The sequence below is a fragment of the Schistocerca gregaria genome, chromosome 3 (genome assembly GCF_023897955.1).
Source record: "Schistocerca gregaria isolate iqSchGreg1 chromosome 3, iqSchGreg1.2, whole genome shotgun sequence".
In the NCBI taxonomy this organism is placed as follows: Eukaryota; Metazoa; Arthropoda; class Insecta; order Orthoptera; family Acrididae; genus Schistocerca; species Schistocerca gregaria.
Window position 1 is genome coordinate 356,483,199 of NC_064922.1, and position 137,403 is coordinate 356,620,601.

The following is a 137,403-nucleotide window of genomic DNA, read 5'->3' on the forward strand; positions in this document are numbered from 1 at the left end:
AATTTTACTGCAATGAATGATCAGGACTGTCTTGTTGAACTGTGAGAAAATGTTAGTTTTGACCAACATTGTATCAATAAGTGTGTGCATTTGATTTATTTGTTATTGTAATCATGAAAAATTTCTTCAAATCTGTATTGGCCACCGCCCAAAACAAATTGTAAAATTGGGGGCTATGTAAGTACGCTGTTTAGGTTTTTATGTTGGTAACGCCATGTAGCGCTCTATACGAAAATCACTGACCTTGCTGTGTGCAGCCTGTGGCTGGTTTGCATTGTTGGAATGTGCTATTGTAGTGTTGGGCAGTTGGCTGTTAACAGCACGTAGTGTTGTTCAGTTGGAGGTGAGCTGCCAGCAGTGGTGGATGTGGTGGGGGAGATGGCGGAGTTTTGAGAGCGGATGATCTGGACGTGTGTCCATCAGAGACAGCAAATTTGTAAGGCTGGATGTCATGAACTGATATATATAATTACTTTTGAACACTATTAAGGTAAATACATTGTTTGTTCTCTATCAAAATCTTTCATTTGCTAACTATGCCTATCAGTAGTTAGTGCCTTCAGTAGTTAGAACCTTTTATTCAGCTGGCAGTATTGGTGCACGCTGTATTGCAGTAGTTCGAGTAACGAAGATTTTTGTGAGGTAAGTGATTCATGAAAGGTATGGGTTATTGTTAGTCAGAGCCATTCTTTTGCAGGGATTTGTGAAAGTCAGATAGCGTTGCGCTAAAAATATTGTGTCAGTTTAGTGTTGATCAGAATAAGTAATGAGAGAAATGGCTGAGTACGTTCAGTTCTGCTCGACTGCTTAAAAATCAAATAATGTAAGAGGTTTATCAGCACAGTAATTCATCAATTTTTCTAAGGGGACGTTTCAACAGTTATTAGCATCTCTCTTAGATAGTGGATTGGCATCACTTAGTTGCAGTAAGATGGATGTAGAGGAATTATAGGCAAAGTTTAAGCAGACTGTAAATCGTTGTCTGGAGAGTTGTATGCCTAGCAAGTGGATAATGGATGGAAAAGACCCACCATGGTTTAATAACAAAATTCGGAGGATGCCAAGGAAGCAGAGGCTGTTGCAGTCTCAGTTCAAAAGGGAACGCACAAATGACGACAAACGAATCTTAGTAGATATTCGTGCGTCTGTGAAAGGATGTTTGCGCGGAGCTTACATCTATTACCGTCACACCTTAGCAGAACATGTGGCAGCGAGCCCGAGGAAATTCTGGTCTGATGTGAAATCGCCAAGTGGGTCTATGGATTCCATTCAGTCCCTTGGTGACCAGTCGGGCGTGGCAGTTGAACATAGCAAAATGAAAGCCCAAGTTTTGAATTTTACATTCAAGAAATCTTTCACACTGGAGAATCGTACAAACGTGCCGTTATTTGACCACCAGACAGACTTCCATATGGACGACATAGACGTAGAAAAACAACTGAGAGATTTGAAAGCAAATAAATCACTAAATCCGGACGGAATCCCAGTTCGTTTTTACAGAGTACTCTATAGCGTGGGCTCCTTACCTAGCATGCACTTATTGTGAATCTCTCGCCCAACACGAAGTCTCAAAAGAGTGAGAAAAGGCGCAGTATATAAGAAGGGTAGAAGAACGAACCCGCAAAGTTACAGATTAATACAGGTATCTTTTGTTTGGTGCAGAATCCTTGAAAATATTCTCAGTTCGAATATAGTAATAAACTTTCTTGAGACTGATAAACTTATGTCCACGAATCAGCACGGTTTTAGAAGGCATCGCTCGTGTGAGACTCAGCTTTTCCTTTTCTCTCATGATATACTGTGAACTTTGAATGAAGGGCAACAAGCAGATTCCATGTTTCTAGATTTCCGGAAAGCATTTGACTCTGTGCCCCATTGCAGGCTGTTAACGAAGGTACGAGTAAAGGGAGTAAGTTCACAGATACGTGATTGGATCGAAAACTTTTTAAATAATGGAACCCAGTATGTTGTCCTCGACGGCAAGTGTTCATCGGAGGCAAGGATATCGTCAGGAGTACCCCAGGGAAATGTGATAGGACTGCTGTTGTTTTCTATATATATAAATGATTTGGCAGACAGGGTGGGCAGCAATCTCCAGTTGTTTGCTGATGAAGCGTGGTGTACGGTAATGCATCGAAGTTGAGTGACTGTAGTAAGGTACAAGACGACTTAGACAAAATTTCAGTTGATGTGATGAATAACAGCTAGCCCTAAATGCAGAAAATGAGGATAAATAGGAAGACCAAACCTGTAAAGTTTGGATACGGTATTACTAGTGTTCTGTTTGACACAGTCACATCGTTTAAATATCTGAGCGTGACGTTGCAAAGCGATATGAGTTGGAATGAGCTTGTGAGGACTGTGGTAGCGAAGGCGTCGACTCCGGTTTACTGGGAGAATTATAGGAAAGAATGATTGATCTGTGAAGGAGATCTCATATATAACGCGGGTGCGACCTAATCTTGAATACTGCTCAAGTGTTTGGGATCCGTACCAGGTCGGATCGAAAGAAGACATAGAAACAATTAACAATTCAGAGGCGGCCCGCTAGATTTGTTACCGGTATGTTCGAACAACACATAAGCGTCACTGAGATGCTTCGGAAATTAAAATGGAAATCGCTGGGGGTAAGGCGATGGTCTTTTCGAGAAATACTGTGGAAAAAATTTAGAGAACCGGCATTTGAAGCTGACTGCCGAGAGTTTCTAATGCCGCCATCATACCGTGCGTGTAAGGACCACGAGGATGAGGTACGAGAAATTACGGCTCATACGGATGCTTGTAGGTTTTTTCTTCCCTCTATTTGCGAGTTGAACACGAAAGGAAATGACTGGTAATGGTACAGGGTACCCTCCGCCACGCACCGTACGTGGGTTCAGGAGTATCCATACAGATGTAGATGTAGAAACGTGGAAGGGAGAATGACCAGCCGAAAACTGTCCACCACACCGGGCCACATGACGCAATCGACTGAGACTTTTACCGATTACGGTGTCTTCGAGCGCTTCGTCCTAAATTCGGTCGTCGTCTAGCAGACGCAGCGCACTGAAAACAGCGTGAAACGTTGAATGTTTAATGCCATTTACAGACGTCTACTGAAAACTGGTTAAAAAGACCTCGAAATCGGTGTAAGCAAATATATTCATTCTCACATAGCTGGATTAAAAATGTAGAAGTGCATTGCAGCAGTTTTTTTTGTTAATACTCGGAGTACACGTGCGAGGATCAAAGTTATACACAACAAAACTGTAGCTCTCTTCACCTCAACAAAACATTAAAGGACATTGTAACGAATCATAAGCGCAATGTCTTTGGTTGATTCTCTGACGACGATCATGAGTATGTGTCCCTCCTATCACATTCCTGGTCAACTAATATGACAGCTACTTCATTTGTAGTTGGTGCATTATAGCGATCCGGGTGAGATCCTCTTGTTCTGTTTTCATCTGTAATTACAAATTTATGATTATTGCTATCGTCGTTTGGAACTGACAGAAGTGCCCCTTGAAAGTTGTTGACGTACATTTTCACACTGAGTCGCAAATTTTGCAGACTTCTTACGAACCCTGAGTTTAAATAAGGAATATATTGCCTAGCATTTGCATGGTCTTGGTAATCAGCTACAAAATAAGTTTGTAAGAACATAGTTTGTAAGTTTGTAAGTAACAAGTTTGTAAGAACACAGAATTGAGGAGAAGAGGAATTTGTTACACAACTTGACAGGAAGAAGGGACTGGTTGGTAGGACATGTTCTGAGGCATGAAGGGATCACAAATTTAGCATTGGAGGGCAGCGTGGAGGGTAAAAATCGTAGAGGGAGACCAAGAGATGAATTCATTAAGCAGATTCAGAAGGATGTAGGTTGCAGTAAGTACTGGGAGATGAAGAAGCTTGCAGAGGATAGAGTAGCATGGAGAGGTGCATCAGACGAGTCTCAGGACTGAAGACAACAACAACAACAACAACAACAACATTGGAACATCTGTCGCCAACAAAGAGCCAGTCAAATGGTACCCTTGGCCCCATACCGTAAAAGTGGGCAGCAAAGCCCCTTCATTGATTCGATTCCGAAAGAAGTCATTTGGAAAGTGCTGATGAAGGCCCTTAAGTTCTAGAAAAAGTGTATCGACAGCTTTCAGTGGCTCTGGTGGGACTTGTACTCTTTCTAGGCGAGCTTTCCCAAATGAACAAATTATTCCCTTGAGTTCTCCATGCCACTTCAAAGCACGGTAAAGCATGCATGTTTCGTTCATTGTTGAGAATAATCGATAGATTTTATCACTGAATCGTAGTCAAATCCACTTTTTTCTTCGACCAGCCATGGCAGCTCCTTATGATCGTGTATCATAGACTCGTCGTCGTCGCTGACTTACAGCCTAAGAACAGTAAGGTGCAACCGGTCCTCCTCTAACTTTATCATTCGGGGTCACTGAATCGTGCTTGCCGCACTTCCTGTAAACGTCCCCTTTCTTGTTTCAACTGATGGACGGTTACCTCCTCTCTATCATGGTATAGGCTCCAAGTAGCAGCCAAACGAAGCTCGTGTTGCTCGCCTGTCTCCAAAAATCACGAACTTTCATGGTGACTACCAAGGAAGTTAGAATAAAGAGAGATGGCGTTAACCTATGTTGACAACAGACATTGGTTGAAGCATTAGGCAAAAACTTGATAGATATGACACGCTTTCATGACGGATACTCTTAATCAGAGAGTTGAGAATTTAATTATGGAGGTAGATGCTTCAAAGAGGGCGATAAGAGTATCTAAACAACAGTTTCGTATTCTGGATGGTGTCGAAAGCTTGCTCCTTATATGGATAAATGAAAAGCAATTGCTAGGTGACACTATTAACGATAACATCATTTGTGAGAAGACGAGAATGATTTTCGCCGACCTCGTTAAGAAGACGGCAGGATCATTAGCGGCTGAAGAAATGTTTAAGGGAAGCCGTGGGTGGTTCGAGAAGTTTAAGAGAGGAAGCGGCATCCACAGCGTTGTGAGGCACGGCGAATCAGGCAGCTCCAACACAAAGGCAACTTCATTAGTATCTTCAAGATGCTCGTAGATTCTGAGGGTTATCTGCCCCAACAGGATTTAATTGTGATGAGACGGGTCTATTCAAGAAAAAGATGCCGAAGCGTACTCTTACAACAGCAAAGGATAGTTCATTGCCCAGTCCCAAGCCAATAAAAGACCTTCTCACACTGCTGTTCTGTGCTAAAGAAAGCGGCGATTTGAAAATTGAACCACTGCTTGTTTACAGTTCAGAAGCTCCACCAACCTTCAAGAAGTGTAAAATCCGCAGACGGCGGTAGCTGAACGGTTCTAGGCGCTTCAGTGCGGAACCTCGCGACTGCTACGGTTGCACGTTCGAATCCTGCGTCGGGCATGGATGTGTGTGAAGTCCTTAGGTTAGTTAGGTTTAAGTAATTCTAAGTTCTAGGGGACTGATGACCTCAGATGTTAAGTCCCATACTGCTTAGAGCCATTTGAACCATTTTTCGTGTAAAGTCCAGAAGAGCACGTTAAATGTGATGTGGAAGTCCAACAACAAGGCTTGGGTAATACGTGATATTTTTTGTGATTGTGTTAATGAACCGTTGCTTGAGATGAATCTGCCACTCCACGTCCTGCTTGTTGTGGCAAACGCTCCTGCTCACTATCCATGTCTACGAGACCACCTCCTTAAAGAATTTCAGTTAATCAAAATCCAATTTTTGCCTCGCAACACCACTCCGTTACTCCAGTCTATGGACCAGCAGATAATCTCCAACTTTAAGAAACTCTGTACTTGAGCACTCTTCGAGCATTGCTTTGAGTTGACTGAAGCTACCAATCTCTCTCAGAGAGGTTTGTAAAAACCACTCCAACATCCTTGCCTGCGTCAAGATGATCGAAAAGACGGGTTACCAAAAGAACTCTCACTTCTGCTTGCAAGAAGCTTTGGCCGGAGTGCGCTGTCGAATGTGATTCTGAGGCATTTGAGTCAGTACCTTGGAGCCTGTAGTCTGTGTGTTTTTGGCCAAGAGCATGGGATCAGACGTGAATAACAATGTTATTTATGAGTTTATGGAAGATCACAATCAAGAAATGACCACCGAAGAGCTTACCGAGTTGCAATGAGTTTCACAGTAGTAAGTTGAGGAGAGTTCAGACTAGGAGGAAGAGGATTAGGAGGCAGTAACAGCAAAGCAGCAGTCTTATGATGCAACAAGAGAAATGCTGAAAGCATGGGAATCAGTTGCATCGTACATTGAAAATCATCACCCCTCGAAAGCAGTGGCTATGTGCACTACAAATTTATTTGAGATTGACTCTGTGTTGCATTTTCGCCTAGTACTGAAGCGTCGGCAGAAACGGATGACGATAGATAGCTTCATAGTAAAAAAGAATTAGTTATTGAATTAGTTACGTATCGGGAATAATAAAGTGCATAATATTATGTGCATAATTTTCTTTGACTGAGGACCAGTTGTACAATTTCAGATTAGCAGCCATTTAAGCACTGTTCTCACAATAGCACGAGAAACGCGTTGTACGAACCCGGAATAACTCCTGACCGGAGAATAAATTCGAGATAACTTAAACGGCGATTTCTGGCCGGTTTGCTAGCTTAACCGGGGAATAACTTTTTCAAGATAGCAGGGATAGTGACAGATGCAGCCAGAAATGACGAGATTTTGGCTGAATTGTTCATGAGAAAGAGGAAGGAAAAGAAGAGTGTCGACCCCGACTCCTAATTTATATCCAGATTTTGCTTATCAAAGGGAGTCGTCCTTCATCTTGTCAGTCTTGTAAGTGAGAAAATGGTACATGTGACTGACAGGTGAGAGTATTTCTCTGTTTTCTTCAATAATACTGTTTATTTGTAGTAATATGCATTCGATTTCTGTACCTCGTGAATTCCGTCGTGATATTTATGTAAATCAGGCACAATAAAATGAGGATTCGTAGAAAATAGTTTTGTTCATTTGGTGTGTCTTACAACTGCTGCACTAGCAAAAAGGCTTATTTCGTTTTATTTAGCAGACAGTGCAGCAATAGTCTTAACAAACCAATTATATGTACAATTTGCCTTACCAGCTTTCTCTGGTTTTGCTGAAACATTGATTTTTCGTATTGCAAAACGTTTTGACAAAACAGTAGTGTCCAAATATAATTAATAGCAGAAAATATTGTTCCATTCTGTTTTCCGTTGGGAATTTCCCTTTTTGTAAACAGCACAGCAGTGTGAAAACAACTTTCCATCTTTTAGTGAATATATAAGGATTACAGGCCCATTAACGCTTCAGAGCAAGAAGATTGTCTCCCACCTGCCATTATTTACTGAAGTCAGTGAACTATCTGTTCTTACTCAGGCTAAGATTAAAGGGTAAGTAAGATTGTTTTTACAAAATGTGATGCTTCCTCAGCTATAGAACATTGTTTCTCTGTTACTAGTACGAGTATTATCTATATAAACCCACTCATATTTATCATAAGATAGTAGCTGTATTTGTATGCTATAAGAACAGAACAGGAACCTAGTTATCTGCATAGTTGCAATATATGGAAGGAGTGCCTGGAATGTTATGGTTTTAAATTTCCTTAAATATAAAGTTATTTTCAGTGTTCTCCTTTAAGTCAAACTGCAGCCAGTTGAATCTAACTAAAATTGAAATATCTTATTCTTTAGTTGTGTGAGGTATCATTTTTCTGAACTTGATGGCATATTATGATTGTTTAATGTAACAAAACGTTTGGCAGCACACCAATGTCCATAGTTCACTCAGACAAATCTATAACAGAAAATGTTGTTCACTGTGATATGCCATGGGACAATAACTTTCCATCTTTTACTGAATGCTTCAGAGCACCACCTAGCATTATTCCCATAAATATGTAAATTATTTGTGTTTACTCAAGTTCAGTTTAACACAGTTAAATCAATAGGAATGTATTTTTTTAAAGAAAGCTATAGGAGTTAGCTGTTGTATTTCTCACTTATTAGTATTATTCACATAACCACATACATATTTATCATAAAGTAATTATCTCTGGGTAACTAGAACATAGGTACTTCCCTCAGCTAAAAGAAATCTTGTTCTTGGATCTACATAATCATAATAGTGAGTGGCGGCAAATTATGTTTTTAAATTTCTCTTGAATTGTTTCATTTCATTCTTCATTCTTTTCTTTCTTTCTGAAATGACTCTAGTCTACCGATAAACCAGCTACTACACAAACTCAAATATTTTGCCTCTGGTGATTTCTTTAAGTCCATTGGAGAGTTTATTGGTATTGGCAAGGGGACAGCAAGCATAATTATTAAAAGGATGTGCATAACACTGGACAACATGCACAAGAGGCAGTTTTTTAATTATTTCAGTACTCTGATGTAAAATAAAATAAAGTAAACGAATGTATATGGATTGATATATTTTTATCCTGAAGTGATTATTATTAATATTTATTTTATGTTCCTAATTTTGAGCTTTACAATTCTTTTTTAAGCAATACGGTCCTTTCTTCCTTCTCTGGTTCTTGTCAAGGTACTTTTGAAGCAGCACCATCTTCAACTCTAATTCTTTCACATTTCAGAACAGGTATTTTTACTCTGAAAACAAAACTAACAGTCCTAAGCATGGATAACAAGGAAAGAAAGAAGAACACAATGTATGTGTCAGGCCTCTGGATACTTCCCTTTCCTTTCCAGATCACATACAGACGCTATACATGACTGCACAATCCAAAATTATCTATGAAACAGTTTCTCAACCATTTATGGTGAGATAAAATTACAGTACCCTCCAGGTTAGTGTGTACCATAGGTATGTTTCTGCCACAACATTTTAAAAAGGATAATGAATGCTTATTGTAAATGTTGGCATCTTACTTTTCATATATGCTCTCAATATAATTAATAATCGTATCAGAGAAACATGATTTATATATGCCCAAAAACTCCAAAAGTGGCTGCACATATAGTGTTCAATAATTTAGCATGGATATTTTCTGTATAACACCCATTGCTGCTAAAATGAATGCATCATTCTAAGATGTAAATACAAGAGAACACTGTTTAGAATATCCAGTCAAATCAATCTCCATGATGTCTATCTTATCACAGTTTGTTGGAGAGACTGCAAAGACCAACTATAACACAAAGCAGACAGCATTTCTCAGCTGCTTCCATTTATGTGCCTACTTACAATTCATTTCACTATCTACACTACAACTATGTTACATGGAATACTGTCATATAGAAATGTTGCATCTGAACCGAACTGACTTTGGTGTCCTTCTGTTGACAACTTTATCGAATCATGTATTTCAATGAACACAATTTGGAACTGTCATTCTACGTATGGGGCGGCACCAATTGATAGCCTCTGGTAACTTTTGTGTGCTTAATATTTACATGTTTCTTTCTTTATACAATAATAATAATAATAATAATAATAATAATAATAATAATAATAATAATAATCGTAGGTCTATGTCTGTTGTAACTGCTCTGTCAATCTATGTGAAGTTGTTTGTGAATGGAAACTCTTGAACTCATTCACAGTATCCATCAGCTTCAAAGCGTCTTAAAGCGAAAAGTTTTGGGATATGGAACGTTTATGACTCATGTTTGACACACTATTTCTGCAGACGACGACTAAATAAATATATGAAATACCCAGAGTGCTCATCAGTTGCTGCCAACTTAACTCGACATGAACGCTATTCTGGGAATAACTACATGAGGAATAAAATGGCGACGTACAATGCGCACTCCAAGTTAATCACTGGTTAACCTGTACCTCGGTTAGTTAGCTCTGTATTTATCCCAAGATCGTACAACTGGCCCTGAATGGCACGAATAAGATAAAACTCTTAGTACTTCTTCTACATAGAACACATTATGGCATTTTACATTAATTTATATAGGATACATTGTTTCGCTTAACGAGTGTTTCACATTACGAGTAAGATACTGGAACGAATTACGCTCGCTATGGGAGGTTCCACTACATTAGTTCACAGTACAACATAGTGCAGACCATTTCATTACCAAAATAAACAATATTTGCAATGATATCACTGAATTGCACTTCTTAACCAGAAAAAAATTCCTATTAAAGTTGTTTTATCTTAGATGCACTTCCAATAAAATGGAAAACGTGTACTTTATGTCAGATATAGCCTCTGTAACACTCATTTTTCTATCACCCGGGCTGTTTGTGTCATTCCACATATTACCAATTTCATTTGACAGTTTTATACAAGTAGGTCTATACAGTTCAATCATAATTTTTAACTTTTCATAGTACTACTACTGCATACACGTTCAGTTAAGATGACTGTAGAAACTGCACTTAAATAATCATTTTATTTATGATAACAGTACTCTAGTGCTTTGTAAAATCTTATTTTACTTAACTGAAGAAAATAAACTTGAAAATTGTTAACCAGTATACTGGTAAAAAGGCAGTGAACGTTTTAGCAGTTTTTACAAGACATGTAGATGTTGGTATCATCACAATGAATGATGGAGATCAGTTAGGATCAAGATGCAGATAGCAAAAGAGGTTCTACTTTCTGAACAAATGATTGCTGTTCACTTCACTCAAAATAATTTAAGCAATGCTTTAGCTTCCTGCCTAACTTCAACCTCAAAAATCGTTATATATTCTTAGAAAATTGTGAAACATTTATGACCAGCAACATTGCAGATATGACTGACCATCTTCATTTCCCATCATTCATTGCATTCTTGTAAATACAGCCAGCACCTAAACTTCACTTTAACCAGTATGCTTTATCACAAATATAGTTTACTGTCTTTAGAAAGAACTTTTAAAGTGACTGTATAGAAATTATTGTTTCTCTTTCCTCACCATTAATTATTCTTACTGAAATTAATACTGCACCATCAGCTCTCCTTTGGAATTTCAAGGACTAAGTGCACTCACAGGTTACTCCTCCTACAACCACTTTCCTGTTGCAATTTTACGTATCAACCACAATTTTGACTTGTCTTTACATTTACTAGTGAATACATATTCTGCTATGAAGTCTGTAAAAATAACTTAGGAGGAAAATTGGGGTATGTACAGTATAAGAGTATCCAGTATATTGTCACCAAATATTTATTTTATTTTCCACAGCAAAATAACTATACAGTAGTATTCATAAAATTTTTGACAATTTTATTCTATTAATGGCAAAGAAATAATGTATTAAAGAAAAACAACTGGCAATTGCCCTGCACCTAAGTATCCCACACAAATAGAAAAAGATTAGTGAAACATTGTAATCTTAATAAGAAAATTACAAAAGAAAAGAAATAGAGATCCCAAAACACATACATTTGTACATTGTAAATTGACTAAGCAGTGATTTCTCTTCCCAATTACAAGGAAACCAAGGCTGTCCAGGATAGAAAAGGAGCCAAAATACATACAGCCAACTACCTAACCAGAATCAAACTTAAATCAAAATTTCAATAATTATTAAAGAAAGAGGTCACTGAATCCAAAGCCTGACACTACAAAAAATAAACAAACTGTGACAGAAGAGGTCAATAAAATTACAATATTGTCAAGAATAACACAAACACAGCCCATCCACATTATTTTACAATCAAGCATGTACAGCCAGGAATTGGGTCAAGATATTGTTATTGCACAAAGAATGTGACTGAAGGCATCTGATACCTTAAATGCAAGACACGTTACCATTTCACAAGTGCAAAGATGGATCCGAAGCAAAAAGCATGGCTAGATATTAAATATAGTCATTTACGTTGCTGATTGATTGACTTTCTTGAAGCAGTGACAATGCTACTCCCAACATTAAAACCCTTAATAGTATCAGTCTACCATACTCCATGTAGCGACAGGAAATTATTTACACAATTCTTAGAAAGATGATTTTGTACTTTGAGAAACTGTGCAGATATAGAATATTCTAACTTTGACAATATAAACATTGACATAAGGTTAAAGACTTCAAAGAAGCTTTGCCTATTGAATATGTTGAGATCACATGATCTACACTGCATTAATAATAAGCCAACAAGGCAGCCACTTGTCTTGATAATATAATCATTAATAGAAAAATGTCTATATGCATAAGGCGTGTTCAATACTCATTGTCTTTCAGACCATGAAGGTGCATGGTTATAATTAAGAAGCCTATATCCGACTCTGACTCCACCGAAACTTAGTAAATTCAGGACTTTTGTGACTTATGAGCTACTGTTGCCTTTTTTTTACAGCTATCTCTGGTAAGCAGTGCTGCTACAGGGCAGTTCCTCTGGAATTTTTATCTCGCAGAATAGGACCAAGAGGTGAATTGCTGGAGTGAGAAATCAAACATCATGTGGAAATAAAGAGCTAAAAATATTTACAAATGCATTTCTTTATAATTAACTGCTTGGTGCATATCAAGGAAAACCAGAACAGCCATGAACTGCAAGAGTCTATATAAATGTATCACATACATCAAGGGCAGATGATAGTAACTATGCTTAAAAAAAAACAAAATAGTTACACATTGGTAGGGCTCAAGTTATTTAATGTGTTACAAACTACAGCATGCAGTGTATCATTGAATGTCTTCAAAAACATTACAAAATGGTTGCTTAAACAAGAAAGCTTCTATGCAATGAAAGAATTTTTAAAAATGTAATAAAAATCATCTAATCTACTGAACCTACTATGTGATTTAACCACTATATTATTCAAGGTGTCATAATGTTGTACATTATTTTCCCAATGAACTTAATGCCTGACATGTATCAAGCATATCTATTTTATATTTGTTACAATGATTTGTTCAGCATGTGTATTGTGTCACGTGCACTGTTCTTCCTGTTCTCATTCTACACGACGCATTTATATTTAATGATTACTACATGTGTCTAGTATAAACTATATATATTCCTTTAACATGCTCACAATGCCTAACTTATCATGCAGCTACACAATTTGTGTAAAAATCCAACAGAAATAGTATGAAAAATGTATATAGATGAATTAATAAATCAAACTTAACCTCTTTTACAAAAATGCAAAAAACTTCCTTGGTGGGATGATGTTTGCCATGCACATTAATATCTCAACATTAAGTATACAAAAAGTGGAACAATAATAAAATCGAAACAACATACAAAATGTTTTTTGAAGTTAGAAAAGAGACATCAGAGTTAGAAAGGAAGATTTCGGTTTAACATCCCATCAACAACACCATCATTATAGATGGAGGAGAAATTCGGATTGCTTTGTTAAGGATGAGGAACGAAATCGGCTGTGCCCTTTTAGAGGAACCACCCTGGCTTTTTCCTGGAGCGATGTGGGGAAATCACAGGAAATCTAAATCTGGATGGTACAGGGCGGGTTTACTTCCCGTTCTCCTGAATGCAAGTCTAGTATATTACCACTGTCACCTCACTCAGAATCAAAATTAGGCTAAATAAAAGACAATACAAGAACAACAACAATGAAATCAGTAAGCCTTTCAAAAGCACAAAACCCGAAATACCTTTTTCAAAATCTCAGTCCATGTTTCAGTAGAATCCCCTTATATGCTTCCATAAATTGCCTAGTAGTAAATTGTTCCGAATACCACAAGACCTAGTCATTGCAAATATAATTTCTAGGTGATCTTGTGAAGACCTATGAAGAGATAAATACTTAAGCACAGCTGTACATACACTTTCTTGTACTAATAGGTCATAAAGGTGCAGGAAACTCGAAATGGAAACTAGAAACCCAATAAACCCAGTTTTCCTATCTATGGGAATGATTAGTTCACCAGTGCCCATCAGTTTCAGTACAAGAATTCAAGAATGTACTACGTTGCTTCAGTGAGGAACTGATGAATCTTATCATTGTTATTGACATTGACTGGCTTCTTCTAACTGGCTTGCACCATGCTCCTTCAGTTCATAATGTGAAAAAGGCGATTCATAGGACTTATAAATTTGACAGTAGCACAGCATTCAACAAAAGTCGAAACTCCTAGTGAAGATGCTTCCTCTAGAGCATCAGCTACTGTATTATTAAAAATCTGTGTGGCAAGTGACACTTTCATTTTATTTTTAACCCAATTAATGTGGCATAGCCACTACTTATTAGCTAAATGTAACCTATATAGTCCTCAATGTAGTTCCATGATATTGTTTTACCAATACAATCAATTAGTTCTTTTTGTCCCCTAAAGTGTTTTGTACCAACCTAAGCATGTGCAGTGGATCCTGCACAAGTGATTCAGATTTGTGTTTGTCAGAAAGGCTGAAGGCAGTACATGAAGTTGATGGTACAAGACAACAACCTAGTGAAGTCGCCATAGCGAGATCTGATGCAGCACCATCAGATGTCATACATATAGCTCTGACACCTGCAGACTCTGCAAGCACAATACATAGCTTCAATAAGTTTGCTCTTTGGGATCCATTCACTTCTGCAATTAAAAATTAATCAACAGAGAGTTTCCAGCTGTCATTTACGACAACAAACATGAACATAAATGCTTCTTTTGCTACTGGCAAACTAGCTGATCAATAGAAGATCCCATATCAAATAACCAAAGTACCGATGGATGTCAAACCCTACATGCTTGTATTGATAAAGACTGCAAAGCAGAGGAAAATCTGAATGAAATGAGGCAGCTTTCACCTTCAAAACTCCAGAGGCCTCAGTTGAGAATCCAGGAGTCTCATTCACACTTTAGTACCATTTACTTATTGTTCTAGATTGTGGCAAGCAATTATCGAAGCCAGTTCTCATACAATTATATGCTTTTGGCAAATAACAGTTCAGCGTAAGTGCAAAAGACCTTAAAGCTGAAACGAATTTTCTGGGAACGGCGAAACCTGTGGTCTTGGCATATTGGCGAGACAATAACTCTTCATTTACGCCTGACACACTTTTAAGCACAGAAATACTCTCTTCTGCTAAGTAGTTCTTCTCCTGTAAAGCCCTGACAGTGTCTGCCAAACCAATAATACGCTTTTTGTGATGGTTGTTTGTCTGCTGGAGTTTTATGTTCTTCTTATGCTGTGTATTTGCCTCAGACACAACATTCAATTTTCGCTTGATGCAAGCAACATTGTCATGAGATGCTGAGTCTGAGGCGGAGGCACATAATTTGACAACACTAGAAAACAAATAGATGCATAAAACTACTAAAGTAGTATGTCACAAAGCGTTTAATGAGCAAAAATTATTACCAACTTAAGGCAGTGTTTCTCAACCTATACTCCACCGATCTCTAAGGATTCTGCATGCATCACCCAGGATTTTTGTAAAATGAATAAAAACAGAGTCCCCTCAACTTCCTGCCTTTGTACCAATACTCTCAAACAAGATTAACAAGTGAGATATAAAACAGGCTGAAGGAGCTCTGCCATAGCAAATCACTTTAAAAAATAACTCCACAGGAGAATAAAAGGTTGGGAACCACTGTGAAGTAGTTCGACACATGATACAAGTCTTACCTTCCCGGGAACATGATGGCTGGCCACCCTCTTCATTACATCTCACTGATGTAATTTCAGGCATGTCCATACCTTAAACAAGCAGTGGACAGGTCCAAAAGTCTGTAACTGCAAACTTTTAAATATACCAGTTTTGGGAATGTGTAATTCACAGGGACATTAATAGAATGCAAAACATTATAGGAGCTAAAAAAATTCTTTACTATAGTTTAAATACATCCTAAAATTAGGTAAAATGTTACAGGAACGAGGGAAAATGCAGTTAATGGCCTGGTTGAAGGAAGTGAGCAGATTTACTTTCGAACAGTGTAAAACTTTACATTAAGAGGCATTTGCATTAAAATTTTCAGATTGTGGCTTTTTTCCCTTTTTCTTAATGAATAGAAAGCTTCAAGGATACAGGGTACAATACTTGTTCACCGTGCTTTCTGAAACCGTGACCCACAGTAAAATGCAGGCACCTATAAAACTAGGTCCTACTGACAGATATAGAATTACTGTAAACCACCATCTACACATAGTACAGCATCCCTACAATACATACAACTGTTTTGCATAGTTAATTTAACCAAATAGGCAGACAAAAATAGCCAGTATTGTTTTCCAGATCAATAATGAAATACTGCTCGAATTTTGCAGTAGGAGGCAGACTCAGTTCTGTGTCAGGCGAAATGACCATTTAAGTGAAATGAAAAACAAACTGGATTCAATACTACATCAACCCAATTATGTTGCCGCAAGAGAACATTTGCCTAGACCAGTCATCACATTACAATATGCATCATATTCTTTAGATAAACAGTCAAACAGTTCAGAAGAGAATATATAATTCATCTCAGTCATAACACCCATTGTAAATCATTTTTCAAATTTACACATTATTATTTCGCAAATATAAGTACATACACAATGGAACCAAATGTTATGTACAAGGCTTGCAAGAAAATACATGAATTCGCCTAAATAACTGTAACACAGAACGTAATAATCTCATATGAACAAAGAAAATCACATGTTGAATGGATAGTTTCTTTCTTGGCGACAAAATTCCCTCCCTAGATTATCTCAACATATAAACGTTTTCGTAGAAAAATACATTGTGTCCACATCTGCTGTCACTGCCACACAAGTCTACTAACGCTAAATACTGTGAAATACATAAAACATCGAAACATTAAAGTCATTTAAGAAAGATTCTGCAAGTATGAAGGAAAAGGTGGGAAAATGCACAGCACTGCATCATATATTATCTGAACGCATGACAATGACATTCAATCAATACCGACTTCGAGGAAATGAGCAGAACATATTCAGCTACGATTTGTTTGTTCCCAGTCTTTGTATCACTCTGCCTTTGCCCACCATCTTCTCACTATGGTGGCTTTCCATACCCTACACATCGTACAAATGAAAAGAATAAATTGCTGAGTAAATATAACATAGAAACGAACAGCTCCCCCACCCCCACTGACACACATTAATTCATTCATAAATGATTATCTTATGCATCACTAAAGAAAGTACTGCACCTAAAAGTCTGCTTAATCAGTGAATTTCATTGCTTTATTATTTGTTGTGCTTTATTGATTTATTACTTCCAGAGCCACAATATAGAAAACCTTTAACTGTGTGTTGCATTGTATCTCTCTGTTTTATACTCCAATAAAAATGTTTATATCAAATACTATACTGTCTTGTCGATAAATTTCAAAGATTTGTCATTTGCTATAAGATAGAGAACCTTTAAATGTGGATCGTTTCATTTGAGATAGGTTTTCTCACCTGTTTAAGGATGGTGCTTCATTGTTACAAGCTTCATAATGTGACAGAGTAATGGGCAACCTCCTATTAAACTGAAGGAACTTTCAGATTAAATAAATAAAATTACTGTATTTTGCGTTTTTATTTACGGAAACAAAAATGTTATGAACCACGTGTCACACAATGAATCAGTTACAAAGCACATTTACTTTTTTTTGCACTCTCAGCCACTAAAATCACTAACAAATCAGATTTAATACTTTTTTTAAATACTCTTTTCACTCAGACATTAGAATCACTTGCCAATCAAGTGATTTTTTTTGTATATTTGTACATACACTTTTCACACATATACTAAAATACTTGCAGACAACATTAAACATTTTTTTTTTACTTTTTTACGCCCAGAAAAATCAGTCATCTTTCAAGCAGTAGTGCTCCGAAGCTAAGATGTTCACTTAACCTGGAATCATGAAACGTTTATCATTTTGTGCTGACTATCCTAGCTTGTGCTGTTTAACAGCAGGAAATACAAGGCACTTGGGTTGAAGAATACACTGTACAGTCGTTTCAACATAATAATTCAACACACATTGCCAGTAATCACCGAATATCAGCTTTTTAACAGAATGTAACACCATGTGTCACAAATCCTCCCAAGACTACACTGCGCCGTGATGCATGGGTGTGCGATTTTGTTGCACCAGAGTGGTTAGTTCCAGGTGCAGCGCTCATCGCAAAGAATCAACACTGAAGCACTGATAACGAGCAACTCAGCAGTCTCTGGAAGCCTTCGCTCCACTTTCTATGAACAACAGCCTTATTGGGCTCAGTGATTCAGGGACCATAGCACTGATTGTACTTAGAATTAGTACTAATGGATTGTCATTAATATTTCTGATTAACGTCCTATAGGGCTTAGAAAAAGCATTGTGTTGCTAATCCAAGTGAACTGGCATTCCGTTAACTGTCTAAGTTTCTTTGTGAAAACTATTCAGTTGGTTATTTATCTATCATTCAGAGTTACCTGAAACTGTGTCCTCCGGAGGACACTTACAACCGTTGTGCTGTGTTTGAATGAAGTGCATACTGCACTGCAGTACCTGGGAATCATATTGCATGTGCGTACGGTTCTGCTTGGAATGCCACATTCGAGCATAATGATGACGAGCTGTTAGAACTCTTGTATTTTCATATCTCTCCAGTGCAGTTACTATGTACAAAGACACTTTCGGAATTGAAGTGCGATTTAGCTGCACAATTTCAAGTTACACTAATTCTATGTTTCTCATTCCAGTATGGCTTCATCCAGAGGGATAAGACTACTCATGTACTTTTGTTGGTGAAAACTATCCAACGGTCCCAGAAAACGATGTAACAGGCCGAGGAACTACACCTGGAGAGATTTCCAGGCATTAATAAAGCACTGGAACTGTCCAGTCGTCTCTCCGGGATTGTCATTATGGTAACAGGGCTCCTCCATTACGGCTACCTTTCCCAAGGTTTGACAAAACATTAGAATCATGAACGAACTACATAGCATGCTTAGAACAGCAATGGAATAGCAACTACGTGGTTACCTCTTCTTGAAGCTGTGCGTCGTCATCAAAACGCTGCATAGCCAACCACTTCTTCATTGCTGGGAATAAGTGGAAGTCGCTCGGTGCCAGGTCGGTACTGTACGGCGGGTGAGGAAACAACTCCCACTTAAAAGATTCGAGAACTTCACGAGTGGCATTTGCCGTGTGGGCCCGGGAATGGTAGTGAATTAGCAAGATCTTTGAGCCCAACTTTCCCCTGCGCTTGTTTTGTATTGATCTTCTGAGGTTGTGCAGAGTTTGGCAATACCTTTGAGAGCTTATTGTAGTGCCTCTTTCCAGGAAATCCACAAAAATCACACCTTTTCTGTCTCAAAAGACAGTCATTACGTGGTTGAAGGCGCAGGCGGCCGAATTTTACGACGAAGGAATTTCCAAGCTCGTCCATCACTACGATAAGTGCCTTAATTTAAATGGTAACTATGTAGAAAAGTAGTATTGAAGTGTGGCTTTCATCTGTACATAATAAAAAAAATTCCAATACTTTATTTATTTTTAATTCCAAAACGTAATGTAATTTGTGTATAGCCCTCGTAATTATATGTGGACTCGCTGGTGTGGGAATGATCTTAGTTCTTACTTCATTCACTAAATGGGCGCCTTATAAATGACTACCTGAAATTGTATGATCTCTCCTTGGATGCATGTTTACCGCTCATTCGGGCATTTGAACAAATTATGAGGGTTTCAGGAGCCCTATAGGATCTCTCACAGGTTTATTTAAATCGGCAGTCGCACCAAAGCTCTCCCCGCCATTTTGAGCATACAGTAACAACAGAATCTACCACCCTCAGGATGCATCGGGACCTTAGACCACACCTTCAGCAGCAAACGTGACTTTGTATGCTGACGGACCATATGCGGAACGTCTCGCAATATTAATTGTTATTCAGTGATCACGACTGATTGCTACGATCGCCAGTAGAGAAGATGGAGCTAAATGCTGCGTAGGAAAGCTTTAACTCCTATGAATGTGATTATCTGTTGCCGGTGGATGGCGGTTCCGGAAACATGTTTCCATCAGCAGTTTATTTTTCTCATGGATTCCTCTAAAATCTCCAACGTTCTTCGATACGTAGGACGAAAAATAAAGAAAAACCTGCAGGTGGAAACCAATTTCTGAAAGCGTCGTCCAGCAACAGAGCATCGTGTTCATACGTCACAAGGCCTGTCTATGAAGCAGCTTCGTTCATCTTTTCCACTGGTGATCGTGGCTATCCGTCACCATCACTGGAAAACAACATTGCGAGACTTTCCGCTTATAGTCTGTTAGCATACAAAGTCGTGTTTGCTGCCGAAGGGGTGGCATAGTGGCAGGTGCTTGCGCCTATAACTTCGACACAAGTAACGTCGTTGGATGACATATCTGGACACGTGTTCCTCCTTCCATTTGTTCCTCAAGGCACCCACCCCACAAGACACACATCACCCTCGTAGTTTGAAACATTCCTGGGACACTCTGTATGTGCTCAACAACTAAAGTTTTGTTTGACAACACAAATTATCTTAATCCTAAATGAAGTAAAATTGTTAATTATCAAACAAAAAAGAATCTAAACCCAAAGATAATTCTGTCTATTTTCAATTTTTTCTGCCTGTTTACTGCTGGTCTAATTCTCTGTCAGTCGCCTTAAATTTTTATTTTTCGTAGTACGATAGATGTTCTAGTCCAGTTAAAATTACTTGACAGCTGACACTTCGCGCGTTGGAACTGCTTTCCTCCTATCAGGGTGCTCAACGTCACGCCGGAACCGTCAACCATTGCCAAATTGCCACAGTTATTGGTCAGTTCACTTCCAGTTTCTTGTCCAGCATTCTTTCTTGATGTGTTTGGATCCCAAATCATTGGTATTTCATCACATATGGCAAGTGCACCAAAAACAACACACATACACACACACACACACACACACACGCACGCACGCACCCACACAAAGTTGCTAATGAAATACACATTTTCATACACAGCACAAGCTAAACCCTACTGGATACTTCTGCACAAGACACAATTCTGCGTGATGTACACAATTATCATAATCAGAGAGATCGTCTTACAGGGAGAAATGAACTTTTCAGGTTGCGTGAAGCTGAATTTTCGAGGCTGTACATTCAGCATTGTGACTGGGTCACTACAGTCACAAATATATGTACATAATGCAGTCGTATGGTATAGCGCATAAACTTCACGTGTAGAAGGTCGTAGGTTCGAATCTTCTCAAACGTTTCGATTTTTCTATTTATAAATGTGATCAGAAGAGATCGATTTTTATTTTTATTCAGTTAATTTGTTTATATGTATTATTTTTTATTTTGTGGCTACGTCATTTTCATCATCATTTAGACTTTTGTATTTGCTCTAATTTTTCTTCATATAATCTTTTTTTCATTTGGAATCTGTATGTGTCACCTATGATCTGCGACAAGGTTCCAGCCAGGATTGCTTATCAGTTGGTAACACAGCAGCTTGCGTAGCCAGTGGGAGGACAGTTTCACGTAATCAAGAATTACCGCTGAAACTGGATTTTTCCTGTCTTGTGTTTCCTCCTAGAGTTTAGTCTTAAATGTCATGGACAAAGTAATCGTGCTTTTAGTTCTTTCGCAGATTGTTGTTCGCCGTTTTCTTCGATGCTTTGCGCATACAGAGGTTTATGGTTAGCTTAGGACATGAGTTGAAATTCAGTGCTACAGATGAGATGTCCGCCGCTGTTCAATCACTGGTCACTTAAAATCAGTTGTGAAAAGAGCATCTCGAATTTCCAGCAGACCTTTCGGTTGCCGCTTCCTATAATGCTCCGCATTGCACATTAACTGCAATGGTGAAATGAGCCTCTGTTTTTATTTGTCGCCTAAAACCGAGCGCTAGCTGGCAGCCGATGTGGCAACACTATAGTGGAAAGTGAGACATCAAGTAATTTTAATCGAACTGTATGCCCTTTTTTGTTACTATGAAAGTGCAAATGGCATATGAGGTTGGTTTCTACAGTTCTGCTTTTGTTGACGAGTTTTGGCCACTCAAATACTTTGTCCTTACTCCGATAATTGATTCTTTGACGATCACAACCTTATGAACATTATTATTCCAGTTATTTAAGCATATCAGAGTGCTCTAACAAATCTAATAAAGACTCCCTTATTTCCTTTCTAACCTCTCACTTTTTCTCTTTAGCCTAACCATTATGCTATCGATAAAGTGGCTCTCAATGATAGATTCTCATAAATATTTACTATCGTTGGAAGTATAAGCATTGTATTCTTCCTACTCTGATCTATCAAACATGCTCATCACAGAAGTCACAACAACAGTCACTGAGGACTCTTAATGATCAGCATTGCAATGTTCTCTCAATTTTTAAAATAATCCTTAATCCTTCAAATAAAACATGTTTCAACTGTGTCCATGATTTTTACCTTGGAACACCTTAAAATATGTTATCAGCTTAACAGTACCAAATAGTTAAAAAAACATAAAACATTGATCAACTTTCCAAGTCACAAATGCAGGTCGCGCGGGGCAGCCGTGCGTTCTTAGGCGCCTTGCCACGGTTCACGCGGTTACCCCCGTCGGAAGTTCGAGTCCTCCCTGGGGCATGGGTGTGTGTTGTCTTTAGTCTAAGTTAGTTCAAGTTAGATTAAGTAGTGTGTAAGCCTAGGGACCGATGACCTCAGCAGTTTAGTCCCATCGGAACTTACCACAAATTTCCAATTTTTCACTAATGCAATGAGAGAGTGTCGTACAACCTCAGCATGTGAGGCATGTGCAGAAAGACAACACACGCACTGTAAACACTAGAGCCACCACACAACCAAATACGACCGATACAGGAGTAATCAATAGAGAATATAGCATTAATTGTGTAAAATGTTCGTGGTGTTCAGACAATGTCAAATTGGAGTTAAAAATCGAACTTTCGAAGATTGTCTTCTTCATCAAGAGATGACTGTGTGCTTCCTTTATAGTGGCGTTCGATTTAGTCATTGGTTGGATGACTTCGCTCGAAATTCTGAGTGCTAATAGCGGTGTGACGTCACCTGGAGAAAATGTGGCAATATGCCTCCCTCCCCTACCCCATCGACCCTCGATTTAGGGACGGAAGGGGGTAGTGTCCGTCGCCACAATTACGGTCCAATGGATGTGAGGGGGCACTCTGCCACACTGCCGATTTTCTGTATTTGCGCCCAGGTGAAGTCACACAGCCAACAGAAATCAGAAGTCCAAGCAATGTCAAGTGACCTATGGCAAGCTTGAAAGTCACTATAAAGGAAGCAGACCTTGCTCCCGGCAGAAAGCCATCTTCTGATGAAGAAGATGGTGATAATCTTCGAAAGCTGGAGTTTTAACTCTGATCTGACGTCAGCTGAACACCTCCAAGCTTTAACACAAGTATGTCTACAGCTACATCTACATACATACCCCGCAAGCCACCTGACGGTGTGTCGCCGTGAAAAACTTCAGTGTCAAGTGGCATTACCTCTGACAGTCTTTTGTTTGACCAGGAAACAGCAGCGTTCCAGCAGAATTTGGGGAAAAACTTCAATACCTATTTAAAAGGTTCTTGCAAATTTCACCTAAGCTGCTTCTTTACTAGTACCGTCCAAAAAGCTGGAAGTGCACCTTAGGATCTCTGTATTGTTACATTGCATACGATGACTGGTGACAAAGCAGTGTTCTGTGATGGTGGATTTTCTCGGCTGTTATTAGCTTGTACGACGCTTATTCTCAATACACAGATCATCGTCAGTCCTGATAGCCTGACCAATGTATGACAGGCAGCAAATGCAAGGAATTTGGTAGCCGGCCGCTTTCCGCAAACCAAGATCATCCTTTACAGGCCTTAAGAAGGGCCCTTATCTTAGATGGTGGTGAAAAAACACAGATCATGGCGTTTTCTCAGAACTCGATCCTTTCCTGTTGGAAATGCTATCTGAGTAAGACAAAAAGGCGCTAGAATTAGGTACCACCTCGTTACTTTCATGATTCACCCGGCAACAGAGTTCTTTCTCTTCCTTCACATCTTGGCAACCAATTTTGATGTTAATTTTATCACTGATGTCATTTTTGCTTTTCCTCATACTTTTGTCTTTCTTTGTTTCACCCTTAATTCTCATTCTGTACTCATTAGACTGTTCATTACGGAAGTGGTGGGCTAGTGGATCGCTGACTTACTCTCAATTTAATCCAAGCACTTTGTTCACAGTCTTCCATTCTTATCATTCTGTTTTGGTTTCTGTACATAGTGTACAGTTCCTATCTTTCCCTACATCTTAGACCATTTTTTCTGAGAATTCAAAACATTTTGCATCGTTTTACAATGTCTAATACTTTTTCAGGACGACAAATCTAATCAGCATCTTTATATTTTTCTTAAGTCTTACTTCCATTATAAAGCCAAACGTTAGAACCGCCTCTGTGGTGCCTTACCTTTCCTGAAGCCGAACAGACTATCCCATAACAGATCTTCTTTTCCATTCTTCTGTACATTATTCTTGTCAGCAGCTTTGGTGCATGAACTGTTAAGCACATTGTACCACAGTTTTCGCACTTATCTGCCTTTGCTATCTTCGTAATTGTGTAGATTATATACTTCCGAAATTCTGGTGGTATGTCTGCAGTCTCATAGATTCAACAAACCAATCTGAACGGTCGTTTGTTTGCTACTTTCCTTAATGTTTTTGGAAATTCAGAAGGAATTTTGTCCATCTCTTCTCCCTTTTTCGTTTAATCGTTTTGTTGATCTGCATTTCTGAATGAGAGAAACTTGTTAACATCGAATATAAATTTAAATATCAGGAGTGTAGCCTTGTATGAAAGTGATGAATGGACGATAAACAGTTCTTAAAAGAAGCGATGAGAAGTTTTGGAAAGATGCTGCTACAGGACAGTGCTGGAGATGAGAGGGTAAATCGGATTACTAATGAGAATACACTGAACAGAACTGAAGAAAAAAATAAACTTGTGGCACAATTTGACTAAAAAGAGACTGGTTGATAGGATACGTTATGAGGCATCAAGAAATCGTCAGTTAGGCTGGTGCGATTGTGTGTGTGTTGGAGGGGGGGGGGGGGGGGTATAGTTGCAGAAGGAGATATAGATTCACTGCAGGGACAAACTTCAAACGGATGCAGGATGCAGAGTTATGCAGAGGTGAAGAGGCTTTCATACGGTAAAATAGCGTGGAGAGCTGCATCGAACTAATCTTCGAACTTAAAATCAACCTTGCCTTCTCCGAACTTCCGCATGTTAACCGAAATGTTCAATTCCGTATGTATTGTGGCCAAACTTGGCTAATTTTCTGACTTAAATTTTATATTTCTCATCTGAAGACACTCACAACATATCTGATTGCCAAAAACCTATCTTTCTGGTAACATATTTGTCATTATTCATATCGATCCATTTCGTAATATTGATCTTGTACCATGACAATTAGTAATCACAATTGGCAACTTAAATGATAAAAAAAACAAATTTACTGTAAATGTAATATCGTTACGCTTCAGTTTTCATGCAAACAAAATTTCTATCTTCATTTGTAATTTTGCTACTTTTGCTATCGATTATGAAATAGATTTTATGAAATAACAGGCAGCTACTATTTTTCATGTTGTCAAAATTTGTAACCTTTGTTGTTAACCACTAAGGTTATAAATTTTCATTTAAAGAATTATTTTCAGAAAGCAAGATATAAATTAAATCTGAAAAATAATTTCCATTAAGACAGTCATGTTAATGGTAATTTGGGCTATATCCTGTTCTGGAAGGTACCCGAAGCTGTACTCGTAATATATTATGTAGTTTCGACGCCAAGCACAGCATAGTAGGGCCAGACAGAGAAAGAATTGGTACATGTTGTTCTCTGATCGATTTTGTTCTGTGTATGGCCGAAGCAAGTTGCACGATTTATATCTGAAAAGTGTCAAATACGTGATAAAAAATTATGTTTCAAGAACATGCAACTAAAAGGAGAAAATGGTTAGAAGCAACACAACGTTTCAGTGACTTGTCATCTGAAACACCCTGGGCAAAAATCTTTTCAGTAAGCGATAACAGGAACAAAGGAATCAGCCCTGACACTGAGACCAGCTTTGCAAGTACTATTTATCTGCAAATATAAAGTTTTTGCTCTTACCGTATATTTTAACGTTGTTTAAACTATAAGTAGTTATTACAATGTAATAATTATACTTCGCAATATATGGATTATAAGTAAGGGAGTGCATTATAGACTGAAGACCTCAACAACAGCCTCCAATGTATCTTCAGATCGTTACCTCCCAGACCATTTATCTTAACGGCATTATATTGGTACCTCAGAAAGTTTGTCTTTTCTACAGACGTGTGACTTAGATAAATCATGTCAGTGGCAGCAGCTTCATTTGCCCGCCCAAAGAACTGCTCCTATTCGACTGCTGTCGACGCAAGGCCATATTAATTAGCGGGGCTCTGTAACTGTTGGCCGCTCGCAGCACCGCCACACAGAAAAGCATGCCTTTTGTGAACTGCAGATGGAACTAGTTACCATCTGTCCACATGTAGACTCTGCTGGGTTACATCGGCGCTGCAGTGAGGCATCTGAGCTACATAAGGCCTATGTATACATGGAAGATAATTATCCACCTAATTAGCATCTCCAGCATTTTTGCAAATGATGGCCCTACCATGACGAGAATGCGATTCATTATTTTAAATTAACTCTCCGAAGATTACATAAAATTCAAGTCCTATCATGGTGGCCGGATATAGGATTATAAACTTGAAAGTCGGATGTTAAATTTGAAAACCTGTAGGAATCTTGATTTAAACGACGAAGGTAAACTTTGTGAAGAAGTGGAAAGCATGGATGATCTCGACAAGTAGTTTGTCCGAATTTCAGACCCAGCCGTATCACAGTAAAGCATAACTAGACGGGTCACGTCATTCTTTCCGTATACTTCTAATAATGTGTTCCAACAGGATGATAAGTGACGATACCTTGTATAGCGTCTTGCAGACTTCGTAGCAATGTATCCGCACTTTTACATGATATAATTGTTTGATAACTCACCCACCAGTGTTCTCTAAAAGTAATTACCCACGAGCTCCCTATTTGGAGGAAAAAACATTACACCTAACATCCCAGAAGCAAAGAAACCACATCGATGATTCCGTATCAGCATATTCAAAACTGTCTCATTGGAAATGATCATCAGTGTACGAAAAATTGCTTAATTTTCTCTCAGGTTGTGGTGTGCATTTTACGTGAAGTCTTCACGATGCTGCGACTATTTTTACTTTCAAGTTAGAGAGTGTAGCGCAATCAATGAATGCCCTTTATAATCCATAAAATGTACAAAATACCAGGACAACGTCTGTGAGAGGTGGTAACAAAGAGGTGAAGTATACATTGCTGAGCAATTAACGCTTGTAATTTTGTTATTTACTGACATATTGAAACACCTATTACTTATAAAAAAACAACAGAGTTTGTGTTTTAAAGCCACTCGAGAATCCTTGAAATGACAATATAAAACATGACGAATTGTGAAATTTGCACTGAAATACCTCTCAAAGTAGACTGGAAACGTAGTAATAGTTAAGACTGTCGGGAAAGTGGAGAGAATTTTAACAAAAAACATGTTATTGCACGCCTCTTTACAATAGTAATACAATGTTGTAAAAGTAAACAGTTTAATTTAAAAAAAATTTACTTCACCGTAACAGATAATTAAAAAGTTTCAAGTGTTAACAATAGAAAATGTCCATTTTCGTATTTCAATCGAAGAAAACATTTTCGATGTATTGAATCGCTTATGGATTATGAAGGATACAACAAGAAATATTCACAATTACATGTAACAGAGCGTAGTGGTTAAAACTCAGTGTTATTTGGGATAGAGTGTTTTTTTACTAGACACAATAACTGGCATATAAAAAGATTGCTGTACTCTCTTTCACAGGATAATTTCATTTAGGACGGCGAAGTTCTTGTGAACAGTGATAAAAATATGGATGCTGATGCCGAATGCTATAGCCTACGATATGACATTTTTGGAGATAACAGAAATACCCATAACTTTCTACCACTCATTGTTCCGTGAAGCAATGATTTGTTACTGAGTACGTAACGATTCCGGTTTCCTGTGCTTCCGACAAGCGTCGGACACTTAACATATAGTCGTCTTGTAACCAATATTAATGTCTTCGCAAAGTGGGATTCGTGTTTGGCTTGATGAGTATTTGAGTAATTGGTATCTCCATATTATACTGAATATCCTATTGGAATGTATGTAATGAGACATCTCGAACAGAGTGACCTCCTCCATGCCAGCCAGCATGAATTCCGGGGATGTCGATCGCACTTCTCTCATATGACATCCTGAAAGTCATGGATTAACGCAGTCGAATAGATGCAGCGTTACTTGACTTCCGAAAGGCGCTTGAGTCAGTACCACACATTCTTTTATTATAGAGAGTATGATGATACAGGCTATTAGGTAAAATTTGTAGCTGAGCTACATCTACATCTACATGGTTACCCTGAAATTCACACTTATGTGCCTGGCAGAGGGTTCATCGAACCATTTTCATACTACTTCTCTGCCATTCGACTCTCGAATGGCGCGTGGGAAAAAGAAACACCTAAATATTTCCGTTCGGGCTCTGATTTCTCTTATTTTATTATGATGATCATTTATCCCTACGTAGGGGGGGGGGGGGGGGGGGGGTGTCAATCAAATATTTTCGCATTCAGAAGAGAAAGTTGGTGATTGAAATTTCGTAAATAGACCTCGCCGCAAAGAAAACCGCCTTTCTTTCAGTGACTGCCACCCCAATTCGCGTATCATATTAGTGACACTCTCACCCCTATTGCGCGATAACACGAAACGGGCTGCCCTTCTTTGCACTTCTTCGATGTAGTCCGTCAATCCCACCTGATAAGAATCCCACACCGCGCAGCAATATTCCAGCAGAGGACGGACAAGTGTAATGCAGGCTGTCTCTTTAGTGGGTTTGTCCCATCTTCTAAGTGTTCTGCCAACAAAGAGCAGTCTTTGTTTCACCTTCCCCACAATATTATCTATGGTCTTTCCAATTTAAGTTGCTCGTAATTGTAATCCCTAGGTATTTAGTCAAATTGACAGCCCTTAGATTTGTGCGATTTATCGTATACCCAAAATTTTTCGGATTTCTTTTAGTACCCATGTGGATGACCTCGCACTTGTCTTTGTTTAGTGCCAAAGCTGAGACGAACACAGCCCGTTATCTTAGATGGAGAGTCATCGATAGGTGTAGAAGCAATCAGAGGTGAGCCACAAGGAAGTGTTTTGGGATCCTTGCTGTTTATGTTGTACATTAATGACTTTACAGAGAAAATTAACATTAACTTCAGACTTTCCGCAGTTGATTCAGTTACGTATTACGAAGCACCTTGAAAAAAAAAAGTTGAATAAATATTTAGTCAGCTCTGAATAAGATTTCAAAGTGTTGCAAAGATCGGTAACTTGCTTTAAATTTTCGGAACTAAAATTTCGCACTTCACGTAGCATTCTATGACTATAATATAAAGACTCATTGCTGGAATTGGTCAACTAATACAAATATCTGGGTGTTGCTATTTCTAAGAATGTGAACTGGAACTATCACACAGGCTCAGTCGTATTTAAGCAGGTGGCAGCCTGCGATTCATTGGTAGAGTATTAGAGAAATTCAGTCCGTCTATAAAACAGATTGCATACAAAACACTGATGCGACAAATCCCAGAATACTGCTAAAATGTTCGGAACTCATACCACTTAGGACTAACTGTGGATATTGAAGGAATACAAAGGAGGGTAGCATGAATAGTCACAGATTTGTTTGGGCCAAGGGAGAGTGTCACTCAGATACTGAAAAAACTGGACTGACTGGCGTAGACGCAAACTATTCCAAGAAATCACACAATAAACCGCTTCAGTTGTCATGATTGAACCAATAAAACTACTTACAAGTGATGAAGCTTATTATCTGATTCTAGGATTCTCAGTTGGGAATGTCCTCTTGATAAAATTTATTCCGTGAGAGCACACTTACAAAGTTCTTGGAATCAACTTAAGTGATGAATCTAGGAATAAGCTACAGGCACCTATCTATGGCTCACATAGGCATCTAGAAGGCAAAATCAGGCCACCATACAGAAGCGTTTAGACCTTCTTCGTGCGCTCCATACGTGATTGCAACGGGAAACCCACTAATAACTGGCACAACGGGAAGTACCCTCAGCCACGCACTTCGCAGTGGTTTGCAGAGTATAGTTGTAGATATAGATAACATCGGATCTGACCTAAGGAAGCACAATTTTCACTGTAAATTCTCAACATACATAAACAATTTATTAAATACGAGCAGCATCAGCAGAACTATAAGATTGCTCTCCGACTATGCTTAACCTAGCATGGTATCTCCTCTGGACGACCGTGAAATGTCTTGGTCACGAGTTCCACTTGGTTTCATGAATTGCAGCTCTATTTAGACGTTCGCAAATGTAAAATAATGTCTATATGAAAGAGAAGTAACAAGGTATAACCGATTAGTAAATTTGTGGTGACAGTCTTTAGAACGTTACAACGAAGAAGTATTTAGAGGTGATATCAGAAGTGAAATGAAATGGGTCAGTCACGTAATACTCGTAACATGTAATGCTAATGGACAGCTTAGATTGTTAGAAAGGTTATGGAAAGAAGGAGTAAATATTTAAAGGAAACCGAATGCATGACGCTAGAGTAATGTTCCACTGTTTGGAGTCCTTATCAATTGGGGACGAAAATAGACATCGAACCAAAAGCGCGCTGCTAACATCGTAAACTGTGCATGTAGCCCATATTATGAAAATACAAAAGTTTAAAGTAATAGGGAATCCTTGGAAGAAAGACCACGCAGTTCTTGCGAAACTGTTTTGATAAATATAGGGAACCGGTGTTAGAAGAAGATTGTGCTACAAGTATGCTGAATTAGGATGCTTACAGAGAGGCATATAGACATTTAGTTTTACCTCTCTCAATACGCGAATGATACAGGACAAAATATTGGTTCTAAGTACCCTCCACCACTGTACAGTGCTTTGCCGAATACATATCTACATGTAAACTGACACCAAGGAAAGAAGGAATTGTTTACATGAATTTAGTGCATGGAAGTACAAGCTCGATAGGACCGGCGGGTATCAGACACGCGTTGTCCTACGTCATGCTTGATTTTGATGTGTACGAGCTACCATTATCGTAAGCCAACATTTCCTGCACATATTTCGCTATCTGTATTAGCGAAGACTGAGACCCACGGGCAGCGTTACGCGGGTCCAATATAGCAAACTCCTCTCTTTATGACGTGTGAGCCGCCTGGCGCGTGAAGTTGTTTGCACCGTGCTTAGTACGCATTAAGCTTCGCCTTCAGCACGACGGAAGATTCATACGGTCTAGCAGGGAGACAAGCTCAGATGTAAAGTGACGTAATACAACTGTCACAGAACACGCGACAGCAACAGGGGAGTGTTGCGTGTTTTCTGGAGTGTCTCAGCATCTTTTAAAATACACCTCTCCCCTTACGTCTTCGTCGTTCTTCGTATTTTGTACTGGAGGTACCGGAGAGTATAAAAAGAGGCGCACTGCCATAGAGTCGTGGAGTCGGTGGCGGCGGCAGAGGTCTTCAGCAGGCGAGTGTTTTACTTCAGCAACAAGATGACGGGAGCTGTGGCGGCAGCGCCGCAGGACAGAGCCGGTGAGCCATTGTTTACATCATGTTTACACCGGAGACTTTCCCTTATTTCTTACTTTCTCACTCGTTTTGCTCATGTAAACAGCGCTTTGAACTTGCTTGGGATGACCGTTTTTACTCTTAACATCGAAAAATTTCTACAATAATCCAGCGTCTTCCATTCTGCTAACCGTTCCTTGCCAACTGACATTTGAAAAATATCCGTGAAGGGTCACTTAGTTGGTAATTTTCCTAGACTTCTTATGCTGCCTTTTGTGATCCAAGCTGCCTTTCTAATCCAGTGCAGTCAAAATATACGGCTAATTGTGTTACATATTCTGATACTCGCAAACTCGCTCATCAGCACCTATGGTAGTTCCCTTTGACCTAAAATAATAAAATTTGGGAAGAGGCAAAGTTTCACAGTACAAGTAAAGAAAAAATCAGATAAAAGTAAATTTGTAATTATATTATACAAAAAATATATCATCTGCCTTTTTTTAGCCGACTGCAAACTTAACATTAAAACAGTCTCGAAAATCTTGGAATTCCGAGGACCGACATATTACCATTATTAATGTCGAGAACAGGCTTAAGTGGTAGAGGTTCTCGGTTCTCGGGATGGATGAATTCACTGTATATGGAATTAAGTTCGTAAGGAACCCTTAGGGCGCGAGCCCTACTTGTATTTGGAATTTTTTTGTCACTTTTGTTGTGTGTTTACTGGAAATGAAACATAAGCATCGTACACATCTTTCTGTTTAATTGATAATGCCGGCCGCTGTAGCCGATCTGTTTGTTCTAGGCGCTTCAGTCCGGAACCGCACTGCTGTTACGGTCGCAGGTTCGAATGCTGCCTCGGGCATGGATGTGTGTGATATCCTTAGGTTAGTTAGGTTTAAGTAGTTCTAAGTCTAGGGGACTGATGACCTCAGATGTTAAGTCCCATAGTGCTTAGAGCCATTTGAACCATTTTTTTATTAGATAATGAAGTGTGATAAATGTTCGAATAGTTATTCCGTCAAGTCTTCACGGAATATATACTGCTGTTCATTCTGAATGAAACCATCTTATTAAATTTCAGTAAATGAACACGCGTACTGGATAGTGGTATCAGAATTCCTTGCTAGTTGAACATCGCTTGGCGTGAAATTTGCGAAATAACTCAACAGCTACTTTCGATTTATGATGGTACAACCGACTGGCCTTTCGATTGTTCACTCGGTCTTTTCAGTCGAGTAAAACTACGCAATGAAACCAGTCTATGCGAGTTCGTCAGCTCCTCAAATGTTTTCACTCACTCGCCACGTTTGACTAGTTTCACTCAGTGTGAGAAAACTGACTGGCAAGTCTCAGATGGTTGCGTCAGTTCTTTGATTGTTTTCATTCAGAAAGGACCGCTCCCACTCGTCATCACCGATTTGTCCAAATTTACTGTATGCACAAGGCTTAGCTAGAAATGAAAGTGATGCAAGTGGGAGCTCCAGATGACCAAGTTTTTAGAGAAAAACATCGTTCCTGGCGCAAGTCGGACGAGGGACCACCTATTTACGGTAACCTCGTTTCCAGCCAGCGGTTATCACAATGGGAAACGCATAGAACAGAACCGTTGCAATTTACGCTTTAATCACACTGTAAATAAATCGAAATAGTGTCAGTATATTGTATTTATTAAGATTTTCATAAAAACCATGAAAAGAAAAAGCAAACGAAAATTTTGGATTGGGAGTAAATTTCCAATATAGGATTCCCCTTAAATGTGCTCCATTAGTGCAATTCTGCCAACGTCAGGTACAATAATTTGGTCAAAAACATCAAAACTGCTGTAATCTCATAGAGACAGAAAAAGTATGTAATGGCTTTCTGAGAAAATTGTATCAAAATACATTCCACCGAACATCAGTAACGTTACGCATGGTTTGGTGCCAAACTGTGCGGTGAGAGATGACCTTTTATAAATGTAAACCATTTTGCTGTTCTAAAACAAGAACGTAATTGTAAATATGTGGGAGTTAAAAACGTGTGCAAGATGCCGAGAAAATTACTGTTTCCCTGTTTCTACGATGAATATCTCCTCAGTACGTGTAAATCATCAACTACAAAATAATAAAACAATGTAATTTTTTACACTAATCTTGTGTATGCCTTACTGTCCCTCCCTGGAAATTTATTCGCAATTTCAAATTTTCCTTTGCCTTTCTTTCATGTCTTTCATGAAAATCTTAATAAATGCAATTTATGGAGTATTACTACGGTTCCTTTCCACTGTAAATAACGTTTTAGTTGTGGTCTTCAGTCCGAAGACTGGTCTGATGCAGCTCTCCATGCTACTCTGTCCCGAGCGAGCCTCTTCTTCTGTTTACTGTATTCGTCTCTTGGCCTCCCTCTATGATTTTTACCACTAGCACTTCCATGCAGTACTAAACTGGTGATCCCTTGATGTCCAGAATGTGTCCTATCAACCAATTCCTTCCTATGGTCAAATTGTGCTACAAATTTCTTGTCTCCCAATTTCTATTCGGTATCTAGTCATTAGTTACTTGATCTACCCATCTAATCTTCAACATTCTCCTGTAGCACCACGTGTCGAACGCTCCTGTTCTCGTCTTGTCGAAACTGTTTATCGTCCATGTTTCACTTCTATATATGGGAACACTCCAGACAAATACTTTCAGAAAAGATTTCCTGACACTCAAATGTGTATTCGATGTTAACAAATTTCTCTTCTTTGGAAGTGCTTCTCTTTCCTTTACCAGTCTACATTTTATATCCTCTCTGCTTCGGCCATCATCAGTTATTTCACTGCCCAAATAGCAAAACTCATTACTACTCTAAGTGTCTCGTTTTCTAATCAAATTCCCTTAGCGTCATCTGATTTAATTCGCCTTTATTCCATAATCCTCGTTTTGCTTTTGTTGATGTTCATCTTGTATCCTCCATTCAAGACAAGGTCCACTCAGTTCAATTATCTTCCAAGTCGTTTGCTGTCTCTGACAGCATTACAAAGTCTTCGGCAAACCTCAAAGCTTTTATTGCTTCTCTCTGAACCTTAATTCCTATGCAAATTTTTTTTGGTTATCTTTACTGCTTGTTCCATGTATATATTGAATAACAGTAGGGATAGGCTACAACCCTGTCTCACTCCCTTCTCAACCACTACTTCCTTTTCATGCCCTTCGACTCTTGTAACTGCAGTCTGGTTTCTGAACAAGTTTTAAATAGCCTTTCGCACCCTGTATTTTACCTCTGCTACCTCCAGAATTTCAAAGAGAGTATTCCAGTCAACAATGCCAAAATCTTTCTCCAAGTCTACAAAAGCTATAAACGTAGGTTTGCCTTTTCTTGACCTATCTTCTAAGATGTGTCGTAGGGTCAGGACTGCTTCGAGTGTTCCTACATTTCTCCGGAATCCAAACTGATCTCCCCTGAGGTCGGCTTCTACCAATTTTTCCATTCTTCTGCACAGAATTCGTGGTAGTATTTTGTGACCTTGTTTTATTAAACTGATAGCTCAGTAATTTTCAGACCTGTCATTCTTTGAAATTGGAATAACTACATTCTTCTTTAAGTCTGAGGGTATTTTGCCTGTCTCACACATCTCGCGCACCAGATGGAAGAGTTTTTGACATGGTTGGCTCTCCCAAGGCTATCGTAGTTATGACGGAATATCGTTTACTCCTGGGGCCTTGTTTCGACTTTTATCTGTCAAATTCTTGTCGCCGTATCATATCTCCCATCTCATCTTCTTTTACGTCCACTTCAATTTCTGTGATATTGCCTTCAAGTTTATCTTCCTCGTACAGTCCCTCTATATACTCCTTTCACCTTTCAGCTTTCCCTTCTTTGCTTACGACTGGTTTCCCATCTGAGTTCTTGATGTTCATACAGCTGCTTCTCATTTCCCCAAAGACCTCTTTAATTTTTCTGTAAGCTATATCCATCGTTCCTCTAACTAAATAAGCTTTTAAAACCTTATGTTTGTCCTCTAGCCAATCCTGCTTAATAGTTCTGCACTTCCTGTCAATCTGATTTTTTAAACGTTTGTATTCCCTTTCATTTGCCACATTTACTGAATATATATATTTTCACCTATCATCAATTAAATTCAATATCTCCTGCGTTATCCAAGGATTTATACTAGGCCTTTTCTTTTTACCTATTTTATCCTCTGCTCCTTTCAATATTTCATATCTTAAAGCTACCTGATCGTCTTCTACTGTATTCTTTTACCTGTAGTGGTCAACCGTTGCCTAATGCTCCCTCTGAAACTCTCAGCAACCTTTGATTCTTTCAACTTATCCCATTTCCTCAATTTTCTACCTTTTTCCGAGTTCTTCAGATTTAATCTACAGTTCATAACCAATAAATTGTGGTGAGGGTCCCCATCTGCTCCTGGAAATGTTTTAAAATTTAAAACCTAGTTCCTAATTCTCTGTCTTACCATTATATAATCAATCTGAAACCTTCCAGTTTCTCCAGGACTCTTCCACGTTTTCAACCCTCTTTTGTGGTTCTTATACTAAGGGTTAGCGATGATTAAATTATGGTCTGTGTAAAGTTCTACCAGACAGCTATTTCCCACAGTCCACATTCACCTACAGTCTTTCCTTCTCTTTCTTTTCCTACTATCGAATTCCAACTACCCATCACAATTAAATTTTCGTCTCCCTTAACTACCTGAATAATTTATTTTATCTCGTCATACAGTTCTTCAATCTCCTTATCATCTGTGGAGCTAGTTGGAATATAAATCAGGATTAACTTCCTGTATTCCATCCGCTTTGCCGACCCCTGTTTGGAAAAGAAGTTAACATAAGTAGCTCGCATCTTGCCAAGCCTCTAGCAAAAATACTATTTATTTCTAAATGACTGGCCGTCTTGAGCTCCCACTTTTGTCATTTATTTCTGGACAAGCCCTGTACATGCCATAAATTTGAGCGAAGTCGTTGATGACGAGCAGGCGCGGTCCCGTTTCTCCGGTTTGAGTGATTTCACTGATGTACTATTCCAATTTTTCCGGTTATACGTGAACCATGCCTAGGACGGCCAACTGTTTTGGAGACAAATAAATTATCTTATTTCAAGGAGAAATGTATAAACGGTAAATTTCTTAAAATTTCAAAATTTGTGTTCATTTACTTACCTCTGACATTAAAAATGGATTTTTGGCTGGCTTTGAAAGGTTAATAACTGGTGCTACATTATAAATTCATGTTTAAATAAATGGACAATTACTTTTTTATTTCACTTTATTGAACCTCCATGTCTCTCTTCCCGCGATTTGTACGAATCACCGACAATGTTTTTTCGGAAAATACTGAGGTGGTATCAAAAGAAATATTAGACATAATACATTTTTAAATTGTTTGATGATTTCCTCGCTTGCTTTTTAAGCATATACTGTCAATTGTCGGAAGAGATTTTTTCGTGAGAAATATTTGTCATAATTCATTAATTTCCTTAGAATTTTGATGATTTGCACAATATGTTTAGCTTCTACACAAATGGCTGAATTATTTTTTAAGAGCTAGATTGAAATGAATTTAAATTATTGGACATCATCACACCTTTTCAGTTAAATGGAATGCACTCGCCAAAATTTAGTGATGTTTCCTTTCTCTACACGTACCCCTAAAGGCACTTTTATGCTCAATTTTATCAATTTTGTACCCCAACCACTAATCAGCTGTACTAGTTACATGTTAACTGCACCTGGAAGAACTTAATATACATGAATATATCAGTCAGTTTTAAATCATGAAACGAAGAATTTGTTTATTCAGTAGATAGTTAAATATGTATAACTCCTATTTTAAGTTTGACGTAACTGCTGAAATGTCTTTACGTACCATTATTGCTAGGGCTACCCTCTGGGGGCATATGCATGCCTGTTGTATGCCACACCATTAGTATAACTAATGGAAGTACTACAGACTGATTTCTTCCTGAACAATAAATGGATAGGTCAGCCAGCTAAGGCATTAAGCCCTAATACTACGTGACGGTGCTCCAGGTCAGTTCCGCATTTCTGTGCGGAGGCATCTCCACAACATCTAATCCGGCTGATGGTCCAATTGCATGGCCTACCTGGTTGCTGGACCTCAGCCCTTTACATTTCTTCCTGGACAAAGTCATATATTCGCGGACCATTCCGAATGTGCAGACACTGCAACAACGCATTCATGTTGTCTTTGACGTCATTCGGTTGCAGGGTGGCACATCTGAATGTGTGAAACAGTCGCTGCTGGGCCGTGTTCGCAAATGCTTAGAGGCCAGTATAAGGCACTTCAGACACCTTCTCTAACGTTGGTCTCATTACAGCATGTCGTGCGCTCCATTGTACTGTACACGATGAATTAATAAATATGCTGTAGCAGAGGAACGATGCATTTACGGCCCTGTATCCGTATGACATCTTTTGTTCCTTGTTCTCTAGGGATCGCTTACTACTATTGGTCCACATTTCGCAGAATCCCGCTGTCGATTATTATTATCTGAATTGTTGATTTTAGATATTTGTGATTTTTTGATCACTTTCCTTGGCAGGTCCCGGCGGAGGTTCGAGTCCTCCCTTGGGCATGGGTGTGTGTGTGTATGTGTGTGTGTGTGTGTGTGTGTGTGTGTGTGTGTGTGTGTGTGTGTATTTGTCCTTAGGATAATTTAGGTTAAGTAGTGTGTAAGCTTAGGGACTGATAACCTTAGCAGTTAAGTCCCATAAACAAATCACTTTCCTTAAGACAGAACAATATTTCTTGTAATATATAATCAGTCGGTCTTAAACATTTCAAATAATTTCCTTTTCCTTGTGTATGGTATTTTGATTTCTTTTTTAATGTTTTATTAGTACCAGTCTTTATTATTTTCATTGGGAAGCAACTGTTTAAGAGTGATGCAAGTCCTTTTATGTAGACACCGTCTGTCAAAAAAGTTCTGAGACTGATTTTTATTCCTAGCGTATAAGCAACCTGAGCGCAGTAACTACAGTGGTAGCTTGAACTACCAATTGTAAACAACAGCTGTGCATTTGACCAGTGAGTTGTGAATAGGAAATATTAAACAGCAGACGTTCGGCTGTAATGTGTCAACATTATTGTGTCACAAATTGCAATGGAGTAACGTCCCTAAATCAAATGTTAGAGACATTCTATATAATATTTTGAAGCTGACTAAAGTGTGTGAAAAGTTTGTTGGCTCTGAGCACTATGCGACTTAACTTCTGAGGTCATCAGTCGCCTAGAACTTAGAACTAACTAAACCAACTAACCTAAGGATATCACACACATCCATGCCCGAGGCAGGATCTGAACCTGCGACCGTAGCGGTCGCTCGGCCCCAGACTGTAGCGCCTAGAAGCGCATGGCCACTCCGGCCGGAGAAACGTTTGTCCGACACTCCTTGACTACCGAACATAAATAACGATCTGGACGTCAGCCGAGATTTGATTGCAGCTCAAAATTAATACCGACAATCCTTTCTAGTTAGAAAGAGAAAAGAAAGACAAAGTGCAGAAATTCACACTGAGGGTCATCGCTTTGACGACGTAATCAACGTTCCAACTCCAACCAATGTAACCCCCGAGTTAAATAGTATTCCAAAGAAGATCTTTTTTGAGTGATGTGTATCGTTGTACGAACGTTCTGGGCGTTGTTGTTTTATGCGACCAAACTGCTTAGGTCATCGGTCCTGTGCGTTGTACTCAAGTGTGGGGAGACTACGTAGAACATATGAAGCATTAAAACGACAGTCTCAAAGTTTCTCTATTTGTTATTAATATAGTCTCGAGACGTTTTGGGGTGATGGGGGGTATGTTAAATTTGGAACTGACATCTGTCACACTATATACATCCTTTCAATCAGCTTCCTGTGTGTGTGCCTTGAAACTGTCTGTTTATTTATAACGTCTGTGATTTCCATGATACCACATCAATGTGAAGAGAAAAGTCCTTGCCCTGGAATGTCATTGTCTGGAGCAGAATTGTTTTCACTAAGGAGTACCGCTTCGAAATGAGCCCCGACGCCCAACGAAGACGTGGCTGGAGACACCTTGAGCAGCCGGCCGGAGTGGCCAAGCGGTTCTGGGAGCCGCGCGACCGTTACGGTCGCCGGTTCGAATGCTGCCTCGGGCACGGATGTGTGTGATGTCCTTAGGTTAGTTAGTTTTAGGTAGTTCTAAGTTATAGCGGACTGATGACCTCAGCAGTTAAGTCTCGTAGTGCTCACAGCCCTTTGAACCATTTGAACACCATGGGCAATGGTAGGATACCAAAGTTGCTGGCGCCGACCATGACGGACCGACTGGCAGGAGTGATGATCTGGGGTACCATTGCCTTTCATAGCTACACCCCTATGGTTGGCATCTGCAGCACCCTTACAGCACAACGGAACTTCGACAATATTGTACGCTCTGTTTTGTTGCCCTTCAAGACAAGCCATTCTGGGCTTACATTTCAGCAAGGTAATGCCCGCCCACAGACGGTGAGAGTTTCTACTGTTGGTCTTCCTGCTTTTCAGACCCTACAAGAACGCCGGATCTCTCCTCAATCGAGAAAATTTGGAGCCTTATGGGCAGGGCCCTCCAACCAGCTCGGGATTTTGACGATCTAATACGCCAATTGGATAGAATTTGGCACAAGTTTTGGCACAATATCCCTCAGGAGGACATCAAACAACTCTGTCAATCATTGTCAAGCCGAATAACAGCTTGCTTAAGTATCAGAGGTGGGACAACGCATTATTGACTAGCACAGTTTGTGAAGCTCTTCCTCTTGAATAAATCATCCATTTTTTCTTAAACTGTAATCATTCATTAATCTGTACATATACATCACATCTACCGATTTCCGTCCCACTCGGATAATGCTTTGGTGGTGCGTCCTTTTTTTGTCTTAGAATATATTTTCATATAACAAAGTTACGTATCTCTGTAAACAGATGTGTTAACTTTCCAACCAAACTCACATTAACATCATTTAGTGAAAAATGACGAACTACAGGTATCCGATAAGGTAGAGAGGTTCCTACATAATAGAATAACGTAGAAAATTACGTAATAACAACAGTCAAAAACTGTTTTCGGTCTAATTTTTGTAGAATAATCATCATTTAAAATATGTTCTTATTTTACAAATTTTGATTAAAGGATATCCACTGATGATAGTACGAAGGCGCAGAAAAATGTTGGGGTTTACACTATAAAGCAGTTTGCATAACAGGCCGACCTTATACCCACTGAGTATATTTGTAAAGCGGCAACACCGATGGATGAATATTCGTTAACTTTGTTTTTCAGTCCTCTAACATTTTGTTACATTATGATAAGCTTATACAAACAAGATTATATTTTGGTACGGTATATCATTTATCTGGACATATTTTAAAGCAGTCTGTCTAAATGAGGTATTTAACCTAAAAGGTGATCATCTTTCACACTTTTAATCACATAAATTCGGTGACGTAGCCCTGCCCTATTTATATTTCCAGCGATCAGTTCATTTGATTCGTCTTGCCCCTTCCTGTTAGTTAAGATGTAGGCCGTTTGTATCACCCTCTCTCAGTAGCAACAGATGTCAAAATGCCATTGTAAGCCCCAAGCGAAGTCAGCAGCAGTGCCTCATTAGCTATCACTTGGCTTTTTTTTATTCAGGCTTGATCATGACGGTACATAACCTAAACAAAGCCCACATCTGAGTGAGATGTTGCTGCACAAAGCAACATACTGTATGCTCTGTTCTTGACCAGACTGTTGCCTGCTCTCCCAATTACCAATGCCTTGCCCTCGTTACACAGAACCCTGGTCAGTGCCTCAGTATCCTCTACAACTTAGTCAAGGACATCACTATGTCACTAGGTTTTACAATACTTCTGACCCGGTGCACTAATCCTGTTATCCTGGTTTTTCATGCAGTTGTTGAGCTGCACCTTTCCAATGACTGCTACCTTGCAACAGGACCTGTGTGTGTTATTTTACTGAACTTAGCTTCGACCTCTCTCCCTACTTTCTTCTACAGCTGAATGGTGCTCATACCCTTTAATACGCAACATGCTGTAGATATTTTTTAGATTAATGATAACACAATTATCCGAACTATTCCGTTTTCGTCTCATTCGTTTTACACTTCACACATCCCACTTTATTTTTTCTTCCTCAGCTGCTCCAAATCAATTTTCGTGGTCTCAGTCTCTGCTTGAAGGCACAAATCTTCGCCTTTTCTTCTGTGATTTTCCTGTCTTTCACTCATAACCTACACGCTCATCGGAGAGCTTCACTATGAATCCCTTCTTTTATTCCACTGCATTCGCCTCAGGAAAGCGCAGTTCACAATCCCCATCAAACAAATCCAAAATATTAAATTACCTGTGGCAGCGTACACATTGTCACACATGGTTGTCCTATTAAATATGATTACACGAAATTACGTGTTGGAACATATTAATGACCTTATACAGTAGTGTTTACGCTGGCGGAAATACATAAAAAAATCAAGCCGACCGATGGCGACTTCCAGATCTAAATAAAATTACACAAATTTCAGCGAAATCAGATCTACGTAAATTTCTGTGTATAAGCACTAGTTACTTCCTTTTACACGAAACAGAAACGTAAACAAATAAATCAAGCCGATGTTTATCCCATGTTTACCGTAAACAAACTTAAATATGAGCGTGCGATTCCCATTCTTACGAACTTTTCACTTTCAATTATTAATGCGATTGGAAGGATGAAATTTTTTTCCTTATAAACTGTAACAGGCACTAATACTTTTATTTACTGTATATAGAAGAAATTAGCTGCAAACACCGGATTAATATCTTTACGGCATGGAAAACTGGCAGAGTCTCGTCTGCAACCAAAGATATGGCAGATTCTGGGAATCACCGTTAAGTACATGGCAGTGGATAATACCCGTCAGAATATATATTATGGGTTCTTCCAGGCCCATTTGCGTATTAGGAAGGGAAGCACGATTGCTTGTACACCTCTGTGATCTCTGTATTTAGTCTATACTAATTCGTGGTTCGTACAGGATCCCTCTGAGGGATCTACGCCGAATCGCCGTTGAGGAGTGGGACAATGGGACCAACAGTGCGTTGATGAACTCGTGGATAGTATGCCACGAGGAATACAGGCATGCATCATTGCAAGAGGACGTGCTACTGGGTGTTACAAGTACCGGTGTGTACAGCAGACTAGATCACCATCTCTGAAGGTCCCGCTGTTTGGTGGTAGGACATGCAGTGTGTACTTTGCATGAACAATAAAAAGGGTGGAAATGATGTTTATGTTGATCTCAATTCCAATTTTCTGTACCGGTTCCGGAACTCTCGGAGCCGAGGTGATGCAAAACGTTTTTTGATGTGTGTATCAACCTAAAGAAAAAAATCACACCAAATGTTGTCACATACTGAGAAACCAACCGTTATAAATATAATACCGGCAATGGTTTTGTAAAATTTAGTTTTTCCTCTCAGCGCACAACAGCCGAAACTGAGGCGGCAAGCAGCATAATAAATCTACAATAATGCGACGATCAAAAACTACAAATAAAAGAATTTAACTTGTACGAGCAGGTATGTGTCGACTCCATACTCATTATTACAGATGCACGCAATGGTCGTTCTGACACTTTCTTCATCTACCTCTGCATGCTATCTCATCTACACACGTTGCGAACATTCCACTGCGCTGTCTCCAACTCTCTCGTCTGCACAAACACCTCGAACAGTCTCAAAGGATTTCGTCACTTCGTTATCTGTGCTTCATTACCCAGGACTGCATAAACCCGAGCCGCACAACAGAGACTACAATACTTAACTTAAGGTTGCGATTGCAGTGTACAGCTCTATTCGGCATAGAGTAGCTGCAAACCACTCTCGGGCCGCAGTATTTACGATTCATATTTGTTAGTGACTACAGTTGTAAAATACAATACCTTTTGGTAATATTATTCCATGTATATCACATTGTTAAATTACATTGTTGATTTTAAAAGATAGAATGGAGCGTTGTCTTGATGGTATTGCAACAAAAACTTGCATGGAAAGACCAAAGGTGGTTTGCTTGAAAGATGTGACATCAACCTCAGAGATATCCGATCAAGACTATGAGAGTCAAGAAGGTGATGTAACGGCTTCAAGCTCCATGGTCTCAGGCAGTAAAATATCTAATGACTCGTTAAAGGTGAAAAAAGACAGTACGGCGAATCTTACATCAGTCTCGGATTTGCTGATTTTAACGGCTCACTCTCTGCACATTATGTAGTAAGCTACATCCGAATAGTTCCATGGGACCTGTTAAGATGCGCCGACATTTAGAAACTGTACACCCCAACTACAAAGACAAAGATGAAGAACTTTTTATCCATGAGAAAGAACAATTGTTAAGTAGAACTATGAAGTATGTGACCCAAAGTGTGAATGAAAAAGCCACGGAAGCATCATATTTAGTCAGCATCACGAAGAGCACAATATCGCTGAAAATTTAATAAAACCATATGTGGCAGACATAACACTATCGTCAATGAAAAAACTGAAAAGAATGTTTCTACAACGCCACTTTCGAGCTACATTGTTTCGCACAGAATCAACAATCTCTCAGAATATATCGAACAAGATTATTTGGAATAAGAGCTGAATTACAAACTTTTACCACTGACATTTCCTTTAAACTAAAGAACTGTTTGAGTGATGTGACTTGGTTGTTCAGACTAACTTTTTTGGCAGATATGTTTGGAAACATTAATGAACTGAATTTATCTTTGCAAGAGAGCAGAGAAATAGACACCAGTTTTCATTACTAATAATAAAATAAACCGCCTTTAAAGTTAGATTTTTGTATTATGTTGACAAGAGCAGACTAGAAAGTTTTTTAACACTGAATATGTACGTTGGTGAGACAGCAGAATTACCAAATTAAATGCTTGAAGAATTCGACCGATGTCTCCATGGTATGCCCGAGTCTTCTCAGACATATTTTCCTGAAGAAGAGAATACGAAACTCAAAGTGAATTCATGAGTTCAGAATTATTTTTATCAAATTTGCAGAAGCCAGAAAATATGTCAAACAAAACCTATGAATCCCTTTGAGAAATAACATCAGATTCAGACATGGAATCATTTTTCAAAACAACGCCACTTTTGTACTGGGTTCGTGATGAATTTCCAGAACTTGCCACAGGGGCTCTGTTCTTCTCCCGTAGCGACAACATATTTGTGTGAAACGGAATTCTCAGCATATACAGCTACAAAGACAAAATACCACAATAGACTGAATGCTATACCTGACATGTGTCTTCAGTTCTCTCACAAATAGTTGGTTAAAAAAAAAAAAAAAAAAAAACAGCTCCATACCTCCCATTAAATGGAAACAATTTTATCAGTTTACAGCGGAATCAATACATTGTTATTTTGTGTATTAGGTTAGTGCGTGTTGTTTTGCACATTGTTGTAGAGGTCAGTAGTGTATAATGTAGATTTTTGTAAGATTTTCATTAAATTATTTTAATCAAAGAATGTACGCAAAACCAGGTTTTTTTTGTTTTAGGAGTCCATAAAAGCGTTCTGTGGCCAAAATAGTTTGACAACCGCTGCTTTAAAGATTCAGACTCCCAGTGAAAAACGAATCACAACGTTTGTGTGTTCATACAATGACATGATTTTGCAGTTCCACTCAGTGGTATACGTGGATACTGTTTGCAAAATGTGCTGCTAACAGAGTTAGTTGATAAAGGAGTGGAAAAATTAAGACGTCATGCCTGAAACTGAAGTTTTACAGTGTGAACTGCGAAAATGAAATAGGTAATAAACTTTTCCCCATTCATTATTTTGTGTGGGAGTGGGAGGGGCGGGAGGGGGGTGGGCGGTTGGTGGGAGGGACAGAGTGCAAGGAGTCAGGGGAGGGGGGTGTCAGCGAGAAAAGTTTCGAAATTAGGCCTAACGATTGTTGAAAGACTCATTCTCAAATATTGGCTGGATGTACTGTGGATATTCTGTACGCTGTCAGTTACACTGACTCACGACGACACAGTTTCTAACTGGAGTAGTTGTCTTACTATGTCAAACATTTGACGTAAGATTATACCACTTAATGAATAGATTATGAAAACGTTTTAATTTTTAAATTTGGTCATTAATCACATGAAATACTGAAAATTAAAATTGTAGCCCCTGGAAGCCATTAAATAGGCAACTTGCAAATGGGCCTGTGGGGTCGTATGTACCCATTTAAAAATATGAGTGATATGGGTCCCACACATTTGATCAATATGATGCGCCTCATGAGTGTTTTGTAAACGAACTCCTTAGTATGCTGACTGCATTATCTTGCTACCAAACCGAAGTATGCCACCAACATGTGTTCCAGCACACTTCAAAGGGAGCATCTTAACCAACTTTTACATCTATCGACGACTTTCCCCCACAAAATCTTCATCCAGACACGAACTGATGCGTCTTACGCTGCTACTTTCGTTAATAGGCGTTGGTGTAATGCAGAGTCGAATGATTTTCAGAAATCAACAAATGCTTAAGCCACTTGACTGCCTTGATCCATTGCTTTCAGACATATGCGAAATGACCGTCTTAGGTTCCTCAAGATTGATGTTTGGCGAACCATTGATAATTGGCGTGGATGACGTCATACTGTTCGAGATATCTCGTTACGTTCTAGCTCAGAATATGTTCTAACATTCTGCAACACATGGAGGTTAATGGTTTTAGGCAGTCGTTTTGTGGATCACTTCAGCTACCGGAAGGGGGTGTGACTTGTGCCTTCAAACGATATTTTATGATTAAGAGAGAGGCTAACTTGGCTGCAAATTCCCGACAGAATAAGACAGGGATTCCATCGCGCCCTAGGATCTTGTTCAAGTTTAGTGATCTCAGCTGCTTACCGATCACAATGACATTAATATTCATGTCACGTATTTCTGAAACGATGCAAGAGTAAACGGGAGCTGTATTGCTCGATCCTCCTTTGTAAAATAATATGGAAAAATGGAAGTCACAGCTTAAAAAACTGTTGTTATTCCAATCGGATGTTGGGTTATTAATGTCCAATGAGGAAGTACATCTTTAAATGGTATCGGCTAGTACCAAGTTGGCAACAGAATCCAGACAACAGCACTTATATGTTCTGTCATCGATCGCAATCCCCATCCAGCTTCAACTTAAGACCTCGTTGCTCGTCCACCCCCCCCCCCCCCCTTTCAACATGTTGTATGACTGTGTGGATTATGTTGCGGGCTCTGACTATTTGTGTGTATTGCTTACAAATTGAAAATGGGAGACTAAACATTGTGCGTGAGTATCCTACATTTTTCCACTGATGAGTCTTCCTAATAAACTGAGCAAAAATGTTTCAGCAAATAAATCTTTAGTAGTTGCTCAGTTTCAAATGCATATATGCTCAAAACTACCATTTAACTGTTATTATCAGTCGAGGATTAGCAGGTCGCATACAGTAAACATAGCGATAAAGTCCCCAGTCACGCAGAGCAAAAGTTTGCCCTTATAATATCTCAGCATGTGAGTTACAACGTTGTGCTTCTCATGTTGGAACCTCCCCAGAGAAATTAATCGTTGTCTATTTGCACATGCTTTAACGTAGCGCCAGATAGTGTTGATTTCCCAACACAAGACGCGTATTACACCACCTTAGGCTCTGTACCAGTTTCAAACAGCACTTTCAAATGGTTGTTAAGCTGAATAGTCATCGTATCCTCTGTTCACCTTTCGATACTGGATGCCCTGTGTAGTACATCTAGAGCATTCTAGTGAATGTCATTTCATGTTCCCATTTGTGAATACTGTTACACATGCGTACCCACCCACCTGAGGCACATGTTCCACTCCATCAAAATGTCACATTCAGCACACTATTAATACTAAAAGCAGCTAATGGTGGAAGCTCAGTGATGTGCAGTAAAAAGTTGATATTCAAAACTACTTGCTCGGTCAGATGTTTAAAATATTCGAAGATAGTGCAACCCTTTATTCCTTGGCTCTGAGCACTATGCGACTTAACTTTTGAGGACATCAGTCGCCTAGAACTTAGAACTAAGTAAACCTATGTAACCTAAGGACATCACACACATCCATGCCCGAGGCAGGATTCGAACCTGCGACTATAGCGGTCGCTCGGTTCCAGACTGTAGCCCCTAGAACCGCACGTCCACTCCGGCCGGCCGTTATTGAAGCATATTCGCGTAACACTACAAAGGTCTGCGTGAAATTTATAATTTCTCCTTAAAAAAAACTAAGGAGTTCCTCTCTCCCTTCCAATAAAATAATATTTTCTAGCTTTAACTATCGTAAATTACATACTGATATACAGCATATGTTAACATATTGTTACCTTATGTCCCACAAAGTATCTAACGTGGGAAATAGGAGTCATAACTGAATAGTTGTGTGGCAAGCTCAACAAATAAGAAAACACAATCCTCATTTTGAAAAATGTCATGATTACCGGCTCAAGCTGCTGGTAAAATCTTTAATTTAACAAGCAGTTTCGGTTTTTAAAAGCATTTACAGCATTACATTAGGCGGATATAGTATCACTGACATCAGATATGCTAATAAAATCATGAGTCTGGCACTGTTGTCACCTAGTAATCTAAATCAGAGTGTCAGTATACTATAAATGGTGGTAGACAGTGAACTCTTTCATGTTACATCAGCAATCGATATTTATGGCGGCTGCATAACACAGTTTGTTTATTGACTTCTTTTACCTCTAGTAAATTTTTAAAGAACGTTAGATACAGTTTGTTATGACGTGACAGCAGACCACTTTATGGTTTTATTATCTGACGTCCGTTATTTTACAATCGCCTAATATGAGACTATATCTGCTTTTAAGAACTTTACGATGGTCTGTCGAGCAGTTCGAGGCGGTTACCATGACATTTTTCAAATACTTCCGCTCGGTGAAACACCACTTTCTGAAAATATGTTCATGATTCTGTCTCACATTACATAAGAGAATTTCAACGCAGAGCGCTTATGGTAAGTTCCGTGTTAATTTCGCAGCACAGAAAAAAAGAATCCCTAACATCTAGTTGTAGCAGTCGTGAAGCCACTAAATAGCTGTGTAACTTTGGAAGGATGATACAATTTATCACAATTTAGGAAACACGGCAGTTCTTTAAAAATTTACTAGAGGTAAAAGAAGTCTTTTCACCTCATTTAACCACTGAGAGGATTTTAAAGTGATTTTAAAATATATTTGGCAGAAAATTTCTACTTTCTTTCTGACTGAGAGATGTGGTGTAATCGTTAACTCACTGAAGTGGTACTCGCGGAAATTAAGGTCCTAATACTCATCCAACCAACACGATTTAAATTTTCTTTCTTTGTCGGAAACAAATCTCACGGGGATTCCGGGCTGTTAACTTTGACAAGGCCGTGATCAATTTACTTCCACATCCCTAACCAAGTGAACTAAAACATCTTTAACGAAACACTGAATTTTGATTGTTGATAGTGTACAACATCAACCAGCCTGAATCACGTTTTGGTTTACTTCATTGAAAAAAAAAACAGCGTTTCAGGTTTCTTTATCAGACGGCTTACATGTTTTATAACAAAGCACATGGACATGGTTTTTCAAGTAAGTTGTTGTGAAATTAAAGTCCGAAACATTTGTTTTCATTGTCTTTCTCCAACGAATGATGTCAAAACGAAAGACAAAAAAAGATAGTTTGTGTTGTTGCCTAACGAACTTGAATAGTAGTGATGACCGCAATGAGTGTATGTGAAGCCATGAAAAACAGCATGAGTGTTATTCGTTGAAGAAAGACTATGAAACCGAATGTTACAGATAATTTCATGGTACCTCACCTACATCCGACGTCCACGTAATTTAACACAATCGTATAAACAGTCTGACAAACATTGTATAAATTCGAAACCGGTCGCGCTGCCCTTTCAGCAAAGTAAATTCAAAGGAAATTGTAACTTGTATCCCGTAACAGCAACAACTCTTCAATAATGCAATTATTTGACGAAATAAGACTGCTCCGATACTAAATGATATGAAATATTTTTTAGAAAACTGTGAATCAGTGTCTGCTTTTTCTACATCTTGTCATTCTTAGATACTGCTTCGTCTTGATTCTTTTCCCTTACAGACATACAGACGTTAAGAAATGTCAACTGTGAAATAGCACAGTAATGCTAGCAGAAACAACCCTTTATCAACCTCAAATGATATGAAGTGACTGCCTTTCGGTTCATGACGCAGGCTTCTGGAAGACGCGCTACACCATGCTGCTACTTAATACACTGGGGCTGGCCATCAGCTACGCGACGCGTGTCAACATCTCTGTGGCCATCGTCGACATGGTCAATGGGACGGCGCTACAGGAGAGAGACGCCACTGGAGGTATCCAGCTGGTCCGCGACCCTGACTCCTGCCCGGGCGAGCTGGTGCTCGAGGGTCCCGGCGGGCGCAAGGCAAGTTGCGGCTGACGTAAATGTACCCTGGCTCAGGAAGTCGAACTACTCTAGCAAGGGGCTCTAAAGGTCTTTAAAATTTTCTTTGATTTCCACGTTGGATCATTTCTTTGACTTTTGGGCAATTGTCTCCAACATCGCCATTCACTGCCGGGAGTAGATTTTACCCATATTTATAATGATTATTTCTGTCCCTATGAGACTGGGACCTCTTTTCACCTAACATTTTCTTTAAGGTTTAAGAGAGTATCTAAGTAAAGTGCAGAGAGTGATAAAATGTAAATGACTGGAAGTTCTACATGAAGTTGAACAACAATTGTGTGTGAGAAAATGTAAACTCTACTACAGTTTTGATTAAGCAGAGCTGTATAACGCAAATGGATGACGACGATGATGTGCTTCTGGTAAATGTTGATAAATGAGAATATTGTTGCGCAGGAACATACCACAATTCACGTATCATGAGGCCTGTCTTGTGGAAGTGACATGAATGCAATTGTGGTAAATGTAAATGTTGTGTGACTAGGGCCTCACGTCGGGTAGACTGTTCGCCGGGTGCAAGTCTTTCGATTTGATGCCACTTCGGAGACTTGCGCGTCGATGGGGATGAAATGATGACGATTAGGACAACACAACACCCACTCCCTGAGCGGAGAAAATCTCCGACCCAGCCGCGAATTGAACCCGGGCCCTTGGGATTGACATTCTGTCGCGCTGACCACTCATATGCCGGAGTCGGACGAAATAATGGTACGATTGTTACATGTGTTCGTCACGCATGCCACGCATTCTTTCCGCACGAGATTGTGCCTAATAAAGCTTTGATTAACGGAAAGGTTATTAACAAGAAGGATAAATTTCGGCATGAATTTCTCAAATGGAAAGCGGAAGTCGGTATTAGGTCTTTTATCTTTTTGGTATTCAGTTGAACTACCATAATGATGAAACCTGAGACCCTGATGAGGACAACCTTTTGCATTCCTCTTGATAAGCCAATCTCTGTCAACAGTTTCAAATCTGAAAGAAATAAAAACTAAACTTCTTTGTGTGATTAGTAGGGTTCTACAAAAATTGTTACCTGCAACTAAAAGACCACTATAACAGAACAGAACGCTGACTTCAAGGACTTTATAGAATACACTGTCAACGAAGATAGTGCGGTGGGCACACGAAGCTTTTCTCGTAGAGCTGCATATGCAAAAACTCTTATGAGCAATGTGAATGCAAAGAATAGCTTGCAGTGATGCAACAATCGTAAATATGGTCTGTCGATCTATGAAATTTATTGTGGTCTGATTGTTCTCAAAAAATGTTCAAATGTGTGTGAAATCTTGTGGGACTAAACTGCTAAGGTCATCAGTGCCTAAGCTTACACACCACTTAACCTAAATTATCCTAAGGACAAACACACACACCCATCCCCGAGGGAGGTCTCGAACTTCCGCCGGGACCGTATGATTATTCTACTTTTACATTACGTCCTAACGAAGTATGTTTTTTTATCTGCAAAACACCAGGAGAAACGAGCATTCATACCCGTCTTTTTGCAAAAAATATAACGTTTCACGCGGGCATATGCACTGAAGCGCCAAAGAAACTGGTATAGGCATGCGTATTCAAATGCAGAGATATGTAAACAGGCAGAATAGGGTGCTACGGTCGGCAGCGCCTATATAAGACAACAAGTGTGTGGCGCCTTTCTTAGATCGGTTACTGCTGCTACAATGGCATGTTATCAAGATTTACATGAGTTTGATCGTGGTGTTACAGTCGAAGGACGAGCGATGGGACACAGCCTCTCCGAGGCGGTGACGAAATGGGGATTTTGCTGTAAGACCATATGACTAGTGTACCGAGAATGTTAGGAATCCGATAAAACATCAAATCTCGGACATCGCTGGGGCCGGAAAAAGATCCTGCAACAACGGGACCAACGACGACAGAAGAGAATCGTTCAACGTGACAGAAGTGCAACTCTTCCGCAAATTGCTTCGGATTTCAATGCTGGGCCATCGACAAGTGTCAACATGCGAACCATTCATCGAAATATCGTGTACCCTTGACGATTGCACGACGCAAAGCTTTATGTCTCTGCATGGGTCCGTCATCATCGACACTGGACTGTTGATGACTGAAAATATGTTGTCTGGTCGGACGAGTCTCTTTTCACATTGTATCGAGCAGTGGACGTGTACGGGAATGCAGACAACCTCATGAATCCATGGACACTGCATGTCAGCAGGGGACTGTTCAAGCTGGTGGAGGCTCTGTAATGGTGTGGGGCGCGTGCAGTTGGAGTGATATGTGACCCCTGATACGTCTAGATACGACTCTAACAGGTTACACGCACATAAGCATCCTGTCTTATCACCGTGCATTCCGATGGACTTGGGCAATTCCAGCATGATGATGCGGCACCCCATCATCCAGAATTGCTACAGAATGGCTCCAGAAACAATCTTCTGAGTTTTAAGCGCTTCCGCTGGCCACCAAACTCTCCAGACATGAATATCCGGGATATCTTGCAGCGCGTTGTTCAAAAGAGATCTCCACCCCATCGTACTCTTACGGTTTTATGGACAGCCCTACAGGATTAATGGTGGCACTTCCCTCTAGCACTACCTCAGGTATTAGTCTTGTCCATGCCATGTCGTGTTGCGGCCCTCCTGCGTGCTCGCGGGGGCCCTGCACGAAATTAGGCAAGTATACGAGTTTCTTTGGTTCTCTCGAGTAATTATCAGCAGATCATACCATTTTTCAGTAGTGATCATTGCATTATAAAGGCATGTTCTCTAAAGGGGATTTCGTTCTAACATGGCGACGTATCCATTCACACGCTTGTTCACTCTGATGTTGAAGTGATAATCGTGCTTGTGAAATAACGCCTGTTTTTGCGGATTCTACAGTCGCCAGATTTCAATATTATTGAGTATTTTATGTTGGAAAAACGGCTGATAGCAAGTTACACTCCAGGAGCGCATTAAATTCCTGCATTATTCAACAAATTGACGACTGTGAGTCACGCACAAAATCCCGTCAACAATCATTCATATCAATGAAACCCGTTATGGGTATCTTACATTGCACAACAACATTCTAGCTGAATTTCATGTGTGGTGTATCTGTAAAGTTTTAATGTACAATATCAAAGAAACATATCAGAAACATTTTCATTGTATCTTTATTTCAGGATGGAGAGTTCATGTGGGATAAGCATATGCAAGGAGAGATCCTCGCAGGCTTCTACTATGGCTATACGGTTGGGCACATACCAGGCGGCGTGCTTGCTGATCGCTTCGGTGGTAAAGTCGTCCTGTTGTTCGGCATTCTCGTCTCATCTATTCTGACTGTTCTGACACCACTGTCTGCGTGGGCTGGCTACTACGTACTGTTTACCAACAGAGTCCTCCAGGGACTAGCTCAGGTACCTACAGTCCTTTTCTTCTTTAGTTACTTCATCAGTGCCTAATACTTGAGTAGTGATACTGATCTAGGCAAGAGCTTTAGATAGCCTTAACATACCAATAACTAACTTGTCTGTCTGACGTTGGCTTACTAGTATTTTATCCATAAAATAATAACAAACCAACTTCAGCAGACAAAAATTCTCAGCACTAAGCCATGCGCGGCTCGTGTTTGTGCCATTTATTACTTGACATCTTGTCTTTGCGGTACTGCCGTCTCGTTTCTGATTCGATTTACTGATGTGACCGAGTTGCTGGCTTTCCTGCCAGTGAGTGGCAGCAGCAGCGCTTATCGACAAGAGCACTGTCCTACTATTTGAAGCGACCGCTAGTATTTCCGGGTCGTGGTGTGTCGTGAGTTGAGTCGGGATGGAGCTCCAGGGAGGGCCGGACAGCCATGACTCGCCCGACCATTGCCGACACACGTGACTTGAGTGGGAACGACCTTGGTTAGTCGTTCGGTCGGTCGCCTCATCGGACGACGTGTATTTGGTCTTCTGACCACTTCTGGACCCCTTCAGTTGGTCATCTTGCTGGATGTGGTCCGGTTCCCTCTGCATGGTTGGGTCCGAGCCAGTGTCTCCAGGTCGTCGTGTGACCAAGTTGTGAATGGACGTCAAGGGAGTCGGGATGCAGCTCCAGTGAGGTCTGCACAGACAGTACTCGCCCGACCGCTGGCGACACACATGCACTGTCTGACAGGAGACTTTAGCAGGGACGACCGTTGGTTGGCCATTCGGTCGGTCGTCTCATCAGGCGACGCGTATTTGGTCTTGCGGTCGCTTCTGGGACGTGGATCGGTTCCTTCCTTGTGCAGAGATGTCGGGCGGCCAATGGGCAAGTGTTCCCTCTGCATGGTTGCGTCTGAGCCTGTGTCTCCGGATCGTCGTGTGTCCAAGCTGCGAACAGACATCAAGGGACTTGGGACTGAGCACCAGTTAGGTCCGGACAGCGAGTACTCGCCCGACCGTTTCTGGGACCCTTCAGTTGGTCATCTTGTGGGACGTGCGTCAGTTCCTTGCTTGTGCAGAGATGTTGGGTGTTACCCCTGCTGCATGGTTGGGTCCGAGCCAGTGTCTCTGGGTCGGCATGCATCCGGAGTTCAGTCGGGACAAAGTAGCAGTGAGGTCTGCACAGCCATGATTCGCCCGACTGTTGTCAACACACATGACTTGAGTAGGGGCGATCTCTGTTGGTCGTTCGGTCGGTCGTCTTATCGGACGACATGTGTTTGGTCGCCGACCGCTTCTGTGTTCTCTCTATGTGCCGACTTGTGATTCGTCCCTGTTGTTCCACAGTGACTGGTTTTAGTATTGTTCGAGTTGTTTGTGGACGTGTTATACAGAACGGTGTGTAGCTTGTGTGGTTTTGACTGGGCAGTTATTTTAATGCTGTCTGCAAGCTGGATTGAGTGATTCGGTTGGGACGGAGAAGCAGGCACGTACTGTTCGTATTCTCGTCGTCCTCGGCCAGCATTTTCCATCGTTGTGGCGTTAGTCGGACGTAAGGGAACTGGTTAAATTGTTGGTCGGTCCTTGGGCTGTCCCAAGTTTGTGTTGCCATCCGATTACCTAACTTGAACTCTTGGCTGCCTGTCTCACCTCGCCTTACGTTTGAGCTACCTTCCCAGGCCGACCCTTGGAACACTTCTGAGCACCATTTATTCTGTTTGTTTATATTGTGATTTTCATTTTAGTTGAAGTATTGTACGAGGCCTTCTGCAGTGTATTAATTCAATTTTTTAAATTTTACACAAAGGCCTTCAGCCGTGTTAAATTAAAATTTTGAGCATTGATTAATATTAAAATAATTTTTCTTACAATTTGTTCTATCTGAAATTGTTTGTAATCCAGGCCCTAAGCCTTTAATTGTTCCATGTGTTATTTGTGGCCTTCAGCCAAGGATTTGCATGAACCCCTTAATAAGGCCTATTCTTTAAAGCAAAATTTGTATTAATTCAAAATTATTTATCTGACTTCTTGCCTAGGCCTTCAGCCGTTGTTTCAAATTTGTTTGTGGCCTTCAGCTGTGCAATACGTTAATATTTCCTTAATCAGGCTCCGGCTGTTCTGTTGTAAACTAAAAAGGAAATTTCTTGGTTAGAAATTTTTTTAATTTGCTTTAATTACAGTTGTCCTTCAAACGTGTAGTGTAGTCCTTCAGCATTAAAAAAAATTACATATTACTTTTGGTTGCTTTTGATTTCTAAGCCAGGCCTTCAGCCGTTATTGCGTTTACTGTGGTTTTGGGGCCTTAAGCCCGGCAAGCATCTCAAGTTTTCTTTAACTAAGCTTTCTGCCGCATTGTTTAATTGTGATCTTTTAAGCCAATGTGTAAGTAACTGGTTCTTAGAAAATGAAGCTGTGTGTTTGATTGTGCAACCCACAGTAGCTGTTTGCGGCCCCATCCACGACCTTAAACTTATGCTGTGCGTTCTCTGGTTAGCTACCAACCAGGTTTCAAGCACTGTAAAAGGATTAACACAAAAACATGAAATGCAAATAAAGGCTTAAAATTTTCGGCTGCACATGTTCTGGTCACACAACTGATATTCTTTAGTTCTTACCTGGTAGACTTCCCAAATAAGGAAGATACTTTTATGTCAGTTACCAAGGGGTGTTAGTCGGAACATAAGTTTTAGCAAGGATGACAATGAGATCCGTAACTGAATGTATCACGGAAATATGCCACATGAACTGTTGAGAGCGGCAAGAGCCTGGGGATAGCGTTGTCGAAAATTCTTAAGCAAAAACCGAGCGAGGTGGCGCAATGATTAGACACTGGACTCGCATTCGGGAGGACGACGGTTCAATCCCGCGTCCGCCCATCCTGATTTAGGTTTTCCGTGATTTCCCTAAATCGCTCCAGGCAAATGCCGGGATGGTTCCTTTCAAAGGGCACGGCCGACTTCCGTGCCTTATCCGCTGAGACCGATGACCTCGCTGTCTGGTCTCCTTCCCCAGAACAACCCAACCCAACCCCCTTAAGCAAAAACAGTTCAGTTTATCAACAGCGTAAAATATGCTCCTGTATGACTTTCATTTACTGACCTGCGCAGACAAATTATTGAATGCTTAGTGAGACAACAAAAATTTGATAATTTTGAAAACTAGATACGCCCACAATTTGAGAATTATTCTGGAGGGAATCGTTAGTCGTAGCGCAGAAAAGGGATTTACATTAGCGAGGGAGGTACGAACGGGTTATTTCCTAGTACCACATTCCACGGTTATGGTTAGTTTCACGCTCTAGGGAAAAAAGAAAGAAAGAAAGAAAAAGGAAAACCTGTCTCGCTTTAGATCGATATGTAGGAGGTAGAGGGCTTCCCTGTTGAACTGACCTGGAGAAAATTATCATTCGTATTATGTTCTGACAGTGAAATCGCGTAGTTGAAGACTGCAAACTCTTGAAAAGGGTGAGAATCACTCTCTCAATTGTTACGTACCGCGCAAGCGGCCATTTCGACACAGTCCAAGACAGCCAGGAATTATTCCGTTTTCACATACCTTCTTTTACAGCCTCGAAGAGCTGTCAAACTCCTTCGCCTTTCCTACAGTAAAAGTTGCCACAGGACTATAATAATAATGACGTACAGCGTTGTCTTCACTTGAATGGTTATTGTTAAATAATGAACGGACATACTCCCCTCTACCCAAAACTTTATTCAACGCTAAAAAAGTAAATAGGCCTATATCAGAATGTGACAAATCAAGATCAACTTCAATATATCTATTGTTTGTCTATAGAGATCATCATATTCCATCTGGCACCGAAATTGTTTATTGTCACGTTTAAATAGGTACAAACAATCCGTAGCGCATACAAAATAAGCAGCGGCCAAAGACCTCAGCGTTCAGAGAACAAAGTATGACATACGGACTGATGCACACAAAACACATTTAATGACATTTCTCAACAGACTCAATAAGCGTTACAATAAGGGGGCACAAATGACTAAAGAATTTAACAATAATACACTAGTACCTAACACAATAGAGAGAATGTCAAAAAATCAGATCCTCTTAGTTCGTTCATGAATTAAGATAAATACGAAGGTGAGTCAAATGAAAACCTTAAATTTCTAATAACGAATCGAAAATTCACGCCGTTATCCTGTAAGTTGATGAGTGCTACAAACAGCGTGCAGAATGGCCTGTAGGTGGCAGCATAGTGCAAATGCACACATACCGTCGCAGTATCAGCATAAAGATTGCCACCCCACTTGCGACTTGCACCAGGGAAGAACAGCGTTCTGTCATTCGGTTTTTGCGTACCGAAGGTGTGAAACCTATTGAAATTTATCGACTAATGAACGTTCAGTAAGGTGATGCATGTTTGTTACAGCAGCAAGTCTACGAATGGAGTAGGAAGTTCGAAAATGGTGTGACTTCAGTGGAAGATGCTCTCGTCCAGGTGAGGCACAACGAGTTGTGACTCCACCGAACATTGCAGCAATTGAAGCCATAGTGAAGGAAAACCGCCGAGTGACACTGAATGACATTGCAGCATGTTTACAGGTTAGTCATGGGTCAGCACACCACATTGTGCAAGATAAGCTTCAGTTTCACAAAGTGTCATCAAGATGGGTGCCACGGCAGCTGACTCCTGGAATGAGAGAACGACGTGTTGATGCTTGTGAAGGACTTCTTCGGCGCTTTGAACGAGAAGGTGATGGATTACTTGCAAGAATCGTTACTGGGGACGAAATCTGGGTTCACTTCCACCAACTGGAAACGAAGAGACCGAGCAAGGAATGGCACCATTCCTCATCACCAAGTGGTTTCTCTATGTTTGGACCACTCAAAGACGCAATGGAAGGAAATAAGTTCTGTTCTGATGAAGAGGTACGCCACGCGGTGCATGAGTTGTTGCGCGGACTACCAAAATAATTTTTTCTAAAGGAATTAATGTACTTTATAAGCGCTGGAGGACTTGCATTGAACCTGGAGGAGATTATGTTGAAAAGTGATACAGCTTTGCACCACTTCTGCGGAATAAATAATATTTTCAAAAATATTTAAGGTTTACATTTGACTCATCTTTGTAAACAACAGCGTATAGTGAAAGGATACGAGACACACAATAAAGGATATCACCACAAGACCAAATTACAAAAATACCCAACCAATGCCGACACCCTACTTCATAGTAAACAGACGAAAACAATAGGGACAAAATTGGAGCCAACAATGTATATATACTCTAAGGGGAAAAAAACGACACACCACGAAGGACTTATCCGAATGACACGGATATCAGTACGTGTGATATACACGCACAGACAAACAAATGATTAAAATTTAAGAAAAAATTAGATGATTCAAGAGCAAGAACTTGACAAATTGAGCAAGTCAATAACGCCTTAGTCCAAATGGTTCAAATGGCTCTGAGCACTATGGGACTCAACTGCTATGGTCATTAGTCTTCTAGAACTAAGAACTACTTAAACCTAACTAACCTAAGGACATCACACACATCCATGCCCGAGGCAGGATTCGAACCTGCGACCGTAGCAGTCGTACGGTTCGGGACTGCGCGCCTAGAACCGCGAGACCACCGCGGCCGGCCTTAGTCCAAAAAAATGGTTCAAATGGCTCTGGGCACTATGGGTCATAACTGATGAGGTCATCAGTCCCCTAGAACTTAGAAGTACTTAAACCTAACTAACCTAAGAACATCACGCACATCCAAGCCCGAGGCAGGATTCGAACCTGCGACCGCAGCAGTCACGCGGTTCCCGACTGTAGCGCCTATAACCGCTCGGCCACTCCGGCCGGCCCTTAGTCCACCTCTAGCCCTTATTCCAGCAGTTATTCGGCTTAGCACTGACACATGGAGTTGTTGGATGTCGTCCTGGGGGATATCGTCCCAAATTCTACCGTCTTAGATCGTCAAAATCCCGCGCTGGTTGGAGGGCTCTGCCAATGAAGCTCCAAACTTTCACAATTGATTCTCAATTTATGTACATGTACAGACTAACATATAACTAGTTTGAGAAAAAAATTGGATGATTTATTCGAGATAAATATCTTCACAAATTGAGAAAGGCAATAATGCATTGGTCCACCTCTGGCCCTTACGTAAGTAGTGATTCGGCTTGGCAGTGATTGATACGGCTACTGAATGTCCTCCTGGAGGATAGCGTGCCAAATTCTCTCCAATTTGTACGTTGGATCTTCAAAATCCCGAGTTGGTTGGAGAGCTCTCCCCATAATATTCCACATGTTCTCATTTGACGAGAGATCCGACGACCTTCCTGACCAAGGTAGGGTTTGGAAAGCACGAAGACAAGCAGTAGAAACTCTCCTCGCGTGCGGACGGGCATTATCTTGCTGAAATTTTATCCCTGGATGGCTTGCCATGAAGGGCAACGAAACGGCGCGCAGAACATCGTCGACGTACCGCTGTGCTGTAAGGATGCCGCGGATGACAACCAAAGGGATCCTGCTATGATATGAACTGGTACTCCAGCCCATCACTCCTGGTTGTCGGGTTGTATGGCGCACGACAGTCACGTTGGTATCCCACCGCTGTCTAGGGCACATCTTCACTTGTAATCAGGGCTTAGTTCAGGCGGGACAAATCAGTGAAGACCGTTCTACTCCAGTCAATGAGATTTAGGGCTGACTGTGCTCGACACTACAACAAATGGTCTTGTTGGTGTCCTGAGGTCAATGGTAGTCGGCGCAAGGGGCGCCGTGAGCTCGACCCCCTCCCTTTGTGCCGCCTATTAATGGTACTTCTGGTCACTGAAGCACGATTTGCACGTCGGATCGATGATGCTGGTGAAGAATCGGGTGCTCTGGGCTGTACTCTGGCAATTGCTCGTTCCTCGCACTCTGTCGACTGTCTAGGGCGACCGCTTCCTTCTGGGCACTTTTTGGCGATGGTTCACCCATTCCTGCCAACGGCGTCATCAGTGACATCGCTCCTATCCAAATGTCGGGTGATTCACCGGTCTCTTCATCCGGTTTCTTTGAGCCCATCTACAGGTCCTCTCTCAAATACTGACAATTGCTTCTATTGTTCATGCGCCTGTCTACGGGGCATAATTACAGTCCAACTGAGTACGCGGTATGAATTCGCAAAGACTTTACGGCCGGAATCGAATGCTTCCTGTTAACTATCCTCGCCAGCGCCAAAGTTTATAATTTTGCATTTTTCGTCGTGATATCATACGAATATCAGTTTGTGACCAATTTGTATAGCTCCTCTGTAATCTTATAGTGTATTTCGTAGCTCACAGAATATCGGAACGATAAAACAATGAAACCCAACAGCAATGACTGTCTGATTTTCACTACGGAAATTTCCTTCAAGCAGTGCTCATTCAGTTGAATACACTGAACCAACACCAGCCTCCTGCGTTTCACCGCGTAATCAATAGGCAACTCAAGTGTGACAGCCCTGCATCGCTCGTATGCACTACAGCCAGTACTTATCATAGCGAACACACACTTCTCTTTGTATCATGCCAGGAAACCTGCCATAGCAACCAGCTCTTCGCTTCTGGCTGCGCTATATTCATTGATTCGTGAAGCACAGAACCGTCCGCTGATCCAGCCGGAACGATGCCCCATGTTGACAGCAAATGCCTTATCAGCCTCGGCTCTTCGTCCGCCAGGCTGCCTCGCTGCACCGCTACAAGCTCCCCGATTCGCTCCCCAGGAGGCGGTCTTCGCCCTGCTAGCTGGTAGTAGTATTCCATTTTCCGGCCGATTCCCACCTCCAACTGCTCCACCGTGGCTGCTTATAGCTGATGACGACATTAGCCACCTGTCCTATGCCATAGGGACCCACACTGACACCGATACATCCTGGGCCAGCTCGGACGTCGCGCCAGTTCATAGTTTCCGGCGACGTTCCAAAGTCTTGTCAGTCACTTTCCACCGCGACCCACCGCTGGCTCCCTCCCAGAAGATGTGGCGATTCCATTTCGGACGTCAGACAGCCATCGGCTCTGCCTGGACCATAGGTGTACAAATTATCTTTCCATCCTGCCTGCCCCGTGCCCGCCGCAACCAAGCAGTTCAACCTGCCGCACCAGAGAAACAAGAGTGCATGTGTACTAAAGTGCAGTGGTCAAGGCAGGCCAGACTGGGTTTCCGCAAGCCTGGCATGCATCACTGGACCCGTTCAGTCAGATGCCTCTGCCAACAGGTTGAGCTATCAATCCACTAGCCAGGCGTATGTATGCGTAGGAATTTCCACTGAAGCTCGTTTATCATAGCGGCGGGAGCAGCAGGATGGACCAGCCAAAGATAAAGGAAATTGTAGAGAATTTAAGAATTGAGAAATATATACTAGTCACGAGACAGAGCCTAAGCCTAGCAAGGGAAAAGCTGTCGTTTGTTAATGAGGCAGCTTAAATGCTGTAAAAAAGTTGCTAAAAACTCTTGAGCAATTTCCTAGCGCGTAAATATTTTGAAAGAGGACAAAGACTTAGTGACAGCCAAGTGTTTGGAAATGTGTGCTAAGGACTTGTGGCCATTTATCAGTCAGTATATAGTCTTTCTAAATCAGGGCAGACATTGACTGCAATAGGAAAAAAGTGTGACTCAGTGGATATTAAAAACCACGATCTGGTGATATGCAACGTAAATGCGAAGAAAGCTTAGTATGAAAGGAAGGCTTCTTCTCTCAGACATATAACATTATATGAAAAATGAACTTCGTGTTTGCTAAAAGGCATTTGAGGAATTAAAAAAATGAACTATTTTGGCTATTTAAAATAAATCTAGCGAACGCGCCGTGCACATCCTGGAAAACGTAATTAAAATAGGTAACACTGAGGTCATATTTGGTTGGACCACACTAAGGCTACAGAAACTAGACTTCCTGAACCTTACTTTAGTTGGCCTCGCTGTGTAATACATATCTTCAGGTTCTTAGATGCAGTGGAGCTCGACTTTTTGGAAGCGGTTCTCATTACTGCATAAAACATGTATTAGAGGTGACCTGATCATGGTTCGAAGTGAAAATAGCCAGTACTAGTCGAAAGAGGGTGAAGTTGCGGAGAAAATGGTTCATTTCGAAATAAACAAGTAAGTCCGATAAAAGCCGAAAAGAAAGAAAAGGACAACTAATATCCACCATTTTCTGGCAAACGGTGAAACACATATATTTCATTCAGCCACGTCTTGTGACACTCGAGTAAATAAGGACTTTTCATCTGCTTCCTAACCCTACTCATGACATCACAATGAAAGCGCACAGAATAAACTGCTACATAGCTGACTGCGTGGGGCAGCTTGCCTGCCTGGCTAATAGGTAACCTTGGCAGACTAAAGCGGAAGCTGTACACTTGTGGCCTGGACACCACTCCTCGCCTCCGAGAGGAGCTGCAGTCAGTTATCTACCTATGTCCGCAGAAGATAATTACACGAATGTTTTCCAATGTATATTGATATAACGTTGTCCTTATTCTCCTGGCAGTTCTACGCCTGGTGAAAGAATTGAAAAGAGGGAAAAAAGAGAAAAAAAGAAAGAATAAGTGAATGAGAAATTATTTGAAATTGTTTTCACTGAAACTTCTATAATGTATCTTGATTCATAATTAGTTGCAACCGCCAGTTTTCGGTAAAGTGATCCGTTATGCGTGGTTTGGCGCGAAATTGTTGCCAGCGTGTGAAATCTTTAGAAACGTTAACGATATTTCTTTTCCGAGTGAGATTCATATGAAGAAATGCCATTCCGGCAAACCTGGCTCTGCGCAGTGTTCGTGGTGTTTTAAATTTCTATGCTTCGAAGGTTTCTACGATCGGTATCATCTAAGGAACACGCCTTCCTAGAGAATAAATATAATAATAAAATATAAGAATTAATATAAGAATTGATATAAAGTGAAATATAAGAATATGAGAATTTAAAAAGATTGAAACACGTGAAAATCCCATACACACACATAGTGTATAATAAATTAGCTGATAACCGCTGCTTCTCTCGCGTATCAGTAGTTTGGTAATTATGAGTTATGATGAGTAAGTAAGCCAGTAATTTTACGAGATGTCTATGTATGGAGTGGTGTAAAGACGTATGTATGAAAAATGTATGCAATGCCTGTATGCAGGTACATAATGGACTTGTTTCTATTATTTTGTTGTATATCGAATCTTAAAGCATGCATTATATTTTCCGAATCTTAAAGCATGCATTATATTTTCTAATAGTATCTAAAAAAAATATCGATACATTAATTCGCTCAGAAGGAAAGTGTTTAGCGGTTTCTCTGGCTCGCTTCGTACTGGATGTGAGAATTTGCCACCCGAGTAAGACATACCAATCCCTCTGTGATGACTAATTTATGATCAACACAGTCAGTTAATAAAACACAATTAAAAGCACCTCATCAAAAGCCTCCCACGTTCCACACGTAAAGGTACGGCTCTCTATTTGGCGTACAGCCTTTAAATTACGCCTTCGTTTTGAGTCTTCCTGCGTCTTGGAAGCTGTAAGAGACGCATGACGTTCAGCATCTATATTGAGACGGGCCTTTGACTGTTCTAACGTCTCTGTGGCTCTTTAGGCCGCCTGACGTCCTAAATGTCGCCGGACATGAGACTGCTCTGAGGTGTGATGGTTTCGAGTAATTTTCGCCGCTCGAGCTCTCTTAGAACTATGCGCTAAATCAGACTTAAGTTTGCGAGGCTTATAGTAATAGTTTTATATATGGGTCTCGGGCGTACCGTCCGATTTTATTGTCATATGTCCACTAGAACTCTCCACCTATGCCAAGTGATGTAGGAACTATGTAACATAAATCACCTGCAAAATAAAGTAGGATTTGCAGTGTCACGGAATAACCTATACAAATTAAAAGTCTGCGGCCGTCGATTCAGCGTCGTCCTAATGCCACTCACGTGTACCATATTTAAAATTGTTAATAATACTAAACGAAACACCACTTTCTAATGTAGCCTATGGTCTTCCTTCGCATGTCCATACTAAATACATTGGAATCAGTTCAGCGGTAGAGTCGTGAAAACGTAACAGAGTGAGCTATTTTCGCAATTAATAATATTGGTGTTAGTACGGAAGTACGGATTAAATACGTTGAGAATTAAATGAGCATTGTATTGACTACGTTGGATCGTATTACGGAAAATATCAACCAATAAAAGCTTTCAAAATATGACGAAGCTTAAAAGTGAAAGAACAAATAGTTTTACCAAAGAGCAAATATTTTTTCTTAATTTGTGGAACATTCTTCTTATCAATACATCTGTTGTACTACATGCTTCGTAAAGTAGCCTATCTTTTTCAACTTTTTCCGGGCATCTCACACCAAATTTCATAGATACTGGATAGCAGTTTAGTCATGAAAACGTAACAGACAAAACTACTTTCGCATTTATAATATTTGTATGGAAGTATGAATTGGCATGGACTAACGTTACGTCACTATGACGTAGAGTTCTCCTCATCTAGCGTGAGATGAATGCCACCTGTAAATATTTTGTACTAAACACATTGTAAAGTAGCCTACATACTTCCACAGCTTTCGAGCTATCTTATACCAGATTTTATCAAAATATGTTCAGTGGTTTAGTCGTGAAAGCGTAACAGGCAGAGTTACTTTCGTATTTATAGTATTAGTATGGGTAATGTGGATATACGACATTGTGAAAGCCAGTTGTAATTTTATAGTTATTATAACGCCCTTGTATCCCCTGACTGGATTACAAACATTAGTGTAATAATAATAATAATAATAATAATAATAATAATAATAATGAGCGTATGGCATTGGTGGCCGGGAGACCCCTCTTGCCCCACAAGTTCTTTAACGCCACTACGGCGACTTGCGAGTGAATGAGGATGAAATGATGATGAAAGACACACAACACCCAGTCATCTCGAGGCAGAGAAAATCCCCGATCCCGCCGGGAATCGAGCCGCGGACAGTGTAATAATGTTATACGGACATAGGTAGATAAATGAAAAAAATAAAATAAATAAGAAACAATAACCGAGTGTTGAACAAAGTGAGACGTCGCGACGCTAGGCAATGTGCCAACATTTCGGCCGAGATCATCGCGAGCTAAAAGACATCCACATTACGTCGAAAACTTTGACCGTCGTGTTCACGAAAACCGATCTGCCGATAAGCCGAGACACGTGTTCGCTTGCTTTGTCTCCTCTTCCGTTGAACGAAGTTTCTGGGAAAACGGGTTACAACACTTGGCAATGTTCTCTTCGTCAGCTATGAACAGAGACGTGCGCCCTCAGTCGCGCTCGGAGCGCACGAGCTGTGTTGACGCAAAAGCTGAGCGAGTCGTGAATTTGACTGAGCCCCGAATTCCATTTTGCACAATTAATTCATTGTTTATTGGCCACACCACTCAATACATCTCGGGTGCAAGTTACTATCATCAGCTGTATTTACGGAACCAATATAAAAAATCATGATACAACAGCATATCCTACCACTGTAAGATCTTTGTTCTTCCTTTGCCTATTCTGTTGGACACGAGTTGTACTCAAATATTTTGTAGCACCATTCTACTTTCGTTTTCGTACTGTTCCCAGCTTAATGGAGACTGGAAAACGCTAATAAGGTAGCAAACCTGCGATATCTGAATTGAAGTGCTCACTGTGAGAACAGGAAAAGGAGGTGGTGAAAAAGGCCTCTGTCTGCCGGATATCAGCAGCTGTTCCCTACTTACTAGTTGTACTGTTGCTTCTGAATCAAGAATCTATGGAGTGTACAGAATAATCGTCAGTCAGTCAGTCAGCTTGCCATACACTTTAGATTTGGACTTGCTGGAGACTAAGACCTGCTGACTTTCTTTGATTATTTGCTTGCTTTATATTCCCAAAATTCTAGCAAGTTTGCTGAATGGGTGACATTACAAACAATTCTTTAATACTTCTGTGAACTTGCAATGAGCTACACCTTCAAAAGTTGTGTCTCCTGTGAAAATTGTTTTCACAATAAAACGGTTAGATAATTTAATAACTTTGTTCCTAAAAAATGAAAATAGCCATAATCTACAGAAACCCATGCCAGACCCCTGAGTATAGACTTATCTCATTCTGGAGCAGCTGCCAATGGTCTTGCCAACAACGTGGCTCACACCGAACGATGAGATCCCAAAGTCGATACCTGGTACGTAGGGCTATGTGGGATGGAAATGTGTTGAATGTGATTTTCCTCAGCCTCATGAATGCAAATGAGGAAGTGATTGAATAAATAATCAGGACACTGATATGCACGTTCCCGAAAACGCGATAAATCAAAAGGTTTGTAGCAAGGCAGTACTCACTTGATATTCTTTTATTTAACCAAGATCTAGTTACAGAATACTTATACTTGACTGATACTGCGAGAACTTAACATCCAATAACAATATTATCCTGTGACAAATTTTCACTTTCCTTTTCACCATCAAGCCGCCATACCAATATTACCTTTATCTTGATAAAAGTGTGTCTTTCTCTCTGTCATTGCAGTTTTTAACTAAATGATCTCCTGAATGAACCAGTTACCACTGCCTGTTCGTTAACCTCACCAGAGGTTAAATCATCAGTGGAACACCTGTCATGATAGAAAATACGACTTTCTATCTGTACACTAAGCAACAGTAAATGAAACAGAGCAAGTAGCAAAGGAAGCTAAGAAAAAATTTGGAAGGAGAATTAATGTTCAGAGACAAGAAATAAAAACTTTGTTTTCCAATGACATTGTAATCCTGTCAGAGACCTAAAGGACTTGAATGAACAGCCGTTAGAAAAGAGGTCATAAGATGAACATTGGCAAAATCAAAACAAGATTGATGGAGTGTAGTCGAGTTAAATCAGGAAATGCTGAGGAAATAAGATTAGGAAACATGACACTAAAAGTAGTAGACGAGTTTTGTTCTGTGGGCAGTAAAATCATTGATAATGGTTCATGTAGAGAACATTTAAAATTCAAACTGGCAACAGCAAGAAAAACATTTCTGAAAAAGAATAATTAAATTGAATATAAAATTAAGCATTAGAAAGTATTTCCTCACGGTGTTCGTCTGAAAAAAAGCTGCTAACATGACAAACGAACGAAATATCTTTACCATTTTACCAAATAAAGCAAAAGGCGTTATTCTCTCCCTGTACTCTCTTGATACTACATTTGCTCTCTTAAGTACCCATTGTCACTACAGTATATTTTAAGTAAACATAACTAGTCTATTGTCTTTTTAAAATTCATTTGAACACCAAAAGCACACCGTTACCGCTTTCCTCGCGTCTATATAATCAATAATAAAATATGCTATTAAACTGCATTGGCTCAAACTTTCTACATATACAACCTACGTATGAACACAACGCTCACACACTCTAGCTAGACAACAAATCTTTAATGTAAAACAACAATATAGTGTCATATTCAGTTTACGTTTAGTTTATGTGAGTTATGTTATGTTATTATTAATCAGTATCTAAATTTAATGCAAAAAGAAGGTAAAAGTTCAGAATAGGGCCAGTGCCACATTTATGTGTTTCGTAGAGGAATGTCGTCAGCGTTTGCCGTGTGATATCATGGGAACAAAAGAAGGTGTGTCAGCTGCTTGTGTTACGCAGCCAATAAGAGAGCAGCGGGCAATGACTTATTTAGAAGTAATACATTCTGAAGAAGGGTGAAGTAGTGATCTAAACGAGGATTATAAACTTAATTACTCCTTTTTGAGTTGCAGTGTTTTTTACTGTGCTAGTATCTGCAGACCAATGACAGCGTCGCAACCCATGATATATTCGAAAAAGCAGTGAAACATTTCTCTGCTCCTTGTTGCTACGCAATCGATCTACACGACTACGCTATGTAGGTGGATCAATGTTTTTTACTTAAGTCCTAGGAGAAGGTAGGTGAATCAATGACTTGTAATGAAATAATGAGAGACAGTAGGTTGAACAATGTTTATAAATAGCTCGAATGTGTGACTCTGTTATTGATAAACATTGATCTACCTACCTTTAATTAAAAAACAATGACCCACTTACTCAGTGTGCTCACGCAAATCATCACCATACTTGATACACTTTGTGTCTCTGCAATTAATCCATGAGACGTGTATCAAGGGGCGATTTCGCCGTGCAGAACTAATTCAATTAAATCAGTCCACTTTATAGCAGTCGATGCCATAGTCATATAATATTTCTCTCGAAACTCACTAATATACTGAAAAACAGCAAACAAGACAATGGTTTCAATTTCGGTGCTAGAAATAAATTGCATTTCTACTCGCCCCTCATTGGTTGTCAATCCGTGAGCAGTTGATAAACACCGCCGTCACTGCCGCTGGCCCTGACCTAGATTGTAGCCCAAAAACATATCACGTTTCTGTTATGTATATATTTGTTTTTATTTTGAACACTCTGTAGGTAGTTGAAACATCAGCAATAGAGCTCGTCGTCTAATATAAATGTATAGTATTAAACATCCAAATAATCTTCAAAAATCCTGACATAAAAATGAGATTAACTGGATATACATATATAGAAATTATATGGTATGAAATTCAAATAGAAATTTCCGTGTCTTTGTATACAATTAAAGTCAGTCTATCTATCGTTAATCTGAGTATGTTCTACACAGTTTTGCACTGCAAGTTTAATTTTAGTTTTGTTATTTCATTTCCTACAGCATATCAGTGTTTTGGGTTTCAATTAATTAACTTCTCTAGATTTAATCACGATCACTACTACTCGTTGTATGTATGCTTTTGTTATTGTTAGCTGTCTGCTGTCACGTATTTCTGAGCTCATACTTGTGGCTGAAGACAGTTGGGAGGTAGCAAAACGCTGCGCGAAACTCTCTAGACCGCGCTACCTCGCTGATATGATTGTGAGACGGCTGGAAAAATTTCGGCGTCTGCACTTCATATTTAATAAAATTTAGTTGAGAATTAATTCGACCAAGATTCCACTCCAAGCCGGCCGGGGTGGTCGAGCGGTGAGCGGTTCTAGGCGCTACAGTCTGGAACCGCACGACCGCTACGGTCGCAGGTTCGAATTCTGCCTCGGGCATACCGCAATACAGTGAGCGCCAATACTGCCAGCTAAATAAAAGATTCTAACTATTGAAGGCACTAACTACTGATAGCGTATGAAAGATTTTGATAGAGAACAAACAATGTATTTACCTTAATAGTGTTCAAAAGTCGTAATATATATATAAATTCTTGACATCTATTTAGACAAATTTCCTTTTTCTGACGGACACACGTCCATATCGTCCACTCAAACTAACATCTCAAAACTCTGGCATCTGTCTTCCCACATCCACCACTGCTGACGGCTCACCTCCAACTGCCCAACGCTACCGGCTGTTCACATCCAACTGCCCAATACTACACTAACGAATAATCCAACAATAGTCCAACCAGCCACAGACTGCACCCAGCACAGTCAGCGATTTCAATACAGAACGCTACGTGGCGTCACCAACATCAAAACTTGACAGCCTACTTACAAAGTATTTCTTTCTTCTCGTTACCTCCATCAACATCTGTTCTCCATCAGCGCACTATCAACCGTCTTCCGTCTCCTACCTCGATTATGAAACACTGGTGTTAATTTTGACCTAACGGGCACAGTATTTGATTACCATGGAAGTAAAAACAAGGCAGTTGTAATTGCGTCACAAACTTAAAGGCGACGTCCGCCGTCTTACATAGCCCAAAACATTTGGTTCACTGCATTTATACCTCAATGGTTCACAGTGGAGATACTTCCCTACGACATCACCCTGGGATGCACGTGTCCATTTTTGACCGTTGGGATATCTATCGACTTTCGTGGTCGTATCCCAAATATTATCTGGTGCTCTGATTGTGTGGAGACCTAGTTGTTTCATACAAAACGCCAGTTTGCGTCGTTTATAGGTGTACTAACAATCCGATCGTAATCTATAGTTGAAAGAAATCACATTTCATTCGTAAATTGTGGTGGGTAGGAATTATGGGTAGGAATTACTGATTAATGTGTGTATCTTTAATTAAAAAATCCAAAAAAGTGATAAATGATCAGCACAGAAGCATATTTACAAAAATTGAGTGGAAGAAATGTTCTAAAATGACTCGTTCCCCATCATTACTATTTATTGTTCATATGAAACATGTCACATGAGACTAACTTTCGTATATCACAGAGCACGGTGTAAGTTTTATAGGTGTATACACTTTCAAAAGCTCAAATTGAAACTCAAAAGTAAAATCGAGCAGATGATAAAAGTAGACATACATTCCAGTTGTGTATATTTGGTTATTCCTGAAAACTGACAGAGTTACTGGCGAAAAATAATGCGGGAAAAGTAGCAAATAGGCTACCATTGGTACAGTGACGTACATGATACGCACGTTAGGCTATCGTTACCAAATGTGACTTACATACATGTTAAAGCAAAATATCCATTTTCATTGGTCTAAACGTTTCAGGCCTGTTACTTACTGTTATTGGTCGCACACTGAATGACATATCATAATTAAGATTTCAAAGTGGGCAGGTGTGTAAACTGCAGGAAACTAATGCACTGACAATAAAATAAAACAAGAATTCTATTTTGGGAGAAGGTATATCTCTATGAAGTTTTGTTTCTTTGATTTTTCTATAATCGTTCACTTTGCTGACATGCATGAAATACGATTGCATGCCTTGTTTCTTTTCTCTTTGCACCCGTTTGTGAGCTAACAAAGAACACGTAGGTAAGTTTTTTGCAAACGTAAACATTAAAAACTTAGTTCATACGAGCTGAAAGCTGAAAATGTAGCGAACAAGAAGCAGTACCAATAAGCAAACAAGTATGGGTTTCTGGTTCTAGTTTAATTTGCTATCGGTACAAATACAGTAGGAGAACTAAATGGATTACCAAGGTTTCCTTCTCATACGTCATCTTTCTCTTCTTGATTATTCGAAATATAACACACAAAAAAAACCAATTACGTTAATGAGGCCAAATCCGTCGTATTTCTACAGCAAATACGCATTCAAATACAGAAAAACTTTTGAAATTGTCTTCCTGACACTATGTGATTCTTGTAAGCACTGTAATTTTTAGTATTTAAAACAGCTGTTGCGTGTACACGAGGGAAAGAAAGAACAAGAAGCAATCGTAAACAGTAGTCTGCTAATGTTCTGGGCTGTTTAAGACGTCGGCGGGCCCTGCCACTTTGGCTTCAAAACAACCTAGAGATCTACAGCGTCATCCCTCTTCTTTTTTAATCTCCATGTTGATTACACATATCATAAAATTTACATTGCTTACATAAACATTACAAAAAAGTGCAATTAAAATATTAAATTTACAAATAAAGTTTCGTACGTTCGGATACATTCATTCATATTTTAAATTCTTATGAACAAAATCGGTCAATGAAAGGTACTACTCTCGCACTGATAACAAATACAATGAAGAAAAAAGAGACTATTTGCGAACTAACACATAGGAACTACCTAAGGCGAAAATCTCCATAAATGAAGTGTTACATTATATGTAAGTGACACGTGCACGACAAATAGTTCACGCAAGGCGACAATAGAAGTTCTGTGAATGAAGGGCTATAGAAGAATGCTGAAATCACATGGGTAGATCGGATGCTTAGTGAGGGGGTACTGAACCGAAATGGAGGATAAAGAAGTCTATGGCAAAACTTCACTAAAAGATAGGACACAGAGGCATCAAGGAGTAGCCAGTTTGGCTATGGAAGGAAGTATGGGTGAGAAAAATTGTAGACAGCGGCCTATGCATCATTAAAGAAAGTAGGTTAAAATGGTTGTAGGTTGCAATAGTTATCAATAAAGAGATGAAGCGGCTAACACATGCACAGGATAGAGTAGCTTGGAGTACTGTATCAAACCAGTGTTATATAAATGAGTGGCTGTCTATTCTTTCGGACACGCCCGAAAGAATAGACACCACGTGTTCATATAATTGACGCGCCTCAATGTGTAACTAACCCACCACTTTATGTGTGGATGCACAATTACTTTCGGCCTCCTGTGGGCATCTCAGAGTGGTGAGTACGGAGGACATGGACGGCAACTGCGCTGGAGGTGGGAGTATGGGCGGGAGGAGGGGCGTGCCGAGATAGTCCGAGAAATGACAATAAACACTCTGTCCGGATGGTGCAGTGGTTACTGCGACTGCCTCTGGTTCGACTCCCTGTCTGGCACACATTTTCGCTTGTTGCCGCTTGTTCCGCGTGAAGTCCCAATGCATCTGACACTAATAGTTCCTTCCCTTCCCTTTCTTCCCTCCATCAACTTCAGTTTACACGATATTTACTCTCTTTAACATTTTTAGCTAATTGAACGTGTCTTGGACTACTGGTTATCTATCTGCACAGTACGTTACACAATCGATTCGCGACCGTACTCTATTGCAAAAATGGTTCAAATGGCTCTGAGCACTATGGGACTTAACATCTGTGGTCACCAGCATGGTTCCACACTATTGGTCGATGTCGGAGCCAATGCCTTGCTGCATCAACAATCTCCACATCATCCACGCACTGCTTCCTGCGTAGTGCATTCTTCATTGGGCCAAACAGATGGAAGTTGGAAGGTGCGAGATTTGAGCTGTAGGGTGGATGAGAGAGAACAGTCCAGTGAAGTTCCGTGAGCTACTCTGGGGCACTCAAACTTGTATATCTTGCGTTGCCATGGAGCAATCGAACTTAGTTTCTATTTTTGTGGCGACGAACACGCTGAAGTCGCTACTTTAATTTCCTGAGGATAGCATAATATACTGAAGTGTTGATCATTGCAGCCTGAGGGAGTACATCAAACAGAATAACTAACCTGCGGACATCACACACATCCATGCCCGAGGCAGAATTCGAACCTGCGACCGTAGCAGTCGCGCGGTTCCGGACTGAGCGCCTAGAACCGCTAGACCACCGCGGCCGGCACTCTATTGCAACTCCGTACCTCACTGTTCCTGATAATTACAGCAAGTAATGCGGTATTGAAAACAATTCTCTCCGTGGTTCACTCGCATAAATTAAGATGTAAGGATGTTCACTGTGTGCAACTGATTGCTTGTCCTTTTCTCGGACCTGAAGATCATTTCTTTCTTTCTCTGTCTGTCTGTCTGTCTGTCTCTCTCTCTCTCTCTCTCTCTCTCTCTCTCTCTCTTTCGCTTTTTCGATCTCTCTTTCAATCTTGCCCGTTTCTCATGACTGTCAAAGTATGAAAATCTGAAGTAATCGGGGCATTTTAAGAGCAAATTGTGTAGTTTATGTTCACTACAGCTCAATTAAAGCATTTCATCTTCTTACGATATCTTTGTCATTAATTTATTTTTCATTTTTTACGTGGCTGCGCTGATCAGATTCGAATAATGTCTTTTTCGTTTACAGGGTGGCATAATACCAGCTATACAGACGACTGTTTGCAGGTGGGCACCAGACCACGAAAGGAGCCTGTTCTCCATTATTTTCTTAGGTAAGCGTCAAGGAGCCTGTTTTCCATTATTTTCCAAGGTAAGCATGAAGAAGCGTGTATTATGTTATTTTCCTGAGTAAGTATCAACAAACAGTGTTGTAACTTTCGTTCAGTTAACATAATATATTAAAAAATGTTCAAATATGTGTGAAATCTTATGAGACTTAAATGCTGAGATCATCAGTCCCTAAGCTTAGTACTTAACCCAAACACACACACCCATGCCCGAGGGAGGACTCGAACCTCCGCCGGGACCAGCCGCACAGTCCATGACCGCAGCGCCCTAGACCGCTCGGCTAATCCCGTGCGGTTAATATATTCCATAAACATGTGGTATTTAATTGTTGTTGATGATATGTGCTATCAGCAACACAGTCTTATGACTAAGAACACAAGGATGCTCTGTTGGATATTTTCTGGAGAGTTAAACTCAGTGATTACTAAATGGTGATCTATTTGGGAACCATAGATGCACGACAAAGTCGTTGAGGGGATGCTGTTCGATCAATACTTGTGCTGTTGCTATGTTATTCTTTTCACTTTATTGAATTACTAATCCTTCATGTGTCATTCATATTCTGAATACTCTTACACAATGGAATAGGCGAACGGATGTCGTCAACACACCCCCTCTACGGACATCTTCCCCACTGTCCTCAACGCCTACACATTGAGCCTGGTCCAGTGTACCGGTTATGTAATGTGTTTACATATACTTTTAAAGCAGTTACTAGGATTACAAACTCGATCCTAAAAACCGAAATGAAATGAGATGTCCACCAAATTTTGAAACAGATACTAGGAACGTTCAGCAAGTAATGCAGCATATTTTTTTCTGAAATCAGGTTGGTTTTATTCAGAATTCCAATACACCATATTATTCATCTCGGCTACAAACTCTGCTTTTCAACATATTCTCCGTTCAACGCGACGGCTTTACGCCGACTTACTGAGAGGGCCTGAGAGCCAGCATGGTTCCACACTATTGGTCGATGTCGGAGCCAATGCCTTGCTGCATCAACAATCTCCACATCATCCACCCACTGCTTCCTGCGTAGTGCATTCTTCATTGGGCCAAACAGATGGAAGTTGGAAGGTGCGAGATTTGAGCTGTAGGGTGGATGAGAGAGAACAGTCCAGTGAAGTTCCGTGAGCTACTCTGGGGCACTCAAACTTGTATATCTTGCGTTGCCATGGAGCGACGAACACGCTGAAGTCGCTACTTTAATTTCCTGAGGATAGCATAATATACTGAAGTGTTGATCATTGCAGCCTGAGGGAGTACATCAAACAGAATAACCACTTCAGAGAACCAGGAGACCGTCGCCACGGTTTATCGGCTGAGAGTGCGGTTTTCAATTTTGTCTTCGGGGGAGAGGTGATGTTGAGCCACTTCATGGATTGCCATTTTGTTTCCATTTCGAATTGATGAACTCATGTTTCGTCGCCTGTGACTACGTTCAACAAAAAATTGTCGCGATCAGCCTCTCAATGCGCAAGCAATTACGCACAGATGGTTCCTCGTTGCTGTTTATGGTTTTTTGTCAGGCGGCGAGGAACTCAGAGAGCACACATCTTTGAATACCCCAACTGGTGGGCGAATGTGTCAGCACTACCAGCGGAGACGTCCATTTGTGCAGCGAGGTGTTTGATTGTGCTCCGCCGTTCAGCTCGAATGAGAATGTCCGCACCTCCCAGTATTGTAGGTGTCACAGACGTGTGCTTCTGGCTAGCCCGCGAGAGATCGGAAAGGTTTGCGCGACACCTTTTGGAATGACAACAGATGCCTCGCCCATCGACTCACCGTGGTTTTGTTCACTACCAGGTCTCTGTAGACATTGTGCAAGCGTCTGTGAATATCTGCGATGCTCTGGTTTTCCATCGAAAGGAACGCAATGCCAACTCTGGGCTTGGAACGCAGCTTTCTTACAGGCCCCATTTTGAAGGCACCTTATAGCACCGCCACCTATTGAACTTCATGAAACTATAGAGACTAAAACGGGAATACTCCACGACGTCCTACAACAAATTTCCCCTTTGTTTCAACCGGAATTAGCGAGAAGAAAATGAGTTGTATTACCTACTGAACGCCCATCATAACTTATTTCTACATCTACATCTACATCCATACTCCGCAGGCCACCTGACGGTGTGTGGCGGAGGGTACCCTGAGTACCTCTATCGGTTCTCCCTTCTATGCCAGTCTCGTACGTGGAAAGAAGGATTGTCGGTATGCTTCTGTGTGGGCTCTAATCTCTCTGATTTTATCCTCATGGTCTCTTCGTGAGATATACGTAGCAGGGAGCAATATACTGCTTGACTCTTCGGTGAAGGTATGTTCTCGAAACTTTAACAAAAGCCCGTACCGAGCTACTCAGCGTCTCTCCTGCAGTCTTCCACTGGAGTTTATCTATCATCTCCGTAACGCTTTCGCAATTACTAAAGGATCCTGTAACGAAGCGCGCTGCTCTCCGTTGGATCTTTTCTATCTCTTCTATCAACCCTACCTGGTGCGGATCCCACACTGCTGAGCAGTATTCAAGCATTGGGCGAACAAGCGTACTGTAACCTACTTCCTTTGTTGTCGGATTGCATTTCCTTAGGATTCTTCCAATGAATCTCAGTCTGGCATCTGCTTTACCAACGATCAACTTTATCTGATCATTCCATTTTAAATCACTCCTAATGAGTACTCCCAGATAATTTATAGAATTAACTGCTTCCAGTTGCTGACCTGCTATTTTGTAGCTAAATGATAAGGGACCTATCTTTCTATGTATTCGCATCACATTACACTTGTCTACATTGAGATTCAATTGCCATTCCGTGCACCATGCGTTAATTCGCTGCAGATCCTCCTGCATTTCAGTACAATTTTCCATTGTTGCAACCTCTCGATACACCACAGCATCATCTGCAAAAAGCCTCAGTGAACTTCCGATGTCATCCACCAGGTCATTTATGTATATTGTGAATAGCAACGGTCCTATGACACTCCCCTGCGGCACACCTGAAATCACTCTTACTTCGGAAGACTTCTCTCCATTGAGAATGACATGCTGCGTTCTGTTATCTAGGAACTCCTCAATCCAATCACACAATTGATCTGATAGTCCGTATGCTCTTACTTTGTTCATTAAACGACTGTGGGGAACTGTGTCAAACGCCTTGCGGAAGTCAAGAAACACGGCATCTACCTGTGAACCCGTGTCTAAGGCCCTCTGAGTCTCGTGGACGAATAGCGCGAGCTGGGTTTCACACGATCGACTTTTTCGAAACCCATGCTGATTCCTACAGAGTAGATTTCTAGTCTCCAGAAAAGACATTATACTCGAACATAATACGTGTTCCAAAATTCTACAACTGATCGACGTTAGAGATATAGTAGTTCTGCACATCTGTTCGACGTCCCTTCTTGAAAACGGGGATGACCTGTGCCCTTTTCCAATCCTTTGGAACGCTTCGCTCTTCTAGAGACCTACGGTACACCGCTGCAAGAAGGGGGGCAAGTTTGTGTAAAATCGAACTGGTATTCCATCAGGACCAGCGGCCTTTCCTCTTTTGAGCGATTTTAATTGTTTCTCTATCCCTCTGTCGTCTACTTCGATATCTACCATTTTGTCAACTGTGCGACAATCTAGAGAAGGAAGCACAGTGCAGTCTTCCTCTGTGAAACAGCTTTGGAAGAAGGCATTTAGTAATTCGGCCTTTAGTCTGTCATCCTCTGTTTCAGTACCATTTTGGTCACAGAGTGTCTGGACATTTTGTTTTGATCCACCTACCGCTTTGACATAGGACCAAAATTTCTTAGGATTTTCTGCCAAGTCAGTACATAGAACTTTATTTTCGAATTCATTGAAAGCCTCTCGCATAGCCCTCCTCACACTGCATTTCGCTTCGTGTAATTTTTGTTTGTCTTCAAGGCTTTGGCTATGTTTATGTTTGCTGTGAAGTTCCCTTTGTTTGTGCTCACAGTTGTGTTCGAGTTAGTGACCTACATGTCTGTCTTTAGAGGTGGGCTTTATTCTTTGCAGTGCACACATTATCACTCTGTTGTATTACGAAAACTACTCTTAAAGACCGAAACATTAAACATATTTATTTAAAGCTTTATTCCCCTCTCTTTTGTCGGAGGTTGTTTCGCCGGTATTACAATCCTTTTCTTTTTTTTTATGTATGCTTCAAACCGCCATTGAGGATTCTCTTAATTTTGCTTTATCGGACATTATTAACACATTTTCTGTTACTGGGAGTGAGAATAACGCTGCTGTCAGCTACAGTAGAGGTATACAACGGTGTTCTGCCGTATAACGCGCATATCACATGACGGCTTGGCTTCTGCACTCAGGCGGGTGGCATTAGAGCTGTTGACACTACCGTACGAACATGTCGTAAAAGTAGTATACCAACAAAGGTCTGATGTCGGACAAAATGTGCCACCCAACATTATTCAAGTGCACGCATCATTTCATGATTCGTACATGGCATTTTCTGGTAAGTCGGTTTGATGATTTAAAAAGGGAGAGCGTGGCTCTCGAAACGCGTAGTTGCGAGTTTGAAATGGTTTTTTGCGCTTTGTATCCTGAATAAATATGTCGACTGACTCAACAAACAGTATCTCGTGTCCACAATTTTAACATGAGGAATTTTTAACTAGTATGGTCGATAGGAACATGACGTAGGTATTTCAGGAGCTCTGGACAGAAGACGATAGCCCATGGAATGGAATCACTTGCCTCCGTCAGCGGAAATCAGAGTTAGACCAGTTCTCACTATTCGTAAGCTCCTGTTCATGGTGTTTTGTGGCAAAGTAGATTGCTGATAGAATTTTCTGGAGCGTGATTGAGTCATAAGCACCAGTATCTATTTCTACAGCCCATGAAAATTGCTTCGTGCTATGTAACACAAAGCACGTGGCTAGGTGAGACTTGGCGCTGTTTCTCATTCTCATTCGGCAGCCATAGTGCCACGACTCGTTAGTGATTCTGAGAGTGAAACACTTCCTCCTTCCCTAGTCTGCGATTTCGCCCCATCTTTCTTTCTTCTCTTGGTGGCAACAGATTCCTGGATGACGAGCTTGTCAAGCAGCTGTTACCGTGTGGTTATAACGTGTGGAACGTCCTAATTGAGTGGTGCCTTGCTATCTGAACATGGATGTGAATCAAGTCGAAACATTATCCGCGGTCTGTATTTCAGTTGACAGCCTTTCGAACTTACTACCTGGCTGCTCCTTGTAGGAGGGGCGTTTGAAAAGTCCGTACAAAGTCCGAGAAATGGCACCACCGGCGCGTATCGAGGTCATGCTTATTTAGTAGCATCTTTGAAAGAAACGCACACTAAGTTTCAGCCATATTGGTCTATTGCTTTGTGTGGTTCAAAGAAGTCGAGTGATTGTCAAAAAATGGACGAAAAAGAATTTCGTGTGGTGATTAAACATTACTTTGTGAAAGGCAAAACGCCTTAGGAGACTAAAGATATGCTTGATAAACATTACGATAACTCTGCACCTTCGATTAGAACAGTTTATAAGTGGTTTCAAAATTTTCGGAGTGGCTATATGGGCACAAGTGATGCTGAACGTTCAGGATGCCCTGTGGAGGTTACAGCTCCAGAAATCATTGATGAAATCTATGATATGGTGATGGATTACAGAAAAGTTTAGATGCGTGAGACTGCTAGTGCTGTGGGCATTTCGAATGAACGGTTACATAATATTTTGCATAACAATTTGGACATGAGAAAGCTATCCTTAAGATGGGCTCCGCGATTGCTCATCTTGACCAAAAACGGAATCGTGTGAATTGTTACAAGGATGGTTTGCAGCTGATCAGGAAGAATCCGCAGGACTAAGCGTCGTTTCGTCACTGTGGATGAAACATGGATACATTACTATCCTCCTGTGATCAAACAACACTCTAAACAATGGGTTACCAAGGGAGAATCTGCACCAAAAAAGAGCGAAGACCATTCCTTTTGCCGCAAAGGCTAGGGCGACTGTCTTTTGGGATTCACAAGGGATAATTCTTATGGCCTATCTAGAAAAGGGTAAAACTATTACAGGTGCATATTATTCATCGTTATTGGACCATTTGAAACGCCGGCGATTGGACAGTAAAAAAGTCCTTTTCCATCACGACAATGCATCACACACACCTCAGCAGTTGTGGTCGCAAAATTAATGGAAACAGGATTCTAACTTGTTTCACATCCCCCCCCCCCCTATTCTCCAGACTTGGCTCCCTCGGACTACTATTTGCTCCCCAATGTGAAGAAGTGTCTGGTGGGACAAAGATTTTATTCAAACGAGGAGGTGATTGCAGCAAATAATAGCTATTTTGCAGAGTTGGACAATTCCTATTATTCGGAAGGGATCAACAAATTAGAATAACGTTGGGCGAAAATTATGAGTCTAAAAGGAGACTATGTCGACAAATAATTAAGGTTTACCCCAAACATATAAGTAGTTTTTATTTTTGCACGGACATTTCAAAACGCCCCTCGTAGTTTCACAAGACTTTACCAAGTACGTCTAAGAAATCATACGCTTGATTCTATTGCCCAGTAAATATATTTCCATTGTGACTGAGCTGCTGCGACATTTGTTTGCCGACAGGGATATTTATTGGAACCCTGGTATCCATGGCGGTGACGGGCGTCCTGTGCGAGACCGCCGGTGGGTGGCCACTTTCTTTTTACTTTTTCGGAGGCATCGGACTGCTGTGGTGCGTGCCTTGGTTCTTCCAGGCTGCGGATTCGCCGTCGCAACACCCGTACATCGACCCAGCCGAACGTAACTACATCAAGGCTACGATACGGTCAGCTGCTAAGGTAACGTGCGCTTTCACCAGCTCTTCCTGTATCATAAAATAAGTGAATACAAAATGACGTTGTAGTCATCTCCCTGCGACGCTGGTCTGGAGGAGTCATATGTGAAGGTGTCTGATAGTAGTGAGAGCTATCGGAAGGTGTTCCACTCTATTTAAAAAAAATTATTTGTAATTTGCAATAAAAACATACCACAAATTCCAGAACCACCCGCTATGATGTACTTGTGTTGCTGTAAGCACCAACTACAAAGTTTTAAGTTGGTCAAAAAAGGCTCCACTTTCTTGAACTTCATCATTATTTTTATATTTATTGTTGTCCTAATCAGACCAGTTTCGCAGACTCTTGACAGCCTCGTAACAAGGCCACAGTCAAGAAGATCGTAAATGCTACGTATTAAACTGCGACGGTGCAGGACCTCAGTTATGGGTTGCCTACCCAACGGCTTCCAGAAGCAACAAAAATTAGTCTTTCGATATTTTATATAAGTATTGACTGCAATTAAAACTTTAGAATGCTTTCATAATCTGCTCAGTAAGAGATATAATCTTACACTACTGGCCATTAAAATTGCTGCACCAAGAAGAAATGCAGATGATAAACGGGTACTCATTAGACAAATATATTATACTAGAACTGACATGTGATTACATTTTCACGCAATTTGAGTGCATAGATCCTGAGAAATCAGTAGACAGAACTACCACCTCTGGCTGTAATAACGGCCTTGATATGCCTGGGCAAACAGAGCCTGGATGGCGTGTACAGGTACAGCTGCCCATGCAATTTCAACACGATACAACAGTTCATCACGAGTAGTGACTGGCGTATTGTGACGAGACAGTTGCTCGGCCACCATTGACCAGACGTTTTCAATTGGTGAGAGATCTGGAGAATGTGCTGGCCAGGGCAGCAGTCGAACATTTTCTGTATCCAGAAAGGCCCGTACAGGACGTGCAACAAGCGGTCGTGCATTATCCTGCTGAAATGTAGGGTTTCGCAGGGATCGAATGAAGGGTACAGCTACGGGTCGTAACATATCTGAAATGTAGCGTCCACTGTTCAAAGTGCCGTCAATGCGAACAAGAGGTGACCTAGGCGTGTAACCAATGGCACCCCATACCATCACGGTGGGTTGATACGCCAGTATGGCGATGACGAATACACGCTTCCAATATGCGTTCACCGCGATGTCGCCAAACACGGATGCGACCATCATGATGCTGTAAACAGAACCTGGATTCATCCGAAAAAATAACGTTTTGCCATTAGTGCTCCCAGGTTCGTCGTTGAGTATACCATCGCAGGTTCTCCTGTCTGTGATGCAGCGTCAAGGGTAACCGCAGCCATGGTCTCCGAGCTGATAGTCCATGCTGCTGCAAACGTCGTCGAACTGTTAGTGCAGATGGTTGTTGACTTGCAAACGTCCCCATCTGTTGACTCAGCGATCGAGACGTGGCTGCACAATCCGTTAAGTGCATGCAGATAAGATGCCTGTCATCTCGACTGCTAGTGATACGAGGCCGTTGGGAATCCAGCACGGCGTTCCGTATTACCCTTCTGAACTCACCGATTCCATACTCTGCTAACAGTCATTGGATCTTGACCAACGCGAGCAGCAATGTCGCTATACGATAAACCGCAATCGCGATAGGCTACAATCCGACCTTTATCAAAGTCGGAAACGTGATGGTACGATTTCTCCTCCTTAAACGAGGCATCATAACAACATTTCACCAGGCAACGCTGGTCAACTGCTGTTTGTGTACGATAAATCGGTTGGAAACTTTCCTCATGTCAGCACGTTGTAGGTGTCGCCACCGGCGCCAACCTTGTGTGAATGATCTGAAAAGCTAATCATTTGCATATCATAGCATCTTCTTCCTGTCGGTTAAATTTCGCGTCTGTAGCACGTCATCTTCGTGGTGTAGCAATTTTGAGGGCCAGTAGTGTATATCACACTTTTAACACAGAAAACAAGTATTATGTCTTGTCGCATCGTAACTGACTACATGCTAACTACACTCACCACACTGCTTGACAGTAGCTGAGGAACAGTGATGTTGTTGGAAGAAATAATCACGAACAAAGATGTACGATATGAAACACAGTACATACGTAATAGAGGTGAAGTGGCATATTTATAGCGGAAAATGAAATGTATTACACCACATGGGAAAGCATGGAACAGACATAAATAACGTTCATGTTTGACACAGGTCAGACTCCAAAAATAAAGGTCGATAACGGACTCTCAGTAAGGAATATGCCCTCCTCTAACATTAATGCACATTTTATACCTTTTATTCCTGCTAGACGGCGGAAATTGTACTACTTCTTTCTCAAGGCGGTTTTCAGGTCTTGCTCTGTTCGTGGTAGGGGTGTCTATTAAGAAACACGTCTGCCAAAAGCATCCCAGGCATGTTCAATGTCTATAGCGCTTCGGTTTGAGGAGTGCGCAGGTCATTTCATACGTTCAATGTCTTCACTTTGCAGTGTGTCCGACTCCTCAACAGTTCTGCTTGAGCGGCCGCTGTCGTCCTTAAACAGAAAATCGGGACCTACCATCCGTTCTCCCCCCCCCCCTTCCCCGCCCCCCCCCCCCCACTGTATACAAAACAGATGGACCATAACGTCTAGGCCATACCGTTGACCTTCGTAAACATTATAAGGCGTGTAAAGTGTTCTGGTCTCTCACTCTCTCTCCACACTACTGGTGGCCAGAATCACTTGCCACAGTGAAGCAGTATTCGTCGCAGAACATCACTCTGGACCACTGTTGCTGACCGCATCCAACATACTCATTACACCAGCGAACTCTTTCTCGACGACAGCGTTGGGGTGCATTAAACAGTCTTCCGAGCATAGAAACCCGCCTAATTTAATCGCCGTGAAATGGTTCTGGCACAGACGCGTGTACTGATAGCTGTTGCAAGGCTAGAGCGAACTGCATTGGAGTGAGGTGTCTGTTCCTTTTCGCCACTAGGTCTACGCAGCGATCCTCTTGCTTGGTGGTCCATCTATGGCCACAGCTATGCTTTTGCATAGCATTTTCACCTTCAGGGGCTTTTTTTAAAAAAATCTCAAGATGACACTTTTGGACACAACACACCCATTGCTGAGGCCACAGCAGTGACATTTTAACCAGCTTCGAGACGTCCAAATGCTCGTCCATGATCGTAAACACTCAAACAACGTCTTGCAGACTTGTCATATCACACGAAAATATAGTACACGTTTCCACAATCGCCTCCGTCAAACACAGTACTGTATGAACGGTCGAATGCATACAGAGCATTCGGGCACAGGCTTCGCTGCTGTTAACACATCCTGCCCTCCACATTTCCTTTTGCTGTCTTTGGTCGAGTGTTCCGCAGCAATTGTCGGTTGTTCCTCAGCAACTATCAATGATGATGATGATGATGATGTTTGGTTTGTGGGGCGCTCAACTGGGCGGTTATCAGAGCTCGTAGAAAGTCCCAATCTTTACATCTACATCTACATTTATACTCCGCAAGCCACCCAGTGGTGTGTGGCGGAGGGCACTTTACGCGCCACTGTCATTACCTCCCTTTCCTGTTCCTGTCGCGTATGGTTCGCGGGAAGAACGACTGCCGGAAAGCCTCCGTGCGCGCTCGAATCTCTCTAATTTTACATTCGTGATCTCCTCGGGAGGTATAAGTAGGGGGAAGTAATATATTCGATATCTCATCCAGAAACGCACCCTCTCGAAACCTGGACAGCAAGCTACACCGCGATGCAGAGCGCCTCTGTTGCAGTCTGCCACTTGATTTTGCTAAACATCTTCGTAACGCTATCACGCTTACCAACACTGTGACGAAACGCGCCGCTCTTCTTTGAACCTTCTCTATCTCCTCTGTCAACCAGACCTGGTACGGATCGCACACTGATGAGCAATACTCAAGTATAGGTCGAACGAGTGTTTTGTAAGCCACCTCCTTTGTTGATGGACTACATTTTCTAAGGACTCTCCCAATGAATCTCAACCTTCACCCGTCTTACCAACAATTAATTTTATATGATCATTCCACTTCAAATCGTTCCGTACGCATGCTTCCAGATATTTTACAGAAGTAACTGCTACCAGTGTTCTCTGACTGTAGCTGTAAAATTATGTCATAGTACGACACATAGTTTAGCAGGTATTACGTCATAAACATTGAGATACATGAAAATCTAACTTTTCTTTGAAACGAAGCGCAAATTACCCAGACGATAACCACCCACTGCTTGATAATGAGCGGATTTATCGACCTGCAACGAACACTAAAAATAATTTCGAACCGTTTCTAACCTGTTTCTCACTTACATGCTTGACGTCAAGTATTTAATACATTAACTCATTTGCAAGGTAATGCGACGTTTGAAGATGTTTTATACATGGGACTTGGATTCGTAAAAGAATTGAGGGTTTTCTGATTAAACGCTTATCTTCGTTTCTTGTATCTTAAAAGAGAATATATATCATTAAATGGATCATTGATTTGAGTTTCAATTTCCAGCAGCCTTTCACGCCAGTTGGTAGAAAATGACACCGACTGGTTTTAAAAACTGTACTTTATAAAATGTTCATTACATTAGCTTCTACCTGATAGCGATAAGGTGAAAAATAAAGATAACGTTTTTATTTTATCTAAAATATGATATTAAGTATTATGCTGTCAGATTTCATTGGGTGCAGATTCTGTTGTGTCACTGCTATTTACATATAGAAATCTATGTAATCTACCTTTAAGAAATATTTTAATATAAAAACTGATATTTGAAATGTAATAATTTTTTTCATGTGCTTGATATACATACACCAAACGCGTTCTGTGGCTTATCTGTCGCCGCTGAAATTACCTTACAAATATGAACGTAAATTACGATTTTTCTACTTCTGATAACACAATGTGGAACTGTTGTGCATTTTTGTGTTAATCTACTGTCATTGAAGCCTTGAGTTCGAGTGAGTCATTACTTCATTTTAGTCCACAATGAGCTTTAATCGGACAAGTACTAAGACATCAAAAGCATAAACGAAAAGATCAAGGAGTATATAAATAAATTCAGAGATTATTTCAGGAGAATGAAAGAAAATGGATTGCGTACAAAATAACGGATTACCCACCAACAGAGAAAAGACTAATAGGTTGACCAGTAAAAATGTGGGGAGGTGAAATAGAAACTAACCATAGACAATAGGGACACTGAACAAAGCACATAAGAGGTAAATGCCTATCACGTGAAGAAAGAAGAAGTTTTATGTTACAAGAATTTGAAGGATAATAAAGAGATAACTAAAGAAAGAATCTGAAGTGACAAATTGCAGATGGTCAATAACGTATCTCGTTATGTGATCTGATTAAAAAACTAGGCGGGTATTTTCAAGTGTCTGCTTCTTCAGCAGCAGGCAGTTAGTATCATGGGAGTACTAGTATAGGTTCAAGTTATATAAGACCATCATCATGCCATGTACAGGAAATTTAATTGAAGTATTTCCCCTCAGCTCAGACAAAGTGGTATAAGGTACTGTGTCATCACGACCGCGGCCACGCGACTGGTCTCGCATTCAAGAAAACTGTGGCTCAAATAGCCGCCCGCTCACTCGTATTACGTTTCCCATGGTTAACACGAGTCGACTGAGGTCAAGGCTGGGAAGGTCCAGGTCCCTTTGAACATGACCCGTCCTCCATCCTTAGCCATTCAGTGCTCGTGCTCTTCCTTTAGTGGCCTCGTCGTCGATGGGATATTAAACCCAAATATTTTGCGTATCCTTTTTGCATACAATGCACTCAAAATGGTTTTCTAAATCTTGTTCTTCACACATAACAACTCTCTTACTTTTACACCAGAATATTGGCAATGGTAGAAAATTCCGCCAAAATTCAAAAACACACACACGAAATGGAACCTTCTGGCAAATCAAAGGAACTAGTGTGTCCTCTACATGTAGCAGGAACAATATCGGCAGTTTTCCAGTCACTATAACGTCGGTATGACTTCATCAATAAGGGATACAGAAAGAGATGGCTTTGCATGTCTCATACAGGGCTATTTTTTCCACCGAATATATCTTCTTCCGCTTTTTCCCCCTAAACGAATACCACGTCTTTGGGTCCCTCGAGATTATACCTCCAGGCGTTTCTCTTATTAATAGATCTTCAGGTTTGAGAGTCACGTAGCCGACTGAACGAAATGTAACTGTTTGCCCTTCACTCGAACTGCTCACCTCAACTATCAGTGCTGAACGTGGCAGGTGACGGCAAGGAGAACACAGCCAGCGACAAGGGAGGGTAACTACCTCCTCCTCCCACCCCCACGTCACTTACTCGAAAAAAAAAACCTTTGCGGACCAAATTCATGCTGCTTTCCCAGGCAAACTTATCAATTCAATATTACATTGAAGAAAACTCGACATGTAATAGCTGTTCACTTTTAGCAAGATCACCTAGAGGCATTTATCGTGACGTGAAATCCAAAAGCCGTTTGTCACCATTCACAACGTGAAACTACCACGAGTCCCTCCCCCCCCCCCCCCCCTGCCCATTTCCCACCACCGCAGCTCAGACCACAGATCTTTGGTACTCTGTTGGGCTGCGGTGTCATAATACGGCAACGAATCAACCACAGGGAAATAGGGAAATGCCCCTTTCAAATGGTGTACATAATCGGTAATTACGCATATCGAACCCGAAAGGATAAGAAAAAGAAACATTTCAGTTTGAGGTCGCGTTGACAAAGTGGTCATTAGAGACAGAGCAGGAACTTAGATCATGGATGGATGAAGGAGGAAATGATCTGTGACCTATTCAATGAAACCACCCCTGCATTTGGTGTGAACGATTTAGGGAAATCACTGAAAACGTAAATTTCGATGGGTGGATGTGAATTTGTACCACCGTTCTGCGAGTCCATTGTGATAACCATTGCACTACCACGGTCGATGCATTGAATCAGATTTCAGAAAATCGTTCAGTTGTACTTTAATTTAGAACGACACGAACATTACTGAGGAGAGTACAGTGTGTTGCTTGTTTGGTGTTACAGAAGAACCTACCTGTGCCGTGGAAGAGCATTATGTCAACGCCAGCTATTTGGGCTCTCGTCGCTATCATGGTTACTTTCGACTGGACCTTCTACCTGCTCATCACGTCGCTGCCGCAGTACATCGCCCAAGTCTTGCACTTCGATATCCGCAGCGTGAGTGTCCTAGCACTACTTATTCCGTAACTGAAAAAGCGACCTGGAATAAAACAGATTTTATGATGTTATGTTTCCTCTCCGCAAGATGATATCTGTTTGTTTTAAAATGTATGAATCATGCCAATATACTTTGCACAGATGTTCGCAGAACAACAGTGGTGTTTCTGAGTAACCCAGCTGGCGAGCTAGGATATATGTCACAACAGAAGATCTCACTTTTATAGGAGACGTAGAGAAATTATATCGTCTCACAGAACTGATTAACCTCTAGACTTGCACTGCTCCAATGGACCCAGAAATCAAGCATTTATTTGACATTTTGTTAAAGTGTGAATGCAAGCAGGATTTGTTAGAGAATATGTTTCCACACTACTGACATATTACTTGGTGCCGCAAGCCCCTCCCTCAAACATTAGTTGCCGATGGAGTCTTGGTAAGTCCTTCAAAGATTTTGGAGTTAGGTGCCCCTGACACTTCTCTCAGCTGGACGTCCCAAGTAGCCGCATGTGTCGCATGTTTCTTAAACCTGCCCCAAATATAAGAAAGGCGAGTCTAATTAATAGAAGTTACAAGCTACAGCTCAATGTATAGCACCTCCTCACAATGGAGTGAAAAAGAGTAAGCCAAGACACTTTATTATACGGCGTAGATTTCGTTTCTTTGTGAGTCATTCCCACTCTCATGGTTTTGAACTCGCTGCTGTATGGTTCAACAAAGAAAGGTGGAGAAAAAGCCGCTCTTTTGTGGTATGCCAATATAATTCTCCAACCTTACGGTCTAGCACATTGGCAATCATTTCTTGGAGGATACGAAATTCTGTAACGTATGAAAAAATTCTATGCTCCAGCTTCCAGAGAGACAGGGAGGTGCAGGTGCCCTCTCTTGCTCCCTCTTCGTTCCGCATCTGAGTCTGAGTCTGAATTCCCCAAAAAATTATTTAATGTAAATAAAGTAATGTTACATAAGTGATTTCCCTCAGCCATAATTCACTTCATATAATGTCACGGTGTTCAAAGATATAATGGATAAGATTAATATACGTTTTATAAAAGGTCTCCTACACTCCTACAGTGAGATGTGGGTATACAGAGTGAGCTGTGGTAAAAGTTACGTGGAATGGCGATATCGTGGGTGATTATGTACTTTTCTGAATAAATAGCATTTAGCCTCTTAATCCTTCATATTACTCTACGAGAAATTTGAAAACTTATTTTTTCACTACCAGCCTTTTTTATTATTATAATATTATTATGAGGCACACACTCTTTACTTAGTTGAGAACTAGGCCTATGTTATCAATAACGCTCTGTTTTCCTGCTTTTCGACAGAATGGGATCGTATCAGCCATTCCCCACATCACTGGTGGTGTTGGAAGTTTGGCTTTTGTGTGGTTTACTGACTTCCTGCTCCGGAAAGAGTGCATGTCCAAAATCTGGAGTTTCCGCGTTATAAATGCGTTAGGTAAGTACTGGTTGGCTAAAATCTCAAATTTCAGGAACAGCTTACGTCGATGTTCAGGACAGTGCAGAAGTATACACAGGACATTAACATGTCTGTTGTAACTCACAATCTTGTGTATAACTCTTCAGGAACTCTCTGCTTATAGTTACTAATATTTTCAGAAGGCAAGCAACCACATTTCTTTCGAAAAGAAAATTAGTTTAGTTAACACTGACAGGTAGCAATTGCCTCACGATGTAGCGCTTCTAAATTTGGCTGCCAGGAAGTGGAACCTCAAAATGAGCTTCATATGTTCTTTGGGAACAGGGGTAGAGTGAAGAGTCCAACATAACAAAGGAAGAAAGGAAAGTTGGGTTAAATATGCCATCAAAGGTGAGGACATTAAGGTACCTTGAGCCGGCCGAAGTGGCCGTGCGGTTCTAGGCGCTACAGTCTGGAGCCGAGCGACCGCTACGGTCGCAGGTTCGAATCCTGCCTCGGGCATGGATGTGTGTGATGTCCTTAGGTTAGTTAGGTTTAATTAGTTCTAAGTTCTAGGAGACTGATGACCTCAGAAGTTAAGTTGCATAGTGCTCAGAGCCAAGGTATCTTGACATTGAAAACCAACTCTAACAAACAAAGGCACACAACTGTTATAAGTGAGGCAAAGTTGTAACAGTTGTGAATTCAGCAAAATTACAACTGTTGCAAAATGTCGACACCAGTTGTAAATACACTCTTTTTTTTTTTTTGCTAAAAGGAAAATGGATTCAGGCTGTGAAGATGCATTAGCACTTTGTGATATAATACTTGCTGTAATTGTTTATCACGGAAATCAACTCCAAAATGCGCATGTGCCCCAGAAGATTTTTGTTACTAAGAGAAACTCACGGAGCTTATAAGGCTGTATTGGAGAAGCTCTGTATTGAACGCAGACAAGGTTTCAAGAGCTTTGTCAGAATAGCTTGTGGACGATTCGAAGAACTCTTGAGGCTAGCAGCACAACGTATTCAACGGAAAGGCACAAAGTTTATTTAATTCTGTTCTAATATATTCATTTCAAATTATGTATCTTACTGTGTAGCCCTTCGTCTTCCTTAGGAACCTCTGCTGTTTGAATTTTATTTGCTAGGATAACCCAGGAACCACCATCACTTTATTGAATTTCATGATAGTCTCGTTTTGTATTTTGTGGCCCAGTGTTCTGCTAATGGTACCACAGACTTGGTACATGTGTGTTTGATTTTCAGTGTCAGAGTCAAAATCAAACCTTATAGCACAGCCTAAAAACGAGATTTGAGAGATTTGTTCTAAAACTCAATTGTCCAAAACAATTTTTGACCTCACTGGATATTTTCGCCGGAATGCCATTATTTTCGTTTTATTACTAGAAATTTTAAAGTTGTATTTTACGTATTTCGTTCAGCTGGTATACTCACATGTGGAGGTCATCTTCATTCCTTTGAATAATAACGATATCATCAGCAAACAAAAGTAGTAGTTGTTGTTGTACTGGTCTTTGATGCAGTTCTGCATGCTACTCTATCTCCGAGTAGCCACTGCAACCTACATCCCTCTAAGTAACCTAACTGTATTCATTTCTCGGTCTCTCTCTAGGACTTTTACCCTCCACGCTTCCCTACAGCACTAAACTGGTGACCCCTTGCTGTCTCAGAATGAGTCCTACCAGCAGATCCCTTCTTCTAGTCAGATTGTGCCACAAATTTCTTTTTTCCCTAATTCTATGCAGCACCTCATTACTTACGTGATGTACCCCTCTAATTTTCAGCATTCTTCTGTAGCACCACATTTAGAAAGCTTCTATTCTCTTCTTGTCTAAACTACTTATCGTCCATGTTTCACTTCCGTACATGCCTACACTCCCTACAGATACTTTCAGGAAAGTCTTCCTGACACTTAAATCGTGATGACTGGGTGTTGTGTGCTGTCCTTAGGTTAATTAGGTTTAAGTAGTTCTAAGTTCTAGGGGACTGATGACCATAAATGTTACGTGCCATAGTGCTCAGAGCCATTTGAACCATCTGAACACTAAATATATACTCGATGTCAACAAATTTTTCTTCTTCAGAAACGCTTTCCTTGCCATTGCCAGTCTACATTTTGTATCCTCTCTACTTCGACCATCATCAGTTATATTGCTTCCCAAATAAAAAGACTCATTTACAAGTGTCTAGTTTCGTAATTTAATTTTCTCTGTATCATCTGATTTAATTCGACTACATTCCATTAACATCATTTTGCTTTTGATGATGTTCATCTTATATCCTCGTTTCAAGACACTGCCAATTCCGTTCAACTGCTCTTCCAAAACCTTTGCTGTCTCTGACAGAATTACAGTGTCATAGGAAAACCTCAAAGTTTTTATTTTTCTCCATGCATTTTAATTCATACTCTAAATTTTTCTTTGGTTTCCCTTTCTGCTTGTTCAATGTCCAGACTGAATAACATCGGAGACGGGCTGCTACCCTATCTCATTCCCTTCTGAACTATTGTTTTCCTTTCATGCCCTTATAACTACAGTCTGACTCCGGTACAAGTTGTGAACAGCCTTTCGTTCTCTGTGTTTTAGCCGTGAAAGAGAGTATTCCAGTCAACATTGTCCAAAGCTTTCTCTAGGTCTACAAAGGCTATAAATATAGGTTTGCCTTACCTAAACCTATCTTATATGAGGATTTGTAGGGTCGTATTGCCTTGCATGTTCCTACATTCAGATGTTACTCATTCGTTATCTTAATCCTTTTCTTTACCGTACATTTCCATTTCCTAAGAATAAAGACAATGTACATATTAAAACGGGTAGGTCATAGTCCACACTCTTGTCTAACACCCCGGTTAGTAATTGTTTTCTCTAACCGATTTCTACATGTGTTTATTACAATGTGTGTATTTTTCTAAAGACTTTTCACTACCTCTATTATGCGATAAGGACATGCACAATCAGACATAATACTCCTTAGGCTGTCACAGCTCGCACGGTCAAAAGCCTTGTCAAATTTGCACTTTGCTCTAATTTGTCAGAAATTTCCAGAACCTTTACTGTCCACTGTACAGGATTATGCGCAAGTACCTCCAGGTTTTCAGAAGATGACTGCATGAGAAATACAACAGTAACGGTGTAATGGCACGTGTCAGTGGATAGAGCGTCTCTCTAATTTTCAGTTCTTAATACGCGCGATTGCGTAATTGCAGGCATGTCAGAACATGTAGAAAAATCATCCGCTCCATATTATCACCTCGAATTAGCTCGCATCTATAAAGAAGCGACCAAGGGAACAGATTACTGAAACAAGCTACTGTCACGCTTTCCCGAGCAGTTTGCGGCAGCGACTGCAATGAATTGCACGCACGTATTGAAGTTTATCATGTTGTAGACATCTGTCCACATTGGGTGCCTGTCACGCGAGTCAAATACATGGATAGCTGCTCAATCCACTGTCATGTGTCTATTATCTGTATGTCCTGTACTAAGGCAGGTTCTGCGAATGATCAGGCAAATTTGCATGTATGCTGTTACAATGGCGGTCGATCAATGGCGTCATCTTATATCAAGATTTCCACGTCGTCTCGTCTCAAATTAATGCTGAAATAGATAAACACGGATTATGACAAGGTAGACACAATGATTCGTTTTAAGAAGAACATGTCAGAGTTTAACCAATATATTGACATAAAATATGCAAACATTAAAAACGCCGCGCTTCCTATCAAAGCGTGAGTCTACATCGGAAGCTAAGACAAAGAGAGTGAGGGAGACAAGAACCCTCACTAAGGAAACTGAAATCATTTGTTTCAACAGACATTAGTTCACATTTGAAGAGTCACAGATTACGCTCACATAATTTTCTTACTACGTCGCGTTGTTTCACCTCTGGAGCGGTTGCTTATCCAGTTAATTTAGAAAAAGGGTGTGACAACTTTAGGGCGAATATTACGATTTATGCACGCATAGTGTAGAAAAATATTTATTTTGACCATAGAAAGACATACTTACACCTTTTCTAGTAATACGTCATATTTCGGTCAACTTTACCATAATAGGTCATATTTCGGCCAACTTTTGCCACAAATGCATGTACTACTCATTTCTTTAAGGACATAAAAGTAAGAATATGAAAAAATTGTTGACATAACAATGTATCAGGCGATATTTTCAGGAATAAACACAACCGTTACTTGAAAGCCTTATTTTGTCAGAACTAGTAGGCAAGCAGCGTAGTACTATAGTCGGTTGACTACGTAAGACATTGTTACACGGAGTCGACAAAACGCTCTCGAAGCCAACAAATACGGCTTGAGACGTAATTAACATCGCACACGTGGTCACGCTATTCTGTTTTAATACAAACTCAGTCTCCTTCAACATACCGAAAGTTAAGTGCTCCAACAGCAGGAATTTGCGAGATTTTGTTCTCGATTTAGGAGAGAAGGTTTTCAGCATCGACGGGGAAACATTATTTTCTAAACTATATGGAATTAATATTAGAGCAGAAAAGCGTTTTTTTTTTTTTTTACAACAACCCAGTAATGCTCCCAAATACGGCAGTTCTGTGAGAAGTGCTGAAAACGACTGCAGACACACACTGTTATTTGAGCAGACAAGCCCATCTTCAACTGTACACTCATTATTGAAGTACTTGCGTGAGTTGACGCCGTCTTACAACATCCCATTGGAGAATTCAAGTTCTTGGAGAAGCACACAACACAAACAGTTCGAGATGAATCTACGCTGAGAATGAACTATTTATGCGTGTGCTACGAGGATATGTTCACCGTAATACGAATTAGTGTTGCTGCCAAAAGTTTCATAGATGCAACCAACGATGCATCTATGCAAATGTTGTTATTGGTTTTCTAGAAGCTCACAGGCCTGGAGAAATGATCCTCCTGACGTGTGAAGTTCTCGAGACACTAAAGAACTCGACAACTGTCATTTTGTTTGTCAATTATGTGAAGCTCCTGAGGACAGATGGTGTGAACGGAGACAGCATTTTCCTGCTGGTAGCAGATGGTGGGTGCTTCATACGTATAAAGTAGCCAACGGGCTTCAGATTTTCTACCCCTGTACGGTGTACGTTACGTGCCTTGTTCAAGCATTACTCAGGATTGCCGAAGAGTTGTGATCAAATTATCCTCATGTGTACAAATCTGTTTCATGTGGCAATTCACGGAACAAATGCCTTCGCTGTGCCTCCTTCTACCCTCCCCCCCCCCCTCAACAGCCTGTTATTACAACATAGTGTTCTTGGTTTAACGCTGCTGAGTATTACAGCACCAATTACACCAAAATAAAGACAAACTTTTGCGATCTTGACAGCGATGATTCATATAGTAACAGAACTGTGGAAGAGGTCATGACAGATATCTTGCCCAGAAACTTGTCCTACATCAACGCCAACTTTTCAGTCGTATCAAAAGCCATCACTGGAATAGAAGCCGCTGGTAATCACTGTGTGATGCACTGGATATTGTGCAACATGTGCAAAGCGAGTAGGGCCGAGCTCGTGGTCCTGTGGCTGACAAAGTTACAACAAATTGCAAGGTACTCTTCAGCATAATCCTGGATACTCTACAATGTCCACAATTAGTGAGAGTCTTTGTGGGAACGGCACAACGTTTGAAGACAGTGAACCAAAGTTGGCCTAGTGACCTTCGAACACGAACCTGTGATATCCTATGATGTGGAGAGGAGCTTTACCAAGTACAAAACTATCTTCTGTGATAACAATGCAGTCTTTAACAACGAAAAACCTGAAAATGTATGATGTGATCTAATTCAGCTCTGCAGAAACTGAAAATTGATGGTACATGTTAACTAACTTCGAATATTTTGAATAAGTTGTGTGCAGTATTAAGAACATGGGTTTACTATTTGTATTGGCGTTATTGTTTTCACTGCATTTCGCGATTTTTGCACATGCAGACAACCCCATAATAAGAGATAGTTAGTTTCAAACACTCTAGAAAATAAGCACTTATTCACAACTTGTTCAGAAGTGAAAGTTGTATTACACAGACTAGACACATTGATCAGGTTACCTTTCATGAGGCTGGCTGGAGTGGCCGTGCTGTTCTAGGCGCTACAGTCTGGAACCGCGAGACCGCTACGGTCGCAGGTTCGAATCCTGCCTCGGGCATGGATGTGTGTGATGTCCATAGGTGAGTTAGATTTAAGTAGTTCTAAGTTCTAGGGGACTGATGACCTCCGAAGTTGAGTCCCATAGTGCTCAGAGCCATTTGAACCTTTCATTAGGGACGTGGGTGCACTCAGCGACTGTGATCTGATTTATAAATTATACAACTTAGCTATCAGTCGTCCTTGTTTTGCAGGTTTTATTTGACAAATCCAGATTTCGGCGATTGCCAAGCCATCATCACTGCACCACTTCCTGGTCTCAATGCATGTAAGTTCCCTATTGTTCGGGCGTCAGTCACAGTTCTTTGAACTGTCATAGTACAAACGAGACAAGCAAGTATAAATACTGACTGCTGCGTCCTACACTCTGATTGAAAGCACTTTGTGGTCGACGTTTCAGCGTGTCGAGTGGTAGGGACCAGCCGCGGTCCAATTGCAGTCCTTTATTGAGCGCCACGTGCTCCCTGAGTAGTCTGTCTTGTGGGCACGAGGAGTTCCTTCTCAAGCATGGGCAACACTGCCCACGCCAGAGCAGTCTGTCGATCACAAAATAATTACAATTGGCCGGGGGTTGAAAATACTAATTCATTTGTAAATTTCTTATATTATCGCAAGTCCGGTTTCGGGCTATTATAAGCCCATCTCAAGTATTGTAGTGAAAATAAAAACAGTCGGGAGATAATTTTCACACTCAGCAACTCGTATATATAAAAAAAATTCTTAGATAATATTTCAAAACCACCGGTCGGGCTAGGTGCTGTGAAACATATGGCAATGTGAAGGTGACACCTTACAGTACTAGGAACGACTGCCTGGGTAGAGAAATATACAAATAATAGCAGGACACTTACACTGTGTGTGGCCCCCCGAGCGCCGCGGTGGACGTGTACTAGGCGCGGTGTGCTACATAAGCAAATTGGTAAACCAGAGTGGAAAAAGTGCTGCCATCTCCTGACGGAGAGGAGAACGCGGGGCCACTACCCCGTTCAAGATTTGAATGAGTGGTTTAAATTTAAAATGAAGAAACAACGATAAAATTACGTAAAAATACATGAAATATGTAAAAAGTGCATTAAGCGTAGTAAAGGAGCGTATTGAACAGGTCGGTACAGAACTGTGATAAAACTGAGTGGAAGCTGCAATATAAAATTATTATATAAATTGTACAGCGCAATCAAACTTTCCGCTTACATGAGTGGCAAAAAAGTTTTAAATTTAGTTGGGATATATCAGTGGCAACGTGGAACAACGCGCTACAGTCATCAGTTAAAAGAACATACACATGCTCCACTCCCATTTACAAGCTCTCGTTACTGATCAACAGGGAAAGTAGCGAAATCTTACAGTCTATACTGTCGGAAAGTAATATGCCAATTAATAGCTAGCACCAATAGCAATAAAAGGACACATTTAAAGTTGGGTCAATTTAAAATCTACTAAGCGACAGTGGACAACTAATCGAGCATTATTTTGTCCATGTCATCAAGAACAAACATGTAACTGTAACATGTGATACGAATCTAGCAAGTCTCCACATCATAAGTATGTACACGAATATCCCCATTAAAGAGGTGATTGCTATTACCGAATCCAACTTACGGGTGTTCTCTCGTCCAGATTCAAAAATGAATTCCTTCATTTGCTCGGAATTGTCCTGGACCATAATTACTTTGTCTTCAAAGACACAATGAATGGACAAACTGATGGGTTAGCCATGGGATATCCCATTGCCAATATACATCAATCACATTGAACATCAGTTTTTTTCAACCCACCAACAACACTTTCAAAGAGTAATACAGGTATGCTACAAGAGATACGTCGATAACATCATACTTTTGCATAATGGGACCGACGCCCAGTTGCAACTTTTTCAACACCACTTTAACAAAATTCACCCAAAAATTCTGTGTACGATAGAATACCACTCTAGATTTACACTCCCATTTTTAGATCTGGAAATTTCGTTACAGGACAGTAATATCCACTTTAACATATTTAGAAAACCAACAAAAATTAGTTATATTATTCATTGCTCTTCAGTTTCTTCAAAGCAGCAAAAATTGGCGTCTCTTCGTGCTATTCTTTACCACGCGGCCAGAGTCCCTCTCTCAAAAGAAAATTACCAACGCGAGTTGGATACCATTAAATTCATAGCACATGCTAATGGCTACGAGCCAAATGTTGTTGATGTTCTTCATCAGCAAATGCAATCGAAAGGCGTTTCCAACGATCTGTACGGGATTACCCTGTCATCTACTACTAATGATAACTCTAAAAATTTCTTTTGCTGGATCCCATATGTAGATGTTATATCTGACAGGATTGACAAATGGCTTAGAAAAGAGGTGGTTATACACGCCTTCTACAACCTGCATAAGGTCGGGCACCTATTGAAGCACCACGAAGCCAGAGAACCCAATCTCTACGAACAATTGGGCGTGTATCGCATCCACTGTACCGAGTGCCCTTACGCATATACAAGCCAAAGTGACATTTCCTTAACATACGGTTCAAAGAGCATCAGGATCTTAGCAATTGCAAATCCGCTCTCTCTAACCACCTGAAGCATCATAACCATTCCATTTCAAATATAAACACAAATTGCAGCATTCTACATATTCAACGTAAGGGCTCGGTTTTAAACATTTTAGAAGAAATAGAAATCATCCTCAGCATTTGCCGTGATCCGTCTGGCATTTTGAACGAGCAAACAGCACTTAAGAACGAAGTCCTGCTGATTAACTTTTCTTTTTTGAAGCAGCGTGCAGCCTCATTTCCTTCTCTTTCTGGTCCCTGATTACTGTAGCCATACATGTATCTTTCTTAATTGGGTCAGTGGTTTTTTTTGCCATTACTTTTTTAGCCATTATTTTTGTAACTTTCAATACGCTTAAAGAATTTACGGCATATGCTTGTTTTCTATAGTGAGGTCCACAAGGTCCGCCCTGTTCATTTTACATAGCTTTAAAATTATCCTCTCTTAATAAAAGTTTGCATGTTTTTCATTTTATCCTTTGGCTATGGTGCATTATAGTACTGTGGCATTATCTGTGCCCTCACTAATTAAAATTTACCTGTCTTTCATGATGTAAGTGCGTCTCAGGTCTTATCTAATTTAAACCTCGATTAGCTGTCGACTATTGGTTACCAGCTTTTAAATTGACCCCACTTTTAATGTGTCCTTTTAGTGCTATTGGTGCTAGCTATTAATTGGCATACTACTTTCCGAAAGTATAGACTGTAAGATTTCGCTACTTTCCCTGTTGATCAGTAACGAGAGCTTGTAAGTGGGAGTGGCACATGTGCATGTTCTCTTAACTGATGACTGTGGCGCGTTGTTCCACGTTGCCACTAATTTATCACCACTAAATTTAAAATTTGTTTGCCACTCATCTAAAAGGAAAGTTTGACTGCGCTTTGCGGTTTGTATAATAATTTTATATTGGAGCTTCCACTCAGTTTTACCACATAAACATTTGTATGAATTTTTTTGTTTTTTATGTGTGTTGCTGCGCGTGAAAATTATCTCCCGTCTCTTGCTATTTCCAGTACAACACCTGCGGATGGGCTTATAAGAGCCCGAAACCGGTCTTGCGATAATAAAAGAAATTTGCAACTAAAGCGGTATTTTCAACCCCTGGTATAATGTTCAGTTGCGGATGTTTTTCCGGCAGGATTGTTTGTAGTTTTGATTATAGTATAACAGTATTAGGCTACTGCTACAACCTTTGTCAAGAGCTACTCCACGCTAGCCTTCGATTTGACGTGTGTCACCGAGCCTTTTTTACAACCAGCTGCCACTTCTGCGAGCTACTGGTCTATGGGCCGTTCCTAGACCTGATGCACCATCGCCAGATCGGTTGCCTTCTGGCTGGGGTCTCCTCCAGGTTGTCATCAACGGCATCTGGGAATCTCCGAGGTGACCATATAATATGAGCATATGTTGTGGTCATTTTGGACACGTCACACTGTATAAGTACTTAAGGGTAATACAAGGAAGCGACATAAAACGGGACGTCCACGTAATTTCATTACTAAGTAAAAAAAAGTATCAGCGTTAGGAAAGGTGAATGGGAGACTAACATAGCAGCTACTTGGAAACATCATGTTTATGATCGTGTTTCCAAGTTACTGCTACGTTAGTGGCAATTTGTGAACAGTGACCAAGAGAGCCATGGTAATGGAAACACCGCAACGCATCACAATGAGACTGCCACGCCAGAAGAACAAAGTTTGTCACCGTTACAAAACATTTTCGTGCAAACATTAGTCCAGCTTTCAAAGTGACATCGCCTCTTACTAAGCTTTCTCTTCTTCCATAAGATGACCACAGCATTTACGGAAAGACTATGTAACATCAGTAGGACCTTATTTTAAAGTTGGTTTTGTAATGCCGTTAGCCTGAGGATGAGGTATAACCCTCGAAATATGTCGCTAAATAAAGAAGTAACACAATAGTTGACGAAGTTTGTGACTGGTAGCGGTAATTAAAAAAAGTCACGGTCGAAAAATAGTCAAAATGGCTTTAGAAGTTCATTTGATATTTCTTCATCATATCCAGGCTAGTCTTTAATCTACAGGGTGGTAATATTGAACTATATATAAAAAAAGCCTCGATTAGTTACAAACTGCAGTGAGCGCACACTTTACTCAACATGTACACGTCACTACAGATATTCGGATTTACGTTGCGACATGTTTTATATGCTGTCATCATTGACGATGATGTGGCGCAGACGAAAAGCAATATTCTGCAGGACCAGATAAAGTGTCGGAACATCAATCTGTTGATGACCTCCTGAATGGCTGTTTTCAGCTCAGCAACAGTTTTGGTGTTATGGCTGTACACCTTTAATAAAGTCCCTCAAAAAGGTGTCTCATGTGTTCAGATCCAGAGAATATGGCGGCCAATCGAAGGCCATGCCAGTGCCCTCAGCGTAACCCAGAGCCAGAATACGGCTCCGAAGTGCTCCTCCAGGACATCAAACACTCTCCTGTTTCGATGGGATCGAGCTCCATGAACCACATCTTGTCGGAATCAGGATCAATGTGGAGAATGGTAGTCACCGTGCCATCAAGTAATATCGCTCCGATTATTTCGTGACTGGACATTGCACATCGCAGTCACCCTTGAGAGTAAAGATACTTCTCGATCGCGAAATGTGGATTGTCAGTCCCTCGAATGCGTCAATTTTGCTTATTGACGAACCCATCCAAATCAAAGTGGGCTTCGTTGCTAAACCAAACAACAATGCGCATACTAATTCCCATCACGCCATGCTGCCAACCGTACAGTTTGAACGTCCTAACGGAAACGGCTCAGAAGTTATGACGATTTTATTTAATATAGTTCAATAATTTTCACCGTGTGTGTCTACTTAATAGCTAATTGAATTTCCGTGTTGCTTCTTTCCTAGTGCTGGCATAAGAAACAGTTCTCCTAGAAAAACAATTTTTGTCATTAGTTCCCTGGCCTGAACACCCACTTGAAACGTCGCCTTTGGAATTACACTATGTATATATAAAGACCCACCACGAGGAAATTGTCCGATTGCGACGGAGATCGGTAGATGTGATGTGCATGAACAGACTAACAAATGACTACAATTTCAGAAAAACTGGATGATTTATTCAAGAGAAACAGTTTAAAAAATTGAGAAAGTTAATAATGCGCTGGCCTATATGGTGGGCGGCAGTCAGCTTGGGCTCCCACCGTTGTCCAGGGCGTCTCCATACAGGTCTTCGCTGTCATCGAGACTCAGTTCGAAGCGGGGCTCATCACTGAAGACAATTCGAGCCCAATCAATGAGATTCTAGACGTGGGAAACTCTAAAGGTCGATATCCACTCTGTCCTTAATTCCATGCCCTGACGCCTAGATTCTCTGCTCACAGCACATGTTTAACACCATGCCGAATTTTCAAAGCCAGAGATCAACTGCAGCTCTGTAATCACATCTATTAATGTGCAGGTACCCTTGTGCCCGCCGCTACGATGGTGGTAGTAGCGCTGGTGGGCTGTGACAGCACCATCATCATCGCGATGCTGGCGCTCAGCGGCTTCTGCACAGCCACCGACTGCACGGGCTCCTACCTCAACATGCAGGCCATCGCCCCCAACTACGCGGGCACCATCGTCGGCATCGTCAACATGTTCGCCAACCTGACGGGCATCGCAGTTCCTTACATCGTTGGTGCTTTCACCAACACCAACGTAAGTATATAAGCCTTTACGTGAAACAGTACATATGGCATTTCAAGAAGATGTTTCCGATTCACAAGACTATACCATCATATGGAAAGAAATAGAAGCTTTCGATGAGTTACGCTTAGAACTACAACTTTTCTGTTTCCGAAAGAATAATCCGATTTTACAAGGGTGTAGAAATTATAACAATTCTTGAAGATTGTACTGGGACATACTTCACCTAAGCAATACTATTATGATACCTTAACAGATTTATAAAACTCAGTACAATAACAATATAGTTCGTTGATTTTTTAAATATTTTTTACCTCTTGAATTTCATTCGTACAAATTTTTGCACATAAAAGTTGTAAAGCGTCGAAAAATCATTTTTGTTGCAAAAAAAAGTTTTAATTTGATGGTAAATCCTTGTCAATTTGAACTGGTCCATCATATCACGTACTTTGTTGAAGAATTTGTCAGATTTTTCCTTGTTCAAACGTGTTACTTGCCGCAAAGTCTTGGATTCAGGTGTTCTTAGCGTTGAGTCTGTATGCCTTTACAGACAATTACGGTAAAGGTCTTTACCCGATTTAATTTTTGTTATTTTTAACAGATGTTTTGCTTTCAGTTGCTCTGCATTTTGCAAACTAGATTTAATAAATCATACAGGGTGTCCAGGTTAAACATATGCTGCAGCAGCAGCAGTCCGTCTTCAGGCCTCAAGTGGCCCAGCGGGACCATCCGACCGCCGTGTCATCCTCAGTTGAGGATGCGGATAGGAGGGGCGTGTGGTCAGCACACAGCTCTCCCGGTCGTTACGATGGTTTTCTTTGACCAGAGCCGCTACTGTTCGGTCGAGTAGCTGAGTGCACCCCGAAAAATGGGGCCCGGATGGTCACCCATCCAAGTGCCGGCCACGCCAGACAGCGCTTAAATTCGGTGATCTGACGGGAACCGGTGTATCCACTGCGACAAGGTCGTTGCCAGGTTAAACATATAATAATATAAAATGTAATAACTTGAGACATAGTTGAGATATTTATTGGCGTAATGGAGATATTTATTGGCAGTTTTCTTCTTTTCTTCTACAGGTTTGGTTCGTGTTTGTTTGCGGCAGTTGATACCGCATGCGTATGCGCTTAACTGCTTTGTTCACGTAAACGCGCCTCAGTAGCCATATGGACTACATAGCAGAAGGTGTTCGGTATACTATGCTACAATTTCCTCTTGACGTGATCTTTTAGCGAGATGACGTACGATAGCATTTTGCGAACTTTGTGAGGGGTTTTATGGATCATGAGTTTGCAGAGCGCTGGACACGGAGGGGTAGTCCATTGATTTCTCGGTCCCGTAGAAACCTAGACATTACGCCACTTGATTTTTTTCTGTGGGCGTTTACCAATAATGAAGTGTACCAAATACCATTTCGTGATTTACCAGCTCGGCGCCATCGCATTCGAGCAGCTATCGCAGATGTTACGCAGGCAATGTTAAAAACACTTGGAACACAGATTAGATATCTGTTGGGCCACTTACGGTGTGAGTACCGAGGTCTGTTACATGTATAATTTTTTTTAAATTACCAATCTTGTAGAAGCAAACAGCCAATAAATATCTCAATTACATCTCAATTTATTACATTTTATGTAACAATATGTTTAACCCCGACATCCTGTATTTTGCTAAAAAGGCATAAGATGGTTATCTAAATTTTTAACATGATCGTGCAATTCTCTTTTCACTTTGTCACTGAATATTCTCTGGTAAAACTCATTATTTCCTCAAACAGGGTCCATGACCACCTACTTGCTTTCTGATAAGCCTTACGTCTGTCACCTAACGAACCCTTGTAACTGGATACTTTTGACTCTCTTTCCTGATTGTCATTTCAAGAAGTTTTATTTAATCTACGGCCACCTTCATCTAATTTTTATATCATTTATACCCTCCCTGGATCTGCTGACCAGATAGGACAATCAGTTATATAAATGCGTTGTGTCAGTTCTTTTAGGCAATGGATCCGCTTTCTTCAGTGCGGAGGCACAAATACGTCCGACCTCCTGTGGGAATCTCAGAGTAGAGGTAATGGAGGAAATGAGCAGGGACAGTGGATAGGCGGTGGGAGTGTGGATCGGTCGTGAAGCGTGCCGAGGTAGTCGGTGCAGTTGCAATAACGCTGCGTCCCGGATCGCGAAGTACTTGACGCACCTGTCAAGTAAGCAGGAGATCCCAATTTCGAAACCTGTTCCGTTCTACACATTTTCACTCGTCACCGCCGATTCCACGCGATGTCCCAATGTAGCTACATCAGTGATCCGCTCCCTTTCCTTTCATTTTCTCCTCTCCACCTTCAATTTACATATAGTAGACATTAATATTGAGAGTATATTCTGTTCGAAACACAGACCTAATTTTTTTTAAAAAATTGGCCATGTACAAGCAGGTCCAGCGCACTGTGGGTTCTGTACAACCTTAATTGTGTGTGTAGATGATTCATCCATGTCGGGAATCAAGAATCTCTGAGATTTTCGGATTTTATCTATACCGATACTGGCAAGATATCGGTTCTGGGAATATCGAGACCGTAACAAATTTTCTACAGTAGTTTCTGAGACTAGCTTACACATTCAAAAAGAAGTGAACAGGTGACTTCAGTTTATGTACCTAGAGAGAGTAGATTTAATAAGATATTTTTTATTTACTGAAAAAGACTAGAACTGTAGGTAGAGAGAGAATTCCCCCAGCAGACCAGCAGACAAAATTGCAGTGACAGTTTGTAACACATATATCTTATACTCTAAATACCCAGGATATAGCATTCAATCATATGATCTGCTGGTCATAGCTTCTAAATTTGATTGTACTTGTAATCCAATTGTAAACTCCTAGATCAATTACACTGTACCTTGTGTGCTGCATCGTGGATACCCAAACTTAAAGAGAGAGAATACAAGTGTGCATTCATCAGTGCAATAAAAAAAGTCTCTGTGTGCATAATAGTTTGCATTAGATCCCTACCTGTCAAATGCAATTTAGTCATATGCAGTAAGTGCTTTTAAAAACCTTGCTGAGGTGTAGATGGAGCCTAAAATGTTTTTCCCGTTTTTCTATAATTATAACAATAATAATACGGCACTTATGGATAATACATGTATCATACTCAAAGCCATTACAAGATTCCATTAAAACACTCATTTTAACGCCGAGCAGTTCTACTTTGTAGCAAGATCGTATATGTGTGTTTAAAATATTAATGATAATAGTAATAAAAAAGCCTGACGATAAATATTAAACCGTAAGGTGCAGACAGACACTCACTGGCTGCCAGACTGAGAGCACTATCAGATGAAGACGTCCTTAACGTTCGACAGAATGATGTGATATGAAGAGTATCTCCACAGACTACTGTAGATGTCTGCAACAAGCTGCAAATGTGTACCTCTATGAGGAATATCCAAAAAACCTACTGATCTTCTATGTTCTCCATGTCGAAAGAATCATGTAAATTATTGTGTATATAGCAAAACCGGAAAAATGGCTAAAATTATGATTAGTCACTTAAAAATAGACAAAACGCCGAACAATAGAGAAAGCCCAACATCTGTATCGCCCTTCTGGCATACTATATGCACACTGCAAAGCACTTATTAACGGATGATACAAACTGAATATTTTATCATCAGCACCCTGCTCTTTGTGTTGTATGCTGATAGAGGTTTCCATTCTGGGTTGACATTTGGAGGAAAAAGTAATCTTACAGACACTTTGTAGAACCCCTCTGCTTGCTGAAGGGATTCAAATCACTATTGGATGCTAGGTAAACTTGGTACGGTATGCAATAACATTATAATGTATGTGGAATTTGTTGAACATTCAAGCTTCTCTTATGTGCACGTATTTTTTGTAAAACTGGGTGGTTGCCATGCTTTGAGGTGCTTACAGACAAGTGAAAGACATCATTAAATTATAATCATCCTGTTTATAAGACAACACACTCATTTCAACACAAACTGTTGGGTCATACACTTGTAGATTAGGTATACAGCAAGAATTTATTTACTTAGCTATCGTGTTGTGGTGGGTCGTTTGTATTTATATGACTTCTTAATCTTTTTTATTCTACCTGAGACCACTGGTTGATAGCATGCAGTGTGCTGGTGGAACACAACATCTGATTCTACCGTTACACAGATCTCATATTAATGTTAAGATATTTTTGACCATGTATAGTCCATGCAGTATGCATATCACTAAAATGAAAGAAGGTTGTCAAGTAAGTTTTGTTCTAATTTCCCTGGTGCGAAGCCTGACAACAGACATGCTAAATCTTGCGTAACGTTATGTTGCCGGCTGGTGGGTGGGCGGGGGGGGGGGGGGGGAGGCGGCGAGCTGCCTCTGTGGAAGACATGTGTGTGCAGTAACTCAGAAGTGAGTCAGCATCTGCTGTGGAAACATTGTGCAGCATGTGTGACTCATGCTGTGCAGCCTCTCTACTGAAGACATGTGTGTGCTGTAGCTCAGAAATGAGTCAGAATCCGCTGTGGACACATTGTACAGCACGTGTGACTCATGCTGGCTAGCCCTAGACATGGCGTGATAAAACCTTTGTACCCTTTTTACCCCACAGTGAGCCACAGTGCAAGAGGTTATCCCATAATAAATGACTCACTGAATGGTGCATACTGCCTCCTACATTCCTTTCCAAGTGATATATGCTGATGCATTGCATATGTGTATGTGTGTGTGTGTGTGTGTGTGTGTGTGTGTGTGTGTGTGTGTGTGTGATGTGACTGTAGATAAGTTCCTAATTGCCAAGTGTTATTTATAAGTACACAGAACATGGACACCATGTACTTCTCCTCTTAGTAAATGTAGGCTTTATTTTAACACATCTAAGTTCCAGGTTAGTATATATCTATTAATTTCCAAAACTGTAGTGCGATTTCAATTGTTTAAAAACCTGCATTGTTTAAATAATGTATTGTGATACTTGTCAAGCATGAATGCCTAGTCCTTCCCACATATAAGGGTGAGTGATGGTGATGCTCACTCCATTTTACCTGCCGTGACAGTTTGCCAATTTTATTGACTATCCCCTGAATTTGCCACTTTTACTGCCTATCCTATCATTGCCCTACCAATTTTACGGCCTGTCTCTCCAATTTGCCGCTTTTAGTGCCTACGCAACCAACTTCCTGCGAATTTTATGGTATGTCCTTCTGAGTTTAACAATCTGTCCTATCAGTTTCCAGATTTGGTGCCAAATTAATTGTGGAACTCTCACTATATAGCATAGATCTTGAATGGCGAGCAAACTGCCTGGGAGCAGTGTAGCCTAGCTTGTATTCGCCAAGAGCATGATGACATCGATCAGAAATTGGGTGAGATCAAACTGGGGAGTTATGGGGAGGGGTAGATGGAGGGAATAGGAGGGGTAGGGGTAGGGGAGGGATGGGAGTGGGGAGTGTGGGAGAAAGAGGAGGGGAACTGTTGGGGAGGGGACTGGTTGACCTTGGGTATAACTCGTGCAATTACATCAGCTGTAATCTGACGCCGGAAATGTTGCCTTAACTGATCGAGAACCTGCAGTGGTTTCCTACTCACTGCGTCCCGAATTTCCTTATTTATTCCATAACACAACATCTTCATGATCATCATTCGACCTAGTTATCACCTCCATAAAACACTCAAGTTAGAAATCTGGCCCTTCACAAAGGGTTTCATAATGTAGTTGTGATTTGTTTTCTGGTACAAGCTTTTCAGCTGGATGCCATTTGGATTCTTGTATGCCCATATTTCAGATGTGACTGTGATTAATGCGTTTAGAACATAATGTCGTGTTAATTTGATGTCTGTGAATTCTGTTTTACTAATTTATGAACATGCCAGAACGATAGAAAACCAGCTAAAAACAAGGGCATGACAGATATTCACATACTGACATTACTTGATATCCTTAGATACCATTTGGAGACGGCATTGCATAAAACAGAAACTAAGTACAGCCTTTTTTTTGTAACTACAGCAAACACGAGCAGCTTGGAATGCTGTCTTCTACCTGTCGGCTGGGGTGGCCACTGTGTCGTACTTAATCTATGCTGTGTTCACCACCACTGAAGAGCAGCCGTGGAATGTGCCACCATCAGGTAAGTGCTAAAAAGTAAAGAGTTAATTTAATTTAATTTAATTTATTTATATAATACAGTCATATTAGGGCTTTCAGAGCCTCTATTACACTGAATCAGAGTTTAACACATACAGTACTTTTTACAGCACAGTTCCTTAAATAATTATAATAATCTTAATATGATACATAGTAATGAAGTTATAGCAATAAAATTAAAAACTAATTGAAACTAGATTTAAATCTACCTCTTGCATATAATTAACAGTAATTAACCAATAAATATGCAGTTACTTAAAGATTCGAACTCCCATATAGAAAACAGCTTAAAGCCACTGATTGATTGACAAATGAGGTAATGTGTTAAACATTTGATGTTAATGATGTAAGCAAGAAAAAATTTAGGAATGTTTGAAATTAAGCTTAGAGTTTGAAAGTCGCTAAATACTCTTATCATGAAACACTGGATGAATATAGGGCGGGTATTTTTCGCTTCATTCTAAGCAAAGCAAGTTTTTCACGCATCTCGATGTTTATGACGTAAAATATCCTGAAACATGTGTCGCACAATGATATAATTTTACAGGGACATGCAGTGGTATATGTGGATGCGGTCTGAAAACTGTGGTGCTAATAGGATCGATAGCAAAGAAGTAATAGATTAGAACTTCATGACAAATTCTGCAGTTTTACTGCATGAATTGTGAAAGTGTATAAGGAGCAGTCGTCAAATGGAAGTGAGACAGACAGAAGAAAATAAGGAAAGCATTTATTATTTCATAAGTAATCACCATAACTGGTAATGCATTTATCCCACTGCAAGGGAGGACTGTCAGTGCCTTCGTGGAAAAATGTTTGCAGTTGCCTACAGAATGCACTTACCACAATGTGAGACAGGACAGTCAATGACTTCATGGAAAAATGTTTGCGGTTTCCTACAGAATCATGATTGGACCTCGGCGTGCTTCTCTCCATCCGCAGTACATCGACGGCCACGAATGCATTTCTTCAGGGATCCAAAAGTGTGACAATGGTATGTCAGCAACGTTGTTTCGGCTTAGCTGCAGAAATTTCGCTGGGAAGCCCTTACACGTCCTCCATGTTGTCCCGATCTCTCCTCACGCTAATCCATATTTTTGGATCACTGAAGAAAGTCATTCTTCTATTTGCTTCGGACAAAGAGGTGCACTCCACGCTATAATCATTGCTCCGCAAACAACCGCAAACATTTTTTCATGAGGGCTTTGACCGTTTTGTCTCATGGTGGAATAAGTGCATTAACACGTATGGCATGACTTTTAAAAAAGCAAACAGTTTACTTCGCTATTTTTCCATTTGCCTCGTATTCATTTAACTTTGCCTTAGGATATAAACTTTTGTCCTTTCATCGTTTTGGGAGGTTGCGGCGAAAAAAAGTTTCGTAAAGATTTGGAATATGTGTAAAGCTTGTTGGAAGTCGCTAAACGCTTTCAGTGTCAAATACTGGTATTTGCGCACCATCAGTTACACTGCCTCAAGAAACACAGTTTCAACTATAATGCTTGTCTTATTGTTTTAAGCTTTTAACTCAAGATTATACCTCTTAATGAGTGGATTATGACAGCATTTTAAATTTGGTCAATAAGTACGAGAAATATTGAAAACAAATATTTTGTTGACACTGCAAACCATTACATAGTCAACCTGCTACTGATATCGGGTTTCTGGTTAGTACTTAGTAATACAGGTCAGAACGAATAGAATTAACATTAGGTAGGTTAGGTTGGTGCATAAGTTCGTAGTGTTTTTTTTTTTTGTTTTGCATGTTGGTATCCCGGTTGCTGTGGGTTATTTATCGATTGTCGTCTTTTATTTGTTGTTCGCTGTTGCTATTTTAGTTTACGTATTGCAATTTTGCCATTGAGAGATAGTGAGTGCAGCTGTGGACGCTACAAAATGGAGTGCCAAGTGGAGAAATCGGAACATCTCCGACATATTGTTATGTTTGAGATCAGTAGAGGGGTGACAGCAGTGGAGGTAGCCAGAGCCATTTCCGCCGTTTACGGGGATAATGACATTAGACAGAACACAACAAGAAAATGGTTTTCTCGCTTTAAGGAAGGTCTTTTTCATATTAGTGACTCTCCACGGTCAGGAAGATATTTGGGGTTTCATGAAAATCGTTAAAACGCATTTATGCACTATGATCCACATCACTGTACTCGAAAACAGGCAAATATGATTAAGCGTGATCATTCTACCATAGAGTGACATTTGCAACCAATGGGACGGGTTCAAAAATCTGGTGAGTGGATACCGCACGCATTCTCTAAGCCAAAACCACAAAAATCGGCTGGTGGCCACATGTACATCCCTGCTTGCTCGTCATCAATTGGCTCGTAAACAACACCGATCATTCGTATCCTGTATCGTTACTGGTGACGAGAAATGATGTCTTTATGCTGACATAAGGAAAAGAAAGGAACGGTTAAGCCTAAACCAATCAGAAACTCCCCGTACAAAGAGCTGCTCTCATCCACAAAAGATAATGTTATGCGTCTGGTGGAACAGCGACAGTGTGGTGTACTACAAATTGTTTTCCCAAGGTGTAACCATCACTTAGCATCATTTACTGTCAACAACTGAGACGTCTTGCAGAAGCAGTCCAAGAACAACGACCAGGAAGACTGCGCTACTCCACGGTAACGCCCTCTCGCATTCTGATATACAGACAAAAACACTGTACAAAAGCTGGATTGGGAACTCATCCTGCATCCACCTTATTCATGTGGTCTTGCGCCCCCAGAATATTTTCCGCTCTCTATCGAACAACCTTCAAGGAATTTCCTTTCCGGATGAAAATGTGCTCCGAACATGGCTCGATGAGTTCTTCGCCTCTAAACAAGTTTTCTACAGTCACGTAATCGAAAAGTTACCCCAGCGTTAGCAGACTGTTGTAAATAGGGAAGGAGAATATATTACTGATAATGAAAGTCTCTTTATAGGTATCTGTTGTGTTCATGGATAAACGCCACTAATTTAGGCAGCAAACCCTTACTATCGACACTACTCCTAGTGCTAGTAACAACAACAGTGACAGTAGAAGATCTATTTATGTGTGTACGAAAATGATAGTGTTTAATATAGTGAGATCTGAAGGAAAAAATGTCAGATACACCTCATCGGCTAGGAACTTTGGGAAATGAAGACGTTCTGGTGACATAGAAGGATACAAAGTTCTAATAAGATAATGCACTGATTTTAAACTTTTTGGGTCCACTGCTCCCTTGATTTAAACGCGAACACCCACAGTTCCTTTCGATATAACACTCCACTGGAATTGTGGGGTAAATAAACCTAAGTTCGGAAAAAAATGAATAAGATTACTTATTACTTTGTGAACTGTTGACACACCAATTTCAACCAATTTTTAATGTTAGTACATCTTATTCTTTCAATAAAATCACAGGCACAGATAAACTTCATTATTATCATCAGTTCTTCAAATCTCGGTGGAAAATTGTAACTGCGAATTCCATCTTTTTGGTTACATTCGTTTATGATCTGTCTTTGGTGTTGGTGATTGCCAATACTGAATAGCCTATCTCGTGTAAGTAGGATGTTGGAAAAATTACGAAAATGCGTTGGGTCATGTTACCTACCTGCGGATACTCTTGCTTCACCAAGTTCTAAAACTGAAGCCTTGTTGGGGAAACGACGATTTCATAATAAATAACTAGTTCATTATACTTATAAAACCGCGTGATGCCCCGTTCTGCAAGACTGTGACGCGCCTGGGAGCCGCGACGCATAGTTTCGAAACCCCTGAAGTAAGGGATGCATGTAGAGGAATGGCAGTCATTGTTGTTGTTTTTGCTGCACGGGGTAGCCGCGTGGTCTCGGTTGCCTTGCCACGGTTCCCGCGGCTTCCCCTGTCGGAGGTTCGAGTCCTCCCTCGGGCATGAGTGTGTGTGCTGTCCTTAGCGTAAGTTAGTTTAAGTTAGATTAAGTAGCGTGTAAACTTAGGGACCGATGACCTCAGCAGTTTGGTCCCATAGGAACTTACTACAAATTTCCAAACATTGTTATTTTAGTAGATATGTCATTAGCTGTCATTTGAAACTGGAGACGTCATTCAGTTCTCTGGTGTAGGTGAGGAATATCAATCCAGGGACAGGTTCTTGTTGCTGAAAAGGACGTAGAGAAGGGGGCGGAGGGTTGGAGGTTGGACAGAAAAAATTTTAGTCTGATGGGAACGTTTCTGCATTAGTTTCCAGACTTAACGATCGGAGAAAGATAAGAGGGAGAATACATTTTCATAATACGATAAAAAGAATCAGAGTTTGTGGGAAAAAAAAGAGTAAATGCACGAATGCTCTGCAGTGAACTTTTGTCGTTTTCAGTTCAACCATGTGGGACATACATTTCAAACTTCTGGAAAGTTTTCCGTGTTTACATGTTTCTGAATGTGGCTTATCGCTCACAAGAATGACGCTCTCTTTGAAAGGACAAACTATTTTTGCCATAAACGACGCTATTATTAAGGGCCTCCTACAATACCTTTGCTTCACTACTGAACGAAAATAAAGAATATTCAGAAGTGATCTTACTTTGCAATCGGAACTGCCTTTGCTATCTACAAGTAAGATAGACTTCGTTCAAAACATCAAAATTAGGATAGTATTTCCTATCATAACGACATAAATATCGAAGGTCAAATGAAAAACGCATTATGTGTCCTAGAAATGCTTGTGATGGAAAATGCTACATCACACCAAAAATATTATACGTACTATCTAGAAGCTCGAGTCTCAACGAATTTCAACAAACGAGCACACCAGAAGCACATATCAATAATTCCCATTTTTCCTCTATCGCTATCTTATCTAATATTTTCGTTGACTTTTCTTGCCAGGAGTAGCTGTCATGATATCAACACAATATTATTGAACTCAATCACAGCAGTATATTGTATTTCAAATGAATACATTGTCAAAATTAGCAAAAAAGTGTAGTGAAACTTGATACAGGGTTTCATAATGTTTTAATCATTTGTCTATCTTTGTTCCAGAAAGAGCACGCAAAGTGAATACCAGTGAGGGAATCGAGAACACCGCGTTTGATGAAGGAGTGATGCAAGTGACTGACGAAGAAGTAACACAGAGAGGTCATCGGAGAACTGTTATACCGTAGGGTCTGTTCCTTGGACGCTGAATCTCCAAGAAAGACACATGCACACATATAAGGCACTTATATTCTATTTTCGTAAATTAAGCAGATCTCCAATGTCACCAACCGTTTGACTGCCCCTGCAAAGGCTTTCTCCATGTAGGTCTGTTTTCAGTGTCCACATCTACAGCTCCTCCGCAGACCAAATTGTGCTTGAGTGTACCACTTCCGTTTCAGCTCTCTCCTGTACCAACTGCGGATGGAGAGCGGGAAGAGGGACTATGATAAGACATCGCATGAGCTCGAATTTCTATGAGTGACGGTCATTCCTCGGGGAAGTAATACTTGTACGTTGGAGTTTCAGTAGTGAACCTCCACGCAAAGCACAATGCCTCTCTTGTAGTGTCTGCAACTGAAGTCCCATGAGCACACTTATTACGCTATTGCCCTACGTAAACAAACCTGTGGTGAAACGGAATTCTCATCTTCTTTGAATATTCTCCGTCTTGTTTATTAATTCTAAATGTCAAGAGACCGACTGACGAGTGTCCTGTAAGTTACCTCTCTTTTGGGAAAATTACATTCCATAAGGATTCTTCTAATAAACCGGTCTGGCATGTGCTTCCCCTGCAACTAGTTTTATCTCGCCATCCTCAGTTATTCCAAGATTTTTAAAGTTGTACGGTGGTTCTAGTGGTTCGTCGCTAACAGTGTAATCAGACTAACACCACAGGTCAACTAAAAGTATTTTTTTTATTACTTTCTGTCAGGTAATAGTTTCACGTCACTATTTTCGGGCACTGAATCTTTGTATGACTTATTTTTGTATCGTGTAAATGTATGTGACACTGTGAGTTTGTAATAAACTATAAAATTAGCAAAATAATTTTAAAAAAAGTTGAAGTTTCCACCGTAAACAAAGGCTTTTGTTGAAGTACAAACATTAAAATACTTCTTCGATATCTATATACAGGGTGGTCCATTGATCGTGACCGGGCCAAATATCTCACGAAATAAGCGTCAAACGAAGAAACTACAAAGAACGAAACTTGTCTAGCTTGAAGGGGGAAACCAGATGGCGCTATGGTTGGTCCGCTAGATGGCGCTGCCATAGGTCAAACGGTATCAACTGCGTTTTTTTTTTTTAATAGGAACCTCCATTTTTTATTACATATTCGTGTAGTACGTAAAGAAATATGAATGTTTTAGTTGGACCACTTTTTTCGCTTTGTGACAGATGGCGCTGCAATAGCCGCAAACATATGGCTCACAATTTTAGACGAACAGTTGATAGCAGATAGGTTTTTTAAATTAAAATACAGAACGTTTGAACATTCTATTTCCGTTGTTCCAATGTGATACACGTACCTTTGTGAACTTATCATTTCTGAGAACGCCTGCTGTTACAGCGTGATTACCTGTAAATACAACATCAATGCAATAAATGCTCAAAATGATGTCCGTCAACCTCAATGCATTTGGCAATACGTGTAACGACATTCCTCTCAACAGCGAGTAGTTCGCCTTCCGTAATGTTCGCACATGCATTGACAATGGGCTGACGCATGTTGTCAGGCGTTGTCGGTGGATCACGATAGCAATTATCCTTCAACTTTCCCCACAGAAAGAAATCCGGGGACGTCAGATCCGGTGAACATGCGGGCCATGGCATAGTGTTTCGGCGACCAATCCGGTTGTCATGAAATATGCTATTCAATACCGCTTCAACCGCACGCGAGCTGTGTGCCGGACATCCATCATGTTGGAAGTACATTGCAATTCTGTCATGCAATGAAACATCTTGTAGTAACCTCGGTAGAACATTACGTAGGAAGTCAGCATACATTGCACCATTTAGATTGCCATCGATAAAATTGGAGGCAATTATCCTTCCTCCCATAATGCCGCACCATACACTAACCCTCCAAGGTCCCTGATGTTCCACTTGTCGCAGCCATCGTGAATTATCCGTTGCCCAGTAGTGCATATTATACCGGTTTGCGTTACCACTGTTGGTGAATGACGCTTCGTCGCTAAATAGAACGCGTGCAAAAAATCTGTCATCGTCCCGTAATTTCTCTTGTGCCCAGTGGCAGAACTGTACACGACGTTCGAAGTCGTCGTCATGCAATTCCTGGTGCATAAAAATATGGTACGGGTGCAATCGATGTTGATGTAGCATTCTCAACACCGACGTTTTTGAGATTCCCGATTCTCGCGCAATTTGTCTGCTACTGATGTGCGGAATAGCCGCGACAGCAGCTAAAGCACCTATTTGGGCATCATCATTTGTTGCAGGTCGTGGTTGACGTTTCTCATGTGGCTGAACACTTCCTGTTTCCTTAAATAACGTGACTCTTCGGCGAACGGTCCGGACACTCGGATGATGTCGTCAGGGATACCGAGCAGCATTCATAGCACACACGCGCTGGGCATTTTGATCACAATAGCCACACATCAACACGATATCGACCTTTTCCGCAATTTTAACACGGGTAATGTATCACGAAGCAAATACCGTCCGCACTGGCGGAATGTTACGTGATATCACGTACTTATACGTTTGGGACTATTACAGCGCATCTATCACAAAGCGAAAAAAGTGGTCCAACTAAAACATTCATATTTCTTTACGTACTACACGAATATGTAATAAAAATGGGGGTTCCTATTTTAAAAACCGCAGTTGATATCCGTTTGACCTATGGCAGCGCCATCTAGCGGGCTAACCATAGCGCCATCTGGTTTTCTCCTTCAAGCTAGACGAGTTTCATTCTTTGTAGTTTTTTCGTTTGATGTATATTTCGTGAGATATTAGGTCCGGTCACTATCAATGGACCACCCTGTATTGTGTGCCCGCTGGCTTATATTCCCTTTCCATCTTCACAACTAATATTGCTCTTTTACTCAAGTTAATTGCCCATTACATTTGTTGTTGAAGTGACGAACAGCCGACCCTCGCCTTATTGGTAGTCCACCAGTCCTGATACCGTCTTTCTATTACTTTGATATCTTTATAAAAGCGTCCACCTTGTTTGTCATTGACAGCATGCAAATTTCCGAGAAAAAAGAAAGGTGACTATTCAAAAAGTAAATCTTGAAGTGCACCAAAAAGCCTGTCTTTTTGAACGTTTTCAGCATGATAGCTACAGCACAAATACGTAATGGATCCTTTTATTACTTAAAAATTTAGTAACAGTCTTGATGCAAGGTTGAAACTGGACATTCTTTTTCGAATCTCAGGTCGAACCAAAACTTTCACAGAAATAACTGAAAAATTCTCCATTTTTGGCTAACGCTTTCAACAGGAGTTTCATTAGGCTCAACGTAATCTCTAGTGATGGCAACGAAACATTTTTTTAAACCACGAAGCTCTCGTACAAAATATGGTGCAGGAAATTGTGGAGTGGCAAGTGATTGCGTGTTGTGTGGGCGTAAATCCTGAATGATTTTTGAATATACTTATTAACTCATTTCAACAACTCCAATTGCATACACGAGATGAGACAAGTAATATACTCAGCATTCAGTTTACCAAAAAGCAAACTTTAATGTTTAACACAATAGATCACACAATAAACTGATGTGTCCCTTTGAATTCACCAACTTTACAAAAAAAAGGGGACAAGAAATACTGTAACAAAATAATTAAACGACAGAAAAAGGAGAACAAGAGAACACATAATAATCAGCCAGCAGAAAAATGCGCCTATCGGAACACAAAAAGACGAATATACTTCTGAAACGTCGGATACCAGCTGCCTCATTCTAACTTGCTCAGCAGTTTTAAGAATTTCCTAAAAAATTTTTGCATGCTAACATATTCGCGTTCTTTTTAACGCATAGCTCACGTGTCACTCCCACAAGCTCCTGTAACTGCAATGCACTCACGTCCACTAGTCCATGGCTGTATGTCGCTCATACCCATCCACTACCACCTGCCCGTTCTCACTCTCTCATTCAATCAGCCCAATTCATTGCCATTATCTCTTTGTGTCTCCGTAACTGTCACAGCCTCCAGTCTCATAGCCACAGTCTCCTTCGTTCTGTCTATTACTACTGTCTCCTCCCACTAACACCTTCTCCTTGTTGCTCTCTCTTACTACTAATATCTCATTCCTTCCTTCCTACTGCTGCTGTCTCTTCTCTCTCTCTCTCCCTCCCCTTCGTTGTCATTGCCATAGACTGTCACTCATTGTCACTGGCTCTCTCCCAATTCCACTTTTCCTTCTCTTGATTCCTCTCCCACTGGCACTGCCTTCTTCATTCTTTTCTTAGTAGTTTTCTGTCAACTGTCTATCAACTATATTTCACTCCCACTATGTCCCTCTCTTTCTCTCACACTGCCATCGTCTCCTTCGCTCTTTCTATCCCGCAATCACTGTCTATTATCTTCTCTTTCAGTATTAATTACTTTTACGTCTCTTTTCCACTGCCAGAGTCTACTTCTGTCTCAGCACAATAAAGCACGAATATTTTGCACACGCAATTTTTTGTAAAATTTTTGAAGGTGCTGAAGAAGATAGAATGAAGCAGGTGGCACCCCACATTTCAGTCAATCTTTCAAACAGGAGCATATTAGCCTTCTTTATGATCCAATAGGAGCATTTTTTAGCTGCTTTTTTTTCTTTGGCCTGCTGTAGCAGGGCATGTCATTCATATGAAAAGAACTTCATAGGTCAATAAAATTTTGACGGTTTACTTGCAAGGTACAGCTTTGCTTCCGCCGTTTTTTCCCCAACATTTGATGCTTTAAAGAGACAAATGGATTACACATGTATCATTCAAAGTATTTTCCATCGTTAGTCACTAGTTCCTTCCATCTTTCGGGCAGTGTACGAATCCCACGTCGAAAAAAATGTTCATGTTTTGAAGCGATCCACGAATCGATCGAATTTGTGACTTCTTCATGAGATCGGAAGCCAGGCCTTGCGCCATTGATCTAAATAGGTGATAACCAGAGGGAGCAATGTCTGGAGAATACGGTGGGTGGGGTAGGACTTCCCATTTTAACGTTTCCAAGTACGTTTTGACCTCTTTTGCAAGGTGGGGTCGAGCGTTGTCGTGGTGCAAAATCACTTTATCGTACCTCTCGCTGTATTGCGGCCGTTTGTCTTTTAATGTTCTGCTCAAACGCATTAACTACGTTCGATAACGAGCATCTGCGATTGTTTCACTTGGTTTTAACATCTCGTGGTACACGACGCCAAGCTGGTCCCACCAAATGCAGAGCATGATTTTGGAGCCGTGAATATTCGGTTTGGCCGTCGACGTGGAAGCATGGCCGGGTTATCTTCATGATTTTTTGCGTTTAGGGTTATCGTAATGAACCCATTTTTCGTACCCGGTCACAATGCGATGTAGAAATCACTTCTCTTTTTGCCTCCTAAGCAACTGTTCACAAACACACAAACGCCGTTCAACGTCTTTTGGTTTTAGCTCACACGGGACCCAAGTTTCTTCTTTCTGAATTGTGCCCATAACCTTGAGATGTTTTGAAATGGCTTGCTGTGTCACTCCCACTAATCGTGCCAATTCTTCACTGACGCGAGTGTTCACTCAGCAAAGTCTCCAATTCTGCATCCGAAAACATTCTCTTTTCCACCACTATGCCGGTCTACGGCGTTAAAATCACAGTTCTTGAAGCGTTCAGACCACTCATGACACGTTCTTTCACTAATAGCCTCCTTACCATACGTACGTGAGAGTATTCGATGAGACTCAGCCGCTGTTTTCTTCATATTGAAACAAAACAGTAACACCTCCAGCAAATGACGAGAATTAGGCTCGTAAACTGACATTTTAAATCAAGAACAACTTTATGATGCAGACACAAATCGACTAATGTTTGAATGAGGTTATGTTGAACGAGGTCCAAGCTAACTGCCTGACGTCTGCGATCTGTTTAATAATTTTTTCATAATGTCATAATATATTTCATAATATATTTCTTTAAAGTCAGTACCGCCATTAGACTATCTCTTTTTTATTCGCAGTGTCACATTTACACTATCATGATTTCGGTTTTACAATGCCATTATCAAGTGTTTTAATGTTATACAGTGCCTAAGATAGCATACTGTCGTATTTAAAATACACCATTAGACACATTGTCTAAGGGTCAATATTTCTGGTGCGATCTGTTTCTCTCGACCGCTGCTTACCGTTGTCGCCACCTATCGGCAAATGGCGGAAGCAAAGTTGTACATTTTGTATATGAAGTTGAAATAACGCAAAACTAATTTTACATGTCAGATAGGATTTTATGTGCACAAAAAATTAGCATCTTCTGCAACATGAAGTTCCCAGAACCTTTCTGATGATAACGGTGACACTTCACAGCATATGTCCCCCTTCTATGTCACTTTGTAAACCACGTTATCACCTCATACCACAGTTTACATGCGTATTTTACGTGTACAAGTAGCATAACTTTGAACCACTGTAACCAGAAAACGGATAAAGATATCAAGAAAATTTTCAAAAGTTGTACGAGATAGGCATCTTACAAATATCTCGTAAAACGTACAGCCGTTTCCTCCGCACAGCCGTCTTGGAATCCACGGCTCGTTCATTGTTTCAGTTAAACTTTCCATTTACTTGCACACAGTTGAATGTATTTCCGACGTGTAGTGTGTAACCTGTTGTGCGTCATGGCGTCTGAAAAAGGAAATGTCGTTTCGTGGATAGCTGGTCATCCTGAAACATTTACACATGACGGAATTGTTTTTTATATTGTCAAGTTTGCGAGAAAAACGTTTCGTACAAAAAAGTTTCAAATAGACCAGCATGTCAAGACAAGTCTTCAAATCGCAGGAATGCAGAAGAAAGGACCTCGGCCACGCTGAGTGAACACGGGGTTTCAGGCGCTATGTCACGGATTGCGCGACCACTTCCGCCGTAGGTTCGAGTCTTCGCTTGGGCATGGATGTGTGTGTTGTTCTTAGAATAAGTTAGTTTAAGTAGTGTGTAAGTCTAGGGACCGATGACCTCAGCGGTTTGGTCTCTTAGGAATTCACACACACACACACACACACACACACACACACACACACACACAGAAAGGATCACACAGCAACTTCTGACAACAGCAAGTGGCAGTAGCAGGGATTCGTTCAAAGGTAACCAAAAAAGTCGGTTTAACATGGATCTACGTGAAGCATTCATTGCGCCGCGCGGGATTAGCCGAGAGCCGGCACGGTAGCTCAGCGTGTTCGGCCAGAGAGCTGGGTGGCCTCTGAAATAAAAAAAAAACTGTGAAAGGACCAACGACGAACTTGAATGGATGTCTGCAACCACCAAACGCGACGATCAACAACGAACAAAATGCAATAAAAAAAAAGCGGTTTAAGACGGTGCAGTCATGGACTGTGCGGCTGGCCCCGGCGGAGGTTCGAGTCCTCCCTCGGGCATGGGTGTGTGTGTTTGTCCTTAGGATAATTTAGGTTAAGTAGTGTGTAAGCTTAGGAACTGATGGCCTTAGCAGTTAAGTCCCATAAGATTTCACACACATTTGAACATTTTTGCATTCATTGCAAACTTCACAAACTTACCAACACCATCCTCAATGGCTTCCTGCGCAAATATTGCTTAAATCAAAATGCACCAGATGAATCAAAATTGCGTAAAAATTACATACCGACAATTTATGTAAATGTTCTGGAAGAAATACACAAGCAGGACAGCATTATCTGAATTTCAGTTGACGGAATTACAGACGTTTGGGGCCGTTACATTGCAAATTTAATTGTTGGTGCTTTAAAAGAAGAGCATTCTTCTTCCTATTTATCGGCCTACAAAGAACTTGAAAAGATTTGTGAATGAGGGTGTTTGCGTTTATTTTATATGCTGCTTCCTATATGATCAAAGCAGGAAAAGTCCTCCGAGTATTTGATCACAATTTGATTCATGTGACTTGCTTTGTTCATGGAGTACATCGCCTTACTGAAGGAGTACGTTCCACGTTTGTGAATGTAAATAAAGTGGTTTCATCTACAAAGAGTGTGTTTCTAAAGGCTCCTGCTCGCATCAAGACCTGCAAAGAGAAACTACCCAATGTGTCTTTACCTCCTGAACCAGTGGTAACTCGTTTGGGTACGTGGGTCGAAGATGTGTAGTTTTACAATGAACATTTCGAGGCCATTAGAGGGGTAGCAAATGACTTCGGTAGTGCAGAGGTTTTGCCAGTTTCCCAGTGCAAGGAAGCGTTTAATGATTCTGGAATTAAAAAAGACATTGCTGTGATTAGCACCCATTTTTACCCATATACCTGAAAGTATTGATAAGCTTGAAACGCAAGGCTTGGCGTTGAATTAGTCTATTCAGTTAATGAATAAAATTATTCTAGTGAACTGCTCATTGCCGGAGGAGGTATTACCAAGAAAACTTAAAGAAAAGCTTGTAAACATTTTGAACAATAACCCAAGCTTTGTACCCTTGTGCCAAATTGATAGTTTTATTAATATGATTGGTGAACGTTTACCAGAAACAATAACTGCCAACATAGCACCCAAATTGAAATACAGCCCAGTTATCTTAGTTGATGTAGAACGGTCCTTTTCTGCTTATGAGAATGTTTTGAGTGATCGAAGACACAATCTTACTACCGAACAGTTGGAACCGTATTTGGTCGTTTATGTTTGCAATAGTAGAAAAATGTAAAATAAATTGTAAATGATGCTTTGAACCAATAGTATTAATTAAAAGTTAATGCTGTTCAAAAAATTCATGATTCTATGTTGTTTTTCAAAAAAAAAATATTATGGAATTTTTTGAGCGTGCCACTTTGCGTGCGATATGTCTTAAAGTTGGCCCTGTAAATATGGACTGTTTCGCTGCGACTCATTCGCATCGCATCTGCTTGTTACCGACAACAATAGCAAAGAAGGAACATTTTTTGAAACACGGTATGCGTCCCCATTTTGCAAATTTTTAGAAAATAATCCCAGAAAAGCCCCCTTCCTAACCTCTGTCAGAAAGTATTCAGAAAATATTATTCAGAAAATATGAGCGTTCTAAATGTACCGACTTTTCGCGTAACGGCGCTCTTCCTTGAATTGATATGCACAGGTTCGACTCTGAGATGTAATTTACGCAGTAACTACCATATTTTTCTATTATTTAATTTTGCATACTTCGACACTTTTGCTGCAATTTCAAGCGTTTTTCACGTATAATTGCAACCATATTTTAAGGTTTTTATGGTGGATATAATTCGGTATCTAGAGATTACCAATTCTTATTTTTTGTAGTTGAGGTTGATGAATTGGGGTAGATCCGAAGTAACATTAAGTCGTCGATTTGAAATTGTTGTTCATTACTCACACACCTGTCATATTTTATTTTCTAGCCTGAGAACACTTTATTAAATTCCCAAAAAATCTCTTATAATTTCAATTGTTTGGTTCTTGCCGCTCATGGTAATTGAGGTAAAGGAATAAGACAATCCTTTCTTTCCCCTCTGTCTGACATTACTTCTGCTGGTGTGTAGTCAATCGAAGCACGAGTTAGGTTATAGAGTATTCTTTAGAAAACAGTTACATAAGTTGACCATTTACTGTGCTGGTTAGGGATACAGGATCTAATGAATTTATTGAACTCTTTAAGTATTCGTTCCACTGGTCTTGATTCCGGGTGGCAGCGTGGTAAAGTACAGTATGTCGCATTGTCTGAGATAATGCCTACCTTAGGTATGCAGTCTTTCAAGAAATTGTTGACAATAGGAACCGCTGTAGAGGTTTTCATAGGGTAGAGTTTTACATACGCAGAGAATGTGTCGCACACAGCTGACAGATACTTTACCCGCCACTTGCAGTGGGTAAACATCCAGTTACGTCTACAGAAGTAGCGGTAGTGGACCTGTGGGCACTACGGGATGTAGATCAGTTCTGCAGGACCTATTTACATGCTTCGTCTTTTGACAAATATCGCAGGTTCTCATGATTTGTTGTACTCGGGTTCTTAAATTAGGGACATAAAAATATCATTTTGAGACTGCAACACCAGTTCCGATGGCTACATACCCCCAGGCGAGGTGTGTATACCAGATACAGTTTCCTACACACGACTGCAGAATACACTCACACCACACCTCAGAGTCTACACTCTACTTTTAAAATAAGACATTATATTCTACACTGTACTTATCCCTCAGACCACTGGTTTTATCTTGTGATATAAATTTCTTTACATCACTCAAAGTTGGATCTAGGTTTTTGCAACCGCACTATGTTGTTGCATATGCGCAAAAACTTTTGTCTGTGTTCTTGGTCTTTCACCAAGAATATTTTGTACTCGGAGGTTTGCTCAATCCACCCTGTGAATTCAGATAAACCCTGTGATGTGGTAATGCGTCGGCAATCACTTTATCCTTTCCTTTGATACACATTATCTGCAACCGACATTCCCGTAAGGTCAATGCCCACCAGGCCAACCTGTCATGTAGCAGTTTAAAGGTGAGAAAGAAACTCACAGCCTAATGGTCGCAGAAGATTTTAACTTGTTTACCGTAAATAGAAAAATCGAACTTCTTAACAGCTCATGATGTCAAAGCATCCACCTTGGTAAGAGAATTAGATAGTTCAAAACCCTGAAGCACACGACTTGCAAAACCTATAACTCTTATCTCTGTACTATCACCTTTTTCCTCTATTTGGAATAAACACGATCTCAAACCGTACGAGGACGCATTCGCTGCCGAACAACAATCATTTGACATATTCGGATGGTACAGTATGTTTGATTTCAACAATGTCTGTTTAATTGTTTCGAGTACATGTTGCACCTTGGAGCTAATCGTTTGCATATTCGGATGTTGGCATTCCGCTGACCAAACCCAATGCACAATCTTGAGTAATAGACTCAATAACACATCACTGTGGAGTATACGGTATGGTACGAAACGCCGGAAGAGGGATACTAATCTTATAAAAGCCTTTAACTGTTTTTAAGTTCTTTGCTATAGGAATTCCTCAATTGCTTACATCCGTTTTTGGATCAGGCACTATTTCCAAGGGCGAAATTAATGTGATCGTAAGAACAGGAATTTTATTTTTCTCTGCCAAGCTTCGATTTTTCTAAGTTGGCAGTCACGTCTGCTTCTGTGAATTTCGCAGAACTCTCTCTAGTATGTCGACGTGCTCTTCCAGTAACTGGATTGCTATTAGGAAGTAGTCCACATGTGGAAGTAGTCCACGTGTACAGCTACACCTGTATGAATACTCCACAAGCTCCGTATGGTGCGTGGCGGAGGGTACGCTGCACCACATACATAGTGACGCTGTCCAAGTGTTCTGGGCCTAACAGTGCGTCTAATGCAGTAATGAACACACCTACGCTCACGTTGGCTCAAAGGAAAGCCCTCAAAACCGGTACTTCTTCGTAAAAAATGAAAGCTGTGTATGTCTTTGAGGATTCAGATAATAGGACTGTCCGTGTCGTGGCGTAGCGCAGCGCGTTTTTGTAACATCGCAGGTTCAAATGGGACGGCGCAAATTGCGTCGCGACGCGACTGGGACGCGACACGCACCTGAGCCAGGTGGCGTTGCGTTGTGGTTGCGGCAGTTTCTCGCGCCGCGCGTCACGCGAGCACCGCAGGAGGAGTGAGACGGGGTGCGGGAAGGCACTCCTACCATATACCCACTTCGGCATGGCGCAAATGGGCAGCGGAAGTATTGCCATCCGAAAAATCAACCTTACGCTATACTGAGTTTTGTTTTCACTGAGTAGTGTTTCGTTTTGTCGCCATTTAAGCGCTCCATGTCTTTTCGTTAGTTCATAATAATTTTCAGTTACGTATATCTGTATAATTTTTTGTTTTGTTTATTCTTTTCTCAAGAACGATGCATAGTTCAATAAGTGGTGAGGCATTCGCCACTGGAATTATATCTTCTGCCTCTGCAATGTTTTCAGGTCGTAAGAAGGGACATACGATTCATCGAGGGGGTAGTGAATGAGGAAGTAAGGAATATTATGAAATCATGTGATCTAGAAGCGAGGAAGGAAAGTAAAACAAGGTTATTTACTTGCTGCCTTTTATGCCGACGTATCTCTACGATCGAATACAAAAAGTCGAAATGGCATATTTTCCACAGTATGACCCCTTTGTGCTCTTGGCAAAAAGCGTCTGAGATATGAAGTAAACAAGTTTAACTATCGTTATTTGGATGTAATAAGAGACATTATACTATGTACATGTGGACATCACATTTCCACTTCAAGCTTGAAACAGTCGAGAAGCTCCCACGAATAACGATGTTTTAATCGGCTCGTCGTCACGAGAAAAAGCATTTCTGTGGTTGCATACACGCTATTAGCATTAATAAACTTATTACACAACAGGCTAGAGAAATGAAGCAGTGGTCGGTATTATTCCGAAAGTATGAGTATCCTGAAAGAGTGTGGTGATCTGATATATTTATTTTGTTGAAATGTATTGCTGATAAACGCAGATCTACTTTCATGACAATGTTTCTCCAACGACGTAAACTCTACCTCTCACAAAGCACATTTGGCTAGCTTCTGCATTCCTGTCACGCGCATTATTCTCAGTTGCGGACGATACACTGACAATTGTATTGTGCCATGAATCAATTATTTACTTTTATCAGTAACAACTATTTTATTCTGAAATTACGTAGTGTCAGAAGTAGGGAGATAATAGCGGCAGCATCCCATGTTACATTGTAACCAAATTTATTCAAGTTGGCGAATCTAAGATGGCGGCGTTAGTTGTGGGAACGTCGCAATGACGTCATGACAGAAGTTCAAATTTTGGTGGGAAAATAGGTCAGTTGGGCTACCGCCACTAACTAACCCCCCCCCCTCTCCCCCTTCCCCCCCCCCCCCCCCACCAAGAAAATGGAGGGAAGTTCAAATTTTGGCAGGAAAAAGGTCAATTGGGCTACCTCCTCTACTGTAAGAAAATGGCTGAAACAAAAGGTCAATTGGGCTACCTCCACTAACATAAGTTGTCCAACCGCCACCTCTTCCTTGGAATTGACAGGAAAAGGACTCAGCTTTTGCTGCACTGGTGGATAGGATGGGTGTAACTATTTTGCATACAGTGTTTATTTAAACAATTTGAGTTGACATAGGCAGTAGCTCCTTCCAATGTGTTCACCATGAGGTCCAGAGTCCTACTGACCTAGTGCACATTACTGCCACTTGCCATGGCGGTCTGGGGAAAAATGGCAGGAAAAGCACTCAGTCTGTGTCCAGCTGCTGGGGAGAGGAAGGAGTGTACTTTTATTTATTTTTTCAGTGGGATGTTGGAATAATTTATTTAGGGATAGATTTAACATAGTATATTTATTACACTGATACAAAACACTCGTCCTGACATGCTTGGGGTCACAGTAAATAGCCTGCAGCTCTGCAAACTACTCATCAATCACCAAAATAATGCAATAGACTGATGTAAAGAAGCGAAAACAACTTCTAAATTATCAAAGTAATGCTAGTAAAACGCTATGCAAACACACTCACTAATTATAGGCTGTAGAAATAATGCATTACGTAGCCTACAGACCTGTTCACAAAAAAATGCAACAAACACGGTCACTACCTGTGAAATTGTCAAAAAGTAATGCATGCGTAACAGTCAAATGCTTAAACTGCCGAAAATAATGCAGGGCACAAACACTCATTGCAAGTAAAAAATGCTTTCGAACTATCGTTAAGAAATTCAACCATAACGTATCAGCAAACTGTTTGCTACATAGTCCCCAAGGCTCTCATGCCAGGCACAAACACGTTAGTCCAGTCTGTGAGACTCCTCTGGGCTGCGTACACATGTTTTCCATTGCTGGTGTGATGATGCACAGCCTTTGTACCTAAGGTCCAGCAAAGACCTAATTACCGAGCGACTCACCATCACAAGTGCAGTTAAAATGTTCTCGATTTTATACTGACATCACATGAGTATGTAAATAAGAGCCAAGTCTGCCTCTGGACGCGCTATAGAAATCTTTTGCAATGCTTCCCTGAATACCACAGAATGCGTTGTTGCTAGCAATCCTAACAGGACATGCGAGACACGTCTAGCCATGTACATGTTTACCATGGCTGATGCATAGCGTTCAGAGTTGCGGGTCCAGTGGAGTCCTAATTGCCAAGCAAGAGATGTCTGTGTAGCAACTCACTCACTCAGGTGCAGCTAAAAGACTGTCAGTGTTATACTGATGGCTCATGTCTGTGTAAATAACAGCCAAGTCTCCCTCTGGATGTGCTGTAGAAATCTTTTGCAATGCTTTCAGAAACTGTCAACGAAAATAGTCCAGAATAGCACCGAATGCATTCTTCCTGATGCTCCTAACGACAGACCTCGTCCATATCATATCAAACCCTCACAGAAATCGTAAGGTGTCACAGAAATGTTAACGATAGCTTTTGTTTTTGTTGTAGGAGCTTTCGTGATGTCTCTGCTTGTCTGCATGGAAATTCTTGCCCTAGCAAGAACTGGTTGCGATAATAGCTCAGAATAACACCGAATGCATTCTTCCTGATGGTGCTAATGAGACATTCCATGCTACTCTTCCTGGAAATCGTGACGTCCTGCTTTCAACAAACGTCTCTAAAATGGTTAACGTTCTCACAGATAAGTAGAGGCTCCGACGTCCCAGCACAAAGAATGTCTTGTGAATGAATGGATTTTTCTGACTGGCTCTTACAGAATTTACCCGCCAAACTAGTGCTGCTGCCGGTGTGGGAGCACTGTCTGCCTTTTTTTCTGCAGATGAGACTTTCAGCAACAAAACTGTTTTGCACAGATCGCCTTATTGCACTGGTCTACAGATCGTCAAATATGGAAAGACATTTGCTCAATTACACTGCTCTGTCACTGATGACGGGAGCTTGGGTATTTCAGCGTGAAACCGATCTCCACGTATTTTCACTTGCTTTACCGGATTACGATAACATTTTCGCGATACTTTTCGAAATCAAGTACGTAGCAGTATGTTACCAATTGCTTGCACAGTATAATTCCGAAAATATGGACTGGAAATTATTTCTCTAGAACCCCAAAATTTTATCGAGGTGCAGCATGTTGTAACTAGAAACTTACCTGTCTGTGAAGATTTTTACGTGAAAACTCGAAAAAAATAGATAAAACTGATATTTCCACTTGCGAATACTGATGTTGGTGAATAACATATTCCAAATCATCTTATAATTTACAAAGTCAGTTAAGGTGTTTCTCATGTCTAGAAAACCAGCAAACATGTCTTCCACCTGTCTTTCATCTTCTAGATGCGCACACCACAATTGATGCTCTCTCAACCATATAAAGACAGGAAATGTGAATAAGCAGTCAACCAGACAATTTAAATTGGAGGGAATAGTGGTCCAGCGCAAAAACATGTCCATATTGAATCTTCTCAAATTTTCCTAGGTACAATGCATCCTGTGTAATTCTGGGAAGCATTGCAAAATATTTCTATAGCGCGTCCAGAGGAAGACTTGGCTCTTATTTACATAGACAAGTATCACACTGAGAACCTTTTAGCTGCACTTGCAGTGGTGAGTCGCTCAGCAATTAGGTCTTTGATGGACCACAGGTACAAAGGCTATGCATCGTCACACCTGCAATGGTAAACACATGCGTGCAGCCCAGAGGTATCTCGCAGGCTGGTCAGACGTGCTCGTACCCAGTGTGAGGGCCTTGGGGCCTCTCTAGTTGACAGTTCGCTGATATGTTGTCGTTGAATTTCTTAATGATAGTTCGAAAACGTTTTTTACATGCAATGATCGTTTGTGTACTGCGTTATTTTTGGTTTTTTAAGCGTTGTGAGCTTGTTTTTTACGTAGTGCTATGGATGCATTATTTTTTGACGGTTTCACTAGTAGTGGACATGTTTGTTGCATTATTTTGTAAATATATCTGTTAGCTGTGCATGGAATTATTTCGACGGTACATAATTAGTGAGCGTGTTTGCATTATTTTGAGAATTTACGAGTTTATTTTGTGTCTGTACATCAGTGTACTGCATTATTTTGGTGATTTGCACTATTTTGTGAACAAGCCTGTAGACTGTGCAGTGCATTATTTCGAGAGTTTATAATCAGAGAGCATGTTTGCATAGCGTTTTACAAGCATTATTTTGAGAATTTACGAGTTGGTTTCGTGTATGTACATTAGTGTACTGCTTTATTTCGGTGATTCATGCGTAGTTTGCATGTCTTTAGGCTATTTACTGTGACCCCAAGCACGTCAAGGTGAGTGTTTTGTATCAGTGTAATAAATATGCTATGTGAAATCCATCCCTAAATAAATTGTTCGAAATCCCCACAGAAAAAATAAATAAAAGTACACTCCTTCCTCTCCTCAGCAGCTTTCCCAACATTTTTCCCAGACCACTATAGGACAATAGCTCCCTCCGGTGGTAGTACTGTGTACTAGGTCAGTAGGACTCTGGAGACCTCATGGTGGACACACTTAATGGAGCTACTGCCTACGACAACTCAAATTGTTTCAATAAACATTTATGTCCATGCTATCCAGCAAGTCAGCACATGCTGAGTCCTTTTCCTATCAATTCCAAGGAAGAGGTGGTGGTTGGACGACATAGGTTAGCGGAGGTAGCCCAATTTACCTTTGTTCCGACAAAATTGGAACTTCCCATCATTTTCTTTGTGGGGAGGGGGGAGGGAGGGAGAGGGGAGAGGAGGAGAGGATAGGTTCGTGGAGGTAGCTCAATCGACCTATTTTCCCATCAAACTTTGAACTTCCCACCAAGGCGACATTATTACATTACTACATATATTGCCTCCATCTTGGATCCGCCATCTTCAATAAATTTTGCAACAATGAAATGTGGAGTGGTGCCACCCTTGTCCCCCTGCTGACAGTTTGACGAAGCATAGGTGAGTACCCAGCATCACGAATTTTCGTGTCATTCCGCCTGAAGGGTAAGCTCGTCATTACTTTGATACTGCTCAGATGAAGAATAGTAATAAAATCCTTTAGTAATTTTCCATTCCAGTCGCTTAGTGTTAAAAATACAACGGGGATTCAAGCAAAATTCCAAGAGAATTGGCGATTTATTTTTGTGTATTTGTTAACCTTTGCTCATTGGAAGAAGCATCACCATTTACGGGTAACAGTCACATTTCTCTTGTTGACAGGTTTGATAGTACTTCCTTTGCCAAAACACAATATAATTTGCACAAAGTCATTTTTGCAGCTGCTATTGTGACAGAATTCTGAAACAGTCTCATTAAACAAGTAACTGGCAACCAGAGAGTTCAATAGCTTACGAAAAAACTCATTGTGCCGGTTTGTGGTTAAATAAGAAAAGAAATTTCATGTTTATTTACGTACTAAGAAACTCTTGCCTCACTAGCTGTCGATAAATCAAAGAATTACAGCCACTGGAATGAGAAAAATAAATTAGAAAGTACAACTTATGATATATCGTCATAGATAAGAAAGTTCTGTGCGTTTACGAATTGGCAAAGTACTCTCCTCCTTGTGTACCATGATTCGCCAAAATCTCATTTCGATGTCGCGCTCGGTTTAGGAGATATGAGGGATGTAAGACTATTTCATTCCCGTGGGCGTGAGATCGGGAGTGAATGCGCTACATAGGATCCATTTTCTCGAGATCGGAGACAGAGATCTCCTCCCAAGTCTAAGCAAAATTTCAACGTGTTAGCTAAATTTCATACGAAGAAACATATGGTGTAAATCGCACCAAACGCAAAATTATAGCGGCGCCTATTTTTCATTGCAAACTTTTTGAGTTTTGCTTAGTGTCTTACTAAAATGTATATATCACAACAACCATGACCATTACCAAGATGATGGGCACTTTGCCACTAAGCTGACGTATAACGCCGCAAGTAAGGCAAAAATCAAATATTTTCAGTGAATAGTTTCTGTAAAATCTGTTTGAGCAAGATAAGAGGGCGAGCGGAGCGGGCTTTAGTTCTGTCAGCGCAGAGCGTCTCCAGTCGGCGCGTGCGAAGTATGGTGTACGCGTCGCAATGTGCGCTGGACCGACGCGACATGAGCGGGACGTGCGCATCGCGCTGTAGTGTCGTGTCACGTCACACGTGTTATACGCGTCTCAATTTGCGCTTAGCCTACGCAGCCTTCACCAGCTGGAATAGTGTCCTGCTGACATGCAGGGTCTATGGATTCATGAGGTTGTCTCCATACCCGTACACGTCCATCTGTTCGATACAATTTGTAATGAGACTTGTCCGACCGGACAACATGTTTCCCGTCATCACCAGTCCAATGTCGATGTTGACGGGCCCAGACCAGGCGTAAAGCTTTGTGTCGTAGAGTCATAAAAGGTACACGAGCAGGCCAGCGGCTCCGAAAGTCCATATCGATGATGTTTCGTTGAACGGCTCGCACGCTGACACTTGTCGATAGCCCAGCATTGAAATCTGCAACAATTTGGGAAAGGTTGCACTTCTGTCACGTTGAACGATTCTCTTCAGTCGTCGTTGGTCCCGGGGATCTTTTTGCGGGATCTTTTTCTGGTCGCAGCGATGCCGGGGACTTGATGTTTTACCATATTACTGGTATTCACGGTACACTCGTGAAATGGTCGTATGGAAAAATTCGTACTTCACCGCTACCTCGGAAATGCTGTGTTCCATCGCTCGTGCGCCTATTGTAACATCCCGTTCAAACTTAAATCTGGATAACCTGCCATTGTAGCAGCGGTAATCAATCTAACAACTGCGCCGCACACTTGTCTTATATAAGCGTTGCCGAACGCAGCGCGGTATTCTTCCTGTTTACATATTTCTCTGTATTTGAATACGCAGGCCTATAGCAGTTTCTTTGGCACTTCAGTGTATTATTGTTACATATTATCGTAGGGACGTTATGCAGTCTAGTTTTTCTTTTAATTTTTCGATGAAATGACATTTTGCAGTTGTAATGTCTGAAGAACTGTAATTATTTTCGCACCATAATGTGAAGTACCCTGCATGGTATTTTAAGGCATTTTGAATAAAGTCATTGCCGAGCCTGCTGAATCACCAAGTCCACAGTCTCAAAGCAAGTCATTTTCATCTTATGTTTCGCTATACAGTTTGCCAGTATCTTTGATGTGCAATTCAATTGAGATAAAATTCTCATTTTTCTTTGGTTTTTTCGCACAAGAATATATTTCTCACTTTATGAATCAGTATGAGTTGATTAATTCCGTTTTTCACATCGAAAGGGCAGTATTATAAAACACACCAAGACCATGAATCCTGGAAAACAAATTTCTTATGAGTATGCACGTTGCCAAGCCAATTTCCACGTAAGTGAAAAGACCAAATAGTTAATTCATTGAATTGAGAAATCCTGTCTGAAACGCTAAGAGACTGTTTCTTCCGCTACTTTCATATTTGAATAAATTTCCTCTAATCTTTTCAGAGAATTTTCCTAACTTCTGAGGCTGAGCCACACCCACTTCTTACTGGTTCCTTCTAATTTTCGGTGTAGCTCAGTTCAACATGTTGAAAACGTTGGTTACAAATTCGATGGCTCGTCCTTCACTAACTTTCTGTAGAACCATTCTGACACGCACATCCATTGACAACGAGGTGAGCTTTTAGTATGCTGTGGGTAGCTGACAGACTATTTGTCTGGTGCTTCAGAAGACCTTCTGTTACAGTCTTCGTAAACATGGTACCATCAGGCGGGGCGCTCCTCTTGTCAACAAAATGGTTGCATAATAATATCAGTAAATGCAGTTCACCGAAAAAAAGACATAGCTTTTCTCCTTTTATTGCTCACAGGACTAGAAAAATACGTATTAGTTGAAGATAAATGGTTTCCACACTTTGGAAATTTTCGCTTTCGTATTACATTTAATAAGTAAAACATGGAACCCCAGATGCTTCAAATTTTGTTATAATTGACTGCAATACAGTGCTTGCCTTTGTGACCTCAAAAGTATAGTGTATTATATGCACTCATGTTAAAAATAAACTTCAGATTTTGGATACTTGAACATTCTTGTCTGCCCAAGGCATCATATTGTAGGATGATTTTCACTTCACACTACTCTTGATGCACTTTTCGTCAAAGCTTAGGACAGCCATTGCTCTAGTTTGGTGAAATATTGCTGAACTAGTTTTAATTAAACCTAGTACCTTTAAAATATAGGTTGATATTTAAACTGTTTTGTCGGTTTCTGGAGTGTTAATCGGCAGGACAAAGAATCTTCTCCCCAAATAATCATTCGGTTTCGATGATCTTTCTCCTCCGATAAGCACATGATTTTGATGATAAAAGTCTCAAAGTAAGTGCGTTTTCAATGTTGTCTGAGTTCCATGTGTCATTTACTTTTTTGTAGACACCAAACATGTTCTTGTGAGTAACCCTGAGACAGTTTTACTTCCTTACGCTCTCATGTTTATTTTAAAGAACAGATGTTATTAATGCTACGGTGGAACTTACAATATTTCCTCATTTGTATTTTTTATTGAAACACTGTATTTAAAATTTTGACGCACCAGTAAATTTAATCTCTCAAGATCCTTTATGCCTTACACTTTCATTACTTTCAATGCCATGAGGTAGAGTACCTTTACCAACAATGACGATAAACTGATATTAACATATAAAAGGGCACATACTTCTCAAATCCATTTTACATCAGTGTTATCTGAAATGATGCATTAAATCTAAAATGTCTGTATGTAAGGATATTATCAATAATTCAGTGTTTCAATGTCTAAAACATCTGTCAAATTACGTAAAGGTACTGACAATATAGTATTTCCACATTTGTTGGTTGGTTTGTGGGATTAAAGGGACCAGACTGCTACGCTCATCGGTCCCTCCACATTTGTATTATAGACTGTTTGATCTGAATGAGTTTCAATAAATATTTATATTCAGGAGCGAATAGATTTTATAAGGCATCATCAAGAATTTTTTTAAATTTAAAGACGTCAATATCACTCATGTGGCATTTGAAAGACTGTATAAGACATGTGCCCGACTGCCTGAAAGACCGCCGACAGACATATGAGTTGTAGCTCAAGTGACAGACTGGAACATGCAGGGACTCCTGTCTCTGTAGCCACTGTTACAGACAAGCCAACAACCCACTGTAATGAAATTGAAGAACACCATTCTGAATAGTTGATGTTGGCCTTATTAATTATCACTTTGTTGTGTTTCAATAATGCTGTATTATTTATCACTATCAGCAACTGTTCAGAATCACATTACTTATATCATGCATGATGGACAATGATATGAATGCGAATGACTAATGTCTGATGAACTAGCATTACGTCGAGTCGATTTTTTAAATAATTTTTATACACATATTGAAGTGGAACATTTTTGTGAGACAGTTACGATTTTTTGTGTTGGACGTTTCCATAACGCCACATTATTTATGATAAGCAACAATCATAATACTTACGTTACAGCTGTAGGTTAATGATATGACTGATACTTGATGAACTACAATTTCATCAAGTCGAGACCTTAAATAATTCCGATAGATGTAGTCAAGTGGAAATTTTCGTTGGACAGTTACGACCATCGGCGTTGGATGCTTCAGTAACGCTACATTATTGATCATAATTAACAACAGTGCATAACCGTACTACTTACACAATGGATGAAGTTAAATGAAAATGAAAGCAAATGACTCATGCTTGACGAAGTGCTATTACATAGAGTTGGGACTTAAAATAATTCTGATTGACATATTCAAGTGGAACATTTTTATTGAACAGTTACAATTTTTGTTGTTGCGTGTTTTAATGAGACCTACATTATTTACCAAAATCAACCATGATTGTACTTACAATGTGGATGTAGGTTATTGATGTAACTGGTGGTTGACGAAATATTTTAAAAAATTGCTCGATGTTTCTATAAACTATTTTGGAATTTCGTTACAACGTATCCGTTAGTCAGCTCATGATTCTTGACAAAGCATTTAAGTCAGTTCAGTGAACTATAACAATTCCTTAAATGACATCAGCAATTCTGAACTTACTGACTACGCATTTTGCTTGTTGAAACAATTTCTGACTTGCAGGCATTGACAACTCGTTGGAGCAGTCACGTATCTGTACTGTGGGTCATTATGGCGTTACACTTTTAATAAACTCATGATTGTACATAGGAGTAGACATACTGCTGCTCAAGGTAAACATGGAACACTTTGTGGTACCATGTTAGCTCTCGATTCTTAATCCTTCCATTTTCATAATATTTGCGTTGTCGTGCACAGCACATAAGCCTTCTAAATTTAAGAGGCATAGTGCAGCCATTTTTTCAGTTTTCGTTCGATGTTGAGCAAGCCAGAGTGTTTGTTGTAAGCAAAGCCGGACTGACAAAGCTACGGTAGAGAAATGAACAACATCTCCATCTCCAGAAGACAATTAATGACATATCTACCAAAGCAACGATAATGATTACCATTGCCCGTGTTCACACTCGTTACCCTTTTAAATCTTTCTTCCCAACCAGATCTTCCTCTTTTCCCGGCATTTTTAGCTAGTGCAGTCTCCTCAAATTCCCTTTCCCAAGAACTCGTTATATTAGGAAACATCTATATTGTATGCCTATAAATTCTTTTCAGTAGTGCAAATACTGTCAGAATTAATTTCATTAGTTCATAGTCAGCATTATTTAGTCACAATACCACTTCAGACATTCAAATGGCGTTAACACTATTTGTCATATTCAAATAACTGTTTCTTAGGAAACAACGGTGTAAAAATGTCTTGTATTGATGAAATCGTGATCTGCTGTAAGAAATGGTCTGATGACCATAATCAGATCACGCCAAACAATAAATAAATAAATGGTCTGCAGAATATCTGAAAAAAAAACAAGGTGCTGTTGAAGGTTTATCGATTAGAAAGGCTGCTAAAGATTTTAAAATAACTTTTAGCATGCTGCAGATCTAGTTAAAGAGAGGAACTGAATCGTACCCAAGCTTAATAAAGAAATATGACATTCACCCTGCATACAAAGAAGCTCTGGCTTACTATGTTAAAACATATGATGGTACAGTGTGTTTGAAGATGTGATCCAGGAAACATGTCCTTCAACTTCTCATTAATTCTATTACTTACGAAAACGGATTACAGCGATAAAATTGCACTCATGGCGACCAATTTCCAATTAAAATTAGATGAGTTATACTTGTTCCTTCCAATTGTGGAAAAACGAATGTTTTTCCTTCTCCTTCTTGAAAATGGTCTCAGATTGATCTTATGTATTTACTGCAAATCTCTTCAACAATGCACATATAAATTTCTAGCACAGGTATTTGAGAACTTGAATTATATTGGTAATTTCACGTTTTCAAGAAAGAAGGATATATGGCCAACCAATAAAGCTCTATCTTTTCAATTTTTATTTTTTTATGTCACTGCTTATGATAAGGTAGATCATATGAAGGTATACTTTTCTATGAGTTGTTATTAAGGTGTAGACAGATTTTATCAACATCAAATGTGTAGCAAAATTCCGAAACCGTATTTAGATATGATGCTAATGCAAGTATTCTTTTCAAACAAAATAATCATAATTATACTTATATTTAGCCATCATATTAACCATGATACGACTTGTAATCCGTTCCTCGAAATGTGTAAATGAGCATGGAGTAAGATTACGTACAATTTTCTAGTTATGAGTAAAGATGATGGTTTAAGTAATAGACATTATCATATTAATTTTGATAACTATATTTCTATTTGATAGAGCAATAGAAGAAGAAAGACTGAAATTGTAATCAATGTTATAGATGTATTATAAAAATGTTAACGTGACGTATTGCTCGAATATGTTGCATGTAAGGGAAAGATGTAAACTGTGAATACAAGCTAAATGTTGTGGAAACAGAAGAGAGATAGAATGCGAAGGTAAGCTATACGTTGTAATTTTATTGCGAAAATGAAACTAATCTTTATGTTCTGTATGTATTATGAGCATGTGATTGAAAACTAATGATGTTCCATAATACATTGAGCTATGTATCTCAGTTTTTTTTGTTGTGATCTAGATCTAAGCTCGCTTGACAAAAAATTAGATAAATCGTTAAGCTTTCACAGTTGGCGCAGTGTTGGAACAGAGGGTAGAAGTCATCATTAGCAACTACAAAATTTTGTGGAATTGCGCTATCAAATACTTAGCGAGTTGCTTAACCTGGATGTGACGCACCACACAATCTTGTCAACTGACTTCCGAACCGAGACCAGGCGGTTATCAAGTCCAGGGGTGGAATTACACGGTATTAAACGAAGCGTCTAATCAATTGTTTAGGGCTCACTGATTTTTTATCTGGTTATTCTGCTTTGACTGTTTGAACCTCCACTACAGAATAATTCATCTCTCTCTTGCATTGCGTAGATATATCATGTAATAGCTTTCAGAGAGTGTTTGTGAAAGGACTTGACTGTGCAGAGATGGAAAGTATATGCATTACGAAATAAAGTTAAGCCTA

The 137,403-nt window shown here is 40.5% G+C and overlaps 1 protein-coding gene across 2 annotated transcripts; it reads left to right on the top strand.

Annotated features, from left to right (window-relative positions):
- The first annotated feature begins 31,206 nt into the window (after positions 1 to 31,206).
- On the top strand, positions 31,207 to 113,972 carry LOC126355898 (sialin-like). Of its 2 annotated transcripts, XM_050006407.1 has the most exons (10): positions 31,207 to 31,558; positions 49,776 to 49,987; positions 53,178 to 53,411; positions 73,788 to 73,872; positions 80,486 to 80,700; positions 87,751 to 87,903; positions 89,235 to 89,367; positions 101,474 to 101,715; positions 107,717 to 107,837; positions 112,866 to 113,972. In XM_050006407.1, exons 1-10 carry the CDS (start codon positions 31,519 to 31,521, stop codon positions 112,985 to 112,987), a joined length of 1,557 nt encoding a protein of 518 aa, XP_049862364.1. In that variant the 5' UTR covers positions 31,207 to 31,518; the 3' UTR covers positions 112,988 to 113,972. The 2 variants fall into 2 exon arrangements, with proteins under 2 accessions (XP_049862364.1, XP_049862365.1); XM_050006408.1 differs by lacking the exon at positions 49,776 to 49,987 and having other exon boundaries at positions 31,241 to 31,558.
- Positions 113,973 to 137,403: the final 23,431 nt, after the last annotated feature.

Bases quoted from the DNA above. Each gene is read 5' to 3' on its own strand.
- LOC126355898 (XM_050006407.1), top strand. From the start codon at position 31,519: ATGACGGGAGCTGTGGCGGCAGCGCCGCAGGACAGAGCCG. The intron at 73,873-80,485 runs GTAAGCGTCAAG...GTTTGCCGACAG, and splicing joins GTTCTCCATTATTTTCTTAG to GGATATTTATTGGAACCCTG. The intron at 107,838-112,865 runs GTAAGTGCTAAA...TCTTTGTTCCAG, and splicing joins GTGGAATGTGCCACCATCAG to AAAGAGCACGCAAAGTGAAT.